Source organism: Salvelinus fontinalis, chromosome 22 (genome assembly GCF_029448725.1).
Source record: "Salvelinus fontinalis isolate EN_2023a chromosome 22, ASM2944872v1, whole genome shotgun sequence".
In the NCBI taxonomy this organism is placed as follows: domain Eukaryota; kingdom Metazoa; phylum Chordata; class Actinopteri; order Salmoniformes; family Salmonidae; genus Salvelinus; species Salvelinus fontinalis.
Window position 1 is genome coordinate 10,241,073 of NC_074686.1, and position 104,032 is coordinate 10,345,104.

The window sequence follows — 104,032 nt, forward strand, 5'->3', positions numbered from 1 at the left end:
AGAGACATCCAGTCAGCGGCAGTCCTGTGGTCGAAAACAGCGGGCGACAAACAGGCAAATGACAGCGCGGTATAACAATGGTGTGTGTGGAACTGTGGGCACGCGATCAACAACACTGGACAATTGAGGAGTGGGAAAAAATTGCCTGGTCTGACGAATCCAAGTTCCTGTTGTGGCGTAAACGGCATGAGTCCATGGCCCCATCCTGCCTGGTGTCAACGATACAGGCTGGTGGCAGTGGTGTAATGGTGTGGGAAATGTTTTCCTGGCAAACGTTAGGTACCTTGATACCAATTGAGCAACGTTTGAACGCCACACCTTGTAGAATCCATGCCCCGAAGAATTCAGGGTTTTCTGGAGGCAGAGGGGGGTTTGACCTGGTACTAAATCAAATGTTAATTGTCACATGCTTCATAAACAACAGTTGTAGACTAACAGTGAAATGCTTACTTACGGGCCCTTCCCAACAATGCAAAATACAATAAATTATAATAGAAGAAATAACATGAGGAATAAATACACAATGAGCAATGATAGCTTGGCTATATATCAATCAAATGTTTCATGAGCTGAAATACAAAATCCCAGAAATGTTCTATATGCACAAAAAGCTTATTTCTCTCAAATGCTGTGCACAAATTTTTTACATCCCTGTTAGTGAACATTTCTCAGTTACCAAGATAATCCATCCACCTGACAGGTGTGGCATATCAAGAAGCTGATTAAACACCATGATCATTACACAGGTGCACCTTGTACTGGGGACAATAAAAGGCCATTTTAAAATATGCAGTTTTGTCACACAACACAATACCACAGATGTCTCAAGATTTGAGGGAGTGTGCAATTGGCATGCTGACTGCAGGAATTTCCACCAGAGTTGTTCCCAGATAATGTTAAGTTAATTTCTCTACCATAAGCCACCTGCAAAGTCGTCTAAGAGAATTTCGCAGTATGTCCAACCAGCCTTACAACTGCGACCATGTGTAACCACGCCAGCCTAGGACCTCCACTTCCGGCTTCTTCACCTGCAGGATCGTCTGAGGGGGGGTATTTCTGTCTGTTATAAAGACCTTTTGTGGGGGGAAAACTCATTCTGATTGGCTGGGCCTGGCTCCCCTGTGGGGAAATTCATAGATTAGGGCCCAATTTATTTAAATTGACTGATTTCCTGAACTCGGTAAAATCCTTTAAATTGTTGCATGTTGAGTTTATTTTTGTTCAGTATATAATAATGCTATGGTAAATTTAAGCATTTTAGGATTATTCCTTGTGACTCCTTGTTTTGTTCCACAGTTTGTCATGGTTGTTATGATATCAGTATGTGCACGTAGTTTAGAGTTTCAAGGTTCAATGTCATGTGCACAAGTACAGTGAAATGCCTTTCTTGCAAGCTCTAAACCCAACAATGCAGTAATCAATAACGAGATGTATAGGTGTTTGTGATTTATATTGTGCACAGTAAGTGCCAGGAAATGTGTATGTGCAAGATCAAATAACCCAACCCCACCCCAAATATGACAATATGAGGTCTTTGTATTTTATTAAATGGTCTGTATTAACTAATGGAAGTATACAGTTGGAGTCGGAAGTTTACATTAAAACTAGTTTTTCAAACAATCCACAAATTTCTTGTTAACAAAGTATAGTTTTGGCAAGTCGGTTAGGACATCTACTTTGTGCATGACACAAGTCATTTTCCCCAAAATTGTTTACAGACAGTTTATTTCACTGATAATTCACTGTATCACAATTCCAGTGGGTCAGAAGTTTACATACACTAAGTTGACTGTGCCTTTAAACAGCTTCCAGAAAATGATGTCATGGCTTTAGAAGCTTCTGATAGGCTAATTGACATAATTTGAGTCAATTGGAGGTGTCTGTAGATGTATTTCAAGGCCTACCTTCAAACTCAGTGCCTCTTTGCTTGACATCATGGGAAAATCAAAGGAATTCAGCCAAGACCTCAGAAAAACAATTGTAGCCCTCCACAAGTCTGGTTCATCCTTGGGACCAATTTCCAAACGCCTGAAGGTACCACGGTCATCTATAAAAACAATAGTACGCAAGTATAAACACCATGGGACCATGCAGCCGTCATACCGCTCAGGAAGGAGATGCATTCTGTCTCCTAGAGATGAACGTACTGGTGCGAAAAGTGCAAATCAATCCCAGAACAACAGCAAAGGACCTTGTGAAGATGCTGGAGGAAACAGGTACAAAAGTATCTATATACACAGTAAAACGAGTCCTATATCGACATAACCTGAAAGGCCGCTCAGCAAGAATAAAGCCACTGCTCCAAAACCTCCATAAAAAAGCCAGTCTACAGTTTGCAACTGCACATGGGGACAAAGATCATACTTTTTGGAGAAATGTCCTCTGGTCTGATGAAACAAAAATAGAACTGTTTGGCCATAATGACTATCGTTATGTTTGGAGGAAAAGGGGGGAGCCTTGCAAGCTGAAGAACACCATCCCAACCGTGAAGCACGGGGGTGGCAGCATCATTTTGTGGGGGTGCTTTGCTGCAGGAGGGACTGGTGCACTTCACAAAATAGATGGCATCATGAGAAGAGGAAATTATGTGGATATATTGAAGCAACATCTCAAGACATCAGTCAGGAAGTTAAAGCTTGGTCGCAAATGGGTCTTCCAAATGGACAATGACCCCCAAGCATACTTCCAAAGTTGTGGCACAATGGCTTAAGGACAACACAGTCAAGGTATTGGAGTGGCCGTCACAGCCCTGACCTCAATCCCATAGAAAATTTGTGGGCAGAACTGAAAAAGTGTGTGCGAGCAAGGAGGCCTACAAACCTGACTCAGTTACACCAACTCTGTCAGGAGGAATGGGCCAAAATTCACCCTACTTATTGTTGGAAGCTTGTGGAAGGCTAACCGAACAGTTTGACCCAAGTTAAACAATTTAAAGGCAATGCTACCAAATACTAATTGAGTGTATGTAATCTTCTGACCCACTGGGAATGTGATGAAAGAAATAAAATCTGAAATAAATCATTCTCTCTGCTATTATTCTGACATTTCACATTCTTAAAATAAAGTGATGATCCTAACTGACCTAAAACTGTGAATTTTTACTTGGATTAAATGTCAAGAATTGTGAAAAACTGAGTTTAAATGTATTTGGCGAAGGTGTATGTAAACTTCTGACTTCCAACTGTTGGTTGTATTTTATTTACTCGTTGTCTAAAAGCATTTTTCAACAGATCAGATAGCTGATGTAAACTCCTATCAGTTAAATCTGAGAAGTCGTACCTTACTAGACTGCTTTTAACAGACCAGGAGCCGGATTCACAAAACCTTGTTCAGAATACATTTCTTAACTGGCATTTTTAACTTAACTATAGACTTAAGAAGAAAGTTAAGCGAAGTTGCTATTTCTCAATAAAGTTATTGGAAATGTTCTTAAGGTTTTTCCTTAGAAAAAAGTTAAGAATAAATGGGATTCTCGAAAATAATGCTTTTAGGATTTCTTCTTGGAAATGTACTTAACTTTAGGGCAGCTAACCCCTTGTCTTGAGACGAATGGGTACTTTTGTAATCATTAATGTTTTCTTGCGCCACACAAACAGTTGGCTTGCGGATATTTAAATACAGCAAGAATACAATTTAAACACGCATTATCTAGCTAGCTAGTAATTAACAATATATTACAATATTCTCGAAGTGTTAAATAGCTAGCGCTTTCTTGTCAATCAAAAATGTCAAAGAAGAACTTGGTTAACTTAGCTAAAGTTAACGTCGTTAGCTGTGTTGGCTATAATGTCTTTACACGTTAGCTAACGTAGCTAATTAACTTACAGTTCGCGCAGTCCCTCTACCACCATCTATGATGGACGACATCTTCTCCTCCAGCTGGTCCACATGAATGGTTTCTCAGCTCCCTTCTTCTTAGCAGCCGACTTGATGTCGGAACACTTATTTTTTACGGTGTCACTGTCCCTTGCCATACCCCCGATGGCAGAGACCGACTCGGCCACTCTCGCACATCCTCTCTTTTTGGTCTCTGCAGTGAACCTGCAGATATCAAGTCTCCCCAACAGCAACCTTTTCCTGGCTGCTATTTCCTCCACCATCACTTCAAGCTCTTGTTTACTCGAGTTTTTATTGAGCTTTCCTTGTTTATTCATTTTTTGTTTTTATGTACAGTAACTAACGTTAGTCTGATGAAAATGTGTTTTTTTTGTTTGTGTGTAAAGGGTTTGCGAGCCAATTAAAATATTTTTATTCTCGAGACATAAAGCAAAAAAATAAATGTAATAAAATTGAAATATCAACACTTTATTATAGTAGGCCAAATCCTATCATCCCTGTCACATAGGCTTATTTATTGGTTTCAAGCACATCACTAATGTCAATGCCACATAAGATATTTACGAAGTTCCTAAGAAAACGACGAATTCCTAAGAACATTTTGATTAATTGCATTTACGAACTATCTTATGAACTTCTTTTTTTTTTCTTAAGCAGCTTAAGTTTTTTGGTAAGTAATGTTTCGTGAATCCGGCCCAGGTTTAGTTCAGATCATACTGCAATCCTCTTAGACATGCTCCGGAACTTTGGCAATTAGTATTTTTTTTATACCTCCTTTGGGCTGGATGTTTCAATGTGTAGTTCATGCATGATCTATGAGCAGAATTTGTATTTATTTTTTAATTTACCCTTATTTTACCAGGTAAGTTGACTGAGAACACATTCTCATTTACAGCAACGACCTGGGGAACAGTTAAAGGGGATGAATGAGCCAATTGTAAACTGGGGATGATTAGATGACTGTGATGGTATGAGGTCCAGATTGGGAATTTAGCCAGGATACTGGGGTTAACACCCCTACTCTTACAATAAGTGCCATGGGATCTTTAGTGACCACAGAGAGTCAGGACACCCGTTTAACACCCCATCCAAAAGATAGCACCCTACACAGGGCAATGCCCCCAATCACTGCCCTGGGGAATTTTCTTTTGAGTAGAGGGTGCCTCCTACTGGCCCTCCTACACCACTTCCAGCAGCATCTGGTCTCCCATCCAGATACCAACCCTGCTTAGCTTCAGAAGCAAGCCAGCAGTGGGATGCAGGGTGGTATGCTGTTTCACCTCAGCTGGCCAAAAAATCCCTTGTTTGAAAGAGACTGTTTTCTGGAAGCTGCGGAGCAACATTTTCCTCCACATGGGTCAGCCCCTAGCAATTTGAGTTTCAGCCAATGAGCTTCATCCCCTTGTCATTTGAGTAACAGCAAGTGAGATGCACACAGCAGAACGAGAGAGGGAGCGCATATCTGCACACACAGGACATAGGAAGCAATTTTCAGGGCCCACTTTTGACTTGTAATTACTACTTTCAGAACTACTGGCTAAAAGGTATACAAAAGTACCAGAGAATTTATTTAAAAGGATAATTTACTAAGCACACAGGACTGTCTATGAGGATAACTGCTCTGTTAAGTAAATAATCAAATGTATAGTGTAGGTGTGACCTCAATAAACCACTTACAATTGCATAATACCAATTACCCACTGCCCAAAATAGGATATTTTGTAGACACCCAACAACACCAGACAATGACATGAACTTGGGTACCAATATACAGATAAGAAAACAAACTAAAACATCCAACTACCCATATAAAAATTAGGATTTTTACATGGCAAACAGAAAGCAAAAGATAGGTTATCTTTCGTGTTGGAATGTCACACATAGTCTGTGTTGTATGATCATTATAGAAGTCTGGTTGAATTACGTTTTTACTTGAATCGTTCAATTGGGAAAAGTGACTGATCCAGAATATTTATGTCTGTAATGATTGGGATTATGTCAGGAACCGGACAATGGAATTCTTTCAGGTGTGTCTGTGTCCTCCCCGTGAGATGACCTTAATGACTGAGACCTTAACGCGGTTTCTTCAAATCCTAATGATTCACTTCACAATCAAGCACAATAATTGGGCACTTTAGAGTCCATCAGTTAAGTAAGACCTGTTTCCAAGTCAGAAGAATGTAGATGTCAGAGTTGCATTACACTTGTGCGTCAAGGGCCCGATTAACCAATCAGGGACAGAGGACACGATGCTGTCAGCTGATAACTCTTTTCATTTATGGGGTATTTAAAGGGTCAGGGGAATGTCAAGGCAGAAACACTGAAAACTCTACAAGGTAAGCCAATGGATATATCAATGCTAATGTGGTTGGTATTAGGTGTGGATGTTGATATTCTGTTTATTTCTGTGTACTAATATGTACAGCAGGTACATATGATTCAGTGCTTACATAGTAAATGGTTCTAAGTAAATACCTGTAGAAATCTGCATGTTAGGTGTGCATTTTGTGTGCTGCTGTCCTATCTTATCTAACTCACTTAGTGCTATTTCAGGGTAAAATTATATTTTTGTGTGGGAAGAAGGAATGCTGTCATGTTTATCTTCTTTGTTGCACCACACTTCATTTTTTTTTAAATTCTTGAATAGGGCCCTAAGAATCAGGGCTTGCAAATATCTGGATGGTTTGCAATTTATGATGCATTAACTCTTTTTACATTTTGTGATTTATTTCACAACTACTTTATCTTTCCAACAACTTATAGATGAGATTATCTTCGTTCCTTCTCTGTGCCTCTCAGCCGATGCTCACTTTTTTCTCACTGGCTCTGCTGGTTCCCATCCCAGGGGCACACGGGCACCCCCACTTCCCCCTTGCCATCCTGCCCACATTGGAGAACCCTGAGTGGGAGGCTGACTTACTCCAGCTCCAAGCCTCCCTCGATGTCCCAGGGGCTGTAGCTGCAGCGGGCCTCCGCTCTTGGGGGCCGCTGCTGGAGCTGGGACCAGAGGACCCACGTCTGGGCCTGCTCAGGGTGCTGGTAGCAGAGAACGGCTGGGGACAGAAGGGCTTGATGAGGGGCCAGAGGGGGGATCTGGAGAGGAGGCCGCTGGGTCCCTTCCCTGGTCACCCTATGGACACTCTGCACTACCAAGAGGGGGGAGAAGAGGAAGGAGAGGGGGGAGGAAAGAGGAACGAAGCTCTCACATCCATCGCCGGCGGGCTTCAGGCTTTCAACAGAGAGAAGGGAGGCTTCGGGTTCCGCTTCGGAAGGAAGTAAAAAAGGAGGGAGGGGTTGGGAAAAATAAGAGGCACTTGGACTTCTGGAGTGTGGGGAACTTGGAAAAGGGTAAGGTAGAGGGGCTGGAGGATGAAGATGATGGAGGGATGAGTTGACAGTAGAGATGTACTGATTGACACTTATGTCAGAGCAATCAATCATTACATTATGATGAGATATGTATCATCAGAGAAAGAAACCGACAAACTGATAAACAGAAAGTTTACCAAGTGGTCAGAAAATGTCAATGTATCATAATTGTTACATAATAAAATGATTGAGGGTATGTGAATGTTTATGTTATGTTGTCCATGATTTTAAGTTATCCATTCCTACCAATTCCGACCTAAGGTGAAAAATCACAGTATTTTGATAGCCTTTTTATTTTTTAAATTAAATGTCAAATTGCAATACAATAACAAATGAACATAGGACATCATTACAAGTATATTTTCTCTTAAATTAAGAAACATAAAATAACATTAAAGCAAATAAACAATAACTAAAAATTACTACTCATGAATTGTCAGTGACAACAGTTTCAAAAGTTTAAGTACGTCAAATAAAAATGAGAGTTGTAAGAATACATGTATATATTTTTTGTTCTTGACTTTATAAAAGGTTGCGTCAATCGAATCTGGTATCAGGATAAAATGTGATTCAAAGTCACCAAATATACTTTAAGTATTTTTATTTAACATAAGCTCAGAATGGTAAATGCAATTTTCGTATATACGGGTTCACTATCACCACGCAGGGTAAAGCAGGGAACTGACTAGAATAGTACAGACATTTTCTTTTATACTGGGACAGAGGTAGTTCCAGAGTTGGCCTATCACAGTAGAGGCTTAGCGTGGTTTAAACTTGCTAGCCTATCGGTGGTGCCTAAACTGGTCCCAGCCGCACAGCACACAGGATCCAGATATCCGGAAGTGTTTGTTATGTAGCTGAGAATTTTCCATCTTGTCTCAACCTCGTAGTTAGCACATTCGACACCCTAGATTATCAACAGCTTTTCTGCAATCACGCTATGTTTTGTGATTAACATGTCCTATTTCTATAAGGCATATATTTTTGTTAAAAAGAGAACAAAACCATCCCTCACAACTTATTCTACAGACTTTATTAAATATTTGATTTCAAGTAAAACATATGTTGTCATAGTCTATTTTTCTTCAGTATGACGCAACAGCATACATTCGCGGAAACCCCCTACGCTCTATTTTACCTGACAACAGCTAGGTTAATTTCAGCCCTAGAAAATCATTGGCTAGTAGTGATGGGCATTCCGGCTCTTTTCAGTGAGTCGGCTCGTTCGGCTCAGCTTACCAAAAAGAGCCGAATGTTTTGGCTCCCAAACTGCTATATATGTTTCGTATTTTTTTCAAGTCAAACAGTTTGCGATAGTTTGACTATGATTGGTGTTAAAACAATTCTAATTAAATGATTAAATGAAATCATACTCTACCTTAACCACAATGTATTTAACAATGCATTGGTTTGTTATGAAAAGGAATGTTATTTAACATTTGCATTTAAAGTATAACTTTTTAAATGTATATAAACAAAGTGCATATAAATTTAACAATTCAAAACGAATACAATCTGAACGGCATAATAGAATATTACACCATATCAAAGAAAAGTAAATCATGTGCAAAACTGCAGCATCCCACTTCAAACATTAAACTGGTTCTTCTTTTCTCTCTTCTTTATTGCCATGTAATAACCAGCAGCACACAGCAATGCTGACCAGATTGAGCTTTTATGGGAGATTAGCATTCAGAAATGCAAGCTGCCTCACTTTCCATAGGCTGATGCGGTTTCTTCTGTCAGTAATTATTTGTCCCGTTTTTGAGAAGACCCTCTCAGAGGGAACGGATGTGGCCACTATGCAGAGTCTCCCTGTCATGAATTTAGTAAGCCGTGGGTAGACAGAGCCCTTGTTCTTCCACCAGCTCAGAGTTTCTGCTTCTCCAAATAGGATCGGACCTTCATTACGGCATCTGCTGAGAGATTCCTTCGTACTGCATCCCCAGTTGCTCTCTCGCCAAACATCATCCAAACAGTAGACGTTTGTGGCACTACTACTGGTGCTTCTACTCCATCTGATCCCTCTTCTTCCTGTTGCCCTGGTGGCTGAGCCAGCTGACTGCTGGGGCTGTCCCTCCCTGCTGCTGAGGTTATTCTTTGAAGAGCCTTATCAATTGTTCTGGCATCACTGAAGGCTAACTTCTTAAACCTGGGGTCAAGTGCAGCGGTTTCTGATAGCACGTGATTATATTTCATTTGGTGGAACTTTCTGTCCATTGATGAACATAGGATGTCCATCAACTCTGTCACATGTCCTGTGGTTACATTTGCTTTTCTCTGGTGGCTGGCTGTGATTCGCTGCAGACCCTTACACAGGAGTATCATTTTTGAGGTTGTCACATAGCTGAAAAGAGAGTACAGTAACTTATTAGTTCAGGTTCATGTTTTGTCTACTGACACTACATTCTCATCTACTGCTCATATACATATATAATACTGGATTAAATAATGATGTAGTAATAACTGCTTATTGTACCTCTCTCCACTGATCTCCACAGTGACGGGTTCCAGGACTCTGCACACCTCCTCCACCACCTCCCATTCCTCTTGGGTCAGAGCATCAACAGGTGCATTGACAATGGCCAGGGTAGATATGATGGCATCCTTTGACTCAAGAAACCCCTTCAACATATAAAATGTTGAATTCCACCTTGTAGTGCAGTCTTGTTTAGGCTTCAGCTCAGGCATCCCCATCTGGCGTTGTGTAGACTTTAGTTTTCATCACCTACTGTGTTCCTGTGGAAGTATTCCACAGCTGCTTTCACTTTGTCCACAGTAGCTTCATCATCTTCAGAGCATCTCTTACAATCAGGTTGATTGTGTGGGCAAGATGGATGATGGGTCCATTTAAACATTTTCATGGCTTTGGTTATGTTAGCTGCATTGTCGCTAACACAACAGACCACTTTTCCATCTACTTGCCATTCTCTGGCAACTGTGGAGAGAGTCAGAGTCAGCTCTTAGAGCAGACTCGTTCACGAACGACCCATCACTATTGGCTAGAAATACTCTTCAAAGGGCAAGGAACGCAACGCAACATATATTTCTGAAGGAACTTTACATCGACAAATACTATAATAAGGATATAGCTGAAGAAAATAATTAGCAAGATGTATAGACCTAATTTGATGTTTCTTGTTTTATATTTTTCACTAGAATGTATTTGCCGGAGCCAAAGCGGTAAGTTGTGTACTCGATATCAAAAGTGAAAGTAAACGTTTACAGCCAGACGTGGCAAAATAATAATACAAAATATTACTTTTAAAATCGCTTACCATATATATACTGCTGTGGTCTATTAGCATAGTAGTCTACTTGTTGTAATTACATTGTAGCATTTCTAGTCGACCTTTACGCCCGTTCCTTCATCCATTGTATCGCTTACTGGAAAGCTATTGCGCACTTACAGGCCAGGCACGGTGCAATAACAACACACATTTGTAAGGAAACATTAATACATTAATGAGCTTTTTTACTTTGCTTAGACCAACAAGGCATAGCATTATCTACCTTATCTATCTTTTATCACAAATTAGATAATGTGCAAATAAGTTTTTATATGTTTGTAATGTGTTTGCAATTATACGGTAGTCTATATACTGATAATGACTACTGCAATTTTACACACATTTGTTTATTTGTTTAGCAGCAGCTAACGTTAGTCTTCCTGGGGTGCAACAAAAAAAACATAATGACAACTGACAAAACATTTATACACTTAGTTTGGGGGGGGGGGGGGGGCGCTCAAGATGGTGGCATGAGAGGGGGTGACACAAAGTTTATGGTTTTAGACTGCAGTTGCAATTTGTTTGTTTTTTCACAAAAAATGATATCTAAACATACAATGTAGCTATTTTGAATAATTTTGTAATTAATCAAAGCATTGAAATATATTTTTGACGATTTCCAACGAACAAGCTAGCTATCGAACAGTTTCAGCGTGTGTAGTTAAGTTAGCTTGAAAAGAGGCATTGTTGAGACTTACTCATATGCTTGCAGTGTAAAAAAGGGGAGTGAATGTGAATCATACCCGAATACCCCAACCAAGGAGCAACTTCCAAAGAAGCTGAGAAGTTTACCATCAATGAGCCAGCTACAGGACAACATCGTCCGCATCCTCACATCTAAAATCAAAGAAAGCGCAGATGACATCATGCACATTTGTGGCCTGCTGGAGGTCATTTTGCAGGGCTCTGGCAGTGCACCTCCTTGCACAAAGGCGGAGGTAGCGGTCCTGCTGCTGGGTTGTTGCCCTCCTACGGCCTCCTCCACGTCTCCTGATGTACTGGCCTGTCTCCTGGTAGCGCCTCCATGCTCTGGACACTACGCTGACAGACACAGCAAACCTTTTTGCCACAGCTCGCATTGATGTGCCATCCTGGATGAACTGCACTACCTGAGCCACTTGTGTGGGTTGTAGACTCCGTCTCATGCTACCACTAGAGTGAAAGCACCGCCACCATTCAAAAGTGACCAAAACATCAGCCAGGAAGCATAGGAACTGAGAAGTGGTCTGTGGTCACCACCTGCAGAACCATTCCTTTTTTGGGGGTGTCTTACTAATTGCCTATAATTTCCACCTTTTGTCTATTCCATTTGCACAACAGCATGTGAAATGTATTGTCAATCAGTGTTGCTTCCTAAGTGGACAGTTTGATTTCACAGAAGTGTGATTGACTTGGAGTTACATTGTGATGTTTAAGTGTTCCCTTTATTTTTTTGAGCAGTGTATATGGTATCCCAATTAAAGATAAGGTTACTTATCTTGGAATTGTTATATGCAAGGATGAAAAACAAAGGAGTGAATTAAACTTTAACCCCATTATTGAGAAAACAAAGGAGAAATTGAACCTCTGGTTGCTTAGAGATATTTCGTTATACGGTCGTGTTTTATTTTCCAAAGCTGAAGGGTTATCCAGATCGGTTTATGTCTCGTTATTACTTGAATTATCCCTTAAAATTGTAAAGGACTTAGATAAGATTCTTTATAATTTTATTTGGAGGAACAAGCCTCACTATCTACGAAAATACATTCTCACTAATACCCAAGAACAAGGAGGTCTTGAGGTTTTAGATTTCAATACTCTAAATAATACTTTTAAAATGAATTGGATTCTGAAGTATGTTAAGAACCAGGACAGTATTTGGAATGTCTTCCCGAAGTATTTATTTGACTCTGTTGGTGGTTTCGAATTTTTGCTTCGATGTAATTTTGATGTTGATAAAATCCCAGTCAAGTTTGCCAAATTCCATAAGCAGGCAATTTTAGCTTGGATGTTAGCGTATAAACACAATTTTTCCCCTCACAGATACTTTATATAGAACAACAAAGATATACGATTTAAAAATAGGTCTCTTTTTTTCGTAACTGGTTTGAGAATACAATTATTTTGGTTGGTCAGTTACTGAATGAGGATGGATATCTACTCTCATATGGGAAATTTCTTGATAAGTTTAAAATTCCAATAACCCCGAAAGAATATGCAATTGTTTTTGATGCGATTCCAAAGGGGGTTGTATCTCTTTTAAATTCCTCTGTGGTTGATGTAAGTAACATAGATTTACATGAACATATATTCATTGGCAATATTAACATCAAAGATAAATGTAGTAATTGTCACGTTCGTCGTCCTCCTCATCTGAGGAGGAGTAGTAAGAAGGATCGGAGGACCAATGCGCATCGTTACTTTTATTAACGAAGAACACTGAATAAACTTACAAAACAATAAAACGAACGTGAAGCTATATATATAATAAGTGCAGACACAAGCAACTAATACATAGACAATCACCCACGAAATACTCAAAGAATATGGCTGCCTAAATATGGTTCCCAATCAGAGACAACGATAAACAGCTGCCTCTAATTGAGAACCAATCTAGGCAACCATAGACATATAACTACCTAGACGAGTCGAAAACCCATAGACATACAAAAAACCCTAGACAAGACTAAACAAACCACCCTTTGTCACACCCTGACCTAACCAAAATAATGAAGAAAACAAAGAATACTAAGGTCAGGGCGTGACAGTAATAAACAGATTAGGAATATCGTTTGTGATACTATAATTCCCTCAGCAAGATTCTTTTGGTCAAATATCTATGGTGATATACAATGGGGGAAAGCATGGAAATAGCTAACAAATATTGTATCAGTAACAAGGTAAAGGAAGTTTCATTTAAAATGTTACATGGAATTTATCCGGTGAAACATGTTTTGGAAAGATTCAAGCTGAATATTGACTATAAATGTGATTTCTGTGGAATGGAGGAGACCATTTTGCATTTGTTTTTTGCCTGTATTTATAGTAGAATCTTTTGGATTGACATACAGAATTTTGTTACAAAAAAAATAGGACCGTTTGGTCTATTTCATGGTTTTGCTATAATGATTTATTTCAGAAATTCTGACATAGATAAAGATGTAGTATATTTAATTCAACTGCTAATAATACTAGGTCAATTTCATATTCACAAATGCAAATGGTCTAATTCAAAACCTAACTTATTTCACTTTATAAATGAATTTAAACAATATGGCACTACTTTAACTAAAATGAAAAACAAAAAGGCAATTAAAACGTGTTGTATTATTAATGAATATGATTTGTTTGTTTAGGATTCCTGGCAATGTAAATAGTTTGTATGTATGCTTGTTTGCATGTGACTATTCCTCTTTTGTTTGTTGATATTTGTTAATAAAAAATGTAATTAAAAAAACACTTATACACAAGGACAGTCACACATTTAAAATACAATATACAAACAAAAAACAATACACGAACAAAGGAAAGAGGAAATATATATGATTCATTTTCTTGATATGGTAGCGAATCCGGGGGATAGCCCCGACCGGGACTCAAACCTGGATCTAACAGCTGTCAAGCGAACACCTTAATCGTTCCACCAAGAGGTCCGGACTCTTTGATGAGGTCGCTAGGTGTTGGCTTAAAGGGATAGTTCAGGATTTTATCAATGAAGCCCTTTATCTACTTCCCCAGAGTCAGATGAACTCGTGGAGACCATTTTTAGGTGTCTGCGTCCAGTATGACGGAAGTTAGAGGTACTTTCACGAGCCAATGCTAACTAGCTGTACCCATAGCCTTTTAGTCATTGCTCTAACACTAGTTAGAAATTGGCTTGTGAAACTAACTCTAACTTCCTTAATACTGGACGCATAGACATACAACTGGTATCCATGAGTTCATCTGACTGGGGAAGTAGATGAAGGGCCTCATTGCCAAAATCCAGAAGTATCCCTTTAATATATTAATAGGAAATAGATTGATTTATAAGTTGCAGAATGTGTCCGACTTCTCACTAATGCACTAGTGTGGGTTTATTTGTTATTTATGTCACCTACCATTTAGACAACATCATGCAGAGCCTCTTTGACACTATTAATTGAATACATTATTTTGTTGGCCGTTACAGACCTACAGTATGATAGAGATAAATATTTGACGTACAGTAATTTCCGTTTCATGTTTTACAGCATAGTCTGAGTAACATGGAGAGAAGGCAGATTCAGACAAATTATCTCAATGTTTAAATCTTTTTCCCTACAGACATCTACTCCCTAAATTACATCTACACTGCCCTGTCAAAGCCACTAGAATTGCCTGGTATCCATGAGTTCACTGCCATGGGTCTGATGAACAACAGACAGATTGATTACTATGACAGTGTGTCAAAGAAGAAGATTCCCAAACAGGAGTGGATGAGGGAGAAGCTGCCAGCAGACTACTGGGAAAAAGGCACTCAGTCACGCAAGAGCAAGGAGCAGTGGTTCAAAGTCAACGTCAACATCCTGATGGATCGCATGAGGCACAACAACACTGGTGAGGGAACACCTGCAATCTGTCCTACACTCACCGTTAATCTTTTAAAATTGTAGGTCATTAGTTATCCATGTATATTGTCATTGAAGCGTCATTAACGTTCTTTTTCATTATTGTTTTTTCCGCTCAGATTTGCATATTCTTCAGTGGAAACATGGCTGTGAGATTGACCAACAGAGTGACGGCACATTGAAATTCATAAAGGGCACCGACCAATACAGCTACGATGGTGACGACTTCCTGGCCTTTGATGATGTCACTATGCAGTGGGTGGCCCCAGTTGATCAAGCTCTGCCGACTAAGAGGAAGTGGGACGGGGTGCAGATCCTCAACCAGTACACCAAGGGCTACCTGGAGAAGGAGTGTGTGGACTGGCTGTCCAAATTCATGGAATATGGGCACAACAAATTCAGTAGGGCTGATTGTGAGTACTTAAATAGTATAGCCTAACAAACAAAAACAACCATTTGTACATGTGAGATCAGAAATAATATTAATGTTCTCTGTTTATTCCCTCTTTAGCCCCTCCAAAGGTCTATGTATTTGCTAAAAAGGCCAAAACTGCAGGACATGTCCGACTGACCTGCATGGCCACAGGTTTCTATCCCAAAGATGTGTTAATCCATATTAAGAAGAATGGTGTTACATTAACCAAACATGATGGAGTGCAGTCTACAGGAGTCCTACCCAATGATGATGACACCTACCAGATCAGGATGAGTGTGCAGATCCCAGAGGCAGATAAGGAAACTTATGAATGCTCTGTCAGCCATAGATCATTGAAGGAGCCAATTGTGGGAAAATGGGGTAAAGTATGGCTAATTTGGTTTAGTGTTATTGATGGTTAATTTGGTTTAGTGTTATTGACACAGGAAACAATCTTAATTTGAACTGAACAGCATACTAACAACAGCTTTGCAAGTGAAGCAGGAAGGAAACTGATGTTAGCTTCTGGTTACATATTGTTGCTTTTTATAAATACTCTGCCTTTTGTTTTTCAGATGGAGAATGTTGTGATTGCAGTAGTTTCGGTGCTGTAGTCATTGGGACAGTCATCGCCATTATTGTAGTTCTGATCTTGGTTTCGGTGGTCCTGTTTGTTCTGCACAGAAGAGGGACAATTGGTAGGTCTTGATTATTTTTGTTGTTAAATGTTAAGAAAAGTTTAACAAAGGTACTTCTATGAAGGGGGGGGCCCTACGGCCAGAATCCATATGCATTATAACATTTCTATGTATTTTTCTCTTTACACATCAAAGTGATTCCTGGCTTGAGAACTACAGGTTAGTATCACAGCCTCTCCCTCTGTCTGTATACAGCACATTCGTAAAGTATTCAGACCCCTTGACTTTTTCAACATTTCGTTACGTTACAGCCTTATTCTAAAATGGATTACATTGTTTCTTCCCCCTCTTCAATCTGCACACTGTTAGGTTCTAATTTTCAGAGTAAATAACTCAGTCACTAGAGAAACTTAACCAAGTTTAATTCTTCCCAAAGGGTCGATACAGCTCAAATTCAGACACAGACATGGCTTCCCCCGTGGTAGTATTCATACCCCACTTTGGGTGGAGTCTCGTCCTTAGCGCTAAACATTGCATCATTCTTGCTAAGCAGGGAGCTAAGTGCTATGAGCCTTCAACAGTTTATCAGTACTGCTACATGCGATCGTGTTCCCTGCACTCAACACATTCCAAGCTTAGTTGCACCCACTATATACCTTCCTCCTATAACCCTTAACTTCTTGTGTAGACCCGCTTAACCTTAAGTCTCCATCAGTGACTTGAATTAGTATATTTCATATTCTCTAAAACAAACACCACAATACCCCATAATGACAAAGCAAAAACAGGTTTAGACATTTTTGCAAATTATGGAAAATGTGAAACTAAATTAATACATTAACATAACTATTCAGACCCTTTACTCAGTACTTTGTTGAAGCACCTTTGGCAGTGATTACAGCCTCAAGTCTTCTTGGGTATGACGCTATAAGCTTGGCACACCTGTATTTGGTTTTTCTCTGCAGATCCTCTCAAGCACTGTCAGGTTGGATGGGGAGCGTCGATGCATAGTTGTTTTCATGTCTCCAGAGATGTTTGATCAGGTTCAAGTCTGGGCTCCTGCTGGGTCACTCAAGGACACTCAAAGCCTTATCCCGAAGCCACTCCTGCGTTGTCTTGGCTGTGTGCTTAGGGTTGTTGGCCTGTTGGAAGGTGAACCTTTGCCCCATTCTGAGGTCCTGACGTTTTGTGTACTTTGCTCCGCTCATCTTTCCCTCGATTTTGACTAGTCTCCCAGTCCCTGCCGCTGAAAATCCTTCCCACAGAATGATGCTGCCACCACCATGCCACGACGTGACGCTTGGCATTCAGGCAAAAGAGTTCAATCTTGGTTTCATCAGAGCAGAGTATCTTGTTTCTCATGGTCCTTTAAGTGCCTTTTGGCAAACTCCAAGCAAGCTGTCATGTCCTTTTACTGAGGAGTGGCTTCCATCTGGCCACTACCATAAAGGCCTGATTGGTAGAGTGTGGTTGTCCCCCTGGAAGGTTCTCGCATCTCCATATTGGATCTCTGGAGCTCTGTCAGAGTGACCATTAGGTTCTTTGTCACCTCCTTGACCAAAGCCCTTCTCCAGGCGATCAGCTCTAGGAAGAGTCTTGGTGGTTCCAAACTTCTTCCTTTTAAGAATGATGGAGGCCACTGTTCTTGGGGACCTTCAATGCAGCAGACATTTTTTTGGTACCCCAGGACAATTCCTTTGACCTCATGGCTTGATTTCTGCTCGGACATGTCACCTGTGGGACCTTATATAGACAGGCGTGTGCCTTTCCAAATCATGTCCAATCAATTGAATTTACCACAGGTGGACTCCAATCAAGTTGTAGAAACATCTCAAGGATGATTAATGGAAATACGATTCACCTGAGCTCAATTTCGATTCTTATAGCAAAGGGTCTGAATACTTGGGTAAATAAGGTATTTCTGTTTTTTTAATCTTTATAAAATTAGCCAAAAATGTATCGCTTTTTCATTATGGGGTATTGTGTGTAGATTGATGAGAAACAAATGTAATTTTATCAATTTTATAATAAGGCTGAAACTTACAAAATGTGGTAAAAAGGGAAGGGGTCTGAATACTTTCCAAATGCACTGTACATGTCATTTATCAACATAATGGTTGAATGTTACATATAACATACTTTTGACATTAGTTATAAGGACAATATGATGCTTTAATATCAGAACAACAATCCGGCCATCAAACTTAAAAAGGTGTTCTATGTAACAACCAATACTGTTTAGATTTCCCTTTGGGTTTTGAATACGTCTGAAACACTTTAGTCATTCATTCAACTCCTATTACAACATGATCTTCTTGTACTGAAACTTTACTTGACTAAGTATTATCTGGAATGAAATGAGTGACTGTTTTCTCCCTTTTCTTATCCAAAGATGATGAAAGCAGAACCTCATCAGACTCTGGTAATCTAATATCCGTTGACCCATAATAAAAATACATTAAGCAGCCGCTTTTATCCAAAGCGACTTACAGTCATGTGTCCATACTTAATATCAATCCAAGACTGAGATTGTATTTGTTTCCTAATTACTTTGAGACTGTAGAAAGACAGTTTCCCTCTGCCTCTATTTCAGGTAAAGGCAGCCAGAACGAAGGGTCCTCAGACATAGGCAGTGAGGAGGACGTTAAGAAGTCAATGCTGCCTAAGGGAAGTAAGTCTAGATTGATATCAACCCTTCTGTCATCTCTTCTTCAACTTGCAATTTGGATGGTTGAATAATTCAGTGATATCCAACTCAAGTCTTATAGGGTTCTTCTGGTTCCTCTAATATTGAAATGTCGCTTGTTTATTACCAAAATAATTTCCTAACGAGTAATTATGGAGATAGCATAAAACAAGTGTGAATTATATGCTGCTTTGGTTTGTCACTTAGAATTGGTTACTTTAATGTAATAAATACATTTCCTTTGTTGATCCTTCAAAGTTTGCATTTATCAATAAATAGACAGTTTAGAACATAAGGAATATCACTTTCAAAACGTCACGGACAACACTTGTTTTATCACCAAAAGATGAAGTTAAAGATCCAAACCACTGGTTGGTTAATTTAATACAATTTGTATTTAACCTTTATTTAACCAGGGAAGTCAGTTAAGAACAAATTCTTATTTATAAAGACGGCCTACCACGGCCAAACCCTAACCCAGACGACGCTGGGCCAATTGTTTGCCACCCCATGGGACTCCCAATCACGGCCGGTTGTGATACAGCCTGGAATCAAACCAGGGTCTGTAGTGACGCGTCTAGCACTGAGATGCAGTGCCTTAGACCGCTGTACCACTCAGATGCCCAAATGTGAGGCAAAACCATAGGTGGTATTTGACCCCATCCATTTGTAATTATAGCTGAGTTATGTCAATTATTGTAATGGGTAATATTTTACAACATTGCACTGTAATGTATGTGTTCAATCTAATAATGCACATCTTTTCCATGTTGTCAATTTATGTGCAGGTGGCTAGATGACCGTTGGTGGCCAAAGTTCCTGACCGGAGCATGAAGGACAGTCAATTCATTTCATAATTTTATAGTATGGCTACGGCTGTTTCGGTGTGGCCACGCGTCATGACGGCAGTCAAATTCCACATGAACGTTTAGTCACGCTAATTAGACTTCTCCAAGCTCTTGCGTGAGAAATTGCGTGAGAAAACAGAATGATGGTCATTATTAAAAATAGAATTCCATCAGCTTTCCATATGCTAGGCCTACTATATTTTATTTGTCAACTATCCTAGTATTAAGCACATTGCTTCTCTTTAAAACAGGAGTATAGTCTACTGACGTATTTATTTCAGCTGTCCCTGTTTCCATACAGGTGCATGATAATGGTCCTTTCTAAATCAAAACAAATTTCACACATATGTTATTTAGTATATGTACAGACAAGATTAAATCAAGAATACTGTGATGGGTTACAATAGTAGCCTGTCACTTGAATGATATACAGTGGCTTGCGAAAGTATTCACCCCCTTGACATTATTCCTATTTTGTTGCCTTACAACATGGAATTATAATAGATTTTTGGGGGGTTGTATCATTTGATTTACAGCATGCCTACCACTTTTTTTAATTTTTTATTGTGAAACGGAACATTTGAGTGTGCATAACTATTCATCTCGGGGTGATGAGAGGTTTTGGGTTTGCGCCAGACATAGCGTTTATCTTGATGGCCGAAAAACAATATTTTAGTCTCATCTGACCAGAGTACCTTCTTCCATATGTTTGGGGAGTCTCCCACGTGTCTTTTGGCGAACACTTTAAGCAATGGCTTTTTTCTGGCCACTCTTCTGTAAAGCCCAGCTCTGTGGAGTGTACGGCTTAAAGTGGTCCGATGGACAGATACTCCAATCTCCACTGTGGAGCTTTGCAGCTCCTTCAGGGTTATCTTTAGTCTCTTTGTTGCCTCTCTGATTTATGCCCTCCTTGCCTGGTCCGTGAGTTTTGGTGGGCGGCCCTCTATTGGCAGGTTTGTTGTTGTGGCATATTCTTCAAACTCAGCGCGTGAGTTTGAAGTTTGGTGAAGATAATTTTCACCATAAAAATGCACCTTTATATACAAAAAAAGCATTACATGCATAATCGCATTTGTGGTCACTTTTGAGAATGGTGTTTTCCTACTAATGCAACATTTGCACTTACTGCCGTGTGCGCATTGCTGCGCTTATAATGTGAAGAAATACCCTCATAGTATATCGACATTTTAAATGTTCTGGCTTCAGGCTCATTGCTTGAAACTGTTTTTTTTTTATGCTAGTGTTTGTATTAATTTGGGATCTATCTTATCCCACAACTGTGTCAGACTGTTTGGAATATTTATTTATAGAATAGAATAGGTTAACTTTTGTACTATGGGGGATAGTAGTGAATGTATTCTGTCGTGTATTTCATTATTTTACTGTTGCAATGGATGTTTCTTAGAGGCATCTTGAAGGTATTTGTATAATGCTTTCGGGTTATATAAGCCTAGAGGTATATGCTGATATGTTTTTATACCTCTGGCCAAACAATATCTTGTTTTACGTTTCTGCAAATATATGTACAAATTATTATGTTGTTAATATTGTAGAGCATTGATAATACTTTGGGTATTTGCAATATCATTTGTTATGATTGTTTATCCTGGCCAAGATAGGCAGCACCAAGTCATACACAATTACAGACAGACGACATGAAAAACTAAAAGTAAAATAGTAAAAAACATTTACGGTAGTGGCCATAATGATATCATAAAATGGCAAATTAAAAACATTGACAGGTCAAGGAATCAGCCACAAAATCCTTCATCAATGATTTAAAAACACCAATTGGGACAAGTTCTTCCAATTTAAAACTATTTTGGAAGGCGTTCCAAGCCGATGGTGAAGAGTACATAAAAGCCTTTTTTCCAAATTCAGTTCGGACATTTGGAACAGTTAGCAGGATGAAGTCCTGCGAACAAAGAGAGTTCCCACCACATTTCTGAATAATAAAAATGCCCAAATTAAATGGTAGTAAACCCAAAATGGCTTTGTAAAGTATACCAGTGACTGAGCCTACGAGTGACTAGAGAAGGCAAGCCAACCCTATTTTCAATCTAGGGCCCATTTCAAAACCGTTCACTGGGTTTCCAAGCTAAGACAAAGCTACACTTGAATTCATTTGCAATGGAGTTTCTTTTAATGTCACCTTGTAAACATTGATTTATGGAGAACACAAATAATTCCAACATGCTCAATTGAAGCTCAATACAAAAATATTGTTTTATCTTATGCCAGAAACCTAGTCAGCGTTTTTAATGAATAGGGTCTCTAGTGTTATGAACTCTACCTGTGGAATAAATGCATTCACCAAATGATTTAATACATTTTGCGTAGCATTGCTGTTACTATTTACTAAACCACTATTTTATTTTACAAGGCTTATTGCATACATACATGCCCACGGAAGTACACACACGTACACAATGTATGTAACCTGTACTGCTTTTGAAACATCCTGCATGATTTGTTTTTCTGAATAAAAAAACAATTATAAAAGCCCCTTTTTTGCACGTTCTATCATTCAAAATAGGGTCTACCAGGGCAAAATGTTTTTAAAAGTTCCAAAAGTATAGCCTGTTGCACATTAATTTATCTACAGGAGGATAGTATTGGCTAATGATAACGGAATTGTAAACAGCGAATTTGCAAAGAGTTCTGATTATGAATGGTGTGCAAAATCATGGTACGACTATTGCTTATAAAGTACAGTTTCATCAGAGAAGAGACTTTGGATTTTGTGCAACACCTGTTCAATTTAATGATCAGGATCAACACAGGAGTTTACTTGTTAGAGAAAGCTAAGAACACACAGTCATAGCATCGTGGGGCAGACCTGAATTAGACACTGAATTTAGTATATTTGTATATTTTAGGGTCATACAATACATGTGAGGATTGAAAACGTATTTTGTAAGAATAATTTTACTTCTAGAAAATGTATCATAAGTGAAAATAAAAGCTATTGGCAGAGCCATATATATATATATAGCCTACATTATTTTTCAAGTCAATAATAAACTTTAAAAAAAAACATTTTCAATTACTGCCGAGGTGGCAGGTAGTGGTTAGAGCGTTGGGCTAGTCACCGAAAGGTTGCTAGATCAAATCCCCAAGCTGACAAGGTAAAAATCTGTCGTTCTGCCCCTGAACAAGGCAGTTAGTTAACCCACTGTTCCTAGGCCGTCATTGTAAATAAGAATTTGTTCTTACCTTACTTGCTGAGTTAAAAAAATATATATGTTTCTTAAATTAAAGACTGTTTTGTTCATATTATTTAAATTGTAATGTTATGTTCATATTATTGATGACAACCCCAGCTTTTGTTTAATGTTAGGCTAGTTTTGAAGGTCTTTATATTGCAATGTTTCCTTGTTACTGCTGGCAAGTTCCATTGATTACACACCTGAGAAAATAATTTTTACTTGGCAACATGATAAGATAGTGTCACGATCGTGTGGAGGATTGACGGACCAAAACGCAGCATTAGGAAAATAAGCCATCTTCCTTTTTATTATGAAGAAGGAGAACCAAAACAAAACACTATTACAAAACTAACAAAACAAACAAACGATCGTGAAGCTAATAAACGTCGTGCACATACACAGGCTACAAACGTTCTGACATAGACAATTACCCACATCAAACGAAAGCCTATGGCTACCTTAAATAGGGCTCCCAATCAGAGACAACAGAAATCAGCTGTCTCTAATTGGGAACCCATTCAGGCAACCATAGACTCTCCTAGACAACTTACACCCAACATAGACACAGCTAGACACATACACTCAACACAAACCCATACACTACACCCAACACCCCCTTTACCATATAACCACCCAAAACCGATAAAACACAAACATTCCCCATGTCACACCCTGACCTGACTAAAATAAAGAAAACAAAGAATACTAAGGCCAGGGCGTGACATAACCCCCCCCCCTTAAGGTGAGAACTCCGGGCGCACCAGCACACAGTCTAGGGGAGGGTCTGGGTGGGCTTCCTTCCACGGTGGCGGCTCCGGCACTGGTCGTGGTCCCCACCCCACCACAGTCACTAACCGCCTCCTTAGCTTCCTCCAAATGACCCCCCTCCACATTAACCCCACTGAATTAAGGGGCAGCTCCGGACTAAGGGGCAGCTCCGGACTAAGGGGCAGCACCAGGGTAAGGGGCAGCACCAGGATAAGGGAGAGCACCAGGATAAGGGGCAGCTCCGGACTGAGGGACGGCAGCTCCGGACTGAGGGACGGCAGCTCCGGACTGAGGGACGGCAGCTCCGGACTGAGGGACGGCAGCTCCGGACTGAGGGACGGCAGCTCCGGACTGAGGGACGGCAGCTCCGGACTGAGGGACGGCAGCTCCGGACTGAGGGACGGCAGCTCCGGACTGAGGGACGGCCCATGGCTGGCTGACGGATCTGGCTGCTCATGGCTGGCTGACGGATCTGGCTGCTCATGGCTGGCTGACGGATCTGGCTGCTCATGGCTGGCTGACGGATCTGGCTGCTCATGGCTGGCTGACGGATCTGGCTGCTCATGGCTGGCTGACGGATCTGGCTGCTCATGGCTGGCTGACGGATCTGGCTGCTCATGGCTGGCTGACGGATCTGGCGGATCCTGGCTAGACTGCTCTCTGGTTGGCGGCTCTGGCAGATCCTGTCTGGTTGGCGGCTCTGGCAGATCCTGTCTGGTTGGCGGCTCTGGCAGATCCTGTCTGGTTGGCGGCTCTGGCAGATCCTGTCTGGTTGGCGGCTCTGGCAGATCCTGTCTGGTTGGCGGCTCTGGCAGATCCTGTCTGGTTGGCGGCTCTGGCAGATCCTGTCTGGTTGGCGGCTCTGGCAGATCCTGTCTGGTTGGCGGCTCTGGCAGATCCTGTCTGACGATCGGCTCTAGCGGCTCCTGACTGACGATCGGCTCTGACGGCTCGGGACAGACGGGCGGCTCTAATGGCACTGGGCAGACGGATGGCTCAGATGGCGCTGGGGAGACGGATGGCTCAGATGGCGCTGGGGAGACGGATGGCTCAGATGGCGCTGGGGAGACGGATGGCTCAGATGGCGCTGGGGAGACGGATGGCTCAGATGGCGCTGGGGAGACGGATGGCTCAGATGGCGCTGGGGAGACGGATGGCTCAGATGGCGCTGGGGAGACGGATGGCTCAGATGGCGCTGGGGAGACGGATGGCTCAGATGGCGCTGGAGAGACGGATGGCTCAGATGGCGCTGGAGAGACGGATGGCTCAGATGGCGCTGGAGAGACGGATGGCTCAGATGGCGCTTGGCAGACGGGCAGTTCAGGCATCGCTGTGCAGACGGCAGACTCTTGCCGGCTGAGGCGCACTGTAGGCCTGGTGCGTGGTGCCGGAACTGGTGGTACCGGGCTGGGGACACGCATCTCAGGGCTAGTGCGGGGAGAAGGAACAGGGCATACTGGACCCTGGGAGCGCACATTAGGCCTAGTGCGTGGTGCCGGAACTGGTGGTACCGGACTGTGGACACGCATCTCAGGGCTAGTGCGGGGAGCAGCAACAGGACGCACAGGACTCTGGGGACACACAGGAGGCTTGTTGCGTGGTTTAGGCACTGGTGGTAAAGGGCTGGAGACACGCACCATAGGGCTAGTGCGTGGAGGAGGCACTGGTGGTACTGGGTAGGGGCGGGGAGGTGGCGCCGGAAATACCGGACCGTGCATGCGTACTGGCTCCCTTGAGCGCCGAGCCTGCCCAACCTTACCTGGTTGTATGCTCCCCGTCGCCTGACCAGTGCGGGGAGGTGGAATAACCCGCACCGGCCTATGTAGGCGAACCGGGGACACCATGCGTAAGGCTGGTGCCATGTACGCCGGCCCGAGGAGACGCACTGGTGACCAGATGCGTTGGGCTGGCTTCATGACATAAGGCTCAACGCTCAGTCTAGCCCGGCCGATACGTGGAGCTGGAATGTACCGAACCGGGCTATGCACACGTACAGGAGACACCGTGCGCTCTACTGCGTAACACGGTGTCTGCCCGTACTCTCGCTCTCCACGGTAAGTACAGGGAGTAGGCGCAGGTTTCCTACCTGACTTCGCCACACTCCCTTTAAGGCCCCCCCCCAAAAAATTTTGGGTTGTACTCACGGGCTTCCAGCCTTGTCTCCGTGCTGCCTCCTCATATCGCCTCCTCTCGGCTTTAGCTGCCTCCAGCTCTTCACGAGGAAGGCGATATTCTCCCAGTTGTGCCCAAGGCCCCTTACCATCCAGTATCTCCTCCCATGTCCAAGAATCCTGTGTAGGTGGGTCCTGTTGCCGCTTTACATGCCGCTTGGTCCTGTATTGGTGGGTAATTCTGTCACGATCGTGTGGAGGATTGACGGACCAAAACGCAGCATTAGGAAAATAAGCCATCTTCCTTTTTATTATGAAGAAGGAGAACCAAAACAAAACACTATTACAAAACTAACAAACGATCGTGAAGCTAATAAACGTCGTGCACATACACAGGCTACAAACGTTCTGACATAGACAATTACCCACATCAAACGAAAGCCTATGGCTACCTTAAATAGGGCTCCCAATCAGAGACAACAGAAATCAGCTGTCTCTAATTGGGAACCCATTCAGGCAACCATAGACTCTCCTAGACAACTTACACCCAACATAGACACAGCTAGACACATACACTCAACACAAACCCATACACTACACCCAACACCCCCTTTACCATATAACCACCCAAAACCGATAAAACACAAACATTCCCCATGTCACACCCTGACCTGACTAAAATAAAGAAAACAAAGAATACTAAGGCCAGGGCGTGACAGATAGTTTGATTGGTTGGAACTGCCAGGTGTCAGGTGATAAGACTAGTATGACTGGCACATAAAAGTTCTTAGTCTCCGTTCTAGTATTATTTAGTCTCTTTCAGAACAACAAATTAGTCTAAAACATAATTGAATTAAACAAAGTTATAATGGATTGATTTATCAGATAGTCTAGATTTCATACCAAAATGATTACTATGATGTTACTATGCTAACTATTATCGATTATCATAACTTTTTTTTTAAATTCCCATCTCTACCTCACTTCTTTTACATCTCTACCCAGGAGTTGTGACTAACCCATTTGCTGCATTTTGTAACCATTAGAGAAATGGTCGCTGAGCTACATCTACACTGCCCTGTCAAGACCAGTAGAATTGCTTGGTATCCGTGAATTCACTGCCATGGGTCTGATGAACAACCAACAGATTGATTACTATGACAGTGTGTCAAAGAAGAAGATTCCCAAACAGGACTGGATGAGGGAGAAGCTGCCAGCAGACTACTGGGAAAAAGGCACTCAGTCACGCAAGAGCAAGGAGCAGTGGTTCAAAGTCAATGTTAACATCCTGTAGTTATTTTACTAAAACTCCAAGATAATTAACTTGCAATGCGCAAAGAAGACTGGACTTGACCATAGGTGTGTCATTGCCTCCTATAGAGTACCACAGTATGAGTCATAATACCCATAAAATCTAGCGGTCAAATGGAAATGGTTCCAATCGTTTTTCCACCATTAATTTTACCCATAGGGGATTTTATTAACACTTAACATAAGGGCTGTTTTGTGTAGACTTACCCTGGCGTGACGTTTTGATAACTAAATCTCTCAGACAAGGTGACTTTTATCAATATATTTGCCTGTATTTACCCCCAACAAATGAAATTCTAATTAGCTGCTAATGTGGCTATCATAAAGAACTACAAATGCCATGATGATCTGGACGAGATTGCCTAATCGAGGCAAAAGTAAGAATCTCTGGATTCACTATCTAATGTTAGCTAGATGTAGTATTTAATACATTTGCTACATTTCTTTAAAATGTACCTGTTAGCAAAGCTGACAGTTAGAGATGACGTGCTAGAGTTCGCAGGGATTTGTATTCTTTCATGATGTCTACTTTGATGCTAATTAGCATTTTCGAATCTGAGAGTAAATGGAGCCTAATACTGTACATATTGATAAAAGTCACCTTGTCAGAGAGAGATTTACATGGTTATCAAAACCAAGATAGACCACAGCTTGTCGTTTCCAATGGGAACAAATTATTCATAGTGGGCAGAACAAGCAAGGAGGCGGGCAGAGCCAAGCAGGCGCTAGCGATATCCTATTGGCGCGATCTAGTATACATCTGCATATTTCCGTTAGGGAATGACTACTTTGAAGTGCACCTGTGCTATAACTCAATTCACCTTTGCACTCATTCTAAACAGATTTTTTAAAACTTTTGCAAAGTGTAAAGTCTACAACTTAGTCGACTCTGTTCATAGCAGATTCTAGTTTTGGGAACAGAAAACTGTATTGACATGACAAATTAGCAGAATGTCGGCCAAAATCAACCTGGTTCCATCTTCTCCCACTGTCCACCAGTGGGCTTCCTCTCGGAAACACCAACCGGATGCTTCACATTTATACATCCATTAAAATATCTGTCTCATTGTTCTATCTGTGATGTCACTATGCAGTGGGTGGCCCCAGTTGATCAAGCTCTGCCGACTAAGAAGAAGTGGGACGGGGTGCAGATCCTCAACCAGTACACCAAGGGCTACCTGGAGAAGGAGTGTGTGGACTGGCTGTCCAAATTCATGGAATATGGGGACAAAGAACTCAGAGACTAATAAGGACTGTGAGTATTTACAAACAAGCTGACATTTGAATGGTCATCTGAACCTTAAATAGTGTAAATGTGGATTACAGAAAATAAACACTCCTGTTCTCTGTTTATCCCCTCTTTAGCCCCTCCAAAGGTCTATGCATTTTCTAAAAAGGCCAAAACTGGTTTCTATCCCAGAGATGTGTTCATTCAAATGAAGAAGAATGGTGTCCCATTGACCGAACATGATGGAGTGCAGTCTGCAGGAGTCCTACCCAATGATGATGACACTTACCAGATCAGGATGAGTGTATTACTCCACTCATACAGGAGTAATAAAGGCCCAGTGATAAAGGATGACGCTAGCACCACGTCCTCTGATTCTGCTGATGTTATTTAAAAGTATTGCCAGTTATTTTATTGTATATTTCTTAAGTACATAGTGAATGCAGTTGAAACTGTAGAAGTGCTGATGTTAGTTCTGCTGTTCCAGGTCAAGGCAGCAACGAACGTCTAGAGAGGGAGGCAATGCTGGCTAATGGAGGTAACATACTTTTTTAAATGTAAAATAAAAGGATAAATTAACACAATCATGGCCTCCCATCTCATTCTTAAAAGTTGCAGTTTTTTTTCTGGTGATAATTGTTGTTGATTGTATAACAAACAGTATCTGAGCACTTAACAGATTTGGTGCCAGCAGCCATACCACCCTGCATCCAACTACAGGCATTGACACTAAAACCATATATTAACCAACATCCCCAAACACCCCAACAAATATCAACATCAAGAGACTACATGGACATGTAACAATAACACACCACTACTATTTATTTCTTTAGGTTCATGAAATGGGTCCTTGTCCACCCACGACTCTGGTAATATTAAACTTCTATTGTAATTCATAGAGTTATCTAAATGATTGTATTATTGTTATTAGAAATCCTACTGTTAGTGCAGCTATAACCCTGAGTATAAAGAGCAAGCAGTCATTCCCATAATGACTTTATTGCTCTTTTCTCTCAGACATTAAAGTGACTGACAGCGCATCCAAACCAAAGAACGTGTGATTCTGTTTTGTTAATCAACAAATACTGTGAATCTGGATGTATTCACTTCCAAGCATTTACCATTCTGCTCAGATAGGCTTGTGAGGCCTTGTGAGAATAAAATGTGCCAAAAGAAATGTATTTTCACTTGAATAACATTTTTGTGAATCACATTTTAGATATAGAAAATGAACATTGTGTTTTTCATAGATTTCTTCTTCTTCTTCGTGACAGATTTATTGGTATTGGAACCGTAATGTGTTATGGTTGTTTATTTTAACCGAGAGCCCAATCATTTCAACCACTACACATACACACAGACAACACTTATTTAAATATATATTTGGTAAGTATAAATCATTGCTTTAATAAAGGACTCCTTTATGAACCAATGTGAACGCCACAGTAGCCCTTACAGTAAGTGTTCAACAATGCATGCCACATTTTACTCTTCCAATAATTATTGGACCCCTGTTATGCGTTTGAGTCATTATAATAATGAAAGATAGCAATGAATAAAGGTACGTCTATATATACTGCATGAAGTAGACCTAGCTTCAGTTACAGTTTACATAACCAACCAAACTTGTTTGACCACGTTCCATGAGGAAAGACTATAGCTCTCCTGGTTGCGAAAGCCAAGGTACTCTACTATGTGGCACACTATGGGGCACACCTTCGAATTTGACACAGACTTTATTTAGGATAGGCATATTATTATTATTTTCGGGGCATTTAACATTCATGTGTGCGTTCAAAATGTATGTCGTCGTACTTTTGTTCCTTTTTGCGACACTTTCGACGGTGGACAGCGGTAAGAACATTTATTTCTCTGTCTTGTTGCTAAAGGTGAAAGTAAAATGTTTTTTGGCTGAGTTGCTATAGACCTAGGGGGAAAAAGTATATCGAGAAATTATTATTATAGAGGTACATTTTGACGATTCATGTTCAATTATTGTATCATGAAAATTGTAGGTTAAGTTATTTATTGTTCTGTTGAAAATGTTTGCAAACTGTCAAAAATAATAATTACTTACTTAATAACTACAACGTCCCAACATTTTTATTTAGTTATTAAAACTGTATTGATAATTAGGCTACAATGTTTATGTTTTGCCTCTTGCTGCCAAGTTCCATTGACTGTACCTGACTGTACACCTGTGAAAACTATCTCACCTGGCAACAGAAAAGGACAGTTTGATTGGTTGGAAATGCTATGGTGCCGACTAGCCTAGCGTACAATTTCTTTGATCCAGGATCAGTTTTTTTAGTTTGGTCTCTTTCAATAACCATTGTAGGCTAAGAGGTGAACAAAAATTTTATGATTTTTTAAATACAAATAATATAAAAAATGTAACAGATTGATTGAGGTACATTTTATCACCATCATCCCTTCATTTACTATTCTAATTAATTTGATATTCCTTAAAAAATCATCCCCAATTCTTTTGGTCTTTGAAGAAGCATCTCTACTCAGGAGTCACGACTAACTCATCTTTCACTTTTTGTGACCATTAGAGAAATGGTCGCTGAATTACATCTACACTGCCCTGTCAAGGCCAGTAGAATTGCCTGGTATCCATGAGTTCACTGCCATGGGTCTGATGAACAACCAACAGATCGATTACTATGACAGTGTGTCAAAGAAGAAGATTCCCAAACAGGACTGGATGAAGGAGAAGCTGCCAGCAGACTACTGGGAAAAAGGTACTCAGTCACGCAAGAGCAAGGAGCAGTGGTTCAAAGTCAACGTCAACATCTTGATGGATCGCATGAGGCACAACAACACCGGTGAGAAACAACACAGCATTTGTGTCACTCTACATAGCTTACTGTAGATATTTTACTAAAACTCCAAGACTTGACCATAACATAGGTGAGTCATTCCCTCTCCTATTCTACTTGTTTTTCCTCTCAGATGTCCATATTCTTCAGTGGAAACATGGCTGTGAGATTGAACAGCAGATTGACGGCACATTGAATTTCATAAAGGGCACCGACCAATACAGCTATGATGGTGACGACTTCCTGGCCTTTGATGATGCCACTATGCAGTGGGTGGCCCCAGTTGATCAAGCTCTGCCGACTAAGCGGAAGTGGGACGGGGTGCAGATCCTCAACCAGTACACCAAGGGATACCTGGAGAAGGAGTGTGTGGACTGGCTTTCCAAATTCATGGAATATGGGAAGAAGCATTTGAGAATGGATGATTGTGAGTACTTTTTGAATAGTGTTCTAAACCTCACATAGTGTAGCTTAACTATGGATAACTCAAAGGATCTTTTTACAACTCAGATAGTTCAGATACATTTTATTTTTAGATAGATATTGCTTCTAAAGCAGTCTATAGACACGGACTGACTGCAATCCTGATTGTGAGTACTTATGGACCTAAATAGTATAGCCTAACAAATGGTTAACAAAAACAACCATTTGTACATGTGAGATCAGAAATAATATTAATGTTCTCTGTTTATTCCCTCTTTAGCCCCTCCAAAGGTCTATGCATTTGCTAAAAAGGCCAAAACTGCAGGACATGTCAGACTGACCTGCATGGCCACAGGTTTCTATCCCAAAGATGTAGAAATGCATATTAAGAAGAATGGTGTTCCATTAACCAAACATGATGGAGTGCAGTCTACAGAAGCCCTACCCAATGATGATGACACCTACCAGATCAGGATGAGTGTGCAGATCCCAGAGGCAGATAAGGAAACTTATGAATGCTCTGTCAGCCATAGAGCATTGAAGGAACCAATTGTGGTAAAATGGGGTAAAGTAGTCCTTATATTCAATATACCGGTACTGTATGTATTTTCAACAAACCAGTTATTAGCATGGTTATCAATTGTGGTAAAATCAGACGTTTCTGAGTCTGTTAACAGGTCATGAATGCAGATTATTAAAATGTGACAACTGTTTTTCAAGCTCAATGTACAGTATGTTATTGTTAATGCTGAGTATGTCCTCTTATATTGTCTTCCTTGCAGATGGGAAATGCTGTGATTGTACCCAAGTAACAGGTGTTATCATTGGTGTGGTTGTTGCGGTGGTCCTCCTGCTCACCGGGGTTAGCTCACTGTTGGTTCTTTGGAAGAGAGGCAAAATATGTAAGTTTCTCACATTGTGAATGAATTTCATACAGTATTTTTACAGTTATTTTTCTTATTTGTATTGTTTTGTGAGATAAACTAAAGCGATTATGGTAATTTAGGCATGTCGAAACCTTTTTCGACATCAGGGCATGACTTTTAGTAAATCTCAAGTCAGGAGGTCAAAAAAAGAGAAGTGTTGTATATATTTTTTTCCTACCACGGTGTTTCCACTGTTTCTTCCACTGTTTCAGATACTCATTTAATAAAAAGCTGTCATATTTGGCGTTAACATCTTGCTCCATTGTTTTAGTTCCTGGTAAAAAAGGAGCTCTACCACCTACTGGGATCCAGGCACCTCTAAATGGTACCGTTGATACAATGTCATGTTTTTTATCCTTCGTAGAACAATTACATGTGTAGCAGTAGCACAGCAATACCAAAGATCTGGTAGGGATATGTATAATGATGGTGTTAATTGTTGTGATTTAATTATGTCTTGTGATAATTAAATTAATGACAGCCCTCTAATCCTTGTTTTTACACATCAATCATTTTTATTAATCACATACAGATGAATAGTTTGACTTCTTATTGTCTACTTGTTGTTCTGGACAATACCGATTAGTATATAGCACAACATCAACCATGTACTTGCAAAGTTATTCTGTTCACATGACTCTGTTACTTTCAGGCAATGGAAATGGAGCAGCTGTTTTGAACATGCCTGGTAAGACTTACAAAACTCATAGTTGTAGAGTGGAGGTCATGTTACAGTTGTTAAAAGCAGATAAGGCTCCAATTTCTTTCATGCAACGGAGTGTAGATTATAATTGCAATTAAGAATGATTGACTTCTGGTATTGTAAAAAACGCCTTCATGAAGTTATCAAAGGTTACTTTAACAATACAGCAAGGTCTGTCATGTTTTCTTTTTGTTGCAACGGTTGCTTTAATCACCTTTATCACAAATCATGTGGTATATAGACTTGTAAAATGATGGGACTGTGGAACAGTCTAAAGAATAACTAGCAATTAGACACTGAACATAGTGTGGGACAACATGACAAATGAATTCTAACTCATGAATTATCTGTACTGAGTAGGATTATTGTGACACTGACGTGAAATTAAAGTCAAATCTTCTATGTACTAGGTGGGTAGTTTCGATTCAGTCAAATCAGAGAGTGAATTACATTGCTATGATGATTTTTCCGTTAATTCATAGAATTTTATTTGGGAATATGCATACCTATAGAGGACCAATGATCATCACTGAAGGCTGTATATCTGTATCTAATTAAAGAGTGGTTATATTATCTTTTCCCAGTGAAAAAGGATGACGCTAGCAGCACTTCCTCTGACTCTGGTAATGTTATTAAAAAGTATTGTCAGTTATTTTATTGTATATTTATTAAGTACACAGTGAATGCAGTTGAAACTGTAGAAGTGCTGATGTTAGTTCTGCTGTTCCAGTTCAAGGCAGCAACGAACGTCTTGAGAGGGAGGCAATGCTGACTAATGGAGGTAACAATTTATCCTTGAGAAAATGTATAAAAAAATATATAATGTAGTACAATCACAGCCTCCTAATCTCATTTTTGTAAGTTACACATTTTTCTGGTGTTAGTTGTTGTTGTAAGTACTATTATGTATCTGAGCACTTAAAGGATTTGGTTCCTCCAGCCATACCACCATGTATACAACTAGGCCACTGGCACATGTCCATCAACAGTACAAACCATATATTAACCAACATCCCCAAACACCCCAACATCCTTGGACAAATATCAGCATCATGAGACTACATTGACTTGTAATACTAACTGCACTATTACTATTTATTATTTAGTTGTAATTCTGTCAGGTTTGCTTTTTGATGCAAACTTTGCTTTAATAACCTTTATCACAAATCATGTGGTATATAGACTTGTAAAATGAAGGGACTGTGAATCATAGTCAAGAAAATGTTTCTCAAGGAAGGGAACACCTAAAGAAAAGCTAGCAATTAGACACTGAACATAGTGGGGGACAACATGACACATTCATTCTAACTAATGAATTATCTGTACTGAGTAGGATTATTATGACACTGACGTGAAATGTAAAGTCACATCTTCTATGTACTAGGCGGGTAGTTTTAAATTCTGTCAAATCAGGAAGTGAATTGAATGAATGTATTGGAAATTGCCCATTGTTTGCTATGAGGTTTTTTCAGTTAATTAATCAAATTTTAAGTGGGAATATGCATGGCTATAGAGGACCAATTATCATCACTGAATACTGTATATAAGTAAAGAGTAATTATATTTTATTTTCCCAGTCATAAAGGATGACGCTAGCAGCACTTCCTCTGACTCTGGTAATGTTATTCAAAAGTATTGTCAGTTATTTTATTGTATATTTCTTAAGTACATAGTGAATGCAGTTGAAACTGTGGAAGTGCTGATGTTAGTTCTGCTGTTCCAGGTCAAGGCAGCAACGAACGTCTTGAGAGGGAGGCAATGCTGGCTAATGGAGGTAACAATTTATCCTTGAGAAAATGTATAAAACAATATATAATGTAGTACAATCATGGCCTCCCAATCTCATTTTTGTAAGTTACACATTTTTCTGGTGTTAGTTGTTGTTGTAAGTACTATTATGTATCTGAGCACTTAAAGGATTTGGTTCCTCCAGCCATACCACCATGTATCCAACTAGGCCACTGGCACATGTCCATCAACAGTACAAACCATATATTAACTAACATCCCCAAACACCCCAACATCCTTGGACAAATATCAGCATCATGAGACTACATTGACTTGTAATACTAACTGCACTATTACTATTTATTATTTAGTTGTAATTCTGTCATGTTTGCTTTTTGATGCAAACTTTGCTTTAATAACCTTTATCACAAATCATGTGGTATATAAACTTGTAAAATGATGGGACTGTGGAACAGTCTAAAGAATAACTAGCAATTAGACACTGAACATAGTGGGGGACAACATGACCAATTAATTCTAACTAATGAATTATCTGTACCGAGTAGGATTATTGTGACACTGACGTGAAATTAAAGTCAAATCTTCTATGTACTAGGTGGGTAGTTTCGATTCAGTCAAATCAGAGAGTGAATTACATTGCTATGATGATTTTTCCGTTAATTCATAGAATTTTATTTGGGAATATGCATGCCTATAGAGGACCAATGATCATCACTGAAGGCTGTATATCTGTATCTAACTAAAGAGTGATTCTATTATCTTTTCCCAGTGAAAAAGGATGACGCTAGCAGCACTTCCTCTGACTCTGGTAATGTTATTAAAAAGTATTGTCAGTTATTTTATTGTATATTTCTTAAGTACACAGTGAATGCAGTTGAAACTGTAGAAGTGCTGATGTTAGTTCTGCTGTTCCAGGTCAAGGCAGCAACGAACGTCTTGAGAGGGAGGCAATGCTGGCTAATGGAGGTAATATAATTTATCCTTAAAATATATATATAATGTAGTACAATCATGGCCCCCCAATCTCATTCTTGAAAGTTACACATTTTTCTGGTGTTAGTTGTTGTTGAAAGTACTATTATGTATCTGAGCACTTAAAGGATTTGGTTCCTCCAGCCATACCACCATGCATACAACTAGGCAACTGGCACATGTTCATCAACAGTACAAACCATATATTAAGTAACATCCCCAAACACCCAGTGGTAGAAAAAGTACTCAATTGTCATACTTGAGTAAAAGTAAATATACCTTAATAGAAAATGACTCAAGTAAAAGTGAGTCCCCCAGTAAAATACTACTTGAGTAAAAGTCTAAAAGTATTTGGGTTTAAATATACTTAAGTATCAAAAGTAAATGGAATTTCTAAAATGTACTTAAGTATCAAAAGTAAAAGTATAAACCATTTCAAATTTCTTATATCAAGCAAACCAGACAGCACAATTTTCTTGTTATTGTGTTTCGTGAGTCTGCCAGATCAGAGGCAGTGGGGATGACCAGAGATGTTCTCTTGATAAGTGTGTGAATTGGTCCATTTCCTGTCAAAATGTAACGAGTACAAAAAATCTATATATTTTTTCTTTAGGAATGTAGTGAAGTAAAAGTAAAAGTTGGCAAAAATATAAATAGCAAAGTAATGTTCAGATAACAAAAAAACTACTTAAGTAGTACTTTAAAGTATTTTTACTTAAGTACTTTACACCACTGCAAACATCCCAACATCCTTTTACAAATATCAGCATCATGAGTCTACATGGATATGTAATACTATCTGCACCATTACTATTTAGGTGTAATTCTTAGTTATCTAAATGATTGTATTATTGTTATTAGCATTTCTACTGTTCATGCAGCTATAGCCCTGAGTATAAAGAGCAAGCAGTCATTCCCATAATGACTTTCTCTCTCTATTCTCTCAGACATTGAGGAGTGACTGACAACGCATCTAAATCTAGCAAACAACATGTGATTCTGTTTGTCAACAAATACTGTCAATCTGGATGTGTACATTCCCAAGAATTGACCGTTTTGATCGGCTTGGATTTGAATACTTATTAATGAACGTTTTGATCTTTCGAATATCATAATAGAATTCCTTTTCAAATTGATTTGTAAATCGCCTATATTTTGGCCATTTAAATGTATTGGTATTGGAACCTTATTCTATTTCTATTGTAGATTGTTTATTTTAAACTAGAAACCAATCATTTAAATCGTTGCACACACATAAACACACATGCACTGAACTGCTTTTTAAATATGTTTTGTTTGAATTTTTCGGGGAAAGTATAAAGTACTGCTTTAATAAAAGACTCCTTTATGAACCAATGTGAACGCCTCAGTATCCCTTATGTGTTCAACACTGCATGCCACATTTGACTGGTCCAATAAAGATTGGACCCTTGTTATGCTTTTGAGTCATTATAACAATGAAGGATACCAATGAATAAAGTTAAGATTATGCATATAGGCCTAGCTGCAGTTAACACAAGCAACCAAACTAGTTTGACCATGTTCCATGAGGAAAGATGGGACTTCACCTGTCAGGAGAGCCCAGGTTCACTGTCGTCGCACTGTGTGGCTCACCTGCGAATTTGACACAGAAATTATTTAGGATAGATATTCTTATTATTTTTTTTTAAACTTTTGAACATAACAAGGCCAATGTAGTTGATTATAGCTGAGTATGTATGGTGATACTATTAGGTAACGTTTAGGTGAAAAAAGACTGTGGGGTTTACCCAAAGAATGCACGAGGAACCATTTAGAAATAACACATTTTTGTTTTCATTGCAAAAGTTGCTTTTATCACTTATCATAAATCACGTGGTACATTAGTCATAAACAGGACAGACAGAGGAGTTACTGTAGTTCTGATCCAGAACAGGTTTGTCAAGGAAGTAAAACACTGAAGAATAACAAGCATGCTGTTTGACACAATGAACCTAGGTGTTCTTCACATACTTCCTAGGTGTACTTCACATACTTTCAGCTTTAGTATGAAGATCGACAAGGATAAGATCCTCCTTCAAGATCAAAACAACTTGCTGATAAATGTTGTCATGTTCCCACACAAGAGCCTCATAGAGGAGAATTATTGTGGCAGAATACAATGACTGGGAAAAGCCAAAACTTTGTTTAATTTCAACGTCAGTTGACTTATCTTTTTTATACATATAAAAATATATATATTTTTTAAGCACATTTCTGACTTTAATATCCGATAGAGAGAAAGGATTACAGTGGAGAAAGATAGAGAGACATGACAGTAATATGATGTCATCATTTTCTTTATTATTGTCACGCTCGTCGTAATGAGTAGACCAAGGCGCAGCGTGCATAGAGTTCCACATATTTTGATAAAGAGAAACTCACCAAACAAAACAATAAAGAACAAACGAAACGCTACTGGTATGCACTCAGGCAACTCAATGTAGACAAGATCCCACAACTAACAATGGGGAAAAGGGCTACCTAAATATGATCCCCAATTAGAGACAACGATAAACAGCTGTCTCTGATTGGGAACCATATCAGGCCAACATAGACATACAAAAACCTAGATGACCACCCTAGTCACTATCACGCCCCAACCAACACAGAGAAAGAACAGCTTACTATGGTCAGGGCGTGACAATTATTTGTAATAATATAAGCATAATAAGATTATCACAAGCTCTTTTTCAGGGAAGACCAGAGACAACCCCTCTCCTCTTGACTCAGGTAATGTTTAATATGATTACCTCATTACGTTTTTTTTGTGACATTGGTTTTGACTCGGTCTAACAAGTAAACTGTGTAGGTGATGGGGTTGGACTGTTTTGCTGTTCTTTTTTCAGGTCAGGGTTCTAGTGAAAGTTCTAGTGAAGGTTCTTGTCAGGAAGGATCTCCAACTGGCAGCCGTGAAGATATTGATGAGAACCAACAACTGTTACCTGATGACGGTCTGTATATATCAACCTCCCTCTCTGCATCAATTGCACCCTTTCGGGTTTGGGTCATCTAAATAAGTAACTGATAAATAAAGGTGAAAAAAATGAAAAATAAATTGCATGTGATCGTCTGCAACACGTGTGTAGATACCTGCATTCAGTATAGTTGCGTAGCTGCGCAAAATGTTATGCAGCATTGATGCAATGACTCAGTCTGTGTGTTCGAAGCGTCAGGGTCGTAACCAATGGAGACCTAAGCTGCAGCTAGAGTCCTTCTGGCCTGGTATGTTAATTCTCAACTCATCCTTTATATGCTCGTGTAAAAAGGGGGTGTTTCCGTTATGCTGACATGCTCTCTGAGCTCCCTCGGGCGTGGCTACTTACTGGGCAAAGTATCATCAAAACTATGATCTTGATAGAAAATTTAACAAAAAATATTCTCTTCATCCCTGGTATTTCCTACACAATGTAAAGGATGGAAACCTGACATACACAGTGTGAAAACTCTTCAAGTTACAATATTTTTGTTACGTCATTTTTATACCATTTTTAATGACATTACAAAATAGACATTAATTTCCCATATTCCATCTCTCATCATCCCCTACATTTGGATGTTAAAAATATTGTCCCCGTATTCACTGTTGGAAGTTCGAGTTTTTGTGCGGCAAAACGTCTGTAACAAAGAGATTCCAATCTCAATACTAAAGGGTAGAGAGAGAAAGTTTGCCCCTCTAGAGATTTACAATTTACGACCGGGCATGAGGTGTCATAAAACCCCCACACCAATCCCTCCTCCCCTCTGCAGGTGAGAGAGGTCTGGTGGATGTTGATCCATTGTAACCTGATCATTGGATCCTCACAGGAGAGTCATGACACCATTATTCCTCCTCCACCAAACTTTACAGTTGGCACTATGCATTGGGGCAGGTAGCGTTCTCCTGGCATCCACCAAACCCAGATTAATCCATCAGACTGCCAGATGGTGAAGTGTGATTCATCACTCCAGCTGACGCTTGGCATTGCGCATGGTGATTTTAGGCTTATTTGCAGCTGCTCGCCCCATGGAAACCCATTTCATGAAGCTCCCGACTAACAGGTATTGTGCTGACGTTGCTTCCTGAGGCAGTTTGTAACTTGGTAGTGAACGCTTCAGCATTCGGCAGTCCCATTCTGTGAGCTTGTGTGGCCTACCACTTCGCGGTTGAGCCGTTGTTGCTCCTAGTCGTTTCAACTTCGCAATAACAGCGCTTACAGTTGACCGAGGCAGCTCTAGCAGGGCAGAAATTTTATGAACTTACTTGTTGGAAAGGTGGCATCCTATGACAGTGCCACCTTGAAAGTCACTGAGCTCTTCAGTAAGGCCATTCTACTGCCAATGTTTGTCTATGGAGATTACATGGTTGTGTGCTTGATTTTATACTCCTTTTAGCAACGGGTGTGGCTGAAATAGCCAAATCCACTAATTTGAAGGAGTGTCCACAAATATTTGTATATCGTATGTAGATATTACCTACTCAATTAATTCACTGTTTCGGGCGGGCTAACATCGATTAACTTTTCAGGAACTTTCAAGTTGAACTTTCACTATGCATGGTTAAATAGCTTACTAGTTGTCTCGTGAAAACCTTGTAGCTACTTAGGCATGCCTAAAGGCTTTAGCTAGCTAGCTTCTCTTCTTCCCTCCTGACTCCCAGCAGCTCTCTCTCCCTGTCTCTGAAGAGGAGGTTCCCCCTGAGCAGCAGCACTGTGAGCATGAAGGTGCTCCAGTCTGGGGCAGGAGGACCCAGAACCGACACAGATTAAAGAGGAACAGAAGGAACTCAAGACCAGCCCTGAGGAAGTGCAGCTTCAAGGTCAATAGGCTAATACCAAAGAGTTAATGTGCATTTCTCGCTGTGTGAAAAGTGAATGGGATCAGGAGGACCCACTTCAGTCCTTGTCTCTTCCCAAAACCCAGACTGTGGAGAACAGAGAGTGACTCTAAACTAGTGGAACTAAAATATTTTGGTGCTGTGACCCAGCTAAAGTGTTTAGACATTCCCTGTGACCCTCCAGATAATCAAAACAATGCCTCCAGCTACATCTCAGCTGTAAGCAGCGACTCAGTAGGACTTTACAGCAGCGCACGCACCATTGGATCCCGACCCACCAGCGGGAGAACACTGTTCAAAATGTAACACCACGTTTAACAAATGCCACTGTGGCGAAGCATTTGCTCTGAAAGCTGGCCTACAGAGACATGTCACTCTTGCCAGGGAGAGACCCAGCAAATGCCCCTTCTGCAAAAACCGCTACAACTCCACCTGTCAACTCAAGGCCCATGTCCCACTCTGTTAGACAGCAAAAACACAACCTGCTGCAGCTCCTCAGTACAACCAAGAAGAGAATGTACTTCACCTACCACTGAACACAGCAGGGCAGGCCAAAACTAAACGGCGGGCACTGGTTGGACCACCTTTGATCATGACAAATGTCTGTAATAAAGACCTTTTGTGGGGGGAAAAACTCATTCTGATTGGCTGGGCCTGGCTCCCAAGTTGGTGGGACAATGCCCTCCAAGATCCATCCATGGCTACACCCCTCCCCAGTCATGTGAAATCCATAGATTAGGGCGTCATTTATTTATTTAAACTGTAACTGTAAAAAAAAATCAACTTGCATTTATTTTTTTGTTCAGTATATAATAATGCTATGGTAAATTTAAGCATTTTATGATTATTCCTCGTGACTCCTCGTTTTGTTCAACAGTTTGTCATGGTTGTTATGATATCAATATGTGCACGCAGTTTAGAGTTTCAAGTTTTAATGTCATGTGCACAAGTACAGTGAAACGCCTTTCTTGTAAGCCATGAACCCAACAATGCAGTAATCAATAAGAAGATGTATAGATGTTTGTGATGATATTGTGCACAGTGAGTGCCAGGAAATGTGCGTATGCAATATCAAGTAACCCAACCCCACCCCTAATATGACAATATGAGGTCTTTGTACTTTAATAAATGGTCTGTATTAACTAATGGAAGTATAGGATGTCTTTTATTTACTCGTTGTCTAAAAGCATTTTTCAACAGAACAGATAGCTGAAGTAAATTCCTATCAGTCAAATCGGAGAAGTCGTACCTTACTATTTTTATTTTATACTTTTTTTACCAGTTTTTTTTCTCCCTCTCATCGCTGCAACTCCCGTACCGACCGGGAGAAGTGAAGGTCGAAAACCGTGCGTCCTCCGAAACACAACCCAACCAAGCCGCACTGCTTCTTGACACAATGCCCACTTAACCCGGAAGCCAGCCGCACCAATGTGTCAGAGGAAACACTGTACACCTGGCAATCGTGTCAGCGTGCACTGCGCCCGGCCCACCACAGGAGTCGCTAGTGCGCGATGGGACAAGGACATCCCTGCCGGCCAAACCCTCCCCTAACCTGTACGACGCTGGGCCAATTGTGCGCTGCCCCATGGGTCTCACGGTTGCGGCCTGCTGCGACAGAGCCTGGATTCGAACCCAGAATCTCTAGTGGCACAGCTAGCACTACGATGCAGTGCCTTAGTAAGTCGTACCTTACTAGACTGCTTTTAACAGACCTGGTTTAGTTAGGATCATGCTACAATCCTCTTAGACATGCTCCAGAACATTGGCAATTAGGAAGTATTTATAAAACCTCCTGCTTTGGGCTGGATGTTTCAATGTGTATTTCATACATGTATAATCTATGAGCAGAATTACTGTTGTACCTCAATTGGCCACAAAGTCCCTAGTTTGAAAGCAACTGTTTTCTGGAAGATGTGAAGCACCATTTTCCCCCACATGGGCCAGCCCCCTAGCAATTAGAGTTTCAGCCAATGAGTTTCAGCCCCTCGCCATTTGACTAACAGCTAGCAAGATGCACACAAAGCAGAACAAGAGAGGGAGCACATATCTGCACATATGTGACATAGCAAGCAATTTTCAGGGCCCACTTTTGGCTCGTGAGCACTACTTTCATAACTACTGGCTAAAAAGTATACAAACGTACAGGAGAATCTCTTTAAAAGGAGAATTTACTAAGCACACAGGACTGTCCTCTATGAGGATAACCTCTGTTTAGTCATTCATTTAATCTATAGTGTGGGAGTGACCTCAATAAACCACTTATGATTGTGTCGTGGAAATTTTTAAACAGTGTCGTGGAAATTACCACTAGAGACACTCAAAGTCAATCTTAAATGAATCATTGTGGTCTAAGGCACTGCATCGCAGTGCTAGCTGTGCCACTAGGGATCCTGGTTCGAAAGCCTATTCCCCCTCAGGAAACTAAAAGGATTTGGCATCTGTCCTCAGATCCTCAAAAGGTTCTACAGCTGCAACATCGAGAGCATCCTGACTGGTTGCATCACTGCCTGGTACAGCAATTGCTCGGCCTCTGACCGCAAGGCACTACAAATGGTAGTGCGTACGGCCCAGTACATCACTGGGGCTAAGCTGCCTGCCATCCAGGACCTCTACACCAGGGGGTGTCAGAGGAAGGCCCTAAAAATGGTCAAAGACCCCAGCCACCCCAGTCATAGACTGTTCTCTCTACTACCGCATGGCAAGCAGTACCAGAGTGCCAAGTCTAGGACAAAAAGGATTCTCAACTGTTTTTACCCCCAAGCCATAAGACTCCTGAACAGGTAATCAAATGGCTACCCGGACAATTTGCATTGTGTGCCCCCCCCAATCCCTTTTTTTACACTGCTGCTACTCTCTGTTTATCATAAATGCATAGTCACTTTAACCATACATTCATGTACATACTACTTCAATTAGCCCGACCAACCGGTGCCCCCGCACATTGGCTACCCGGGCTATCTGCATTGTATCCCGCCACCCACCACCCGCCAACCCCTCTTTTACGCTATTGCTACTCTCTGTTGATCATATATGCATAGTGATCATATATGCATAGTCACTTTAACCATATCTGCATGTACATACTACCTCAATCAGCCCGACTAACCTGTGCCTGTATATAGCCTCGCTACTGTATATAGCCTCTCTACTGTTATTTTTCACTGTCTTTTTACTGTTGTTTCTATTTCTTTACTTACCTATTGTTCACCTAATACCTTTTATTTATTTATTTATTTATACTTAGAAATTGCACTGTTGGTTAGAGCCTGTAAGTAAGCATTTCACTGTAAAGTCTACACCTGTTATATTCGGTGCACGTGACAAATAAACTTTGATAGAATTTGATTTGAGCCATAGAGTACAGTTATGAGAATATCAATTCGTATTTTGTAGGATTTAGGTTTGTAAATGAGGAGCAGCTGATCGAATTACCAATCTTGAGGAATCCATTTGAGTTATCCAAACTGGTGGAGAGAGGGCTGGGTAGGATCACGAGAGGCGGGCTGGTTTTGATTTGTTGTGCTTCTGAAGATCAGAAGAAATGTGTGTTGCGTCTCAAATCAAATCAAATGTTATTTGGCACATGCGCCGAATACAACAAATGTAGACCTTACCGTGAAATGCTGACTTACAAGCCCTTAACCAACAGTGCAGTTCAAGAAGTAAATGTAAAACTCTGTTCATGTAAACTCTGGTGGTATAAAAGCCCAGTTATGCACTGCGAGGGTCAGACCTGTTGAATGAGCAAATCCTCATCTATGGGCGCATCTGTAGTTTTAAGGATGAAAATTAATATGAAGATATTTTAAATCGCAGCATAGGAAATAACCTTTTTCATTTCGCACAAACTTTTTCATATCATACATCTAAAATGTTGAGTTTTTCTTGCAAAAGCCCCCAGGCAAATGCTAATTACTTGACAAAACACTTGAAGTTGGTCCACGGACTTTGTCCAGGAAAGACACTTCGTCTTAAATGCGGTCAGGCTGGTTGTCCACAAGTTTATGGCACTTTTTCTGGGTTCAGAAAGCATCTTTATAAAGCACATAGAACTTGTTCTGATCATGGTGAAGGCCCCTCTACATCTGAATATGTAGCAGTATGTCACGCCCTGACCATAGAGAGCTGTTTATTCTCTATGTTGGTTAGGTCGGGGTGTGATTTAAGGGTGGGTTATCAAGGGGCATTATATGTCTATGTTCCCAATCAGAGGCAGGTGTTTATCGTTGTCTCTGATTGGGGATCATATTTAGGTAGCAATTTCCCCATTGTGCTTTGTGGGATCTTGTCTAGGTATAGTTGCCTGTGAGCACTACTCTGAGCTTCACGGTTCGTTTGTTCGCTTTATTGTTTTTGTTTAAGTTTCTCTTCCAAATAAAAGGATGGAAACATACCACGCTGCATCTTGGTCCACTCCTTATAACGATCGTGACACAGTAAGTCATTTTGATGACTTGCCATCAACAAGTTCCCCTTCTGACTCAGTCCTTGTCAATAAGAGTCTTGTAGACAGCCGCGCTGCAACCATAGCTGAACTTAAAGTGGCAGGTGTAGGTGAAACCACCATTAACTCATTGGTCATTTCCATGGAAGAGATAGTTGATGATATTCAAGCTAAAGAAGCTGTGAAGTGTGTCTATACAGGAGACAAGTAAAATTGATCAGTGTTTAGAAAAAATGTAATCCTTTTGGTGTATTAAATTCTGAAAGTAAGAGAAGGCAGTACTTTACAGAAAAGTGGGGAAGGGTAGACCCAGTTGAATACGTTCTTGGTTCAAGATTTGATACACAACGCAATCGGACTACTGAAGGCTATGATCAAATTGTTGTTACTGATAAATTTGTTTACATCCCAATTTTGAAAACATGTGTTTATTTACAAACACCCTAATATAAAGGAGATGATGCAAACTGATTCCAGTTCAAGTAAACGTTGACTTATGTGATGGAGATCTGTTCAAGAGCCATGCTCTATTTTCAAAACAGAAGCATGCAATTCAGATACAGCTTTTCTATGATTTTTAAACTGCAAATCCTCTTGGATCAAAACGGGAAATACATAAATTAGGAGCAATCTATTTCACCTTATGGAATTTTTCTCAAGTTCAACTCATTTCTGTTTAATATTCATTTGGTTGCTTTATTTCATGCCCAAGACGTTAAAAAATATGGTTTTTCTAAAATACTTGATCCAATTGTGCAGGATATTAAAGTACTTGAGGGATGGAATTATGCTCCCCTTGTATGATCAACCAGCGTATGGAACTATTGTCCAAGTTACAGGTGACAACCTTGGTCTTCACTGTTTACTTGGTTTTGTTGAATCATTCAGTGCCAGATATTGTTGCCGTTTTTGTCTTGCTGAGAAAGAGGACTTTCAGACTGAATTTGAAGATTCACCCAAGATAGTTATGCGAACTCGAGCACTTCATGCAGAACACTGCCAAAAAAAAGATGAATCCCAGTCTTCCCTCTGTGATGGGTTGTCACGTTCGTCATAATGATGAGACCAAGGCGCAACGTGAGTAGAGTTCCACATAATTTTAATGAACTGAAACTCACCTAACAAAACAACAAATGAAACGTGACGCTACTGATGTGCACTAAAACAACTATACACAGACAAGATCCCACAACACAAATGAAGAAAATGGCTACCTAAATATGATCCCCAATCAGAGACAACAATAAACAGCTGTCTCTGATTGGGAACCATATCAGGCCAACATAGACATACAAAAACCTTAGACATACAAAAACCCTAGACATACAAAAACTAGAGTACCCACCCTAGTCACACCCTGACCTAATCAAAATATATAGAAAAACAGAGATATCTAAGGTCAGGGCGTGACATGGGTGTTAAACGTTCTTGCATTCTCAACTCCTTGCAGTACTTCAATACATGTGAAAACTTCTCTGTCAATATTATGCATGATATCTTGGAGGGATTGGCACAATATGACATAACTGCTAATACTGCACTTGATAGACAAGTACACAACATCAAATGAAATAGACAGCAGAATAAAGAGCTTTAACTATGGTTACATGGAGCAAAACAACAAACCTCCTGCAGTGAAGTTAGGAGAGGACTCTAATGACTAAATGTTATCCAGTCCTAGTGTTTACTTCGCAATCTACCACTTATCTTTGGAGACTTAGTTTGTCCAAATGATCTACACTGGTATTTACTGTTGCTTCAGATAGTAAACATTGTATTTTCTCCAATGATATCAAAGGCTATTACAATTTTTTTTAAACACTTAATCGTAGAACACCACAAGTTATTCAAGTAATTGTTTCCAAAAAAGAGGCTGCTATCGAAGCATCATTTTATGGTGTATTACCCCACATGTATGCTTAAAATTGGACCCGTTTTGCATAGCTGGTGCATGCGCTATGAAGCAAAGCATAATTTCTTTAAAAAACTATGAAAAAGCTTCAAATGTAACTAAAACATTGGCAAAGAAACACAAGTCAAATAGCATACAGTTGGCAGACATTTGACACCAACAGTCATGATCGGTCCAGGTAAAATGTTATCTTTAAATGTGGTGGACTGGGGCTGTAAGATGGCTGAGACTCTTCAGGTACCAATTGACACCACGGTTTTAAATGTTAAATGGACCAAACACCATGGAAATATGTATCGTTTAGTTTGTCTTAAAGTCCATTGTGAGATGCCAGTTTTTCAGAAAATCCACCATGTTTTTGTTAAAGATGAGAGGTTACTTTTGCCATACAAACAATGTCTTGATGAGCATATAGAGTTGGGTGTACAACAGAGGGACCTTATGTAGTTGATGTTAAATAGCTTTTCTGTCACAAAGCATTTGATATACAGATGTCTTACAGTTGTGGTGATTGAAGTTTGTTTATTGTCCCATACTGTTTCCTGTGACTCTAAAAACTGCACAGTAAGCTCTTTAAAACCAAGATGTATTGCAATAATGGCTTTTTTATTTACTTTTAATAAAGGGGGGACAGATGCCAAAATGTCATTTTATAGAGGCCACAATTTTATTTTATCAGTGTTTTTGATATGTGAGATGCCAGTTTCACAAAATCCTCCATGTCATTGTTAGATGTATTGAATTGCAATATTGAGCTTTTTTATGTACATGTATTAAAGTGAACAGAGGCCAACATTTCATTTCAGTCCACAATTTAATTTTATTATCATCAGTATTTTGATGTATGTATTGCGAATGTCTTACATTTAAGAATAAAGTTCTTTGTTAAATACTGACTTCTGATTTATTGACGTTAAGTTTAGTTGTACAAATGCTATGCTTGACTGATAACATTCAATTCTATATTGCGTGAATTGGCAGTAGAGTTGTTCCCATGTTACTCTAAATAGAGTAAATTACAGTTTGTAGAGTTAAATATAAACACTGAATAGAGTAGAAATAACTCTGAAAATTGAACTCTGCAACAAGAGTATTTTTTACTCTCTTTAGACTGGAACCAAATGTTATCTTTTGTAGAGTATAATTGTATTCAATTTGAGTAAAATGTACTCAGATAAATGTACTGTGTAGAAAGACCAGAACCTAGGAAGAAACCTAGAGAGGAACCAGGCTATGAGGGGTGGCCAGTCCTCTTCTGGCTGTGCCGGGTGGAGATTATAACAGAACATGGCCAAGATGTTCAAATGTTCATAGATGACCAGCATGGTCAAATAATAGTAATCACAGTAGTTGTCGAGGGTGCAACAAGTTAGCACCTCAGGAGTAAATGTCAGTTGGCTTTTCATATCCGATCATGTCAGGGCATTTCATATGCAGCAGCTGTTAAAAGGGTTGAGGGTTTGAATGGTGCACTTGAAGAGTAATATGGTTGTGGATAGGCCTTCACTGCAGGCTGCAGGGGTTTCCTTTCACCAGCAGGACCCAGGTATTTAAAAAGTTAGGAAGGTGGACGTTTATAGCTATGATGATAAATGGCACTGCCAAGGTGGAGAAAAGGTCCAGGAAGATAAAAATAATTGTGGAAGCGGCAGAGCAGTTCCTGGGGTTGAAAGATTCTGCGAAGGAGTTACATGGAATATTGTCACAAGTGTAACACCCTCTCAGGGGAGATATGGAGAATTGAAAGAAGGAAGTAGTGTGTTTTGTTTTGGCAATGTAGCATTTTTATTTGGGTGAATTAGGTTAGTTTCCCTATCACGTATGGATTTTCTTTTTACCTTGTTTTCGTTTCGACCAGTCCAGTTGGCGGCGGCAAAACACCCTTTTGGGTTGAACTCAGCCATAAAACCCACAGAAGGAAGAAGGAACGCAACAGATATTTGTGAAGGCGCTTTCCAACGACATATACTTTTTAAATACGGATATAGCTTAAGAAAACGGTTGTAGTTTAATTAGCAAGATGTATAGACCTAATTTGATGTTTTTTGTTTTATATTTTTCACTAGAATGTATTTGCCGGAGCCAAAGCGGTAAGTTGTGTACTCGATATCAAAAGTGAAAGTAAACGTTTACAGCCAGGCGTGGCAAAAGAATAATAAAAAAATATTCATTTTAAAATCGCTTACCATATATACAGCTGTGGTCTATTAGCATAACAGTCTACTTGTTGTAATTGCATTGTAGCATTTCTAGTCGACCTTTACGCCCGTTCCTTCATCCATTGTATCGCTTACTGGAAAGCTATTGCGCATTTACAGGCCAGGCACGGTGCAATAACAACACAAATGTGTAAGGAAACCGATAAAATACATTGCGCTTTTTTACTTTGCTTAGAACAACAAGGCATAGCATTATCTACATTTTTTATCACAAAGTAAAACATGTGCCAAGAAGATTTTATGTTTGTAATGTGTTTGCAATTTTACAGTAGCCTATATACTGATAATGACTACTGCAATTTTACACACATTTGTTTATTCACAAAAAAAAACACATGACAACTAACATAACACTTATACACTCACTGATAGACAAGGACGGTCATACAATTTTATAATACGATATACAACAACAAAATAACAATACATGAACAAAGGAAAAAGGAAATACATTTGATTTATTTTCTTGATATGGTAGAGAATCCGGGGGATAGCCCCGACCGGGACTCAAACCTGGATCTAGCGACTGTCAAGCCAACAACTTAATAATTACACCAAGAGGTCCGAGCTACTTGATGAGTTCGGTTGGTGTTTTGTTAAAGGGATATTTCAAGATTTTGTCAATGAAGCCCTTTATCTACTTCCCCAGAGTCAGATGAACTTGTGGAGACCATTTTTAAGTATATGCGTCCGGTATGAAGGAAGTTGGTGGTACTTTTGAGAGCCGATGCTAACTAGCTGTCATTGCGCTAACGCTATTTAGCAGTTGCACTAACGTTAGAGGTAGTTTCACAAGCCAATGCTAACTTCCTTCATTCTGGACACAGAGCCATAAACAGTTGTTCACCTGACTTTGGGGAAGTAGATAAAGGGCCTCATGTCCAAAAATCGCAAAGTATCTCTTCAATACATTAATATGAAATAGGTTGATTTATAAGTTGCAGAATGTGTCCCACTTCTCACTAATGCATGAGTTTGGGCTTATTTGTTATTGATATGCCACCTACCATTTAGACAACATCATGCAAGGCCTCTCTGACACTATTAATTGAATACATTATTTTGTTGGCCGTTACAGCCCTACAGCATGATAGAGATAAATATTTAACATGCAGTCATTTCCTATTCATGTTTTACAGCATAGTCTGAGTAACATGGAGAGAAGGCAGATTCAGACAAATTATCTTAATGTTAAAAATGTTTTCCCTACAGACATCTACTCCCTGAATTACATCTACACTGCCCTGTCAAAGCCACTAGAATTGCCTGGTATCCATGAGTTCACTGCCATGGGTCTGATGAACAACAGACAGATTGATTACTATGACAGTGTGTCAAAGAAGAAGATTCCCAAACAGGACTGGATGAGGGAGACGCTGCCAGCAGACTACTGGGAAAAAGGTACTCAGTCACGCAAGAGCAAGGAGCAGTGGTTCAAAGTCAACGTCAACATCCTGATGGATCGCATGAGGCACAACAACACTGGTGAGGGAACACCTGCAATCTATCCTACGCTCACCATTAATCTTTTAAAATTGTAGGTCATTAGTTATCCATGTATATTGTCATAGAGGCATCATTGACTGTCTTTTTCATTTGTTTTTCCTCTCAGATGTGCATATTCTTCAGTGGAAACATGGTTGTGAGATTGAACGGCAGAGTGACGGCAAAGTGAAATTCATAAAGGGCACCGACCAATACAGCTACGATGGTGACGACTTCCTGGCCTTTGATGATGTCACTATGCAGTGGGTGGCCCCAGTTGTTCAAGCTCAGATGACTAAGAGGAAGTGGGACGGGGTGCAGATCCTCAACCAGTACACCAAGGGATACCTGGAGAAGGAGTGTGTGGACTGGCTTTCCAAATTCATGGAATATGGGGACAAAGAAATCAGTAGGGCTGATTGTGAGTACTTAAATAGTATAGCCTAACAAACAAAAACAACCATTTGTACATGTGAGATCAGAAATAATATTAATGTTCTCTGTTTATTCTCTCTTTAGCCCCTCCAAATGTCTATGCATTTGCTAAAAAGGCCAAAACTGCAGGACATGTCCGACTGACCTGCATGGCCACAGGTTTCTATCCCAAAGATGTAGAAATGCATATTAAGAAGAATGGTGTTACATTAACCACACATGATGGAGTGCAGTCTACAGAAGTCCTACCCAATGATGATGACACCTACCAGATCAGGATGAGTGTGCAGATCCCAGAGGCAGATAAGGAAACTTATGAATGCTCTGTCAGCCATAAAACTTTGAAGAAGCCATTTGTGGTAAAATGGGGTAAAGTATGGCTTATTTGGTTTAGTGTTATTGATGGTTAATATGGTTTAGTGTTGTTATTGATGGTTAATATGGTTTAGTGTTGTTATTGATGGTTAATATGGTTTAGTGTTATTGATGGTTAATTTGTTTTAGTATTGTTATTGATGGTTAATTTGATTTAGTGTTGTTATTGATGGTTAATTTGGTTTAGTGTTGTTATTGATGGTTAATTTGGTTTAGTGTTGTTATTGATGGTTAATATGGTTTAGTGTTGTTATTGATGGTTAATTTGATTTAGTGTTGTTATTGATGGTTAATATGGTTTAGTGTTGTTATTGATGGTTAATATGGTTTAGTGTTGTTAGTGATGGTTAATATGGTTTAGTGTTGTTATTGATGGTTAATATGGTTTAGTGTTGTTATTGATGGTTAACATTTACATTTAAGTCATTTAGCAGACGCTCTTATCAAGAGCGACTTACAAATTGGTGCATTCACCTTATGATATCCAGTGGAACAACCACTTTACAATAGTGCATCTGACTCTTTTAAGGAGGGGGGGGGGGGGTTAGAAGGATTACTTTATCCTATCCTAGGTATTCCTTAAAGAGGTGGGGTTTCAGGTGTCTCCGGAAGGTGGTGATTGACTCTGCTGACCTGGCGTCGTGAGGGAGTTTGTTCCACCATTGGGGTGCCAGAGCAGCGAACAGTTTTGACTGGGCTGAGCGGGAAGGTTTAGTGTTGGTTTAGTGTTGGTTTAGTATGGTTTAGTGTTGTTATTGATGGTTAATATGGTTTAGTGTTGTTATTGATGGTTAATTTGGTTTAGTGTTGTTATTGATGGTTAATATGGTTTAGTGTTGTTATTGATGGTTAATATGGTTTAGTGTTGTTATTGATGGTTAATTTGGTTTAGTGTTGTTATTGATGGTTAATATGGTTTAGTGTTGTTATTGATGGTTAATATGGTTTAGTGTTATTGACACAGGAAACAGTCTTAATTTGAACTGAACAGCATACTAACAACAGCTTTGCAAGTGAAGCAGGAAGGAAACTGATGTTAGCTTCTGGTTACATATTGTTGCTTTTTATAAATACTCTGCCTTTTGTTTTTCAGATGGAGAATGTTGTGATTGCAGTAGTTTCGGTGCTATAATCATTGGGTCAGTCATCGCCATTATTGTAGTTCTGATCTTGCTTTCGGGGGTCCTGTTTGTTCTGCACAAAAGAGGGACAATTGGTAGGTCTTGATTTATATCAATTAAATTGTTTTTGTTGTTGTTAAATGTTAAGAAAATATTAATCAAAGGTACTGCTATGAAAGGTGGGAACTACGGCCTAAATCCATATGAATTATAACATTTCTATGTATTTTTCTCTTTACACATCAAAGTGATTCCTGGCTTGAGAACTACAGGTTAGTATCGCAGCCTCTCCCTCGGTCTGTATACATGTCATTTATCAACATAATGGTCAAATTGTTACGTATAACATACTTTTGACACTAGTTGTAAGGACAACATGATGCTTTTATATCAAAACTAACTGTTCATCCAATTGTAAAGACACCCTATATAACAATCAAGTATTTACTGTGTTTAGATATACTTTTTGGTTCTGAAAAATATGGCCTATTTAAGACACTCATTACATTATCCTCTTCTGAAGAGAGTGGTTGCATTGAATACATCGCGTTAAAATGTGTGCGTTAAAATGTACTTTTGAAAGTCACAGATAATTCTGTTTTTTCTATGTACTGAAACTTTAGATTGTGTTTTTCCAGCTACTGGCAATGAAGTGGAATTTTCTGGAGTGAACACTTTCGAGAATGGTAAGGCAACAAAGTCTGTAATGCCACAAATAAACAAATTACAGTACATGAAGTTAGGTGTTGCCTCAAGGAAAGTTGCTTTTCTGTGACGGACATACAATATTCACAAAACTAACTAAAGGCTGCATTTTATAATTTAACATTTTACAGATGCTCTTATCCAGAGCGACTTACGTAGTAAGGGTATACCATTTCTAGTACTGGTCCCCCGTGGGAATCTAACCCACAACCTTGGTGTTGCAAGTGCTATGCTTTACCAATTGATCCACGCGGGACACTGTAGAATTGTATTGTAGCTATACATTCAAACATCTACTGACATCTTCCTCTGTTTTTCTTTAGCTAATCATTTTTAAAATGTTATTTCACCTTTATTTAACCAGGTAGGCCAGTTCAGAACAAGTTCTCATTTACAACTGCTACCTGGCCAAGATAAAGCAAAGCAGTGCGACACAAACAACAACACAAAGTTACACATGGAATAAACAAACATACAGTCAATAACACAATAGAGAAAAAGTCTATATACAGTGTGTGCAAATGAGGTAAGATAAGGGAGGTAGGCAATAAATAGGCCATAGTGGTGAAATAATTACAATTTAGCAATTAAACACTGGAGTGATAGATGTGCAAAATATGAATGTGCAAGTAGAGATACTGGGGTGCAAAGGAACAAAAAAATAAATAACAGTATGGGGATGAGGTAGTTGGATGGGCTATTTACAGATGGGCTACGTACAGGTGCAGTGAGCTGCTCTGACAGCTGGTGCTTAAAGTTAGTGAGGGAGATATGGGTCTCCAGCTTCAATGATTTTTGTAATTCGTTCCAATCATTGGCAGCAGAGAACTGGAAGGAAAGGCGGCCAAAGGAGGAATGGGCTTTGGGGGTGACCAGTGAAATATACCTGCTGGAGCACGTGCTACAGGTGGGTGCTGCTATGGTGACCAGTGAGCTGAGATAAGGCGGGGCTTTACCTAGCAAAGCCTTATAGATGACCTGGAGCCAGTGGGTTTGGCAATGAATTTGAAGTGAGGGCCAGCCAACAAGAACATACAGGTCGCAATGGTGGGTAGTATATGGGGCTTTGGTGACAAAATGGATGGCACTGTGAAAGAGTGCATCCAATTTGCTGAGTAGTGTTGGAGGCTATTTTGTAAATGACATCGCCGAAGTCAAGGATCGGCAGGATAGTCAGTTTTACGAGGGTATGTTTGGCAGCATGAGTGAAGGATGCTTTGTTGCGAAATAGGAAGCCAATTCTAGATTTAATTTTGGATTGGAGATGCTTAATGTGAGTCTGGAAGGAGAGTTTACAGTAACCAGACACCTAGGTATTTGTAGTTGTCCACATATAAGTCAGAACCGTCTAGAGTAGTGATGCTGGACGGGCAGGCAGGTGCGGGCAGCGATCGGTTGAAGAGCATGCATTTAGTTTTACTTGCATTTAAGAGCAGTTGGAGGCCACGGAAGGAGAGTTGTATGGCATTGAAGCTCGTCTGGAGGTTAGTTAACACAGTGTCCAAAGAAGGGCCAGAGGTATACAGATGGCAATGGTATACAAGTATACAGATGGCAATACTAATGGCAATGGAGCGGCTGTAATGGCGTTAAAAGGAAATAGCAAGGTAAGACAACAGTCTTCAATCACACAAATAAACTAAATCAATTAGGTTAGGTGTTGCTTCAGAAAGTTGATCGTAAATTACACATAAATGTATTCATAATGAGTTCTACAAGTATGTGTAAATACGATCCAAATGATTGTAGATTTTGGTTTTGCTGTTCTCAAAACATTGAGAACATGGCTGACCCCAGTATGAGAGATTATCTGTGTGATCATTCACCATAGTCCAAAGGTTTCCTTGGTTACTCTTTAAGACAAGCAATGTTAGTATGATAATGAACATGCAGGGAAATCTGAGTTACAGTATGCCAGAGAACAGAACAAGGCACTATTATCAATCACATATACACTAAAAAACATTGTTTGCTTACCACACAATCAGCATATGTTTCATTAACAAAATGGTTTCATGATATTTCAATCCTTATCAAATTTTTGGGGTGGCCAGATGTTGGGCAATATCAAATTACTGTATCATCTTTATGGACAGTTATTTTACAAATGTTTTATTTCATGGTTAATAAATAAAATAAATAGCTATGTGATACAAGTAACCCATAATTAATTTAGATGAAATAGATTTTGCAGTACTTTAGATGACTGCTTTGTCTGACATTGTTGGTTGTGAGTTGTTTTTCCATGTCATTAACAATAAGTAATCAGTGTAACTACATTTTCCACTGTAACTCGTGTTCAATCTAATAATGCACATCTTTTCCATGTTGTCTAATTTATGTGCAGGTGGATAGATGACCATTGGTGGCCAAACTTCCTGACCGGACCACGAAGGAACATTAATTCATTTCATAATTTTATAGGATGGCTATTGATAACACTATTCAGTTGCACGTTTTCAATCTTATAAGCTAGTGATGGAAATTATAGTTACTTTGATTCAATGTGCTAAAAACTGCTGCATTTAATGGTTTTTGCTGTTCTTGAGTAAGTACTTGCTTCCAAATAGAGACTCATAAGTGGGGTGGATAGGCACCGTTTGGGTCGTACATTTCATTGTTTTACTGTTACAGAGGATGTTACTGTATGGAGAGGCATCTTTAAGGTTATTGTATCATTCTTCAGGGATTATAACTAGACTTGTACTAGATCAGGTACATAAGCCAATTGGCCAATTAATGACATGCTCATATTTTAAGTAACATTTCAAAAGAGTTATAGACAAACATTGCAAATACTCTAAATATTAACAATGCTCTACAGTATTAAACAACACAATTTGTACATATATTTGCAGGATATTAAAACAAGATATACAATATGTTAAAAACACGAATGAAACACACAAATGTGTTATGGAGAAAATGTGCTTATTTGTTAATCAAAATATTACTTGAAATATTATTTGTTATGATTGTTTATTTCAACCTAGGGCCCATTTCATAACCGTTCACTGGGTTACCAGGCTAAGACAAAGCTACACTCTTGAATGAATATACAGTGGAGTTTCTTTTAATATCACATTTTAAAAATTGATTTATGGAGAAGACAAATAATTACAACATGCAGCCTTGAAGGTCAAGACAAAAATATTGTTTTCTCTTATGCCAGAAACCTAGTCAGTGTTTTTTAATGAATAGGGTCTCTAGTGTTATGAACTCTACCTGTGGACTAAATGCATTCACCAAATGATTTAATACATTTTGCATAGCATTGCTGTTACTATTTACTAAACCACTATTTTACAAGGCTTATTGCATACATGCATGCCCACGGACGTACACACACGTACACAATGTATGTAACCTGTACTGCTTTTGAAACATCCTGTATGATTTGTTTTTCTGAAAGAAATAATAAAAAAATACTAATAAAAGCCACTTTTTTGCACATTCTATAATTCAACATAGGGTCTACCATGTATTCAACAGTACATGCCAACATTTAGTTTAAAAGTTCCAAAAGTATAGCCTGTTCCACATGAATTTATCTACAGGAGGATAGTATTGGCTAATGATAACAGAATTGTAAGCAACAGTGCATTTGCACATAATTCTGATTTTGAATGGTGTGCAAAGACAAGGTTTGACTATTGGTTATGAAGTACAGTTGCATCAGAGAAGAGACTTTGGACTTTGTATAACACCTGTTCAACTTAATGATCAGGATCAACATTGGAGTTTACTTGTTAGAGAACGCTAAGAGCACACAGTCGTAGCATTGTGGGGCAGACCTGAATTAGATACAGAATGTAGTATATTTGTATATTTTAGGGTCATACAATACATGTGAGGGTTCAAAATGTATTTTGTTGTAGTTTTGCTCTTGTTTGGGACACTTTCATCAGGGAACAGCAGTAAGAAGGATTTTACTTCTAGAAAATGTATCATAAGTGAAAATGCGGTTGCCCAACAGATTGACGGCACATTGAAATTCATAAAGGTCAGTGCGACCAATACAGCTACGATGGTGACGACTTCCTGGCCTTTGATGATGTCACTATGCAGTGGGTGGGCCCAGTTGTTAAAGCTCAGCTGATTAAGAGGAAGCGGGACGGGGTGCAGATCCTCAACCTGTACACCAAGGTTCTACCTGGGAAGGAGTGTGTGGACTGGCTGTCCAAATTCATGGCATATGGGGACAAAGAACCGAGGCTAATAAGGACTGTGAGTATTTACAAACAAGCTGCCATTTGAATGGTCATCTGAACCTTAAATAGTGTAAATGTGGATTACAGAAAATTAACACTCCTGTTCTCTGTTAATTCCCTCTTTAGCCTTTTTCATAAGTACTCACAATCATCCCTACTGAATTGGTATGGTTAAGTCTTCCCCCCACCCCCTTTTTTGCATTGTACTTTAAAGTTAATCAATTATTTTGGCGTTTTAGTAAAATATCAACAGTAGGCTATGTAGCCTCCATTAGGATGTTGACTTTGAACCACTGCTCCTTGCTCTTGCGTGACTGAGTACCTTTTTCCCAGTAGTCTGCTGGCAGCTTCTCCCTCATCCAGTCCTGTTTGGGAATCTTCTTCTTTGCCACACTGTCATAGTAATCAATCTGTCTGTTGTTCGTCAGACCCATGGCAGTGAACTCATTGATACCAGGCAATTCTACTCTCTTTGACAGGGCAGTGTAGATGTAATTTAGCGACCATTTCTCCACTGGTCACAAAGAGTGAGACATGAGTTAGTTGTGACTCCTGAGTAGAGATAAAATGCTTCTTCAAAGACCAAAAGAATTGAGGACGATTGTTTTAAGGCAGGGTTTCCCAAACTTGGTCCTCGGGACCCCAAGGGGTTCACGTTTTGGTTTTTGCCCTAGGACTACACAGCAGATTCAAATAATTAAGTAATAATCTAGCTTTGATTATTTCAATCAGCTGTGTAGTGTTACTGCGAAAAACAAAACGTTCACCCCTTGGGGTCCCGAGGACCGAGTTTGGGAAATGCTGTTTAAAGGAATATCAAATTAATTGGAATTCTAAATGAAGGGATGATGGTGATAAAATGTACCTTAATCAAACTGTTACATTTTATATTATTTGTATTTAATAATCATTCAATTTTTTGTTCACCACTTAGCCTACAATGGTTGTTGAAAGAGACCAAACTAAAAAAACGGATCTTTGATCAACGAAATTGGACACTAGGCTAGTCGGCACCATAGCATTTCCAACCAATCAAACGGTCCTTTTCTGTTGCCAGGTGAGATAGTTTTCACAGGTGTACAGTCAGGTATAGTCAATGTACTTGGCAGCAACAGGCAAATAATATAATTGTAGCCTAATTATCAATACAGTTTTAAGAACTAAATAAAATGTTGAGACGTAGTTATTAAGTAACAAATTATTATTTTTGACAGTTCACGCACATTTCTTGTGTCAACAGAACAATAAATAACTTAATAAAACAACATTTTCACAGGATACAATAATTGAAAATGAATTGTCAACATAATAATTTCTTAATATGATTTTTTTTTTACTTAGCAACTCGGCAAAAAAACATTTAACTTACAGAAATAAACATTCTTACCGCTGTCCCCCGTCGAAAGTGTCGCAAAAAGGAACCAAGGTAAGACAAAATAGATTTTGAACGCACACATGAATGTTGAACGGCCCGAAAATAAGAAGACTAATATGCCTAAATAAAGTCTGCTTCAAATGTCCAGGTGAACTGGACATTGTGACAACAGAGTACCTTGGCTTTCACAACCAGGAGAGCTCTAGTCTTTCTTCATGGAACGTGGTCAAACAGGTCAAACAAGTTTGGTTGGTTATGTAAACTGTAACTGTACAATAGAAATCAAATTATGGTTCCAGCACCAATACATCTGGTAAGAAAAACATGAAAACACAAATGTTCATTTTCTATATATAAAATGTGATTCACAAAAATGTTATTCAAGTGAAAACACATTTCTTTTGGCACATTTTATTCTCACAAGGAATCCCACTACGATTTTCAAAAGATCAAAATGATCATAAACTAAGAACTTCATATCCAAGCCTATCTGATCAGAATGGTAAATGCTTGGAAAGGAATACACCCAGATTCACAGTATTTGTTGATTAACAAAACAGAATCACACGTTCTTTGGTTTGGATGTGCTGTCAGACACTTTAATGTCTGAGAGAAAAGAGCAATAAAGTCATTATGGGAATGGGTGCTTGCTCTTTATACTCAGGGCTATAGTTGCAGTAACAGTAGGAATTCTAATAACAATAATACAATCATTTAGATAACTCTATGAATTACAATAGAAGTTCAATATTACCAGAGTCGTGGGTGGACAAGGACCCATTTCATGAACCTAAAGAAATAAATAGTAGTGGTGTGTTATTGTTACATGTCCATGTAGTCTTTTGATGTTGATATTTGTTGGGGTGTTTGGGGATGTTGGTTAATATATGGTTTGTAGTGTCAATGCCTGTAGTTGGATGCAGGGTGGTATGGCTGCTGGCACCAAATCTGTTAAGTGCCCAGATACTGTTAAATTATATTACCTCCATTTGTCAGCATTGCCTCCCTCTCTAGACGTTCCCTGCTGCCTTGACCTGGAACAGCAGAACTAACATCAGCACTTCCACAGTTTCAACTGCATTCACTGTGTACTTAATAAATATACAATAAAATAACTGACAATACTTTTTAATAACATTACCAGAGTCAGTGCTGCTAGCACCATCTTTTATCACTTGGAAAAGATAATATTATCGTTCTTTAATTAGATACAGATATACAGTATTGAGTGTTAAATAGGCTCATAGCCGCGTGAAGTAGGTCTGCTGAGGGTGCTGCAGAACCCTGATTAAAAATAAATCATACAAATTGTGAACTTGCCCTTTATTTATGAGGCATTTCTAATTTATATTCTTGAAGAATCAATGGGTATGTATTATGAATTTATAAGTCCACAAATGCATGTAGCAACGACAGATTTCCCCTTTAATTGTGAACTGCTTTACAACGCTGATATTCTGCATGATCGTTACAGATTGAATCGAGCTCTTAGAAAGGTGTCCAATAGATTTTCTTTACCTCAGTACAAATCACATGGTAAACGTGATAACATATGAATCTTAGTTCTTACATCAACACATGAAACAATGAGTAGTTTACAAGCACACTAATAATTCGATATTAAACTGATTATGGCAGAAGGCCAAGTATGGCATTAGTCATGTAAAAACCTTACTCTGCTTATCTTAATCGGCGTAAAATCATAATCGAAGTAAGCATACGCTGATTAAAACACCTGTTTTTCTGAGCAATCTTTCGAATTATTAGGACATGTAGAGCTTAATCAGCGTTCCAGCTGTGTATTTGATCTGTGCATGTGCAGAACCGGGTAGCACAACACCCCTCTATTATGCACGAGTGAAGTGAATGTTCCCTGAGACTGTGGTCTTGGGGAGAGCAGTTAGTGATATTCGTCAGTTTTAAGTATAAAAGTATCTGCATTAGGCCATAAACGGAGTTCCCAGATAAGTAAGGCCTGTTCATGTGTGTTTTTGACCTACGATTTACCACACACACCAGCACGCATGCACAACTTACCGGATACCGTGGGATTTATTTTGTGGGATCTTTTCAATTTGGTTTTAAATTGGGTGTGCAGAATGATGGAAATGTTTGAAATGTTTGTAAAGGGTTTCGGAAGGACAGGGAAAGAAAAGGGCTAGGAAATATTGAATGGTGTCGAATGCCCTGTATCCTGACTTTCTGGTGAGGCCTGATCAATCTCATTAGAAATGATCGAAACAGGTGGGATTTAATTATAAAATGAATAAGAAACACCAGTCTCTATTCTATTTTACCATTACTTTATGAGATACTATTATTTCCTAATGGAGTTGTAAATCTAAGTTGATTGGTTATTCAATTTAATACTTTTTGAGTTAACATGCAGCGTTGTTGGTTTTTGAATCACGATGTGAAACGTGTTCAAAGGGGAAATTACCAGTTCCCTGGGGCTCTGGTCTTTAGGTAAATACACAAATGTATTTTGTTCAGTCTGCATATAGAAGGGAAAATATGTTAATAAGGGTTGACAGTTACTCCAAATGGATTGTGATATGTGTATTACTGATTTCACTTTTGTTTTTGTTTCAATACAAATTTCCCCAGATTGGGTCTGCTGGATTGTTGGGATACCCCCATGGGTTATGGTGCTACCTCCCTGATCTGGTAACTCTTCCATTTTTACATTTGACATTTTTGTCATTTAGCAGACGCTCTTATCCAGAGCGACTTACAGTAGAGTGCATACATTTTATTACATTTTTACATACTGAGACAAGGATATCCCTACCGGCCAAGAGCAGACGCTCTTATCCAGAGCGACTTACAGTAGAGTGCATACATTTTATTACATTTTTTTATTATTTTTATTTTTATTTTTTTGTTTATTTTTTGTTGTTTTTAATTATTTATTTATTTTTTAATATTTTTTTTACATACTGAGACAAGGATATCCCTACCGGCCAAACCCTCCCTACCGGCCAAACCCTCCCTAACCCGGACGACGCTATGCCAATTGTGCGTCGCCCCACGGATCTCCCGGTTGCGGCCGGCTGCGACAGAGCCTGGGCGCGAACCCAGAGACTCTGGTGGCGCCGGGAGACCCGGGTGGCGCAGTGGGGTCGCCAGCAAAATAAGAGAGGTCGCCAGTAAAATAAGGGAGTATGAACAAAATTTTGAAATGGTTTCAGCAATAACAGTATGTTGTTATGCTCTTTGACATTTGTCGTAGAGATAAGGTTATTAAGAAAATTGGGAATGTAATAATTTGTCATATAGTCAATGCTTGTCTGGATTTCCTGAATCAGAAACGAATTGAACTAAACTTTTGTTCTGATCTGTCCTCTCTTGTGGTTATCATGGAAGGTGATGTCTGATGTCAGATTGTGTCTTAATGCATGGTAGGAATAATTTGACCACAAACAGTGTGTGTGAACCTCAAAACCCTTCCTAACCGGCTGAAGAAAGAGCGACAAAGAAGTTCAATGCGATAGTAACAACACTCCTATCTGAGTCCGAGCCGTTAACCTGGGTACAGGCGGAAGGACTGCGCCATGAGTCCTGAGACCGCGCATGTGGAGTGAGCATGGAGAGATAACATTCAAACTTCTCTCAAGCTCCTGGTGTACAGGTGGGAGACATGGACCTAACAAAATGGTGGTAGCGGCTCAGGTGAGAGACTCGTATGTGGGAAAAACAGATGACTTTATATTGAAATTGGGGCATTACCAAGGCCCATCAAATGTGACAGGCATGAGTCACAAATGTGCCGTTGGGAATGAGGAAGTGCCAAGAGGAAGGGGGGGAGGGGTGATATTAAGGAAGGTCTACACACTGCGAATGATTTAGACTAAGAATGCATTGAGATACCGATATTTCATCACCATGCCACTCGAGACAGGAAAACAGGGACAAAGGGGGGTTGTAATGAGAAGAGTCATTACCGGCAATAAAAGGTCCCGTTTATAAATGTACATTCTAACCGTGATGATGTGTGCTAGGTTGAGAAGCTCGATTTGGAGTGATAGACTCAAAGTAAAGCACTAAAGACTGTCATTCTGAATTTGGGTTGGATCATTTCTAAAATGTTTTAGCTATGATTCGGCTACAGCGAGAGAGTTGCTCTCAAACTGTGAGGGGTGGGTGCACTGCCCAAATGTATTAGGCCTAGGGAGGCTGTATAAACCTTATCTTTAAGTGTCCTCCAATAGGGAGGTTGCTAGAGAACTCACTGGATGATAGCTTGGGTCAACTATTTTTAATTTAATTATATATATATTTTTTACCATGTCGTCAGAATTTTTATGTTAAATCGCATCAGTACATATAGATTGCTCGATGATACGGTACAATTAATTGCATACAAGGTTCATAGTCTGTGTCTTGCGTTAACACCCAAGGATGAAAATGAAGAAGACGGGCATGGAGACCAGCATGACATGAGCATAGCACGTAAAGGATGGGCGGTTCTGTCCCCAGTTGTAGTAGCATCAAGGGTGGTGTGAAATTATTAAACATGTATTTTCTCTTTTCCCTGTTTAAGTCAATATGTTTTTAGGTTTCGTGGAACACAGAGTGATCATTGTTCCAGAGGAGGGACTGATGTTTATAACTTTAGAAGTGCATTAGGAGTAGTGACCATGGTGCATTAGGAGTAGTGACCATGGTGCATTAGGAGTAGTGACCATGGTGCATTAGGAGTAGTGACCATGGTGCATTAGAAGTAGTGACCATGGTGCATTAGAGGTAGTGACCATGGTGCATTAGGAGTAGTGACCATGGTGCATTAGGAGTAGTGACCATGTGTTATGGGTTAGATGGAACGATATATGTGCAAATGTATCTGTAGCAGGAGGCGAGGTACACATGAGGTCTGCGTTTGAGACAGAAGGTTTACATAAGGCTGTTAAGTGGGATTGAATGTGACTGAGGTGAAGATCTGTTGAGGTCGGGGTGATAGTGGTATCATCCCCAGAGACTATGTATATTGCTACAGGAGATAGCTCGTAGGAGAGGGAGGACAGCTAACTGCACAATGTAGGGACTATTACACAGACCCAGATCATGGTGAAAGTAGCAGAGATAGTGTTGGAATTTCAGACACTTTCGGGAAACCTGTGACTCAGAGTTTTGTTAGGTTGGATATTCTTCCAACGTCATTGATCTCTTTCCCTTTTATAACAGCCAAACAGACAGCGAACAATTGACAGATTCCATGCAGTAGTTATTCTCACGGCAGTCGCTATAGGGACAATAACTGAAGGAGGCGATAGTAACAACATGGAATTGGACTACGGCGCAAATTGGGGATTTTGTGCGTCATGGGCAGTGTTAGTAGTAGCAGGGGTTACTGTAGTAGCATGGGTTGGGAGAGTCTATGTTGTCAGGAAATGACCCATGCGTTGCAGTGTGTATATTCCCAGGTGAAAGCGGCACATGAGGAGCAGGAGATAAACGAGAGCACGGGCTGAATTCTGGAGATTGAGTCAAGATACACTAGGAGGGGGGTGTTGGGACAGCGTTGGTCTGGTCTACACACAGTACTCCTTACAGCACCTGCAGCGATAAAGATCGTCATGTCTCTCCTCGGTGGGTTCACCCTTCTCACGTGAAGTGAGGTCCAGCTGCATAATGGGTGAGCTTGAAGATGCAGTGACAGAGGAAGCGGAGCTAAAGAGAGAGAGAGAAAGAGTAGATTCGACTATAGACATGCAGATGGGTTGGGTCTTGGAGCTACTTTAACCACCATAGTTGGGTTGGGTTAGTTGCTTTAATGCATCAGATGAAAGGATAGATGTTGGGGTAATTGTACTCTGGACAACATTCTGGAGGCATTGATGTGAAAGCATATACAGTGCTGGGTTACCTCAAGAGGTTGTAGCGTTGATTAGGGATACGCATTTGCCTATCAGGTGACGTGCCTATCAGGTGGCAATATCAGAGGCGCCCCTCAGTCCAGAGGAGCCCCTCAGTCCAGTGCTGCCCTCTACTAGGGTCTCCAATCTGGGGTCGGTGGCGAGGGTCGCCACTCCTAAGGTGCCACATAAGTGGGCCGAGAATATGGTGGAGTGGGGTCCACGTCCTGCTCCAGAGCCGCCACCGCGGTAAATGCCCACCCAGACCCTCCCCTATAGGTTCAGGTTTTGAGGTCGGAGTCCACACCTTTGGGGGGGGGGGGGGGGGGGGGGGGTACTGTCACGTTCTGACCTTAGTTCCTTTTTTACGTCTTTATTTTAGTTTGGTCAGGGTGTGAGTTGGGCTGGGCATTCTATGTTGTTTTTCTATGTTTTGTTCTGTATTTATATTTCTATGTGTTTGGCCTAGCATGGTTCTCAATCAGAGGCAGGTGTCAGTCGCTGTCTCTGATTGGGAGCCATATTTAGGTAGCCTGTTTTCTATTGTGTTTTGTGGGTGATTGTTTCCTGTGTTAGTACCATACGGTACTGTTTCGGTTTTCATTTATTCTCTTGTTCTTTTGTATTTTGTATTCATTCTTATTAAAAGATATTATGGATACGTACCACGCTGCATTTTGGTCCTCCTCTCCTTCCACCAACGAAAGCCGTTACACTCAAAGCCTCTGAACCTGAGGAGCAGCGAGTTCTCCACAGAGAGCTTCAGGGTCACCTGGACTCACCTGGACCCCAACCAGAGGAGGAGACACTAAAGAGTTATTTCTGTCTGTCTAGTTTTCTGTCTGTCTGTCTAGTTTTCTGTCTGTCTAGTTTTCTGTCTATCTGTCTGGTTTTCTGTCTGTGTCTAGTTTTCTGTCTGTCTGTCTATTTTTCTGTCTGTCTGTCTGGTTTCTGTCTGTCTGTCTCTGTTTGTTTTTTCTTCTATTTTCTACTGAAATGAATCTCCCTCTCTCTCTCTCTCACACTCTTTTTCTCTCTCCATGGTGAATATTCTGGTGAATGGTAACATGAACACCTACCTTCTAACTGGACTGATTCCCAACACTGAATACAAGGTGGCCGTGTCCTCCATCTTCAGAGACAAGTTCGAAAGTGACGCCATGACCATCAAAGTCAACAGGTAAACTACAGGATATGTAACTAATGCAACCATTATCAAGGACTTACTGCAGACCTATTATTACAAAGTCGCATTAACTTTGTAATTGCACTTTTGAACTTTGAACATAACAAGGCCAATGTAGTTGATTATAGCTGAGTATGTATGGTGATACTATTAGGTAACGTTTAGGTGAATAAAGACTGTGGGGTTTACCAAACAATTACACAAAAAGGCAGCAGGGTTTACCAAAAAATTATTAACCATTAACCATTTAGAAATAACTCATGTTTGTTTTCATTGCAAAGGTTGCTTTGATCACTTATCGTAAACCACGTGGTACATTAGTCATAAACAGGACATACAGAGGAGTTACTGTAGTTCTGATCCAGAACAGGTTTGTCAAGGAAGTAAAACACTGAAGAATAACAAGCATGCTGTTTGACACAATGAACCTAGGTGTACTTCACATACTTTCTAGGTGTACTTCACATACTTTCAGCTTTAGTATGAAGATCGACAAGGATAAGATCCTCCTTCAAGATCAAAACAACTTACTTGTTGTCATGTTCCTACATAAGCCACATAGAGTAGAGGAGCATTATTGTGACAGAATACAATGACTTTGGAAAAAGTTAAAAATGTTGTTTAAGTTAAATTTTTGTTTTTGGTGCTGCTCTATGGACATCATTGAAGACCGAACGCCTACAATGATGACGCCATACCCATTGAACCCATTTTTTTACAATCACATACTTCCTCACTAACACACAGGCATTGATGGTTGTGCTATTGTACACATTTAAAGATATCCATTACAAAGCTTAAGTGTCCCACTTTGCTAAGTGTCCCACTTAACCAAAACTCACCCTAATGGGGTATGGTTTATCTAATAATGGGTGTATATTGCTATATCCATTTTTTTTACCTCAACAGAATGGGCTTCTTTCTAGTTATTTTACCACCTGAATTTAAGGGGATTTGTCGCTACATAAACACACTCAGAAAGAAAACAGTTGTAAGGCATTTCATGTTTGCCAAAGATCAGGGGTGAAAGTAAGGCGGTAAGGTCCAGTGCGTCGTCCCGGCAAAATAAATAGTGGGGGAACGCCGTACCTGTAAAACGTGAGCCTATCACAATTAATACAACATCCCTCAAAAATATAGGCTATTACACCATTATCTAACATTACTGCATGTCAGCCGCATTAAACATTTTCCAATTAACATGGTCTATGCTCCAAATTGCATTGTGGTTTGAGGAGAACACTTACATTTTGTCAAGGTGGAGATGAGAGGCCGAGACCGAGGCCTGCGTGGACAACAGTGGATGCATCAATTCAGACTACAAGTGTAGGCCTAATGACAATGGCAGTACACGTACACAATACACGTAGGTGTTTTGTAACAGATGTCTCTTTCCATTCATCAAATTGCGGCTGCACAGTGCATTGTCGGGGTTTGGATGCTGAAATGATTTAGTGAGTGGACGAATGTGCGCGGATAGCCTACAGGAGCGCCTTTGTTAAGTGATTGTTTGGCAATCAGATGAAAACCTCCTGACTGGTTGTGGTTATTCCACATTAAAAGGCATAGGCGGCATGTCCATAAGGCTAGGGGAAGCTACGCTTTCACTAAAGTAAATATAATTAAATTGCTAAAATGATATAGCCTAATTAGCTTACTCCTGTCTATACAGAAATAAATAAAATAATTGAAAATCGGATACTACACCAGAAAGCATGATTTGGCCTACAGTTGGAAGGGCTCGCATGTTGGGCAGCACGTGCTGCAAATACCAAATAGATTATTGTTGAGTTGCGACTGTCAGTGAAAAGCAGAGACCCAGCAATGCATATCATATTATTTATTTAAATGTAATGATTTCCTTATATGAACTGTAAGTTGTTAAAATCGTTGACATTTTTTCATCTTGTGTTTATATTTTTGTTCAGTATATAATAATGCTATGGGAAATTTAAGCATTTCATGATTATTCCGCGTGACTACTTGTTTTGTTCCACAGTTTGTCATGGTTGTTATGATATGGTATCAATATCAATGTGCACATAGTTTAGAGTTTCACGTTTTAATGTAATGTGCACAAGTACAGTGAAATGCCTTTCTTTCCAGCTCTAAACCCAACAATGCAGTAATCAAGAACAAGATGTAGATGATATTGTGCAGTGAGTGCCAGGAAATGTGTGGGTGCAATATCAAGTAACCCAACCCCACCCCTAATATGACAATATGAGGTCTTTGTACTTTAATAAATGGTCTGTATTAACTAATGGAAACATAGGATGTCTTTTATTTACTCGTTGTCTAAAAGAATTTTTCAACAGATCAGATAGCTGAAGTAAATTCCTATCAGTCAAATCGGAGAAGTCATACCTTACTAGACTGCTTTTAACAGACCTGGTTTAGTTAGGATCATGCTACAATCCTCTTAGACATGCTCTGGATCTTTGGCAATTAGGAAGTATTTTTTAAACCTCATGCTTTGGGCTGTATGTTTCAATGTGTAGTTCATACATGCATAATCTATGAGCAGAATTACTGTTTTACCTCAATCGGCCACAAAATCCCTAGTTTGAAAGCGACTGTTTTCTGGAAGCCCACATGGGCCAGCCCCCTAGCAATTCGAGTTTCAGCCAATGAGCTTCAGCCCCTTTCCCATTTGAGTAACAGCTAGCAAGATGCACACACAGCAGAGCAAGAGAGGGAGCACATAAGCTCAGCAAAAAAAGAAACCCTTTTTCAGGACCCTGTCTTTCAAAGATAATTCGTAAAAATCCAAATAACTTCACAGATCTTCATTGTAACCGAGGCCTGTACTCTTTCCCATGCTTGTTCAATGAACCATAAACAATTAATGAACATTGTCGTGGCAATTTCCTGTATTACCAAATGAGGAGAGTTACAAACCACACACCAGTCAGAGTTATACTTAATCTTTTAATAATATGAGCTTCACCATAGCCCTTTGACTCTCAGATCAATTCAGTGTCTATAATGAATTCTGAGAGTGCCTACAAAAGAATACCAAGATCTTTTATAGCCAAGATACACCCCTCTCAACTTACATGACGAACCACAGATCTTAGGAAAACTTCATAAAGGGCCTTTTACTTGAGAAAGGAGTATCCCATAGCCAGATAGCATTAGCTATAAATTATCGTTCAGTTTGGTCTCTAAGACGAGGTTCTAATCTCGTCCCTGGTACTTCATAGTACCAAAACATTACCTCATCCAAGGCATAACTCAATTGTCAACTCTGTTTTCTCCCATCTCAAGTAAACCTCACTCCTGGACAAGCTCACTGAGGGGAGTGAGCCTCTAGGTCATATACTAGCTCAAGATAAGTGCAACATCAGAGGGGACATACAATGGTTCCAGACACTGCCATACTCCTCCCCCCAATGGGAAAAGGAGGGAGTGACTGGCGTACAGACATTGTGGAGACAACTAACTGGTTCCCCATTAATCACGCCATCCCTTCACATGGTTTAAAAATAGGTAAAGACACATTCACATAAGAAGACAATGTTCCATTCTGTCCTCCTCCCCTTCTGATATTCTGCATAGCACCAGATGGTTTAACAGATACATTCACATATGAAGACAAGCCTGACCTCTCCCCTCTCTGGGCCCCAAGTGATTTTTCCCTCGCAGAGAAGGGAAAAGTGCAACTGCCAACAGTATAGTCCAAAGGGAGACATTCTAATGACAAGTATCTCACATAAGCATATTATGTAAATAAAACATCTTATTTATCCATGTTACCCTAGTAATTCCGATTCATCCCCCACAACATGTACCTGTGGAACAGTCATTAAGACACTAACAGCTTACAGACGGTAGGCAATTAAGGTCACAGTTATGAAAACTTAGGACACTAAAGAGGCCTTTCTCCTGACTCTGAAAAACCCCAAAAGAAAGACACCCAGGGTCCCTGCTCATCTGCGTGAACGTGCCTTAGGCATGCTGCAAGGAGGCATGAGGACTGCAGATGTGGCCAGGGCAATAAATTGCAATGTCCGTACTGTGAGACGCCTAAGACAGCGCTACAGGGAGACAGGACGGACAGCTGATCGTCCTCGCAGTGGCAGACCACGTGTAACAACACCTGCACAGGATCGATACATCCGAACATCACACCTGCAGGATGGCAACAACAACTGCCCGAGTTACACCAGGAACGCACAATCCCTCCATCAGTGCTCAGACTGTCCGCAATAGGCTGAGAGAGGCTGAACTGAGGGCTTGTAGGCCTCACCAGACATCACCGGCAACAACGTCGCCTATGGGCACAAACCCACCGTCGCTGGACCAGACAGGACTGGCAAAAAGTGCTCTTCACTGACGAGTCGCGGTTTTGTCTCACCAGGGGTGATGATCAGATTCGCGTTTATCGTTGAAGGAATGAGCGTTACACCGAGGCCTGTACTCTGGAGCGGGATTGATTTCGATTTGTGCGTGATTTCCTGCAAGACAGGAATGTCATGGCCAGCGAAGAGCTTGGATCTCAATCCCATTGAGCACGTCTGGGACCTGTTGGATCGGCGGGTGAGGGCTAAGGCCATTCCCCCCAGAAATGTCCGGGAACTTGCAGGTGCCTTGGTGGAAGAGTGGGGTAACATCTCACAGCAAGAACTGGCAAATCTGGTGCAGTCCATGAGGAGGAGATGCACTGCAGTACTTAATGCAGCTGGTGGCCACACCAGATACTGACTGTTACTTTTGATTTTGACCCCCCCTTTGTTCAGGGACACATTATTCAATTTCTGTTAGTCACATGTGTCACGATCGTCTTGATAAGAGAGAGAGGACCAAGGCGCAGCGCGTGAAAAATACATCTTCTTTTAATGAAGGAAAAAAACAAACACTTACAAAATAAACAAAACAACCGATCGTGAAGCTAAGAAACATAAGTGCTGACACTAAACACTTAGACATAGACAATCTCCCACAATCACCTAAAGCCTATGGCTGCCTTAAATATGGCTCCCAATCAGAGACAACAATAACCAGCTGTCTCTGATTGAGAACCAAACCAGGCAACCATAGACTTTCCTAGAACTCTCTCCTGAACACAACCCCATACACTATTCAACACCCCCTAAACAATACACACACCCTAAACTAGACAAAACACACAAACTTCCCATGTCACACCCTGACCTAACTAAAATAATAAAGAAAACAAAGAATACTAAGGCCAGGGCGTGACAACATGTCTGTGGAACCTGTTCAGTTTATGTCACAGATGTTGAATCTTGTTATGTTCATACAAATATTTACACATGTTAAGTTTGCTGAAAATAAACGCAGTTGACAGTGAGAGGACATTTCTTTTTTTGCTGAGTTTGTGTGACAGAGCAAGCAATTTTCAGGAAACACTTTTGGCTCGTGAGCACTACTTTCAGAACTACTGGCTAAAAGTATACAAAAGTACAGGACAATCTCTTTAAAAGGAGAATTTACTAAGCACAGAGGACTGTCTTCTGTGAGAATAACCGCTCTGTTAAGTAATTAATTTAATCTATAGTTTGGGTGTGACCTCAATAAACCACTTATGATTGTGTCGTGGAAATTCTTACACAGTGTCGTGGAAATTACCACGAGGGACACTCAAAGTCAACCTTAAATGAATCATTGTTTATTGTCAGCGCGCTGGAGAGGTTCCAACAAACTTAATGCACCATAATGATTTTTACATGGCAAACAGAAAGCAAAAGAGAAGTTATCTTTCGTGTTGGAATTTCCGACATAGTTGGTGTTGTATGATCGTTATAGTAGTCTGGTATTATGACGTTTTTACATAAATAGTTCAATTGAGAAAAGTGACTGATCCAGAGTATTTATGAATTATGTCTGTAATGATTGGGATTATGTCAGGAACCTGTCACACCTGCTCCCGCTCTCCCTCTCTGGCGCCAGACTGCCTACATTACGCACACCTGTCACCATCATTACGCACAGCTGTGTAATTTTGGACTCACCTGTACTCCATTACTTAGTTGATTATCCCCTCTATATTGGTCTGCTCCTCACTTTATTCCCTTTGTCAGTATTCATGTCGTTGTTTTCTTGTCCAGACGCTGTTCCGTTCCATGTCCGATAATTATTAAATGTTAACTCCCTGTACCTGCTTCTCATCTCTACCAACGTCGATCCTTACAAAACCGGACAATGGAATTCTTTCAGCTGTGTCTGTGTCCTCCCTGTGAGATGACCTTAATGACTGAGACCTTAATGAGGTTTCTTTAAATCCTAATGAATCACTTCACAATCAAGCACAATAATTGGACACTTTAGAGTCCATCAGTTAAGTGAGACTTGTTTCCAAGCCAGAAGAATGTAGATGTCAGAGTTACGTTACACTTGTGTGTCAAGGGCTCGATTAACCAATCACGATGCTGTCAGCTGATAAACTCTTAATTTATGGGGTATTTAAAAGGTCAGGGTGATGTCAAGGCAGAAACACAAACTCTACAAGGTAAGCCAATGGATATATCAATGCTAATGTGGTTGGTATTAGGTGTGGATGTTGATATTCTGTTTATTTCTGTGTACTAATATGTACAGCAGGTACATATGATTCAGTGCTTACATAGTAAATGGTTCTAACTAAATATCTGTAGAAATCTGTGCTGCTGTCCTATCTTATCTAACCCACTTAGTGCTATTTCAGGGTAAAATAATATTTTTGTGTGGGAAGAAGGAATGGTGTTATGATGTGAATCTTCTTTGTTGCCCCACACAGTTAATTTTGTATTATTCTTGAATAGGGCCCTAAGAATCAGGGCTTGCAAATATCTGGATGGTTTGCAATTCATGATGCATTGACTCTTTTTACTTTTGTGATTTATTTCACAACTACTTTATCTTTCCAACAACCTATAGATGAGATTATCTTAGTTCCTTCTCTGTGCCTCTCAGCCGATGATCACTTTTTTCTCACTGGCTCTGCTGGTTCCCATCCCAGGGGCACACGGGCACCCCCACTTCCCCCTTGCCATCTTGCCCACATTGGAGAACCCTGAGTGGGAGGCTGACTTACTCCAGCTCCAGGCCTCCCTCGATGTCCCAGGGGCTGTAGCTGCGGCGGGCCTCCGCTCTTGGGGACCGCTGCTGGAGCTGGGACCAGAGGACCCACGTCTGGGCCTGCTCAGGGAGCTGGTGGCAGAGAATGGCTGGGGACAGAAGGGCATGATGAGGGAGGATCTGGAGAGGAGGTCGCTGGGTCCCTTCCCCGGCCACCCTATGGAAACTCTGCACTACCAAGAGGGGGAAGAGGAAGGCGAGGGGGGAAGAAAGAGGAATGAGGCTATCACGTCCATCATCGGCGGGCTGCAGGCTTTCAATAAAGAGAAAGGAGGCTTCGGGTTCCGGAAGGAAGTAACAAAGGAGGGAGGGGTCGGGAAAAAGAGGAGGCCCTCGAACTTCTGGAGTGTGGGGAACTTGGAAAAGGGTAAGGTAGAGGGCTGGAGGATGAAGATGATGAAGGGAGGGATGAGTTGACAGTAGAGATGTACTGATTGACACCTATGTCAGAGCAATCAATCATTACGTTATGATGAGATGTGTATCATCAGAGAAAAAGAGAAAGTTTACCAAGTGGTCAGAAAATGTCTGTTAATGTAAAATACAAAGTCTCATAATTGTTACATAATACAATGATTGAGGTTATGTGAATGTTTATTTTATGTTGTCCATGATTTAAGCTATCCATTCCAACCTACAATGAAAAATCACAGTATTTTGATAGCGTTTTTATATTTTATTTAAAATTAATTGCATTACAATAACAAATGAACATAGGATATCACTACAAGTATATTTTCTCATAAGAAACATACAATAACATTAAAGTAAAGCAAATAAATAAAAATCACTTCACATGAATTGTTAGTGACAACAGTTTCAAAAGTGTAAGCACCTCAAATAAAATAACGATAAGGGGTTTCATTTGTTTTTTGTTATTGACTCATAGAGATTTAATTAAATATTTGATTTCAAGTAAAAATATGTTAGAATATTTTCATAGCCGTGGCTATATTTTTCTTCAGTATGACGCCACAGGCTACAGCCACGGAAACGTCCCACGCTCTATTTTACCTGACAACAGCTAGGTTTATTTCAGCCCTCAAATTATTGGATAGAAATACTCTTCAAACTCCTAGGAAATACACCATATTCAAAGGACAGTCGTGAAGGAGCTTTCCATCGACATATTATTTTTAAAATAGGGATATATCTTTAAAAAACGTCTGTAGTGTAATTAGCTAGATGTATAGACCTAATTTGATGCTTTTTGTTGTATATTTTTCACTAGAACGTATTTGCCAGAGCCAAAGCGGTAAATGGTGTACTCGAATATCAAAGCGAAAGTGAAAATGTACAGCCAGGCGTGGTAAAGAATAATACAAATATATACTTTTAAAATCGCTTACCATATAAACTGCTGCGGTGTACTATCATAATAGTCTACTTGTTGTAATTGCATTATAGCATTTGTAGTCTACTTTTATGCGCGTTCCTTCATACATTGTGTCGACGACTGGAAAGCTATTGCGCACTTACATGCCAGGCACGGTGCAATAACACACATTTGTAAGGAAACCGATCAAATACATCAATTAGCGTTTGTACTTTGCTTAGAATAGCCAGACATAACATGATCTACTTTTTTTTTTAAATCACAAAGTTAAAGATGTGCAAAGAAGATTTATGTTTGTAATGTGTTTGCAATTTTACAGTAGCCTATATACTGATATTGACTATTGCAATTTTACACACATTTGTTTTGCAGCAGCTACTCTTCCTGTAGTCCACAATAAAACAAAACAATTTCAGATGTTATTGCGTGTGTAGCGAAATGCTAGAAGCAAAGCGGCAATGTCTGTCAGCACCATCTTGCCTCTTCATTCTCTTCAATTTATGTATTCTGTTGTACATTTCATTGTTTTACTGTTACAGTGGATGTTACTGTATGGAGAGGCATCTTTAAGGTAATTGTATCATTCTTCAGGGATTATAACTAGACTTGTACTAGATCAGGGTTATATAAACCTAGCCGTATATGTTGATATGTTTTTATATCCCTGGCCAATCAATGATATACTCATATTTTTTGTAATATTTCAAAAGATTTATAGACAAACATTGCAAATACCCAAATAAGCCAGTGAATGGTTTTGAAATGGGCCCTAGATTGAAATAAAAATCATAACAAATTATATTTTAAGTAATATTTTGATTAACTTAAAAGCATACTTTCTCTATAACACATTTGTGTGTTTCATGAGTGTTTTTACCGTATTGTATATCTTGTTTTAAGATCCTGCAAATATATGTACAAATTATGTTGTTTAATATTGTAGAGCATTGTTAATACTTGGGGTATTTGTAATATCATTTGTTATGATTTTTATTTCAACCTAGGGCCCATTTCATAACCGTTCACTGGGTTACCAGGCTAAGACAAAGCTACACTATTGAATTAATATGCAGTGGAGTTTCTTTTAATATCACATTTTAAACATTGATTTATGGAGAACACAAATAATTACAACATGCAGCCTTGAAGGTCAAGACAAATATTTTTTCTCTTATGCCAGAAACCTAGTCAGTGTTTTTTAATGAATATGGTCTCTATGTGTGAGGGTTCAAAATGTACTTTGTCATAGTTTTGCTCTTTGAGACACTTTCAACGGTGAACAGCGGTAAGCATGATTTCACTTCAAGAAGTATTCAGACCCCTTGACTTTTTTCATATTTTGTTACGTTACAGCCTTATTCTAAAATGGATAAAAAATATACAAAAATTCTCAGCAATCTAAACACAATATCCCATAATGACAAAGGGAAAACGTGTTTTTAGAAATTTCAGCAAATCTATTAAACATAAAAAACAAATAACTTATTTACGTAAGTATTCAGACCCTTTGCTATGAGACTAGAAATTGAGCTCAGGTGCATCCTGTTTCCATTGATCATCCTTGAGATGTTTCTACAACTTGATTGGAGTCCACCTGTGGTAAATTAAATTGATTGGACATGATTTAGAAAGGCACACACCTGTCTATATTAGGTCCCACAGTTGACAATGCATGTCAGAGCAAAAACCAGCCATGAGGTCGAAGGAATTGTCCGTAGAGCACCGAGACAGGATTGTGTTGAGGCACAGATCTGGGGAAGGGTACCAAAACATTTCTGCAGCATTGAAGGTCCCCAAGAACATAATGGCCTCCATCATTCTTAAATGGAAGAAGTTTTGAACCACCAAGACTCTTCCTAGAGCTGGCTGCCTGGCCAAACTGAACAATCGGGGGAGAAGGGCTTTGGTCAGGGAGATGACCAAGAACCCGATGGTCACTCTGACAGAGCTCTAGAGTTCCTCTGTGGAGATGGGAGAACCTTCCAGAAGGACTAACATCTTTGCATCACTCCACCAATCAGGTCTTTATGGTAGAGTGGCCAGACGGAAGCCACTCCTCAGTATAAGGCACATGATATCCCGCTTGGAGTTTGCCAAAAGGCACCTAAAGACTCTCAGACCATGAGAAACAAGATTTTCTGGTCGGATGAAACCAAGATTGAACTCTTTGGCCTAAATGCCAAGCGTCACGTCTGGAGGAAACCTGGCACCATCCCTACGGGGAAGCATGTTGGTGTCAGAATCATGCTGTGGGGATGTTTTTCAGCGGCAGGGAATGGGAGACTAGTCAGGATCAAGGGAAAGATTAACGGAGAAAAGTACAGAGAGATCCTTGATGAAAACCTGCTCAGGACAATGCCACAAGGGTGTGCAAAGCTGTCATCAAGGCAAAGCATTTCTACTTTGAAGAATCTCAAATATATAATATATTTTGATTTGTTTAAAACATTTTGGTTACAACATGATTCCATATGTGTTATTTCATAGTTTTGATGTCTTCACTATTCTACAATGTAGAAAATAGTAAAAATAAAGAAAAACCCTTGAATGAGTAGGTGTGTCCAAACTTTTGACTGGTACTGTATGTGTTTTAACTGTTAAGTGTTGCATTATCCATGTGTCTCTTTTTATTGTAGCCTATTGCTAGGTTTGGGCAACTTGTCCAGGCAGTTATTGTAAATAAAAACTGGGTCCAAGGAAAGAAATCATTAAGCTGTGTTGCCTGTGGAGAAGGGAACTTAAACTAACATATATGGACTCACACAAGAGAAAAAACATTTAGCTGTGGTGACTGCTGAAAAAGCTTCAATCACAAGGGTCCCCTGAATGATACTGACTCACGCAATGTTAGCCAGTGAACAATTCCTGGTCAGTTGTTTTGGAATGTCTCTCAGGGTGATGGAAAAAAATTGGTCAGACTGATGTTATTGATAACATGAAAGAATATTCTATACATTCCAGGAGAGGTCTGCTTGTATTTGTCTAAGAGTATTTCTCATCCATTTTCACGTAATGCTGTTCATTCATGATGTACAATAAAGTGCAAACTCTTTATGTGCAGTGCAGTTGTTCAGTTCCAATTAAATTACATTCACTTTAATTGCTTCTTTAACATTCATCCATTATTTCAGTTCAGGCAAAATGATGATCCTTTGTTCGATTAGATTTATTTGAACATTTAAAAACACACTACAACCTCCCCTGGATACAATGCATTTAAAAACACTACAACCACACCTGGATACAATGCATTTAAAAACACACTACAACCTCCCCTAGATACAATGCATTTAAAAACACTACAACCACACCTGGATACAATGCATTTAAAAACACACTACAACCTCCCCTGGATACAATGCATTTAAAAGCACACTACAACCTCCCCTGGATACAATGCATTTAAAAACACTACAACCTCCCCTGGATACAATGCATTTAAAAGCACACTACAACCACACCTGGATACAATGCATTTAAAAGCACACTACAACCTCCCCTAGATACAATGCATTTAAAAACACTACAACCACACCTGGATACAATGCATTTAAAAACACTACAACCACACCTGGATACAATGCATTTAAAAACACACTACAACCTCCCCTGGATACAATGCATTTAAAAACACTACAACCACACCTGGATACAATGCATTTAAAAACACTACAACCACACCTGGATACAATGCATTTAAAAACACTACAACCTCCCCTGGATACAATGCATTTAAAAACACTACAACCTCCCCTGGATACAATGCATTTAAAAACACTACAACCACACCTGGATACAATGTATTGAAATTCATAGAGGATGACATAAAAATAAAATCTATTCATAATAAAAAAATAAAAAAGCATTTCCATTGTGGCCCTTTTGAGGGAAGTTATAGAAATGTATTTATTGATGTCTGCATATGTTTTTGCCACATTTATTATATATTACAGACACCTTAATTCATACTTTTAAATTATGTATTATGTGAGCTAAAGATTAAATAAAAAATGTAAGAATATATAAAAACATTTTCCTTAAAGAATTATTTTATTTCTAATGTTACTGTCCCCACTACAACAAAAAAACAGCTTAAATACATATAATTGTGTCCTTTAATTGAAATACTGTAGAATTCCATTAATTCCTATGGGGGACTGTTCCTACTGGGGAGTACCAATATGTCCGACCGGGAGCTTCAAAGCCTCTCAATGGCCAATACATAGCATTAGCAATTCAAGGTTTATATTTACTGAACAAAAGTATAAACGCGTGATACATCGTGATACATCAGAGAGAGTGTATTTTGTTACAAAATACAGCACTGAAGCAGAGAACATTAAAAGAATCATTAAAAATTATTGGGGAATCATCCAAAGTGATATGCTACTACGCCAAGTCTTCCCCAAGCCACCAGTCATAAGCTTTAAAAGATGTCCCACCCTTAACGACAAATTAGTCCACAGCTATCTTCCTGGTGACTCTCAAAAAACTTGGCTTGACCACAAACCCAAGGAATCTTTTAAATGTAACCAGTGCAACCATTGCAGAAATATTGCACAGAAAAAGTATTTTGTTGACACAGCTTCTAAAATGGAGTATTACGTCAAGCATTTAATTAACTGCAAAACCACGCATGTCATCTATAGATTGGAATGTCCACAGTGCAAGGTGTTCTACATTGGACAGACAAAGAGACGCCTTCAAGACCGTTTAGCGGAACACAAGTACGCCATACGGGTAGGCAATGAAGACTACCCAATGGCAAGGCTCTACAAGTCCTTACACCATGGCAACCCTGCCTCCCTATAAGCTATGGGTATTGATCATGTTCCGGCCTCAATTAGAAAAGGGAGCCGTCGTAAACAGTTAAACCAAAGGGAAAGTTTTTGGATTTACAAGCAACAGGCCACTAAGTACCCTGGTTTAAATTAAGATATGGATTTCTCACCCTTCCTGTAGGGTCGTGATAGGTCCATTTGCTGTCATCTAGTGGACATTTTGCTCAATTTCCCTCAGCTATGTTAATACTGTTGTTCATGTTTGCTGTGTTCTAGTGTACTATGGAATATATTGCTTTCTTATTCTTGACAATTCTCCCAGTCATATTTAAGGTTAGAACTACCTTTCTAGGCGTTCTGATACTTCTAGCTTGGAGTTGAATTTTTTTGATAACATAGTTACAGTGTTTCACTTTTTAATGTGTATAGTATTGCTTACTAGGTGTGTCCAATCAATTTTGTAATCACTACCTCTTCAAATTAGGGCTAATTGGAAAAGATGTTCAAAAGAGGACATTGTATTATTTCCTTGTACTCCCTGATGAAGGCCATCCAGCCAAAACGTGTCGGATTTTTAAAACTTTTTTTCTATTGAACATGCCATACAAATAAAGGCATTTTAATTAATTATATGAAGTGCCTTGGTCCTCCTTTCTTTTTGATGACCAATTTACCCCTTTTACCAAAGAGCACCTTCTGTCTACCAAAATGTACTATTGTGTACCTTAGTAGGGCTTCCCTTCCTCCTCTTGCAACATGTAAAGTGTTGGTCCCATGTTTCCTGAGTTGAAATACAATATACAAGAAATGTTCCATATGCACAAAAAGCCTATTTCTCTGAAATGTTGTGCACAAATTTGTTTACAACCCTGTTTGTGAGCATTTCTCCTTTGCCAATATAACCCATCCACCTGACAAGTGTGGCATATCAAGAAGCTGATTAAACAGTGTAATCATTACACAGGTGCACCTTGTGCTGGGTACAATAAAAGGGCACTCTAAAATGTGCAGTTTTGTCATACAAGTTTTGAGGGAACATGCAATTTGCATGCTAACTGCAGGATTGTCCATCAGAGCTGTTGCCAGAGAATTGAATGTTATTTTCTGTACCATAAGCCGCCTCCAATGTCGTTTTTGAGAATTTGGCAGTACATCCAATCGGCCTCATAACAGCTGACCACATGTAACCCAGACACCCAGACACCTGATGAAACTGAGGAGTATTTATGTCTGTAATAAAGCCCTTTTGTGGGGTAAAACTCATTCTGATTGGCCTGGGAGGACATAGGCCCACCCACTGGGGAGCCAGGCCCACCAATGTCTGCGACCCTGCCCAGTCATGTGAAATCCATAGATTAGGGCCTAATGATTTTTTTTCAATTGACTGATTTCCGTATATGAACTGTAACTCAGTAAAATCGTTGAAATTGTTGTGTTTATATTTTTATTCAGTATAAATGATTGCTTTTTGCGCCGTATGTAATTCTCTGTATTAAAACTGCATCCACCTGGGGGCGCCAATTTGTGTTTCTGGGTTCGCCATACCCACTCATTAGAACGGAAGAAGAAGACAACACGGATGTAGAACTAGGAGAGGGAGTTTATTTTTTAATATTCCTTCCTCGTAGACGAATTGTAGACTAGATAGGTGAATACAACCTGAGAGGAACAGGCTCTTTTGACAATAATAATACCACAAGTCTTCTAAGCATGTCTAAATTACAGTCTTTGAATTCGTTTCTTTCTGAGTGTTTGACGGCGGCGACAGTGGAGATTTTGGGGGCAGTTGAGAAAGTCGTAGCTGAGTACCAGGAGGAGATCTCACGATCTAAAGAGGAGAATGATCGTCTACGGAAACTATTTGGGATTACACCGGGTATAAAACTATGTACAACAGGTTTGTGTGTAGATCCCATTTACTCACTTAATATACTGTTTAGGCTATCAGCGATTATTATTTCATTAACCTTTTAGGTTAGCTTTCACCATGCATGATTATTTTGTCGATTTTGCAAAAATCATGTGTACTCAGGCATGTCTGCGCCTATCATTTCTTCCATCCAGACTCCCAGCAGCTCTCTCTCCCTGTATCTGAAGAGGAGTTTCCCCCCGAGCAAAAACACTGTGAGCAGGAGTGGTGCCCTAGTCTGGGACAAGAGGAACCAGGGCGCATACTGATTAAAGAGGAACTGAGGACCAGCCAGGAGGAAGAGCAGTTTCAAGGGCCGGAGGGTAATACCATAGAGTTTATATTTAGTTCTCCCTGTGTGAAAAGTGAATGGGATCAGGAAGCCATCAGCCACTGCTCAGCTGTAATTAGTGACCAAGTTAACAGTCCACCATTGGATCCCGAACCACCATTGGGGGCATACTGTTCTAAACTCAGCACCATGTCTAAAAAATCTCACTGCTGCTGTGACTGCGGCAAAGTATTTGCTCTAAAAGCTGACCTTCAGAGGCATGTGACTCTCGCCAGGGAAAGACCCATTGAATGCCCCCACAACTCCACCAGTAAACTGAAGGCCCATGTCCCACTCTGTCACGGTGGGAACCCCTGCCTTGTTTGTGGCAAGACCTTTAAAAACAGAGCACATCTATCCCAGCACATGAGGATTCATACACGGGACAGGCCATTTAGCTGTGGTGACTGTGGAAAATGCTTCTATAGCAAGGGGCTGCTGAATGTGCATATACAGACTCATAAAGGAGAGAAACCATTTAGCTGTGGATACTGCGGGAAAAGCTTCTATCAGAAGGGGAACCTAACCCAACATGTACGTACTCACACAGGAGAGAAACCATTTAGCTGTGGTAGCTGCGGAAAGAAATTCAGTCGAAAAACACATTTGAACAGGCATATACTGACTCACACAGGTAAAAAACAGCATGGTTGTTCTGTGTGTGGTAGAAGATTCACTGGGAATGCTTACCTGCTGAAACATGTGGATAAAGTCCACAAATAACAAAAACAGAACCAAAACAGAATGGCGAAAGACAGTGAGGACACGGACATCTTACGTCAGAAGATGGGACTAAAAATGCAGGATGTGGACAAAACTCGTAGGAATGCAACACCACACTGGATCATTCATGCTGTTGGTTTCAAATGAATAGATATAGACTGTTTTAACATTAGCCTATTAACAATTAGATTGTTTTGGAATGTCTGAGCCATGGTGAAGAGAAAATGATCAGACTGATGTTAATACAGAAAACTTTTCAGAAAATTCTATCCTTGAATTTGAGTGTTTCTCTATCCAATTTGATGGTCTATTCTGACCTAATGCTGCTCATCCATGATATTGCAGCAACCTTAAAGTTAAAATCCATTGTGGTGAAACTTCCACGTACGTTTGTGATATAACAACAAAGATGTTACTTCAAACAACAGTTTTATGTTTTTCTCTGACTTCATTGCACGTGTGATAGAACAGCAGAGTATGTACTACTTATATTTTATTTTTATTATTTTTTTCAAAACAAAAATGATAACAAATGTGCCTGGGGTGATCAATGGTGCTGTTTGTTGAGGATTTCAGCTTTAACCCAACACCTAGCAACCTGGTCTAGAGCTTGGGACCTCTTGGCCCTAACGGTTAAGGTGTTGGCTTGACAGTTGCTAGACCTGGGTTCGAATCCCGGATGGGATTGCATCCCGGATGCAACCACCCAGATTTGCGACAATATCATTGCGTAGCAAAGGCTCTTATGCCCCTTTACACTCCTATGTAAACTATACACTCCTATGCGCGCACCTGTAACCAGTTCACTTGTTAAATACCTGGGGTGTATTTGTTACATCCAATGGAACGAAACAGTGAGGGACCTACTTAATTTGTCTAATAGAAACTCTTGTTTTCATTGCAAAACGGTTTCTTTGCAACAGACAAAACGTTTTGAAACAGAATCGGCCTAATGAATACACCCCTGGGTTCCTTTGTCATTTGTTTCAATTAGAACTGACAGCGTTTTAGCAACGTGACATTTTATAAAAATCTGTTCATATACACCCCCGGGAAAATGACACCTTTAAAATAAACATTTCTAATAATCTGACAAGCGAGCACTTAGATATTGTAATTCATATAATGCCTGGGATGTATAGTATGACGTTTGTGAAAATTCTATAGCAATATAGAGTGGGAAAGCAGCTGTGTGTTTGTACAATTAATAGACACTGCAATAAATAAAACCTAATAACAACAACTGTCCAGGACCAGAGTTTACGCAGACTGGTGCGCCATAGCCAATCAGAGCTATAGTAGGCCTATATGCAAATATGTCGTTTGCCAGGCCTGCCATCCTTCACTTTGAACTGGACTGTGTGTTTACATGTAGTAGCAACAGTGCGACTTTAGATCATTAGAACGTATTTGCCCAAAAGCCACAAAATACACCTGAATGGATTTCTCCAACTATGTAAATCCCACAGGAGTCCTCTTACATTTGGGAACTTCACAGTCCTATTGATCAAACAACCATGAAAAGGTAGGCTCTCTCGCCCTCAGTTGTTTATGTGCATAGGCAACAACAAAATCAACATCTAATGATATTGTTAGCGAGATAAGCTCAAATCTAACGAGGAAACCTTAGATAAACCCTCTCAAACTTGTTAAGCTAGTTGGCCATCAAAATTCCACTGAAATGTTGGGGAATAGTAGCCTGCTCATCCTTCTGCAGCTTGCCTGCCAATGCATGCTTGTTCCAACCCAGGTTTTGACATTTGAATGGGAACTTGCCTGTCTGCCTGCCCATTTGATCGACGCCAAATACGTAATTTGGCTGACAACTAGGAGATATGCTAACTGTGGATAAGTTCAGCTTAGCTAGCTAGCAAAGCAATTTGAAATTTTTTGCAAACTAAATAACACCTGCATCTCTAGCTGTAGCCACTGAAAAACAATGAGGGGGGGAAAAGTCAGTCACTCACCCACTCCTCCAATGACAAGACATCCTCCCAGCAGCTAGCCGGGTTAACGTTAGGCTTTGTGTTTTTAGCTTGCTAAATAAATAGCTAGCTACATAAATACACTGAACAAAAATATAAATGCAACATGCAACAATTTCAAAGATTTTACTGAGTTAATACAGTTAATATAATGAAATCAGTCAATTGAAATAAATGTATTAGGTCCTAATCTATAGAGTTTATGACTGGGAATACAGATATGCATCCGTTGGTCACAGATACCTTAAAAAAAACAAGTAGGGGCGTGGATCAGAAAACCAGTCAGTATCTGGTGTGACCACCATTTGCCTCATGCAGCGCGACACCTTTTCGCATTGAGTTGATCATGCAGTTGATTGTGACTTTTTGAAATGTTGTCCCACTCCTCTTCAATTGCAGTGCGAAGTTTCTGGATATTGGCGGGAACTGGAACACACTGTTGTGCACGTCGATCCAGAGCATCCCAAACATGATCAATGGGTGACGTGTGCTGAGTTTGCAGGCCATGGAAGAACTGGGAGGTTTTCAGCTTCCAGGAATTGTGTACAGATCTTTGTGTCATGGGGCAGTGCATTATCATGGTAAAACATGAGGTGATGGCGGCCTTGGGCCTCAGGATCTTGTCACGGTATCTCTGTGCATTAAAATTGCCATCGATAAAATTGGATTCGTTGTCCGTAGCTAATGCCTATCCCTGCCCATACCATAACTTCACCGCCACCATGGGGCACTGTTCACAATGTTGACATCAGCAAACCGCTCACCAACACGACGCCATACACGCTGCTTGCCATCTGCCTGGTACAGTTGAAACCGGGATTCATCCGTGAAAAGCAAACTTCTCCAGCTTGCCAGTGGCTATCAAAGGTGAGCATTTGCCCACTGAAGTTGGTTACGACACCGCACTGCTGTCAGATCCAGACCCTAGTGAGGACTACCAGCACGCAGATGAGTTTCCCTGAGACAGTTTCTGAAATTATTTGGTTGTGCAAACCCACAGTTTCCCCAGCTGTCCAGGTGGCTGCTCTCAGATGATCCCGCAGGTGAAGAAGCCAGATGTGGAGGTCCTGGGCTGGTGTGGTTACATGTGATCTGCGGTTGTGAGGCCGTTGGACGTAATGCCAAATTCTCTAAAACGACGGAGGTGACTTATGGAGAGAAATTAACATTAAATTCTCTGGTAACAGCTCTGGTGGACATTCCTGAAGTCAGCATGCCAATTGCACGCTCCCTCAACTTGACACATCTGTGTTATTGTGTTGTGGACTTTTATTGTCCCTAGCACAAGGTGCACCTGTGTAATGATCATGCTGTTTAATCAGCTTCTTGATATGCAACACCTGTCAGGTGGATGGATCATTTTGGCAAAGGAGAAATGTTCGCTAACAGGGATGTAAACATTTGAGAAAAATAATATTTTTGTGCATATGGAACATTTCTGGTCTTTTATTTCAGCTAATGAAAAATGGGACCGACACGTTACATGTTGCGTTTATATTTTTGTTCAGTATAGATACGCTAGCCCTGGGGTGTCAAACTGAATCGGCAACAGGGCCAAATTGATTTTTCATTTTTATTTATTTATTACAAAACAAATGTGCAACCGAAACTCAAATTGGCAATTTTTTTATAAGAATAAATATGGCCCTTTATATTGCCCACTTATGTACATAGGAGGCTGCTGTATATAGCATTTGAACATATTTAATAAAATATTTAATATTTGTCCAGCCTTTGCTGTTATGCTTGTAGATGTGCATGATATGCTGTGACCCTATTTAAAAAAAGTATTTTTTATAGCTACAAAAACGTAGCTATAGGTTTGTTGTAACATTTAAACTTAAATGCAACGTTGCTGTAGGGTGCACTCAAAATGTAAGTTATTGTAGTTGAGTAGCCAGCCTAGGCCACTGCTTTAATGTTGCTGTAATAGGCCTACATCTTTCTCTTTTGTGTGGTGTTTTGTTGCAGGTTAAATTTATTCATTGTCAAGCTTTAAAAACCGAAGCCAGACTGAGACATTTTAGTAACCTTCCCTCAGGTGTGCGCTGTAAACGGGACACACGACAGCAGCATAATTGGATTTTAATTCACCGGATGGGATCAGTGATGCCAATTTAGCAATTTTGTTGCTAGATTTAGCAACTTTTCAGACTACCCTGGCAACTGTTTTTCAAACAGCACCTAGCAACAAATTTAGCTACTTTTAAACATGTATTTTGAACTTTTAGCAACTTTTGAAAAGTGTCTCAAATGCACGCATTTTTCCTCTAAATGACACAAAAACTTTTTAATTTTCTGTCACAACACACGTGCCTGGCTGCAAAAGTGCATTGTGAGTGACGTCATCAGCAGGCCAGCAGCAATTTCAGCAAATTGCAAATCATTGTTGGCTGACTGCAGCAGCAGTAGCTCGGGTTCGACGAGTCAAACCCAATGAATATAGTTGGTAACGAATGTTTGATCTTGAGCAGAAATTACAACATCAATCAACAAGTTTCAATCAAAATTGTACAGCCGGAAGTACAGAAAAGTGGGAGTCTGTACCTGAACAAATGTCAAATCATATTTTTTGCAGAGATGGCCAGTCAATTTGAGTAACGTTATTGCGTATTCTACATAATGACGCAGTTTTACATTATCACGCAATGACATCACAACGTAATTTAGCAACTTTTAGCAACAACTCAACCTGCCTCTAGCAATTTACCCTGAAAATTAGTTGGCAACACTGGATGGGAGCACATCAGGCTGTAATTTCATAAAGTAGATGACTGAACTGTTGACTAATTTATACTTGCCTGTGTGTCCTATTCGGCCCGCGGGCCTTGTGTAACACGTGCGCTAGCCTATTAGCCCCATTGTGACTGATTTGGGATTATTGCCTTTGCTAGTTTGATTGTGTTGTCATTCCCAGCCTTAGTTACAGTTGTCTGTTTTTGTTCAAAATATGGAGTGATTGAAACAGTCCATCCCAAACGGGTGGAGGCAGTAAACAATCTACCAGGCCAGCTGTGATTTACAACCTGCTAGCAATATTGTAATGAAACAGGCAGGGAGCAGGCCTCGAACCCTCGACCTTCTAGCCCGAAGTCCAGCGCACTATCGTCTATGCTCAACGGCAGAGTTGATTTCCGCGCTTATAAACCAAGGGTCGTTACAATATGTTTTTAGACTACCAAGAAATGTATTGGTGTATTATGTTAATCATGCATTGAACTGCATCCATCTATTCTGCCAAAAATGCCTTACTGTACGTCACGTCATGGAATTGTCAAATAGAAGCTAATTTTAAAACCTCTTTATAAAGGTGGATTTTGAAGCATAAACTGGGAATTCTATATTTTTGACTGATATTATGATTGTCTGTTTGTTTCATATCTGCAACGTATTTAAAACCCTGTCACTTCCACTTTCAGTGGCAAAGGAATATTGCTGCGTGTGGATACTAACGTTTAGCTATGCAGTGAAATAATTTAATCATTAAACGATGGTGCATATATTTTGTAAATGCTTTGGAGATAATTATGGTTTAAGAGTGATGACTTGATAGAAATAATAGGTTTTATATTATGATGAATATTCTTAATCTGATTGAAATACTGACTGCAATTATACACTGCTCAAAAAAATAAAGGGAACACTTAAACAACACAATGTAACTCCAAGTCAATCACACTTCTGTGAAATCAAACTGTCCACTTAGGAAGCAACACTGATTGACAATAAATTTCACATGCTGTTGTGCAAATGGAATAGACAAAAGGTGGAAATTATAGGCAATTAGCAAGACACCCCCAATAAAGGAGTGGTTCTGCAGGTGGTGACCACAGACCACTTCTCAGTTCCTATGCTTCCTGGCTGATGTTTTGGTCACTTTTGAATGCTGGTGGTGCTTTCACTCTAGTGGTAGCATGAGACGGAGTCTACAACCCACACAAGTGGCTCAGGTAGTGCAGCTCATCCAGGATGGCACATCAATGCGAGCTGTGGCAAGAAGGTTTGCTGTGTCTGTCAGCGTAGTGTCCAGAGCATGGAGGCGCTACCAGGAGACAGGCCAGTACATCAGGAGATGTGGAGGAGGCCGTAGGAGGGCAACAACCCAGCAGCAGGACCGCTACCTCCGCCTTTGTGCAAGGAGGAGCAGGTGGAGCACTGCCAGAGCCCTGCAAAATGACCTCCAGCAGGCCACAAATGTGCATGTGTCTGCTCAAACGGTCAGAAACAGACTCCATGAGGGTGGTATGAGGGCCCGACGTCCACAGGTGGGGGTTGTGCTTACAGCCCAACACCGTGCAGGACGTTTGGCATTTGCCAGAGAACACGAAGATCGGCAAATTCGCCACTGGCTCCCTGTGCTCTTCACAGATGAAAGCAGGTTCACACTGAGCACATGTGACAGACGTGACAGAGTCTGGAGACGCCGTGGAGAACGTTCTGCTGCCTGCAACATCCTCCAGCATGACCGGTTTGGCGGTGGGTCAGTCATGGTGTGGGGTGGCATTTCTTTGGGGGGCCGCACAGCCCTCCATGTGCTCGCCAGAGGTAGCCTGACTGCCATTAGGTACCGAGATGAGATCCTCAGACCCCTTGTGAGACCATATGCTGGTGCGGTTGGCCCTGGGTTCCTCCTAATGCAAGACAATTTTTTTAACATTTTTTTATTTCACCTTTATTTAACCAGGTAGGCTAGTTGAGAACAAGTTCTCATTTGCAACTGCGACCTGGCAATGCTAGACCTCATGTGGCTAGAGTGTGTCAGCAGTTCCTGCAAGAGGAAGGCATTGATGCTATGGACTGGCCCGCCCGTTCCCCAGACCTGAATCCAATTGAGCACATCTGGGACATCATGTCTCGCTCCATCCACCAACACCACGTTGCACCACAGACTGTCCAGGAGTTGGCGGATGCTTTAGTCCAGGTCTGGGAGGAGATCCCTCAGGAGACCATCCACCACCTCATCAGGAGCATGCCCAGGCGTTGTAGGGAGGTCATACAGGCACGTGGAGGCCACACACACTACTGAGCCTCATTTTGACTTGTTTTAAGGACATTACATCAAAGTTGGATCAGCCTGTAGTGTGGTTTTCCACTTTAATTTTGAGTGTGACTCCAAATCCAGACCTCCATGGGTTGATAAATTTGATTTACATTGATCATTTTTGTGTGATTTTGTTGTCAGCACATTCAACTATGTAAAGAAAAAAGTATTTCATAAGAATATTTCATTCATTCAGATCTAGGATGTGTTATTTTAGTGTTCCCTTTATTTTTTTGAGCAGTGTATTATGGTTTGGATCCTGGCTCTGAAGTTATGTGTTGGGGATAGTTACGTTTATGACATATTATTATGTTTATAATATACAATATGAAATGAATATGATCATGTGAATTCCTTATTCAATTATTTTAAATATGTTAATACAAATGTTTGTTTGTTTTAGCAGATACTTTTGGTCATGTAGTGTATGTGTACACCTGCTCGTCGAACATCTCATTCCAAAATGATGGGCATTAATACGAAGTTGGTCCCCTCTTTACTGTTATAACAGCCTCCATTCTTCTGAGAAGGCTTACCACTAGATGTTGGAACATTGCTGCAGGAACTTGCTTCCATTCAGCCACGAGCATTGGTGAGGTCGGGCACTGATGTTGGGCGATTGGGCCTGGTTCGCAGTCGGCGTTCCAATTCATCCCAAAGGTGTTCGATGGGGTTGAGGTAAGGGCTCTGTGCAGCCCATTAATTTCTGTATGGACCACACTTTTTGCACGGCGGCATTGTCATGCTGGAACAGGAAAGGGCCTCCCCCAAACTGTTGCCACAAAGTTGGAAGCACAGACTCATCTAGAATATCATTGAATGCTGTAGATGGTGAAGCGTGATTCATCACTCCGGAGAACTTGTTTCCACTGCTCTAGAGTCCATTGGCGGCGAGCTTAAAACCACTCCAGCCGACGCTTGGCATTTCACATGATGATCGTAGGCTTGTGTGCAGCTGCTCGGCCATGGAAACCCATTTCATGAAGCTCCCTATGATCGGTATTGGCCTGACGTTGTTTCCTGAGGCCATTTGGAACTCTGTACTGAGTGTTGCAACCAAGGACAGACAATTTTTACATGCTTCAGTGCTCGGCGGTCTCGTTCTGTGAGCTTGTGTGGCCTACCACTTCACGGCTGACCCGTTGTTGCTCCTAGACAATCCTACTTCACAATAACAGCAATTAGAGTTGACCGGGACAGCTCTAGCAGGGCAGGAATTTGACTAACTGACTTGTTGGAAAAGTGGCATCTTATGACAATGCCACGTTGAAAGTCACTGAGCGTTTCAGTACGGCCATTCTACTGCCAATGTTTTGTCTATGGAGATTGCATGGCTGTGTGCTAGATTTTATACACCTGTCAGCAATGGTTGTGGCTGAAATAGCCGAATCCACTAATTTGAAGGGGTATCCAGATACTTTAGCATATATAGTTTATATCAATAAGGAAACAAGGCAACAGTAAATATGTCGTCCCCTACCAATGATGCAGCCCCCCCACCCCCAATTGAGATTACGTGTGACTAATACATTTCAGTTAATTATCTACCCCCATTGTAGCCTTGTGCGAACCATCCTGATCTCACAAGCTTAAATTCTGTATCGCTACACAGAACAGAATGTAAGCTCGCTAGATCAGGATTGTATCAAGATAGACCACAGCCTGTCGTTTAAAATAGGAACAAATGAGCCATAGTGGGCAGAACAAGCAAAGAGGTGGGCAGAGCCAAGCACGTGCTAGCAAGATTCTATTGGCGCATTCTAGCAGGCGCTTGCATATTTTCGTTGGGGAATGCCTACTCTGTGAAGTGCGCTTGTGCAATAACTCAATTCGCCTTTGTACACCTTTATAAACAATGACATTTTTTGAAACATTTGCAAAGGGTAAAGTCTACAGAACTTAGTCCACTCTGTAACAGATTGTAGTTTTGGGAACAGACGCCTCACAAGTCCTCAACTGGCAGCTTCATTAAATAGTACCCACAAAACACCACTCTCAATGTCAACAGTGAAGAGGCGACTCTGGGATGCTGGACTTCGGGCAGAGAGCAAAGAAAAAGCCATATCTCAGACTGGCCAATAAAAAGAAAAGAATAAGATGGGCAAAAGAACACAGCCACTGGACAGAGGAACTCTGCCTAGAAGGCCAGCATCCTGGAGTCGCCTCTTCACTGTTGACGTTGAGACTGGTGTTTTGCGGGTACTATTTAATGAAGCTGACAGTTGAGGACTTGTGAGGTGTCTGTTTCTCAAACTAGACACTCTAATGTACTTGTCCTCTTGCTCAGTTGTGCACTGGGGCCTCCCACCTCTCTTACTATTCTGGTAAGAGCCAGTTTGTGCTGTTCTGTGAAGGGAGTAGTACACAGCGTTGTACGAGATCTTCAGTTTCTTGGCAATTTCTCGCATGGAATAGCCATTTCTCAGAACAAGAATAGACTGACGAGTTTCAGAAGAAAGGTCTTTGTTTCTGCCCATTTTGAGCCTGTAATCGAATTCAAAAAGGCACTCGCACATCTGAGCAATCTTATTTGCAGGTGCATGGCAACAATTGAACAAGATGAAGGAAAAAGGAAACCGCACACTGCTCTTGATAGTATCACCGATATTTAATAAGCTTTAGGTATCGGCCTCAAGGCCTTCATCAGAGCTTTTGGGATTTTTTGAAAGTTGCACCCTTATGTAGACCTGGCCCCACCCACATCCGTTCTACATATCGAAGGGGGTTGGAGGCAAAGGAAAAAACAAATAAGTGCTACCAAATATAACAATATGCATTTCATAAATATTACAAAAGTGTATAAATAAGGCGTATTGAACACTTCTGTATAATCTCAATGAGGACATAGCAAGTTTTCATTAGTCATTGGGTACATCATATGAAAAACGTCAGAATAATCTACAAGAGACACATATTTCATGTTCCAATTCACAGCATAACATACATAGGCATTTCATCATTAAGTCCTTTTGGAAATAATGTCTGGAGGGTGAAAATCCAAAAACATTCTCTTTTACTCAGAGTATTATTAATATCACCTCCCCTGTCTGATATCTTAACTTTCTCTATGCCACAAAATCTAAAGGTGGAAATGTCATGCTTCAAGTCATTGAAATGTACAGCGACTGGATAATCCCGGTCGTTTCTCCTGATTGAACTTTTATGTTCACTAATTCTCTGTTTGAGAGAGCGGGTGGTTTTACCGACATAACAGCCCACATGGACATTTAATAATGTAAATAACATGGGTGGTGGAACACGTAATAATGTCATTTATTTTGAACCTTTTTCCTGTGTGTGGGTGACAGAAATATTCACACTTCATCATATTGTTGCACTGTGCGCATCCTCTGCATTTATAGCTACCATTTGGTAGAGGGCGTAAAAGAGCTTGGCTAATTTTCTTAAGTGGCTGGCAGTTGGCATGAACCAATTTATCGCGTAAATTGCGACCTCTCCTATACACAATACGTGGTGGATATTTAAATTCAGCCGGCAAAACTGGGTCCGATGATAAAATATGCCAGTGTTTCTTGACCACATCTCCCACTTTTCGCGAATTCAAAGTATATGTAGTTGTGAACATTACGGAGTGTTCTGTAGCTTTAGCGGGTCTTTTTTGTAACAGTTCATCTCGTGTTTTTTCCAATGCCAAATTATGAGCTTCATCCACACATTGTGACGAATAGCCTCTTTTTAGAAATCTCATGCGCATCTCCGCTGCTTTTTCTAGATAATCCTCTGTGGAGTGGCACATACGGCGCAGTCTAAAATATTGGCTTCTTGGAAGTCCTCTTTTTAATGGCTCAGGGTGGAAGCTGTCACCCTGTAATAGAGTATTTCTGTCCGTTTCTTTTCTATACAGAGTTGTAAACAAGGTTCCATTTGATTTCTCAATCCACATATCGAGATAATGAACACGTTGAGTGTCAAGTTCAATAGTGAATTTGAGATTAGGGTCAATGTCATTGAGTAGTGCCATAAAATCTGACAGTTCTTCTTCAGTTCCTACCCAAATACAAAAAATGTCGTCAATATATCGATACCACTTAAGGACTTAATTCAAAAATTGATTCTCGTTTTCATTATTAACAAAACGTTTTTCATAAAGACCCATATAGAGGTTAGCATAGCTCGGAGCAAATGTAGAGCCCATCGATGTTCCATTCGTTTGGAGATAGTATTCATCATCAAACATGAAATAGTTGTACGTCAAAACATATTCAGCCAGCTCTAGAATGAAGTTTGTTGGTGGATATTCATTAGTATCTCTGTCTCCCAAATAGTGTGCTGGTGCTGCCAGCCCCCCCCCCCCCCCCCCACATGGGGAATGCTGGTATATAGACTCTCGACATCTAATGTGACCAAAATACAGTCTTCTTTTAAACCCGTTATTGGTGAGATCTTGTTTATGAAGTCTATAGAGTCCTTTACATATGATACCAATGATTGCACATGAGATTTAATAAAAGAGTCTACAAAGTTTGACAATGGCTCTAGCATTGAGCCTATACCTGCAACCACTGGTCTGCCTGGATAGTTGCCTTGTTGTGTTTTAGGTTTGTGTAATTTCGGTAAAATGTATAAGCATGGACGTATGGCACATTTGCAGCAAAGATATTCATATTCAGGTTTTGAGATAAGGTTGTTTAATAGGGCTTGCTCCAATTTAGAGCAAATATCCCTTTGGAACACCTGTGTGGGATCAACACTCAGTTTTCTATAGAAACGTTCATTGCTGAGTTGTCTCTGAATTTCTTCTTTGTATTTTTCACAGTCTAAAACAACCACAGCACCCCCCTTGTCTGCAGGTTTTATAACCAAAGATGAATCTTTCATTAATTCATTGAGTGCCAGTTCTTCTGTTCTAGTGAGATTCTTCTGAATATGGTTTGTTTGTCTCGTATATACTGACATGGCTTCTTGTTCGACTAACCTACAATAGGTATTAATCGAGGAGTTGTTAACAATGGGACAGAATTTGCTTTTGGGCTTAAAATGGGTGCCAGTTCTTTGATGTGTTACTAGGCCCGAATCAGTGTTTTGCGAAAACACATGCTTAAATTTAATCTTGTGAAAGAATTTAAACAGATCTACTTTCGTGTCGAATGGTTTGAGTCTGTAATCGAACCCACAAATGTTGATGCTACAGATACTCAACTAGTCTAAAGAAGGCCAGTTGTATTGCTTCTTTAATAAGGACAACCGTTTTCAGCTGTGCTAACATAATTGGGTTTTCTAATGATCAATTAGCCTTTTAAAATTAAACTTGGATTAGCTAACAACGTGCCATTGGAACACAGGAGTGATGGTTGCTGATAATGGGCCTCTGTACACTTATGTAGATATTCCATACAAAAATCAGCCTTTTCCAGCTGCAATAATCATTTACAGTGTAGACATTAATGTTAATGTGCTTTTCTTTAAAAAACAAGGACATTTCTAAGTGACCCCAAACTTTTGAACGGTAGTGTATGTATGTAGGCAATGTCCTTGTCTATAGCTGTTCCGTACTTTCTCATGTTTTTGTACGTTTTATGTGGACCCCAGGAAAAGTAGCTGCTGCGTGTGCCATAGTTAATAGGGATTCATGATAAACTAATCTTGCCGCTCCGGGAGATGTAAAACGAACGATGCCAGCATACGATCTGTGACGTAGGTTGCGCCAGAATGCTGTCTTTTGAATTTATACAGAAGTAGTTTTGACAGCTCAGGTTTGCTAGGACCTCGTTCACAATTCGCAATTATATGGAGATAGATCGATGCATACCATTGTTAACATTGCACTTGTGAATAATTGACCGTAGTATTAGCTATTATACTCTATAAACGCGCACTTAATTTAACACAATGGTGATAATACGTAGAATTTCGGACGCAGACCAATCAACAAACCAAAAGTCTTCACAACCAGACGCCGATTTTCAATCCCCGCAGAATTTACCGAGGAAGTCCGCACGCTTGACTAAGGTGAGTTGAACAGTTGACAGTGAGTGGTGGGAAAAAATGTTTTTTTTCTTCTTCTAGTGTCCTCATTTGAAAACTGTCAGTCATCTCGTCTCTTTGCAAAATCTGCAAATAATGTCACCGATTAAAAAAAAAAAAAAAGATTAATTGTAGTTAGCTATGCAGATAATTGTTGTACATTTCTAAACTTTGTCGCAACAAACCACTTATATTCAACAGATGTAAGACAATTGATTGTCAGTGGCTTCAAGGTTGACCAATATTTATTTTATTTTAATTTGAGGTCTGCTGTTCTCTTTCTCAGGGATATGTTGGTGAGAACGATCGGCATATTATCTCCTTGGAAGAGCTAAATGGACAAACACCAGATAATGGGAGACCTGTCAGAAAGATAACAAGGCAAGTCAGAGCACTCATGAGTTAAAAATTAGGGATGTATACTGAACAAAAATATAAACACATCATGTAAAGTGTTGGTCCCATGTTTCAAGAGCTGAAATAAAAGATCTCAGACATTTTCCATAAGCACAAAAAGCTTATTTCTCTCAAATTTGGTGCTCAATTTTGTTTACATCCCTGTTAGTGAGCATTTATCTTTTGCCAAGATAATCCATCCATCTGACAGGTGTGGCATATCAAGAAGCTGATTAAACAGCATGATCATTACACAGGCGCACCTTGTGCTGGGGACAATAAAAGGCCACTCTAAAATGTGCAGTTTTGTCACATAACACAATGCCACAGATGTCTCAAGTTTTGAGGAGTGTTCAATTGCCAGGCTAACTGCAGGAATGCCCAACAGATTTGTTGCCAGAGAATTTAATGTTAATTTCTCTACCATACGCTGCCTCCAACGTCGTTTTAGAGAATTTGGCAGTACATCCAACCGGCCTCACAAACGCAGACCATGTATAACCACGCCAGCCCAGGACCTCCATATCCGGGATCTTCACCTGCGGGATGGTCTGTGACCAGCCACGCGAACAGCTGATGAAACTGGGTTTGCACAACCAAAGAATTGCTCTGCGAACTGTCAGAAACCATCCCAGGGAAGCTCATCTGTATGCTCGTTGTCCTCACCAGGGTCTTGACCTGGCTGCAGTTCGGCACCGTAACCGACTTCAGTGGGAAAATGCTCACCTTCGATGGCCACTGGCACACTGGAGAAGTGTGCTCTTCACGGATGAACCCCGGTTTTTGGCGTTGTGTGGGCGAGCAGTTTGCTGATGTCAACGTTGTGAACAGCCCCATGGTGGCGGTGAGATTATGGTATGGGCAGGCATAAGTAACGGACAACGAACACAATTGCATTTTATCGATGGAAATTTGAATGTACAGAAATACCTTGACGAGATCCTGAGACCCATTGTCGTGCCTTTCATCCGCCGCTATCACCTCATGTTTCAACACGAAAATACACTGTCCCATGTTGCAAGGATGTGTACACAATTACTGGAAGCTGAAAATGTCCCAGTTCTTCCATGCCCTGCATACTCTCCAGACATGTCACCAGTTGAGCATGTTTGGGATACTCTGGATCGACGTGTACGACAGCGTCTTCCAGTTCCCACCAATATCCAGCAACTTCGACAGCCATTGAAGAGGAGTGAGACAGCATTCCACAGGCAAATGGTGGTCACACCTTTTTTTTTAAGGTATCTTTTTAAGGTATCTGTCCCAGTCGTGAAATACATAGATTAGGGCCTAATTTATTTATTTCAAATGACTGATATCCATATGAACTGTAACTCAGTAAAATCGTGGAAATTGTTGCATGTTGCGTTTTTTATATTTTTGTTCTTTGTACACAGTGCATTCGGAAAGTATTCAGACCCCTTCATTTTTTCCACATTTAGTTATGTTACAGCCTTATTCTAAAATGGATTAAATAAAACATTTTCCTCAGCACTCTACACACAATACCCCATAATGAGAAAGCAATAACAGGTTTGTAGAATTTTTTTCAAATGTATTAAAAATAAACTGAAATACCTTATTTACATATTTGAGCACCGGTGCATCCTGTTTCCATTGATCATCCTTGAGATGTTTCTACAACTTGATTGGTGTCCACCTGTGGTAAAGTCAATTGATTGGACATGATTTGGAAAGGTACACACCTGTCTATATAAGGCCCCACAGTTGACAGTGCATGTCAGAGCAAAAACCAAGCCATTAGGTCAAAGGAATTGTCCGTTGAGCGCCGAGACAGGATTGTGTGGCGGCACAGATCTGGGGAAGGGTACAAAAAAATGTCTGCAGCATTGAAGGTTCCCAAGAACACAGTGGTCTCATCATTCTTAAATGGAGAAGTTTGGAACCACCAAGACTGTTTCCAGAGCTGACCATCTGACCAAACTGAGCAATCGTGGAAGAAGGGCCTTGGTCAGGGAGGTGACCAAGAACCCGATGGTCACTCTGACAGAGTTCTATCTCCTCTTCAGAAGGACAACCATCTCTGCAACACTCCACCAATCAGGCTTTTATGGTAGAGTGGCCCGACGGAAGCCAATCCTCATTAAAAGGCATATGACAGCCCGCTAGGATTTTGCCAAAAGGTATCTAAAGGACTCTCAGACCATGAGAAACCAGATTCTCTGGTCTGATGAAACCAAGATTGAACTCTTTGGCATGAATGCCAAGCATGACTGGAGGAAACCTGTCACCATCCCTACAGTGAAACATGGTGGTGGCAGCATCATGCTGTGGGGATGTTTTTCAGCGGCAGCGACAGAGACTAGTCAGGATCGAGGGAAAGATGAACGGCGTAAAGTACAGATCCTTGATGAAAACCTGCTCAAGAGCGCTCAGGACCGCAGACTGTGGAGAAGGTTCACCTTCCAATAGGACAACGAACCTAAGCACACAGCCAAGACAACGCAGGAGTAGCATTGGGGCAAGTCTTTGTATGTCCTTTAGTGGCCCAGCCAGAGCCCAGACTTGAACCCGATCGAACATCTCTGGAGAGACCTGAAAATAGCCGTGCAGCGACGCTTCCCATCCAACCTGACAGAGCTTGAGGATCTGCAGAGAAGAATGTGAGAAATTCCGCAAATACAGGTGTGCCAAGCATGTCATACACAAGAAGACTCAAGGCTGTAATTGCTGCCAAAGGTGCTTTAATAAAGGGTCTGAATAGTTATGTAAATATTATATTCAATTAGCCTGTTTTTGCTTTTTCATTATGGGGTATTGTGTGTAGATTGATGAGGAAAATTTCTTATTTAATCCATTTTAGAATAAGGCTGTAACGTAAGAAAATGTGGAAAAAGTCAAGGGGTCTGAAATACTTGCCGAATGCACTGCATAAACATTTCGGCATGGTAGGCTAATGTTTCTATCCCTAAGCCAGATATAAAGTCAAGATGCGTCTTTGTCTGCAGTCTTACAGTAGCCTGGGTACCAGTCTGTTTAGGTAACTTTCCACTCCCTGTAGGCATACTCCATGTCATTGCTGGGGTGGAATGTTAGCTAAACAGACTGGTACCCAGGCTAGTCCTACAGAGCACTTTGATTCCGATACCATCAAGAATTCTTCTGACATTTTAAGGTCATTTTTTTTCAATGTTATTTTTGATTCCTTCCCAGGAAATCGCCCAGGTTTCAGGTCAATGGGGCCAGTGAAGATGACCAAACTGGTGAGCTTAAAGCATGTTTCATATTATGATGCAAACACAATCTAGGTCGTTCCTAGAATACAACAATTCACCTATTTAGACATGTCATAAAAAACACAACTATTTTTCTTTTTTTAAGAGGATGTCCCACAATTGACTCCTTTAAAAACAATCATTCTCATTCACACTCATTCACCTACATGGAATTGTGAATAAGGTATGAATTGTGTTTTGAATAGCTGTTCCAGAGGGGTCTCCTAGACCAGGAGGATCCCAGGGGGTTGTGCGACGCAGCACCAGAACCACCAGGGACCAACAGTCCATGATCTACGACTGCCTCATCACTAAGTAAGGAGCATCACCACAAAATCCTGATTCCCCCCGTGTGTACTTGCTCCCTAGTCTCTTGTTTACTTCCCCAGTAGAGTGTGTAACATGGGGGATAGTCCTAATACAGGGACTATTTGGGTTATTACAGATGTCAGACGTGGGTTATTATAGGCATATTACAAATTCCTCTGCTTTTTCCCCAAAATAACAAGTACACAATGAATGCTTATTGCATTGGGACCCAAAACCTCCATGAAGTCATGCTAAAGAAGGATACCATCAGAAGTTTTTATATCGTCACTTGTTTTTCTCCATAGTACTGCTGAGGCGGTCCTCCACAAGATTGATGACATGAAGATGTGCCGCCACTTGAAAAACTCAAAACAATCAGTGAGGCTTTTTCCATCCCGTGAAATATAATTTTGTCATTCAGCCATCCAAAAAGGCAGGGATGACATACAGTACAGCGTATAATTAGCAAACAATAAGAAACCATTCATTGACATTGAAGACCCACACTAACTCTACCCAAACACAAGGGCTTGTTGCACTGTAGAAATGTTTACATAATAACTGGCCACTGTTTCCAGGTTCTATATCTTCTGCTACTGCACACAATCTCTTATCAGGCCATTGTAAGGGTGTTGCACCCATCTGTGGTCCACCACCTCTCTCTCTCTCTCTCTGCCCTCAGCAGTCCCCTCTCTGTGCTGTGGTTTTGGGGAAAGTAATCACACTATTGTCATGTTGTTGCCTCATTCACCAGCAGATGACTTATAAAGGGTTTATCAGTGGCCACCGTATTTCAAGAAGCCGGAGTAGTAATAGATTAATTAGAATTTCACACAGTTATCCCTTGTTTAGAGCCTTGAGAAATGAGATTTGAAGTCTCACTGAAATAGGTACCATTGTGTCATACCGGTCATTGAAAGAAGGACATAACTATACCATACCTGTTGTATCTATGAAGTTTTTATTTAAAAATGTTTAATTGCAGAGGATGTATTCTAAAGCCCAGCGAAAGAAGACTACCGACTCTCCAACAGTAAAAACTGTTTCCAAACAAGAAGCTGAAGGTATGTTTCTATTGTAGTTTAGGGGAAAGTTACAGTATTTTTGACCATAACTCTCTAAACATGAATTCATTAACTTTTGGTCCGATACCTATTTCCAGAGTACTCTGACGACGATGATGACGACGATGATGAGGATGATGAAAACGACGATAACAGCAAGCGCTATGAACCTCGACAGAAAAACGCGGTGGTTCGCTACCATGCGCCACTGGATGGTTGGTCCTTTTTACATTTGAATCCCGTAAAAAGCACATCCCAACTTATTACTCTTCACTGAACTAGAGCCTTCTGAGAAATGTTCTCTGTAAATTAGCGTAGTTTCACCAATTCGGTGCCTTTTGAGAAGTGTAATTTAGTAATAATTTAAAATGTGATGAAATCCTTTTTTTAACGTTGTTTAACGTCGACCTTCATCAGAGCAAATCTCCACAAACAATATTCTGATCTAGAAAGCAAAACTGAGCCTAGATCAACACTCCTACTCTGAAGTGCTTGACTATGGGCAGGGAGATCAGTGTTTATCATGATGTTACTCCTCTCACTGTTTCATCTGTAGAATCCAGGAAACAGCCGCCCATGTTTTTCGACCGTCAGGCATCTTCCACTAGAGGGAGCTACCGCATCAGTGCCTCAGTGCCCAGGAGTGCCCACACCACCAGCCGAAGGAGTGGCAGGTCTCCACTGTTGCTCACCCTCCCACAGTATTCTACTTCACTGGCACTTTACCAATAGTCTTAGTCCATATGTATATTACATTGGTTTTATTGTGTTCTTTTTTTAAGATCAAAATCTGTTTCAACCAAAATATATTGTACACTACCGGTCAAAAGTTTTAGAACACCTACTCATTCAATGGTTTTTCTTTATTTTTACTATTTTCTACATTGTAGAATAATAGTGAAGACATCAAAACTATGAAAAAACACATATGGAATCATGTAGTAACGAAAAACATGTTAAACAAAAACAGATTCTTCAAATAGCCACGCCTTGCCTTGATGACAGCTTTGCACACTCTTGACATCCCCTTAACCAGCTTCATGAGGTAGTCACCTGGAATGCATTTCAATTAACAGGTGTGCCTTCTTAAAAGTTAATTTGTGGAATTTCTTTCCTTCTTAATGCGTTTGAGCCAATCAGTTGTGTTGTGACAAGGTAGGGGTGTACAGAATACACCCCTATTTGGTAAAAGACAAAAGTCATTATTATGGCAAGAACAGCTCAAATAAGCAAAGAGAGACGACAGTCCATCATTATTTTAAAGCAAAAACCATCAAGTGCTATGACGAAACTGGCTCTCATGAGGACCGTCACAGGAATGGAAGACCCAGAGTTGCCTCTGCTGCAGAGTATAAGTTCATTAGAGTTACCACTCTCAGAAATTGCATAATATATAATATTATTGCATAATATATATATATATATATATATATATATATATAATATATTTTGATATGTTTAATAATTGTTTTGGTTACTACATGATTCCATATGTGTTATTTCATAGATTTGATGTCTTCACTATTATTCTACAATGTACAAAATAGTAAAAATAAAGAAAAACCCTTGAATGAGTAGTTCTAAATCTTTTGACCGGTAGTGTAGGGTCCAATAAGGCTGTGTTTCATGTGTTGGGTCCTTGATGGTTCTGGTTGTTGTCTAAGGGCTGCTCTTGTAGGACGTTGTGAATATAGATTACTTTTAATGTTTTTCATCTCTTTTTTTGTTTCACTGTTTCAAACAACAGGAATGGGTCCATAGGCAGGTGAGTCTTTGGCACAATTTAAACAACTTAGGTCTCACATTTGCTATTGGGGACTGACGGCTTGGGAAGAGAGGAGCACCGTGAAGAAGTTTGTCCTTTCTTTGTCTCCTTACGGTTTGGTTTGACCCACAGGAGAAGGCATGCTTGGCACACCCAGGAAGCCAGCTCCTCTGATGAGGACGACTCCTCTGACGAGGAAGACGCAGAGCAAGAAGCCAAGAACAGGTCAGTTAACATGTCATCAGTTTGATACACTTTAACAGTTTTACTTGTCCCTATAATGGTAAAATGTTTAATTTAGTTCACAGATGACATCTCCGCTAGAAATTGGTACTACAGAAAGGATGAAACAATGTTTTGTTACATATTACATAATTTTTATACTGATCATCTGTTATTTGACATCACATATTATATTCGACACGATTCAATCCTATTTAAAGGATAATGAACATGCTAGAAAAAAGGGCCTGAGCAGACCAATGATTCCCCACTCTTGAATGTTTTTTGAACTGTGTCTATGACAACATGAGTGGTGGTCGTCGATGATGTAATAATAGACGAAGGTTCCAGCATGGTTTTCTAGTAATAGGTTCATTGGGAGCCAGACCTTTTGGAGTGAACACATGATCTAGCTCATGAGTTTCTCCTATATGAGACTAACACAAGGAACAACATTAATATCTGGATTTTTAAATAAAATCTCAGTCTAATATTTTACACCAGCGGAATCCGGTGCGGTTTTGAGCTTTTGTTCAGAATAAGCTTGCCAAAACCGCAAATTTTGGGATCCCTCTCAGGTGTCTGCCTCTGAATTTGCGCAAAGAGGACATTTTGGGAATCCATAAGGACAGAATGAAGATGGGTGCGAGCCTGGCGGATGTCGACCCCATGGCGATTGACCAGTCGGTACGTTCTAACATCACAGTCAGCTGAATTTAAATGTGAAGTGATTTTAAGCTATTTTTTTTTTGTATATATATCTCAAAGTTGGTTTGCCTACATGCTATGGTCTTTAAAAGAACTGCCTGCTTCTTCTGTGTAATGTACCAACCCTCTCTCTTCCCTCAAGGTGCGCTTTGACAGCGTTGGCGGTCTGACAAGCCACATCTCCGCCCTGAAAGAGATGGTAGTCTTCCCTCTGCTCTACCCAGAGGTGTTTGAGAAATTCAAGATCCAGCCCCCAAGGTGAGCACTTGTTTTAGGGTTGAAAAGCTAACATACTTTATTGGGTAACTAGCAGTTGATTTACATTATCTTGGATAGCTGACAATAATGACATAGGAAATAGCTTATGACTCGATGAGGAACTTACTTGGGTGAGCAACTAGAATGGATCCTGTCAATGGATTTAAGCCCCACCCCCAATCCTAATCACAGCCTTATCCACTCATTTAATTGGCTCTTGGATCAGTTGTGTCCTTTGCAAGGATCCATTCTAAGACAATCCCTGTTGTCTATTGCAGGGGCTGCCTGTTCTATGGTCCCCCGGGTACGGGGAAGACCCTGGTGGCCAGAGCGCTGGCCAACGAGTGCAGCCAGGGGGACAGGAAGGTGGCCTTCTTCATGAGGAAGGGGGCCGACTGCTTGAGCAAGTGGGTGGGCGAGTCGGAACGCCAGCTCAGGCTGCTCTTTGACCAAGTAAAGTACATTTCCTCATACAACACACTGGAGATCATTCATGTAATTATCAGTGCATTCAGTTTTTGTGAGGCAAATACTAGACTCAATGGTCTATCAGAATTTCCTGCTCAAGTCACTATTGGTCTCTTGTTGTAACTCTGCAAAGTGAAATGCAAGGGTGGCTGGCTATACAGTGTTTTAGGGTAATGCCTATTAAATAGGGATGTACTTGCACTGACCGCAAGACTCACTATTTGTACCCACAGGCCTACCAGATGCGGCCAGCCATTATCTTCTTTGATGAAATTGATGGGCTGGCTCCGGTGCGCTCCAGTCGCCAAGACCAGATACACAGGTGAGACATTTCAGCCATTCTCATTTCACACCAGTGAAGTCACTACTTACAGAGACTTACCCTTGATTGCACCG

The 104,032-nt window shown here is 40.3% G+C and overlaps 6 protein-coding genes and 1 pseudogene across 7 annotated transcripts in view; all 7 read left to right on the forward strand.

Annotated features, from left to right (window-relative positions):
• The first annotated feature begins 6,135 nt into the window (after positions 1-6,135).
• On the forward strand, positions 6,136-7,412 carry qrfp (pyroglutamylated RFamide peptide). Its single transcript, XM_055876333.1, has 2 exons — positions 6,136-6,173; positions 6,601-7,412. The coding sequence occupies exon 2, from the start codon at positions 6,601-6,603 to the stop codon at positions 7,114-7,116; it is 516 nt and encodes a 171-aa protein (XP_055732308.1). The 5' UTR covers positions 6,136-6,173; the 3' UTR covers positions 7,117-7,412.
• A 2,763-nt stretch (positions 7,413-10,175) lies between these two features.
• LOC129819757 (major histocompatibility complex class I-related gene protein-like) lies at positions 10,176-56,850 on the forward strand. Of its 2 annotated transcripts, XM_055876327.1 has the most exons (9): positions 10,176-10,389; positions 14,781-15,053; positions 15,184-15,477; positions 15,576-15,860; positions 16,055-16,177; positions 16,313-16,336; positions 18,510-18,539; positions 18,711-18,788; positions 19,592-19,757. In XM_055876327.1, exons 1-9 carry the CDS (start codon positions 10,320-10,322, stop codon positions 19,597-19,599), a joined length of 1,185 nt encoding a protein of 394 aa, XP_055732302.1. In that variant the 5' UTR covers positions 10,176-10,319; the 3' UTR covers positions 19,600-19,757. The 2 variants fall into 2 exon arrangements, with proteins under 2 accessions (XP_055732302.1, XP_055732301.1); XM_055876326.1 differs by lacking the exons at positions 18,510-18,539; positions 18,711-18,788; positions 19,592-19,757 and adding an exon at positions 53,343-56,850.
• On the forward strand, positions 22,319-28,687 carry LOC129819445 (major histocompatibility complex class I-related gene protein-like; annotated as a pseudogene).
• On the forward strand, positions 29,964-41,249 carry LOC129819446 (major histocompatibility complex class I-related gene protein-like). The gene is made up of 15 exons (XM_055875765.1): positions 29,964-30,135; positions 30,840-31,112; positions 31,240-31,533; positions 31,810-32,094; positions 32,312-32,431; positions 32,727-32,780; positions 33,108-33,143; positions 33,743-33,781; positions 33,889-33,963; positions 34,736-34,774; positions 34,882-34,932; positions 35,677-35,715; positions 35,823-35,873; positions 40,562-40,695; positions 41,067-41,249. The coding sequence occupies exons 1-15, from the start codon at positions 30,066-30,068 to the stop codon at positions 41,247-41,249; spliced, it is 1,743 nt and encodes a 580-aa protein (XP_055731740.1). The 5' UTR covers positions 29,964-30,065.
• On the forward strand, positions 48,945-52,810 carry LOC129819767 (major histocompatibility complex class I-related gene protein-like). The gene is made up of 5 exons (XM_055876338.1): positions 48,945-49,159; positions 50,501-50,773; positions 50,901-51,194; positions 51,293-51,577; positions 52,677-52,810. The coding sequence occupies exons 1-5, from the start codon at positions 49,090-49,092 to the stop codon at positions 52,808-52,810; spliced, it is 1,056 nt and encodes a 351-aa protein (XP_055732313.1). The 5' UTR covers positions 48,945-49,089.
• A 23,957-nt stretch (positions 56,851-80,807) lies between the features above and the next one.
• On the forward strand, positions 80,808-82,649 carry LOC129820367 (oocyte zinc finger protein XlCOF6.1-like). Its single transcript, XM_055877435.1, has 2 exons — positions 80,808-81,133; positions 81,301-82,649. The coding sequence occupies exons 1-2, from the start codon at positions 80,947-80,949 to the stop codon at positions 82,197-82,199; spliced, it is 1,086 nt and encodes a 361-aa protein (XP_055733410.1). The 5' UTR covers positions 80,808-80,946; the 3' UTR covers positions 82,200-82,649.
• Positions 82,650-94,547: 11,898 nt separating this feature from the next.
• Positions 94,548-104,032, forward strand: part of LOC129819770 (ATPase family AAA domain-containing protein 2-like) — an 18,361-nt gene continuing 8,876 nt past the window's right edge. The window contains exons 1-14 of the mRNA XM_055876339.1: positions 94,548-95,195; positions 95,497-95,591; positions 98,781-98,830; positions 99,058-99,157; positions 99,457-99,529; positions 100,137-100,215; positions 100,314-100,430; positions 100,772-100,889; positions 101,963-101,980; positions 102,113-102,205; positions 102,781-102,889; positions 103,053-103,168; positions 103,447-103,621; positions 103,870-103,958. Of these exons, the coding sequence (XP_055732314.1) occupies positions 95,076-95,195; positions 95,497-95,591; positions 98,781-98,830; positions 99,058-99,157; positions 99,457-99,529; positions 100,137-100,215; positions 100,314-100,430; positions 100,772-100,889; positions 101,963-101,980; positions 102,113-102,205; positions 102,781-102,889; positions 103,053-103,168; positions 103,447-103,621; positions 103,870-103,958 (1,352 nt within the window). The 5' untranslated portion in view covers positions 94,548-95,075. The remainder of the gene's footprint in view (positions 95,196-95,496; positions 95,592-98,780; positions 98,831-99,057; positions 99,158-99,456; positions 99,530-100,136; positions 100,216-100,313; positions 100,431-100,771; positions 100,890-101,962; positions 101,981-102,112; positions 102,206-102,780; positions 102,890-103,052; positions 103,169-103,446; positions 103,622-103,869; positions 103,959-104,032) is intronic.

Excerpts from the sequence above, each read along its gene's own strand:
- qrfp (XM_055876333.1), top strand. The coding sequence starts at position 6,601 with ATGAGATTATCTTCGTTCCTTCTCTGTGCCTCTCAGCCGATGCTCACT.
- LOC129819757 (XM_055876326.1), top strand. The coding sequence starts at position 10,320 with ATGTATAGACCTAATTTGATGTTTCTTGTTTTATATTTTTCACTAGAA. Across the intron at positions 15,478-15,575 it reads CAAATTCAGTAGGGCTGATT|CCCCTCCAAAGGTCTATGTA; the intron begins GTGAGTACTTAA and ends TTCCCTCTTTAG. Across the intron at positions 16,337-53,342 it reads TCCTGGCTTGAGAACTACAG|CTACTGGCAATGAAGTGGAA; the intron begins GTTAGTATCACA and ends GTGTTTTTCCAG.
- LOC129819446 (XM_055875765.1), top strand. The coding sequence starts at position 30,066 with ATGTGTGCGTTCAAAATGTATGTCGTCGTACTTTTGTTCCTTTTTGCG. Across the intron at positions 32,781-33,107 it reads GATCCAGGCACCTCTAAATG|GCAATGGAAATGGAGCAGCT; the intron begins GTACCGTTGATA and ends TGTTACTTTCAG. Across the intron at positions 33,144-33,742 it reads AGCTGTTTTGAACATGCCTG|TGAAAAAGGATGACGCTAGC; the intron begins GTAAGACTTACA and ends ATCTTTTCCCAG.
- LOC129819767 (XM_055876338.1), top strand. The coding sequence starts at position 49,090 with ATGTATAGACCTAATTTGATGTTTTTTGTTTTATATTTTTCACTAGAA. Across the intron at positions 49,160-50,500 it reads TATTTGCCGGAGCCAAAGCG|ACATCTACTCCCTGAATTAC; the intron begins GTAAGTTGTGTA and ends TTTTCCCTACAG. Across the intron at positions 50,774-50,900 it reads CATGAGGCACAACAACACTG|ATGTGCATATTCTTCAGTGG; the intron begins GTGAGGGAACAC and ends TTTTCCTCTCAG.
- LOC129820367 (XM_055877435.1), top strand. The coding sequence starts at position 80,947 with ATGTCTAAATTACAGTCTTTGAATTCGTTTCTTTCTGAGTGTTTGACG. Across the intron at positions 81,134-81,300 it reads TATAAAACTATGTACAACAG|ACTCCCAGCAGCTCTCTCTC; the intron begins GTTTGTGTGTAG and ends TCTTCCATCCAG.